Consider the following 144,179-nt stretch of genomic DNA (forward strand, 5'->3'; position numbering starts at 1 on the left):
ATTCCAAGTTCCCCCTTCCTTATCTGTCTCCAAGCAACTTTCATGCACTGTTTATTAGAAGCTCTGCCTTGTTGTCCAGCAGTTAAACTCAGGCTTAAAACAAGCTGCACTGGCGGCAATAGCAGCATCCCCCCTTTGCAGTCTTTAAACCTCTGAACTCTTTCTGCCCATTTTGCCCAATAGGAGTGGCGTTTGCAATACCGCTTTGTACTTTGTAGAAGACCTTCCTCCGATCATGCGCAGGTGTGCGGTCCGTGAACGTATATCCCAAGGTATACGAAAAATCACTTAAGATTTGAGCGAGGTCATCGGTAAAGTACAATGCAAAAATTGCGACGCAACTTTCATGGGCAAAACAAATGAAAAATGATCACCGAAACTTATTGAACGTAAAGAGGATGTTGCTTATAAGTTTTCCATGCAACATGTTCTGACACAGAGCTTGTTTAACGCCGCTGAGTAACAACACATAGCTGCTGCCTGAACAATTTGACTATGCCACCTAGTGTACAAAGGTAAAAAAACAGAAAACTTTTGGAGTCGCTGTCCATTCTTTACCATGTATCAGCTTCCAACGACCCCGGCCTTCCATCTATACATGTTTACAAGAAAATATGTGGCCAGTGAACTGGTTAAACTTTGCACACTTATTGCCAGCATATGCTGAGAACGCTACCTGCATAAATGGCAAAGCTTTCATGTAATTTTGGTAATAATTGTTATGCAAGGTCATAGTAAACAATTTACAGTTAAGCCACAAATCTAGAGTGTATGAGGGAGGTAGTTTGTGTGTATGCACTGTGCTGCGTTATCTTGCTTATGTTTGAGTCATACCTGCTGCAGCATGCGAAAAGAACAATAAAATGCACGCTTTTTTGAGCACAACTTTGGCAGATGTATTCAGAAACATAATTGTCAAAAGTGCTGAAAGCCCGCTTACGAAACTTTGTGCATGGCCCATGAACAGCCACACTTGGCTCCTTTCTGTATGTCTGAAAAGGAAGTACAAAAAAGAACTATTGTAGCAGCAGCAATGTTCAGAGATTGAACCACTATGGTGTCTATTAGGTACATCACCTCTGTTCACACCATTATTTTATGAATCACAAAAGCAGACGGTATTTCTGGACAAGAACTGATCACATGCAGAACAAGCAGCAGGATGCTACGAAGACCTATTGCTATAGTAAACACGAACTCAACGTTAAACACACTATATTCCAACTGCAAAAGAATTCATAGACTAGCCTAACAAATTCCATTTAAATTGTGCCATGGTATGGCAGTTACAGTTTCTGTAACTGCTAACACCATGAAGAGTTATGTGGGGTGAACAAAAGAATTTTGCATTTTATTATGAAATCTTACACAAGACAAAGCATATTGTAGACCATTGCAAAGGCCTACTTGCGGTAGGGAACATATTAACCACACCTTTAGAGCGAGAAACAGGAGCTGTGAGATAATAGGATCAGGACTTCGTTGTCGTTTCCGTAGCTTCAATCCATCCAGCAGTCTGTCACTGCACGTGACAGTGCTGGATGGGTACACGTCGCCCTGTTCATAACATCATGGTGGGGGTGTTAGCCTACTGAAAAAAATGAATAATGCATCAACACAAATGGTGAGCATTAAATAAAGATGCAAGGCTTGCATATATAGTTTATAAAAGTCCAATAAACACTACATAACAGTCGTACATCTTATTATGGCTGGAGATAACATGAAGAGGGGGGCTTGAATGAGTGTCATATCGCTAAATTAAGTGCGTTGTTCGAGCCATTGTTTGACTTTGGCAGCGGTGGCGGCAGCTCAAGGACGCAGGCTGACAGCACTCGTCTGTTTTTCAGTTGGCGACTAGCATTTCGACGTTCCAAGGAAAGACTTGTCCTGCTGCCTTGGATTCAGGCCCGACTGCAATTACCGGCTGGCGTGCATCGACGGTCTGACGCCGTCCTTTGGCGCAACACAGCCCATTTCTGGAAGTCAAAGCATAGCCCTTCCCGCGCACGGACGTCAGTGCTGCTCCCGCCATCTGTGAACAGCGGACGCAGTTCCCAAATCTTATCTTCGGTGGTTGATGGGCGTGGAGCTGCTCACTTTGGTAGCGGCGGCGACGGCTCACGGACGCAGGCTAACAGCGCTCGTCTGTTGTTCAGGTTGGTGTGCACCTTTTGTTGCCTACTGTCCAGTGCCGATGCTGCCGCTGCTATAGGTGATTGTGTGGTGTGTCTTTTGTGAAGTGTTGCATTGTTTTGGGGTAACTTGCTCCGGAGCTGTAGCTCGGCTCTCTTAGCTATATGGCAGGCGCATCTACTGGTGATATTAATGACGTAGCGAAGGCGCTTTCTGAGAAGGCTCCTACTTATACCAAAGAGGTCGTCAAAGTCATCAGTGAATTGGCCACTAAGCTTGATGCCTTCGCAGTTCATATCACAGCTCAGGTTGGTAAGATTGATGACTCAAACTCAGAAATTAAAGTTGAGGTCGGGAAAATGCGTGAATCTGTCGAATTCATGAATACGGCCTTTGAAAAGTTTAAGAAAGAAGGTGCGAACTTTCTAAGAGAACTAACAGAGGTGAGGACTCAAAACAAAAATATTGTGAAACAAAACCAAGAGATGGCTAGACAACTGACTGACGCCAGAAAGGAGATTATTGAACTTAAGCAGCACGGAAAAAAACATGAACGTAGAATTCATAGGGCTTCCACGTACCGCAGATGAAAATCTAAAGGTGACAGTGGGTAAAATGGTCACCTGTTTGGGAATCGAGATTTCTCATGGAGACACTGAGACATTGATGTCACGCATCTTGTCCGATTCAGAGATAAAGATACACGAAATGTTGGGGTAAGATTTGAAACCAGGACACCCCGAGACAAATTTCTGACTGCAGCTAGGAAGATGACGCTAAATACGAGTCACCTTTCTTTAGAGCATAATGATCCCATCTATGTCAATGAGTATCTCTGCCTAGAAAATAAGATTCTGTTCAGGAAAGCTCGATAGGTAAAAGCAGAAAAAAAGTGGAAGTTTGCATGGGTGTCTCAGGGCCGGATTCTAATGAGAAAAGCTGAGAACTCGGCGGTTGAACATATTCAATTTGAAAATGACCTTGCCAAGATTGCGTAGATGCTCGTGTTCAGTTAAGCTCTGTATTTATAAATATGCTTAATCCTTCATATAAGAAAAAAACAGAAATGTAATAAGTTCTCGATTTTCCACTGCAATGTTCGAAGTTTACGCAGGAATTTAAACAATCTGGTCACCTATATAGCACGGTTAGACTTTGGTTTCGATATCATTGCTTTGAATGAAACATGTCTGAATGCTGATGAAACAATGAGTATGCAGGGATTCAGGCTACTATCGCAGCCACGCAACTCTCGTGCGCGACGAGGTGGTGTTGCCTTGTTTATGCAGGACAATAATGCGTGCAATGTCTTGCTTGATGCATCTGTTAGCAACGCAACTATAGAAACCTCTGTTTATCAAAATTGAAAGAGGGCCAGTTATTGGAGTTGTATACCGCCCGCCCGGTTCTTCGATCAAAGCGTTCCTGAAATAATTTGAGTCTGTGCTTATGAGAGTTTCCTGCATGCACTGCAATAATATTGTATTTGTTGGAGACTTTAATATTGACCTGTTATCTGATAACTCGAATGAGTAAACGCTCCTCTTGAAATCCTTTAACTTGTGTAATGTCATAAATAAGCCAACGCGTATGACTGACACGTCATGTACTCTTATTGATCACGCTCTCTGCAACGTTGGCAATGATTTGCATGCTGGTGTGCTTTCCGTTCCGATTGCCGATCACTTGCCTATTTTTGTTACCCTTACAAATGAGACTCTCAATACGAAACCTTCTAGGGAAAAATTAACTACAAAGATTTACTATAAGTTACTACGAGACAAAATAAGTCGAATCGTATATTGTGCTATGTATGACGAGGATGTAAATATAGAACACAGTAATTTCATATGCTCTCTCAAAAATGCTGTCACTAAGCACCACCACAACTAGTAGTAAGTACGCCAAGCCACTCTGCCCTTGGATGACACCTAGTATTCTAGAAATATTGACACAAAAAGACCATTGGTATCACAAGTGGAAGCAGCAGAGAACCAGTGCCTATTACTTAAATCAATTCAAATGCTATAGGAATAAGTCAGTCACCCTAATGAGGAAACGAAAAAAAGACTACTATGCTAAGCTTATCGAAGAGGCTGGTGGCAACACCAATAGAATTTGGGAAACAGCGAAATCCGCAGTTGGCCTTGACTCAGGTAAATGTGTACTGCCTGACGGTATAACGCTAGACACGGTGGATCGCTTTAACAAGTATTTTGCAGACTTCGGGCATGCTTTGGCTGCTAAGTTTCCTGATATTACAGATCACACGCGACCCATAACACCAGTTTCTGATAGTTTTGCCATATTTGAGATAGAAATGTCCTATATTATGTCACTAGTAAAAAAAAAACTAGACGCCAATAAAGCGGCTGGGCTCGATGCTATCACAGTTAAATTAATAAAAAATAACATAGACATTCTGGCAGACCATTTGCTGCACATGTTTCAACACTGGCAGGACTGTGGTATATACCCAAATGAGCTTAAGGTGGGCACAGTCATCCCTGTATACAAAGATGGAGACCGATCAAGTGCCTTAAGTTACAAACCGATATCTGTGTTAAGTGTAATTAATACAATGTTTGAAAAAATTCTATCAGCGCAGATAACACCATTTGCAACCAAACATAATATGATGTGCTCAAACCAGCATGGTTTTCGAGCACAAAGATTTACATCTACGGCAGTTTTGGTATTAACCCAACAAGTTTACAAAGCCTTGAACAACAATAAGATAGCCGTCGTAGTTTTCTTAGACATAAGAAAAACTTTCGATTCCGTGAACCACAACATCATGTTAGGTAAGCTTCATGACTACTGTTTTCGAGGCAAAATTCACCAGCTTCTTAAAGCATACCTATCCGACCGACAGCAACGAGTAGTGATGAATGGTGTCGAGTCCTCTACTCAATCAATAGTCTCTGGGGTACCACAAGGCTCAGTTATTGGACCCAATGTTTTTTCCCAGTACGTTAACGATTTTCCCTCCATCCTACTATATTCAGAAGCTTTAATGTATGCAGACGATACGGCACTAATCTTTATTGGTGACAGCTTAAGAGACATCGAAGGTAAAATTAACGAAGAGTTACAGAGAGTACAAGTATGGTTTAAACAAAACCACCTAAATATCAACACAGAGAAAACTAAATACATGGTATTTCACTCTAGGAAAAAAAACTTTACTTTGAAGGTTTCAACTTGGTTTTAGATATGGCGCTGCTACAGCCAAATGCCTCGTTTAAGTACTTGGCGGTCATGTTTGACTCGGACATGTACTGGAAATCGCATATAGAAAAGACATGCTCCAAGCTAGCATATGGGTGTCACACGCTACTAAAAGCCCATGAATGTTTTGACGCATCGATTTTATGCATCCTATATTTTGCATTCGTGCACAGTCACTTGAGCTACTGTATAGCATCGTGGGGCAGTACATATAAACCTCATTCGAAATGTATTACCCGCATGCAAAAGAGGGCAGTCCGGATTATCACACACTCAAACAGGACGGATACTGCAAAACAACTGTTTCAAATGATGCGTGTACTTCCACTGGACTCTGTTCACGTGTCCAGTGTTGCTGATATAGTGCATTGAATAATAAAACGTGATGACCGATCCTCATTAAGCACCTTTACGTTACCCGCACGCTGTAGAAGAGCTGCTGCGAATCACTGTTTTAATTTACCGGTAGCCAGAAATGCCTACGGTCGAAGGCTCATGAAATTTCACGGCGCTCTCATATGGAATGCGATACCGACTAATGTGAAAGAGGCCAGAAATTTTTCATTGGTCATGAAGCATGCACTTCATGCGAACTTTCTAAGTAACACGACTGTATAGTCATTTAGTGTTATGAATATTATTTTGATTGTTATTATTCTAGTGCTATTATTCTTCTGTACTATAAGTAGCTATGTTCTCCGCAATGTTTCTTTGCATAATTCAATCATGTGTTTTTGTTTTTTCTTTCTATTTTTAAACATTGTATCCAGTTTGATGTGCTTTGTCGCTGTGTAACCACTTGCGCAAGTATGTAGGTATGTCACACAATTGGTCCCTCTGCTAGTCAGTTAGGCTATGGGACCAAACAAGTGTTTGCAAAGTTTTTTGTTACATGAATGTGAAAGTTACAATAAAAAATAAAAAAGCAAGACAATTTGTCTAAGTTGTGGCAGCAACCTTGATGCAGTTTGCTGCCTCGGTAAAGAAATGTTCTGCTGTCGAATAACAAGCTCTAACATTCGTTCAATGATTTTTTTATCAGGTATACATCTGAACACATTTATTACAAATGCTCAACTTTAACAAATGCTTCTATTGTAATGATACTGGGTGCAAAGCTGAAGCTTCAAAAGACAATGCATTCAGAAGGAATCTGGCTGCTCAAGAGTTTTATAACACCATGTCCACGATGCTAAAAATGAGTAATTCGACAATAGGACATCCATTTACGAGAGCAGCAAACCGTTCAATGTTACTGCCATGACTTAGACAAACGATTTTTGTTCAAACATTCAAAACAACCTATTCTTGAAAAATCTTGATTGCCTCGAAAAACAAACTTTGTTTTATCATTTTAATCTCAATCAAGCCCCCCCTCCTATCATCATCTTAACTATTGCCATAATAAGACAACTCTCACGTAGTACTTGATAGAATTTTAAGATATGGACAGTAAGCCTTTCTTCTCAAATTATTGCTCACCCTTTACGTTTATGCTTTCATCACCGTCTTATCAGCCAAAGAACCCAGGGTAAAAATATGTGAAGGCATCTTCAATTTTTAGAGTCAGAAGTATTTTAACTCTTAGTAAATGCCCTTAAAACAATGTAATTTTATTCTACAAAAAAAAAATTACTGTAGTAAAAAATATATAAAAACACTGTATATTGCCATGTTTGATTTGGTTGATATGTGGGGTTTAACGCGCCATAACCACCATATGATTTTGAGAGAAGCCGTAGTGGAGAGCTCCGGAAATTTCGACCACCTGGGGTTCTTTAACGTGCACCCAAATCTGAACATACGGGCCTACAGCATCTTCGCCTCCATCGAAAATGCAGCCGCTGCTGCCGGGATTCAATCCCGCGACTTGCGGGTCAGCAGTCGAGTACTATTTTACCATGCTTCCACACAACCAACATTAGCATAAATTAAAACAAAAATTATTTCGATACCATAGCCTTGACATTTTGCTAACAAAGAAACAAAGACTGTGGTAAAAGCATGAAGCAACAATCATGTGTCAGTAACTTTTTTCCCATAACTCCATTTCTGAGCAAATGGTTTGAAAGGCGTCTGCTGTATTAAAGTTTTTCCCTGAAAATAGTGCTGGAAAAACTTCTGATTGATTGATTGATATATGGGGTTTAACGTCCCAAAACCACTACATGATTATGAGAGACGCCGTAGTGGAGGGCTCCGGAAATTAAGACCACCTGGGGTTCTTTAACGTGCACCCAAGAAAAAACTTCTTCCCACATTGAGGCATCAAAGCACCAGTTGTGGAAAATATTGCAAATGGTCAAGAAACCACTTCACAGGCTAACATGAGAAGACCATGAACTCGCAAATACTTAGATTAATGCTCAGTTATAGTTTCTGAGACAGCCGGATTGCTTCTGTGTGCCCATCTGTACTGCCTTCTATGCGCCTTTGGGCCAGTTTTTGTAGAATGTCTGCCAAGAAAACAAAAAAAAAAACATTAGAGACGATTCACTTTTTCTAGCATGCTTTTAGTAACACAACTTGATTTTCTCGGCCTCATGAGGTAGCAGTCTCGAAAGCATGCTAACAGCTGCTGCTTTATGTATGTATACCTCACACCCTATTAGCAGGCTCCAAAATAATGCCCAGTCATTGTTAAGCAAGAAGTCTAACAGAAGAAAACAGAAACATTTTACATTAGACATAAATTTAACTTCTCAATACTCACTCAATAACCTATTTTCCTTAAGCATTATATGCATACATGTTGAAAAAAAAAAACTGGGCATGCAAACAGGGCCGCAGGTGAGTCAGGACACTTGAAAGGCCAACAAACAACGAGAAGGCAGAGCAATGGAACATATAAGACAGTTAACCAGAGGCCCATCATTAAACCTATCTTAATATCACGACGTAAATGCATGCCAAAATTAGAATTATGCAGTTTCGTACAAGCACAGAAATGATGATGATGATTATGGTGTTTTAATGGCGCAAGGGCCATATACTTGGCCAAAGAGCGCCATAGCACAGAAATGAAGAAATACATCTATTGGTTGAGGCTTGGCATAGCGACATGTGGTAGTGCATGTGTGAGCCAACCATCGAATACCTCAACGAAGAAGTCAAATGCTGAGCAGGTATATCTCACATAGACCAACAGGCATGCCATCTTGATCGTTATCTCCACTTGCCTTGTTTCATTTCTACCTTAATGTCAACTTTTCCAGTTGGTGTTTGCGGTGTGTTGACAACCCTTTCGTGTCCATGTTTGCATGCCCTGCCTTTTTATCATGGATAGCAACCCACTAAGTAGCTCACCTCTCCTATTTAAAATATGTATACAATCTAGAATTTCCACTTTGTTCACTTGATGTAGCAATATTAATGGGGTTCAGAACGAGAATGTCAATTCAAAAGCACTTAGGCCTCTGAATTTCTGCCTCCTTCAAAAGTGCAAATGCTGCCCTAAAGATCAAATCCACTCAGTGCGGGGGTTGTTCACATGGTAGCATAGCTGTAAGCAATGAAAGATAAATTTTAGAACTATGAAAATAGCTCTAAGTAAAAGCAAGACACGCAACTAGCAAGGAGCCTCATATTATCCGGCCTAAAATCTATTTCTGGTAACCTAGATTGCTGTGGCGCCGGCTATGCACCTCGGCAACTGTTCATCTTTTCTTTCTGAACCAAAACTTAGTAGAGTCAATATTGATATCTACAGATTGCTCTGAAAACAGCAGTTAAGTTGCCCAAAAGGTAAAAGCCAGGAGACCGAAAAAAGCTCCACAACTAATAAAATATTGAACACCTAATGATGCAAGTACACCTAAAACACCGTTTTAGATGCGCTGGTTGCATAAGTATTAAGTAAACAAAGCAGCAAAGCAATGAACTGCCAGCTATGTAGCTGCAAAAGGGGGGAAAGGAGGTGGCTCTAGTGCCATCACGGAGGAAGGAAAGGTAAGGAGAAACCCTGATGTCACTCGTTGTGAAGCTGCGATGAAACCGGAAGTCGGCCATATTGACTAGGCAAATTCTCCTCTCCTTTTTACGTATAAATGCGAAGCAGAAGGCGCGACTCCCTCTCTGTCTCACAAAGCACGTGGCCTGCGCGCCGCGTGCGCCAGCGCTATCCAAAACCAACGGAACGGATTTCAAGACGCTATCTTGCCGTGATATGGTTGACAAAATTTCTGCATTTGGCTGTTGTACTCTTGCACTGCCGGCGTTTACAACAAACACGGCAAGTTGCACATCAAGCTTTTTTTATTCGATGTGTTCTTTGTGAAGATAAAAATATTTCGGACATTGCCGCACGACGAACCAGGCACCGAAATTTGTACAGCTTCTTTCAGATCACTTTTTCCCCCTTTTGAGCTTCTCTTTAGGCTTTATGAAATTTTAGGTCAGGCTGTGGGCTAAACATAACGATAAAAAAAATGACTTCCTTGCGATAAACCCGGAGTTCCGTAATTATGCCAGTAAAGTCGGTGTCGGTGGAGCTTGTATGCGTGGCAGCCCGTTGATTTTGCGCCGTCCTCTTTGTTTTCGCCCCTCTTTTGTCCGACGTGCACTGGTTCCTACGGATATTTCAAAGGCCATGATTTCATTAGGACGAAAGCAGCGAAGACCACCCGTTAGTGCGTGGGAACACTTCTTCAGCGAGATTCACGCGCACTAGTAGCTACGGAGAACGGAGACCAGGATAGCGTTAGGGCGAAAGGTGGGAAAGTTAGCCGAAGGAATGCGTGAGAAATGGTCTGCAGGAAGCTTCACGCGTCGCCACAGCCGCCAAGGATGGCAGGGAAACCCAGCCAAATGCGAGGGAAGATGTCTCCGGGATAAGTGGCTAGTCATTAAAGGAAAATAGATAGAAGGCGCTTGTTTCGGTCTTCCTTATCTGGAACACAGCTCAGCGCCAACCGCCAACCGGTAACTGTACAGGAACATGAAAATCAAGATTAGATTACAGTCTTAAGGGCCTGTGGACCGCTAATGCATTGTCCGTTGTCATAAGAAGCAACAGCGCATAACTGTCATTAACCTGCAAGGCATTCATTGAACAAATTCTTGAGCGCAGTCGTTATCTTCTATGATGGCTTTTCAGCATAATTTTGACGGACACTGCAAATTCGGAGTTCGTTCCGTGGTTTCTAGTTCCGACACCTGATTACAACCACCACCGGAGGAAAATCACGTAGCTAACAATGCGGCACAAAGAATGGATGCTGTCGAACACCTGCAGTACGTGACGGTTAGGTGCGAGGCCCATGAAAACGTGCACACCACCGCTGGACAGCCTGAACGGTGCCGCACTGCACTACATCAACAACAACAAAACGCCGCCATTAAGCCCAGTGATATGGCCGCGCATGACGTAATTTCCGCCCTCAATTTTCATGCCCTGCGCCGGCCGGGCATGCCCTCTCCTTACATTTCCTTCCTCCGTGAGTGCCATGAAAAATCCATGAAAGTACTATCAACAGGAAAAGCTTGGTAGATGTTGAATCCACAACAAATGCGAATTTCCGCTACGTCGGTTCTTAACGCTTGTAATTAAACTGGTGACTGCATAAGTCAAAATGCAAAGTGCAGTATGGAATATTTCTTTCAAAATTACAGTCTCAGACAAAAAGAGAACTTAGCTTCATTAAAAATATCGTGTCGAGAGAGAGAGAGAGAGAAAGAGAGAAAACTTTATTGAAAATCAGTCAATTGTTCAGGCATGGCCCGTCGCCCCTAGCTGTCGGCCGGAATCCCTTGGGACGTGGCAGCAGCAAGGGCTTGATTGATGATGTCGCGCTGGACGTTAGGATCTGGGCTGCAGAGCAGGGCCTCCCAGGATTCTACAGTGTGAGAACCATCGCTTTGACTTCGACATGTCCACACCATGTGGACCAAATTCGCTACCTCATCACAAAATTTACACTGGGACTGGAAAACTACGGGGTGCCACTTGCTGTAAAGTGCGGGGTTTGGAAAAACCCCCGTCTGTAACTTTCGCCACAAAACCTCGTTTTTATTACTTAGTGAGTTGTCCGCTCTCGGGTATATTTGCCGATTCAGCCTGTAGTGTGCGACGATTTCATGGTAAACATTTGCTGTTGATGGTACATATTGTACATACAGAATGTTTCGAATAATGAACACATAAATATTGACAGCAGCTGCAGGCTATTTCACAGATGAGCATTTGAAAATATAAATCAACAAAGTTATGCAGTGCACAAATTGACCCTTTATAATTGAATTGTAAAAAAGTTACTTAACTACCCCACCATTTGAAATTTCTGATCGTTCATTAATACAGTGCCCAGTAGTCCCGATGTAACAGTTGCCACAAGAAAAGGGAATATCATAAACACCTTTGGCACATTTCCCGTACATCGTGCCATGTTTACTTCGCAACCCTGACGGCTCGCCTCTACCACCCGAGAGCCCCCGAGAGTGGCTAAGGTACTCGGCTGCTGACCCGCAGGTCGCGGGTTCAAATCCCGGCTGCGGCTGCTGCATTTCCGATGGAGGCGGAAATGTTGTAGGCCCGTGTGCTCAGATTTGGGTGCACGTTAAAGAACCCCAGGTGGTCGAAATTTCCGGAGCCCACCACTACGGCGTCTCTCATAATCATATAGTGGTTTTGGGACGTTAAACCCCACATATCAATCAATAACTGCAAAATTGTAAATGTGAGCACGTTGCCAGAAATTTTGCGCTCACATGAGGAAATGATGAAGTCACAGCCAATAAAACACACATTGTAGCAGTTTTCAGTTTCTCACTCGGTGAAGAGGGGTACGCATACGTTAACATCATGTCTACAGTCACATGGCAACAAAGCATGACGTTAGTGATTGTGCAATCAACATGCAGCCATCAACTAAGCAATGCCTCGTTGATGTGCCGCTGTGCTAGATCGGCATGGTGAGGAAGTACTGTGCAAGGCATAGTGAGATGGATGGATAGATGGATATGGCTGTACCCTTCAGATCGGGCGGTAGCTAGCGCCACTAAGCCGTAATACTTAATGAACCAAAAACTAGATTGATTTTTTTCCTTTAAATAGTGAGGTTGAGGATTCGTACTTTGCAGTGAAGGGTTTAATTTTCACTCGTGCCTTGACTTTAGCTACCAATCAGATAACCTCCTTCGAGTTAATTCTACCCGCTTAAAGTATATTTCACCCTCCCTGTCCCTAAACCCCAGTGCTTTGAAAAAATCTGCGCCATCATCCTGAACTATAGGGTGAAGCCCTTTACAGAACATAATCAAGTGTTCTGCAGTTTCTTCTTCCTTTCCACACGCACTGCATACCGTGTCTACCTCTTTGTATTTAGCCCGATATTGTCAAGCTCGTCAGAGTGATCGACAGATGCTCGTCACATCGTGATCAAGAAATAAAAGCCCTCTTTAATGTTTTGTCGTGAAATATATACAGTCAGAATGATCACATGATTCCCGTGATAACCGGATAAAGGGAACCAAGATAGTGCGTGCCTTGGCGCTTGTCTCTGGAGCAGGCGGCCACGGAATGCAGCAGGATGACGTCACAGATATGTCTTAATTCGCAATACTCCCGTCCTGGCCTCAAACCGTAGAGAACTACCCCGAGTATTGTCATAGATCCTTTTTTGGTAATTTCCTGCCTAAATGTTTGATAGATCTCTAGTGTGGACTTATTAATCATGCCAATTCTCCAAATATCGGTCTCAGCTTCCTTCACTGTCTTCTTAACCGATAATTCTTGTTGGTTTGGCCCTCTGCTGTTTTCAAAGTATTTACCAGTCAATTTTTTGGTTCACTTCCTCCCTTTTGTATCGACATTCTTCATGTACAAGTAGCTGAATACCTTCCTAGCCCGACGCTCTTCCCCCATTTCTCTCAATCGCTTCTCAAATTCTATCTTGCTGCTAGTTTCCCTGCCGTCAAATGATGTCTATCTCATATCACCTTGTACTCCCTGATTTGGTGTATTCCCGTGAGCTCCTAAAGCAAGCTTACCTATTCCACGATGCTTAATTTCTAGTCTTGCTTGAACTTCTGATCTCATGCACAAGGCTGAACGTCAGCCCAGGAACCATGACCCCTTTCCATATACCTCTCACAACATCACACCCATTGTAATTCCACAGTGCCCTATTTTTTATCACCGCTGCATATCTGTTACCTTTAGCGTTCCCGTATATTTCGTGTTCCCTTAGGTACTCGGTCCCATTGCTTATCTAACGCCCAGATATCTGTATTTATCTGTTATCTCTAGCGTGAGCTTCTGTATTCTAAGCTCACTACCTTCATTGTCATTAAAAACCGTGACTGCTGATTTTCCTCTCTGAATCTGAAATCTAACCAATCTCCCTCATTACCGCAGATGTCCACCAATCTCTGCAAATCTTCCTTGCTGTCGGCCATCAGCACTATATCATCTGCGTACATCAATGCTGGTAGTGCCTGTTCAGTGAGCTTCAATAAGCAGCATGCCTCACAACAACGCAATCTATACGGAGTAAATTTAGGCCCAAGACACTATTTAATATTGCAGAGAGAACCTACTGACAGTCAGTGCAAAATCACATCACTTCACTAGCGAAGAGGATACACTGGTTGGGCAATGAATGGGTGACCATAATTGGTTTTCGAAATGAAGTTTCTGTTTTACTCACACAATGCCATTGCTGCAACACTCTGTATGAATTAGAAATATGGCCTGAAAGGTGATAAAAAGAAAGACAGATCCAAAGCGGCCTTATGGCAGTTTGAGATAACGTAAAACACACTGTGCAGGGAATTACTTTTGCAGACATATCCCTATGAGCTATAAAACTGAAAATTAACATGCTCCCTCCATGCAACATAGGAATGTCTCACACCTTTCGAAGAACTTTTCTGTGGTGGCTGTACTGGCTTTGTAGGCCAGAAGCAGCCGGCATGTGGCTCTTAGGAATCTCATCCGTTCGTTGAAAAGAACTTGTGGTTCACATCCTTGTAGCACTGCTTTTGTGAGGCGCTTTCTGCGATAACAAAAGTAGCACAACACAATTATGCTCTGTAAACACTCTCATGAAATCCACATTGGTGCTTTTAAAAAATTTCAGCTATAGACTGAACCACAGCAATACTCTCTTCTGTTATAATGGAGAACCTTTTTGCTTTCCCTGGCCTGGTTTCTTATTTTCACGCCTAAGACAATCTAGCAGAAGTTAGGCTTTAGTTGGGGAGGAAGCCGCTGAAAAGCATGGATTCAATATACAATATAAAAAATAATGGAAAGATTTTGCACGATATAAGAAAATATAATTCTTGTAATGTCCCACTACCAAGAAATTATTGAGCGAGCTGTGACGTTAAGGTGTCACAATATAACAGAGTTTTTTTAAAATGCAACATACAGGTAATTTTGGTATTGAAATATACTGTTACTTCTGACTCCGTAGCGGCAAGTGCTTGCTGAATCTATTCAGGTGCACTTAGGAAACCGGTGTAATGATATTGACAGACAGAAAAAAACCCAGTTCTCACGCAGCTGCCCCCATCACAGCATCGGGTTGCTTCACATAAGGGTTCCTGTTATGCAGGATCTGGATGCATGAACTTTGTGGCTATGTCATACCACCGTGAACGTGATCGACATCTGCTCGAATTACGTGAGCAGCTCAAAAATGCTTCATTGTGCTGTAACAGCTGTACCAATGCAGTATTGCTAGCTACCAGTCACTTCACCGTACACCCACAAAAAATTTTGGCACCAGCAAGATTTCGAGGTGTATACAAGCTTTTGAACACAGTATTCAATGCTACCAGCATTCTCCATTTTTCTATCTTGATGCATAGAACGTGCAAACAGTAGCCAATAATTGCGCCAAGTAGAAGAGTTCATTTTAGGCATTCTATAAAATTCATAGACAAGAATCAGGCACATCACTCAAGTTTGTTGTTTAGCATCAGACGTGAAAGTGTGATTGCAAACGTACACAAAAATAGCAATTGACCTTGACAAATGGTAAAAACTAGGTTTATGTTTGACAGAAAGGAAGCGCGTACAGTAAAGAAAGTCCAAGACACTGCAACGACAAGGTTGTAAATTTCAAAGTGGGTCACTATATTCACACTATGCATGCATTTACAAGACCTGACAATCTTAGGAGTGCTGGTGGGATCTGTAAAGGAATGACTTACGATCTGCTGCTCATTTACTTGTGCCCTGATCTCATTGACGCTTTGTTTTTTCTACTTGCTTGTTTTTTACAACTGATGAGTTATGCTTTACGCCTTGGTTTTCTCTTGTTGGCAAGAAATCGATGTTAGTTTTTAGTGCCTTCGTTGCCAGCGTAAATCAAACTTTGTTTCATCATAACTGAGTTGAGTGGGCTTTGTTTCATCATTACTGAGTTGAGTGGGCAAGGCGGCAGCAGCGACAACACAATGCTCACGCGGTGCTTCTTTATTGTGCAGTTTCTGGCCAGCCTTGTGGATTCCCCGGCACTATGCCTGGACGGCGCGGTGGTTCGGAATGCGTCAACTTGCGCAAACCAACACGCCAATCACCGCAGATATATGCAGTCCGCCCTTCCTGTCCTGCAGCAGAAAGATCGACTTAGTTCAACTATTGTGCCTGCGCTGTCCCTGAGTATCTACGCTGACTATCAACTGAGTCAACAAACCTTGACCAAGCCTAACTTCATCACGTCATCAGCATCGGATATAAAAGGCTCCCAGCCACAGCGAAGCTTCAGTGGGCAAGGCGGCAGCAGCGACAACACAATGCTCACGCGGTGCTTCTTTATTGTGCAGGTATGTTATTTAGACAACGCACATTCTATCTGTTCAAATGATCGTTTCTTGCTACTGCTCTGTTGCCCACAGACCATTGTATCTCTATATGTTTCCATTTATGCCCAGCTTGTGTACTGTTTGAGTTCTCTGTGGTTGAGTGGACACGTTGAGCTAAACCCTGGGCCAAGGGGCATAAAAGACGTTTCTACTAGTAATTCCGGCACTGACTCTGGAGTATCTACTCTGTTACTGAGTGGGGATGTGCGTGGAGCCAATAGCCACATGGTATCTACAGATAGTGAACCTTCTGTTTCTGCCATGTTTTCCAGCCTGCTAGCTGGGCAAAATAAAATAGCCCAGAATATTGCCAAGCTTCGTTCTTCAGTCAATTCGCGCTTTGAGTCTATTGAGTCGCGACTTAACGCTCTAGAGTGGTCCAGTACTACGCTTAATGCGTCTCATTGATTGATTGATTTGTGGGGTTTAACGTCCCAAAACCACCATATGATTATGAGAGACGCCGTAGTGGAGGGCTCTGGAAATTTCGACCACCTGAGGTTCTTTAACATGCGCCCAAATCTGAGCACACGGGCCTACAACATTTCCGCCTCCAACGGAAATGCAGCCACCGCAGCCGGGATTTGATCCCCGACCTGCGGGTCAGCAGCCGAGTACCTTAGCCACTAGACCACCGCGGCGGGGCATGCCGAATGCATCTAAATATACGGTAGAAGATTTAAAAAGCTCAGATTGTTCTCTTAATAAGAAGGTGATTACGCTCACGGCTCAGAACGATGACCTAGAAAATAGACTGCACCGTAATAACCTGATTCTTCACGGTATTCCTGAATCTCCAGATGATGATAAGGCATTGTCCAACGTTGTTTCAAATTTTTTCACGGTAACACTGTGCATGGATTGCCCACAAATCGAAAGGTGTCATAGGTTAGGTAGACGTCACATAGGCCGCACCCACCCTATTATTTTTAGGCTGCTGGATTTTCGTGAGAAAATTCATATTCTTAAAAACGCATCAAAGCGGAAGGGCTCCGATCAACGCATATCCGAAGACTATACTAATAACGTACGTTTCATCAGAAGAAAGTTATGGGAGGCAACCAGAACTCATCGCAACAGCGGCTCTTCCGTGCGTATTATTTACAAACACGTGTTCATTGATAACATACGCTATAACTCGGACGCGCTGTCTAACACAATTTTTCAGTCTCGTAATCGTGATACTATGGTGATGGCATCTCCTTTGGCCCCTACTCCTACTTCTTGTTGACGCCCCCATGATTTCCCTGACAATCTTCGTATTTTAGATATCAATGCAAGAAGTTCAGTCAACAAGTTTTCTGATTTCTTGTCTCTAACTTTGTAACTTTGTCCTACTTCCCTCATATCATCGGTGTCACGGAAACTTGGTTTCATAACAAAATTTGTGATACTGCGATTTCGCTGCCTAGCTTCAATATCGTAAGAAGTGATCAAATCGATGGTAGAGGTGGTGGCGTTACTTTATATTTACATTCTGACTTAAAATTTTCTGTTCTTGATGCTCCGTCTAAAACTGAATCGGTTTGGTGTAAAGTTTACTTTGAAACATTGACTTTTGTTATTGGTGTCTTTTACCGTCCACCTAACCTGATCGCGGACTCTTTGGTTTCCCTGAGTGCATTCGTCCAAGAAATAGCTCCTCATTCGCCAAATCTGATATGTATGGGTGATTTTAATGTCCCCGATATAAAATGGAGGTCGTTATCTCTGCTAGGTCATGCTTCCCAACCTCACAGAGAAACATTGAACTTTTCACTAACTTCCGGCCTGAAGCAAATAGTCAGTGACGCCACAAGAGGCATGGCGATTTTAGATCTTGTATTCTTGAGCCCTAGAGTCTGCGATTATGGTTATGTGTGCACTGTTGTGGATGGCATATCGGATCATAAAGCTGTTTTTGCATCTATTTCATGTCCTCTACCGAAAGCCCGATATACCTATTCTACTTTCCGCAATATGAGCCATGCTGACGAAATTGGTATCATTGATACACTTAGCACTTCTTTTTCCCAGTTTGAAGCGATTAGTATTTCCGAAGATGTTGATACTTTAACAAAATTCTTCAGTGATCTTGTTTCAAAGTGCATTATACGTTTCGTACCGTTAAAAACAAAAAAGACGAATTCAGAGTTGCCTTGGATCACACGTGGAACTTTTGCACCTGTCGCGCCGACTTGGGCGTTTGCGGCGTGCTAAACGCACTGGTGATGTTATGCTTGCCGCATAATGCATTGCTCTGAAGGAGGATCTTTGAAGCAAAACAAATGCGGCTTGTGATTTTTACTATCGAGTTACACTCCCTGGTTTGCTTCGAAATAATCCACGTAAATTTTTGAAATCTGTCCTACCAATGGATTCCGACAATGACACATTTAAAATAAATGGCACAGTTACAGGCGATACAGCTCTTATTGCAGCTGCATTCAATTATTACTTTCAATCTGTTTTTACCCTTGATAACTCCGTTGTTCCTCCTTTTATAGGGCATACTCGCAGTTCTATTGACGATATTGTTGTTTCAAACCAGGGTGTGCTGAATCTCATTTTAAAACGCAATCCGAAGAAGAAAGGTAGTCCTGATAATATAAACAACGAATTCCTCATTAGGTACTCCTTATGGACTAGTCGGTATTTAACCATTATCTTTCAGAAATCTCTCTCGACGTCTGTTGTTCCTAAAACGTGGAAGTTAGCTAAATTTCTTTCGTTATACAAATCCGAAAAAAACGGTCCTTATTGAACTACAGACCTATCTCTATCACATCCCATTCTTGTAAAATACTCGACACATAATTTTCAAGCAAATCATAAAATTTTTGGAGTGCAATAATGTTTTATCTGATGCCCAGCATGGTTTTAGACGCGACTTTAGTACCATAACCCAGCTCATTGAATTCGCTCATGACATCCTCCAGGTTCTTGATGCTGATGATAAAATTGACGCAATATTCATTGACTTTTCCAAAGCTTTCGACACTGCTTCACATTGCAAACTGCTAAAAAAGCTCACTGCTATTCCTAAAAACGAAGCATTAGTAAACTGGATTTCTTCTTTCCTATCCAATAGGTCTCAGTACGTACAATTCAAGTCTTATCATTCCTCCACTTCCACTGTAACGTCTGGCGTCCCTCAAGGTTCAATATTAGGCCCTCTTTTATTTCTAATTTTTATTAACTTTCTGCCAAGTAATGTTCCGGCTAAAATCTACATGTATGCTGTTGATTGTGTTTTGTATCATAGATTAAAACTGATCATGATCACATCATCCTTAACGATTCATTTGCTTTATTTCAATCATGGTGTGACACTTGGCAAATGCAAATCAACTTCCGAAAAACGGTATCCATGTCATTTTCCAAGCGTTCTTCCCCCTCTACATTTACCTATTCGCTTAATGGTTGCCCTCTCGGAATTGTTTCACAATACATATACCTCGGTCTCCTTTTCACTCAGGATTTATCTTGGTCTCAACACATCGATCATGTGCAACCGTGCGCTTAAAAAATTAGGCTACCTACAACGCACTTTACGTTCAGCACCTCTCAGCATACGGCTCCTCCCTTATAAAACACTGGTTCGTCCAATATTGGAATGTGCATCTGTTGTGTGGAACCCACACAAAATTTCGGACATCAACAGAATTGAATCTGTTCAGAAGAAAGCTGTACGCTTCATTTATCGTCGCTTTGACAGGTATTTTTCACCAAGTTCCCATCTTCCTATCTTACAGCTTACCAGTCTATCTTCCCGTCGACACTTTGATTGTTTGAAGTTTCTTTATACCTTAATTATTTCCCCACGCTTTCCTTTACTCAGCAAATATATAGCACACGCTAGACCAACGACCACCCGAAATTACCATGAGTTAAACATGTCTACCTTTGCTCATCGTACGATGGCGTTTATAGTTTTTTTGTTCATTCTATTGCATTGTGGAATTCTTCGCCTGGTTACGTTCGATCTTTATCACTGGATGAATATTTATTGTATATTACTAACCATTGATGTACAGCGCACTTGTTATGCTATTCTATGTATGTATTTGCCTACTCCTGCGATAGCCATGTGGGGCTGCAGTATGTTGAAATAAATAAATAAATGAATAAACTCATTTTCTGTTCAGAACTTTCTTTAGCAGTGCTCCGTTTTGATTGATAATCATGAGTGTATTGTTTCTGTTTTTTTATTTACTACTCAGACGCTTACATGTCGCCTTGCCTTGCACAAGACGGCCATGTATATTCACGTTCTCGCTACGTAAGATATTTGAGGCACGGGTGGTTTCCTTTTTTAATTTTTTCGTTTATTTACAGCAGGGGTCTCAACCTCGCTTGAGCTAGCGGGCTGCCATCGTGAAATTCAGTCCCGAAATAGACGGGACAGGCAAGCAGGCTACAGCCTGGAGGGAGTGGGAGGGGTGGACAAGACGCATGGACAAGTCGCGGCCTCCCACGGCAATCTCTGTAACGACCGAGCGTGCCATGGTCAAATCGGCCAATTACTCATAGGAGGCCTTCTACGAGTGGTTTTCGAGATTCCTCCACGATTTTTCGAAAGCAGAGAATGCAATTTATAGCTCACTTTGATAATTTACTGTAAACTGCAGGGCACGTGCTGTGCTAAAATATTTGACCCGCGTCTTTTTAAGATCCTTCTACTACCGATCTGCAACGTTTTTTGATCATGCTCAAAAAGTGTTGCAGGGCCCCGTTAATAGGCACGTTCCATGCCACAGATCCTATTTCTACCATTGACCGATATGTGAAGCTTAACGTCCCGAAACCACCATATGATTATGAGAGACGCCGTAGTGGAGGACTCCGGAAATTTTGACCACCTAGGGTTTTTTAACGTGCACACAAATCGGAGCACATGAGCCTACAGCATTTTCGCTCTCCATCGAAAATGCAGCCGCCGCAGTCGGTATTCGATCCCGCGACCTGCGGGTCAGCAGCCGAGTACCTTAGCCAATAAACCACCGCGACCGGGCTGTTTCTGTCATGAATAAAAACGAACTGGAACGTGCTCTCGCCCACGAAAGGCAATGCCGATGCAGACAATAAGCTACCCTGTAGGGGAGAGTTCGCGAAGCAGCGTTGCAGCCGCGCCGATAATGGAAGCTATACCCAGGAGTTGAGGGCGCAAGAAGTGGTTGCTCAACGGCAAGAACACATTGTATGTTGTCACGGGGTCGTGAAGTGACCAAGATGAAGCTGTTCATTTGGCCGAAGTTGTGGCCGGTAAACAGAAAGTAACATTACAGCAATACACACTGGCACTGAAAACGGTGAGCAGACTGTCAGCCGTCGATCAACTTATCATCGTTGGGACCTGCCGTCTATGATACACCACACGTCGAACTATCCAGCTGTTTAAGTGGTGGTCACGCCAGCTTTGTAATATCACAGGGTGTTCGCATCCTGTGCGCCATATAAACAAAATAATCCAGTAAACATGAAGCTTTTCAAACGCTGGGGAACGATCTGCGCCGAGTATTGCTCACAGCTTTTGTGGGTTTGAACCGAGCCGGTAAATTAACATGCGTGGCAATATGGTTTGGTTGGCTAGGTACCACCTATGTGACGTTTTTTATATTGCCACGCGTGCATCACACGCGTGGCAACATATGTACACACGCGCTGTCACTCATTTTTGTACCTGATGGGGAATGTCACTGGTAATTTACAGTAATGTTGATCCGGGTGCTTCACTCACTCATCATGATTCACTTCATTGGGATGCTTAGATTTTTTATTTTATCACTAGAGAACATATTCTTTCATTTTGTTCTTCTCATAAATCTAACTCCCATGATTTGCAACCAAACAGCCATAGTGGGTTTAAACCATTTGTCACAGAAGCAAAATGGCCCGTCTTGTGATCCTTACCATAATTGCCGCGTTCAACCGAAGTGTCGCCGCACAATTTCAGGCTCACCTGGCGAAGTATACGCAAGGTAAGAAAGGCAGGCGGCTACGGAAAGGGAATAGCTGGTTCACTCATACTGCTGGTCGGGAACGAAACGAGCGCGTGGTAGTGAAGAACGTCGGCAACAACTAGTGTTACGCAATGTTCGACGTATTTTCTGACCACAAGAATTCTTTTGGTATTTTCCTCGATGTCTTTTTGTGGCACCCTCTAGCTTGTGACGTCAGATAGAGGACTCAATGCGGCTCTTCGCGTGCGCGCTCGCTACGTGAAGGCTGCTCGACGCTGCTGGCCAGTTTGTCCTGCTCTAGTTATTGCAACATTTGTCGGTAAGTTCATTGAAAAATTAGTACTGATTTTGCAAGCAAATTTCTCTGAGAAATCAGCTGGACTTGCCACCAGAAGCACTTTTATTGCCGATTGCTCCTGGGGTTGTCTGCTAGCCATCAATGTGTACATCTGTATGCATGGCGAGGACTTCCTTGGCGCACTCGGAATCACTTTCCAGTTTATTTCCAATTTCTGGCTTCAGCGTTGAGGCTTTGGTTTCTGTGTCTAGATACATGTGCATTTTATGTGCGAATCACTGTATGAACCACCTGCTATGCGCGTTCGGTGGCCTAGTCTTTGTCGTGTGTCTTGGAGCGTGACTTATTAGTGGTACTATCAGTCTTTTCTTTACGTCACCCTTATGTGAATAATGCTCAGTCTTCGTTTTGGTCATGAGCTGGCTAATCATCTTTTATCTCGTTCCCGGTTCACCCCTCGTTACGCCTACCCGTCCACGTACGACCCCGTGTGGACAGTCTGCTTCCTTGATTAATTTCCTTTGTTCAGGGTTTTAAAGTGGAACTATTAGGCGAGATAGGTTAATGTAGATCATTGCTGTACACGTTACCGAAAAAAGTAACTAATTACGTTGCTCGTTACTTCAAAAAAGGAACGCGTTACAACCCTACGTTATGCCTACAAAAGTAATGGTAACGCGTTACCATCACAGGAAAAAAAATCATGGACGTTACCACTGCCGTTACTCCACAATTATACACTTTGATTCTTGTGTCATCTGTGTGTAACATAAAACTTCAAAGAAAACACCTATGATATTCTAAAATGTTCATTTTTTTTGCACAACTATACCGAATCTTATCGTTGTTACAGTGGCTCAAATTTGTTGCCTATAAAGTTACATGAGATACATTCTAGCTCCATGGCACATGGTGAACGGGAGAGTATGCAGAATATTATTCTTGATCTCACACACACACACACACACACACACACACACACACACACACACACACACACACACACACACACACACACACACACACACACACACACACACACACACACACACACACACACACACACACACACACACACACACACACACACACACACACACACACACACACACACACACACACACACACACACACACACACACACACACACACACACACACACACACACACACACACACACACACACACACACACACACACACACACACACACACACACACACACACACACACACACACACACTATATATATATATATATATATATATATATATATATATATATTGTATAGGTATATAATCGTATATATATAAAATACGGTATGTATATTCTACATATATACGATATATATATTCGTATATTTCATTAAACCGCATGATATAAGAATCGTTTAAAGCGCCGTCATGATGGTGTAGTGGTTAAGGCACTCGGCTGCTGACCCGCAGGTTGCAGGAGTGAGTCCCGGCGGCGGCGGCTGTATTTCCTATGGAGGCGGAAATCGTGTAGACCCGTGTGCTCAGATTTGGGTGCACGTTAAAAAACCCCAGGTGGTCGAAATCTCCAGAGCCCTCCACTATGGCGTCTCTCAAATATAAGGTGATTTTGGGACATTCAACCCCATATATCAATCAGAGAATCGTTTCAAGAAAAAAAGAATAGGTCCGTGACGCGGCCTCACTGGCGAGCACCTGCCAGTAATGCGCTTCCTCACCAAAGCAGGACTGACCACGCTGTGGCAGTACTTGGCTACTACCTCCCATGGCTACAGCAATTAAACCTTGGCCATCAGTCTCCAACGGCGGCCACACAACTGTCCAAGGCAGTGGTCAGACCTGCGACGCCGCGGAGGGTGCTAAAGATCTCTGGAGCCGGACAGGCCGGCATTGGAATCTGAAATCGACAACCTTCAGCGCTAGAACGCTATCTAGTGAGGCTAGTATAGCTGTCCTATTCGAGGAATTAGAGGGTGTTCAATGAGATATAATAGGGCTCAGCGAAGTTAGGAGGACACGTGAGGCTTATACAAAGCTGAAGAACGAACATGTCCTGTGCTACGACGTATTAATAGAGAGAAAAGAACTAAGGGGGGGGGGGCTCTTATACACAAGAATATCGCTGGCAGCATAGAGGAATACTATAGCATCAGTGAGAGGGTCAAAAGTATCACAATTAGGTTAACAAAAGGCACAAGATAAAGGTGTTACAGGCATACACGCCTACATCAAGCCATGATGATCATTTGGTTGAACACCTCTATGAAGGCGTATAGTCAACCAATAATTAAGTCACAGTGTAATATTCTGATGGGCAACTTTAATGCCAAAGTTGGCAAGAAACAGGCCGGAGACCATGCAGTGGTCACCCTTTACGATCGTGTTGGTCTACGCTTCACCACATGCACAAGCCAATGGATTCGACACTCCAGGCGGTTCAAGAGGTGGAGTCGCGTTCTCCACACGTCATCGCACGCGGTGACCCGAGCGTGGGGTTCCAGGGTCGGGAACGGGAATGGCGCGCAGGTCATAGAGTTTGCGGCCGCGGCCGGCCTGGTCGTTATTAACGACCTCCAGTCTGAGCCGACCTACGAGACGGCATACGCCACCAGATGGATCGATCTAACCCTGGCGACACCCTCGGTCCCGACGGCGCAATACACGTGGATCACACGTTCCGATGTCACACATTCAGAACATAGGAAAACGGCCGCGAGGAAAGGATCAGACGAAGGCGGAGCCCACAAATGCCTTACTCGATGCGCACAGCAGATCTTGCGCGTGCTGGAGAGGAAGCCCTGGTCCGCGAGGGCCATCCGCTCGAAAGACCGGTTCCCAGAAGCATTATATTTTATCGTGGGTGCTTTTTGCGGAACTTCCAACAAACATCTGTGACGCCAGCTGAGGCCAGTTAAGTCAACCACCCGGGGAAACTGTTGGCGGACACCAGCTCTGGCACAAGAGCGCAAGGGGGTGAACACCATGCCCAAACGGTTTCAAAGTGCTAAAATCGACGACATTAGGGCTCTCCTAAGAATAAGATATAGCGCTACCTTGGCATGGTTCCGCCTGCGGGTTGCGGAGGCAAAGGCCCAATACGAAAGAAAATGTCATTCAGCGTGTTCGCGTCGAAACGTCTTCTCGTCGTCTTATAGAGGAGCATTTGGCAGAAACCACCCACGAAGGTTCCTGCTACCGCTGAAGTGAGCTGACGGCTCGATGACTGCGACACATCTTGAGTCGGTGGCACTTCTACTCGAAACGCAGATTGTGGTGGACGACCCGTGCACCGACTTGCCCGAGTGCGCCGAGGCCAGGCAAATGGTCGCAAGGCCATACGGTACCGCCGACGTGGATGTCCCATTTACCGAGGCGGAGGTACGCAAGGTTGTTGAAGCGATGTCACCGCGTTCGTGGCAGAGGCCGGATGCAATAACCCCGGTCCTCTTGAAGGGCCTATTCAAATTGCACGCGTGGTTCACGAAGTTCATATTCAACGTGGCACTCGTGCTCGGATATATCCCTCATTGTTGGCGCCGTGGCAGGATAATCTTCATTCCAAAATCCGACGGCCTTTTGAGCTCACAACGTCATACAGGCCCACATGTGTGAATTCGAACCTTGGAAATATCTTGAAACGACGCTTGAACGATCGACTCTATCACTTCTTAAGTAAGAATGAGCATATTCACGACCGTCAGTTTGGATTCACGCACGGTAGAAGTACGGTGATGGCGCAGAAGACTGAGGCGCAAAAAACATAGCGTGAAGCAGGAAGAGCAGGAGAGAAGACAGAACAGCACCTTAGTCTATCTAGGGCCTTATTCTATCTGAAAGAGACCCTCTTGCAGCTGGGAGTTTCAAAGACGCCCGTGATTTTGATGTCTTTAGACATCCAGGGCACTTTCGATAGCGTATGACACCCTCGAGTGCTCGGGCTTTTCTGCGAGTTCCGCCTGCCGGCTAATCTGTACCACCTGCTGAAGACGCTCCTACAGCATTGGTCGGTGGTGTTTCAATCAAACGCTGGCGAGCTGGTGGCATACCCCTTGTTGGCGAGTCCGCAGGGGTCCCCGATCTCACGTATGCTCTGGAACGTTGTGATCCACGATCTCTTATGCCTCTCACTTCTTACGGGCGTCGCAATTCAAGCCTATGCCGACGACACCGTCGTTGTCATCCCGGCAGAACCATGAGAGCGCTTGGGAGAGGTAGGGTCCACAGTGTTGAAGAACATAGTGAGCTGGACCGTTGGGGCAAGGGTCACCTTTAGCACGAAGAAAACATACTGCGTGTTGTTCTACAATAGACACCATGGTATGGAAAAGTGGCGCCCGTCAGTAGGTTTGAATCCGGAAGACAAAAATCTCACGTACAAAGACTTTGCGGATACTGGGAGTCGTCTTTTACACTAGCCTCTCCTTTTTAAACACGCGGAATCCCCCCCCCCCCCACCAAGAACAAAAAGACGGAACTGTTGGTGGCAAAGATGAGGGTACTCGCTCGAATGCAGGATGGACTCTTGCGCCCCGAACAGAAGATGAATTTATATAGAAATGCCATCATGCTGTCAATTAGGTACGGCTCACCAGTATGGTGCGACGCATAAGCCCCTACTGCTGCATCAAATCCCGCGTTGTCTCCTTGCAGCGAGTGGTCCCACTCAACTTGTTGGGGGCGTTCAAGACGACGCGGTCGACGGCACTCCCAAGTACTCATGAGAGCACCGCTGACCACTCTTGAACTGTGAAGGGCAAACGCGGAATTCTAGTTACTAGCACTTGCAAGCAAATTTGTTACGGACAACTATCCATGCGTCCAGATCGCGTCTCGCCCACGCTGGACGTCTTGCAGGAACACCCCATGGCCAAATGCGCCTTCCACTCTCACTCACGCGGAACGAGGTACAATAGGCATTATCTGTCTATCTGAGGTGCGATGAATGAACCGCTTGCATTGAACGCACATTTACACAGATCGTTCTTATACGGATCGCCTGGCAGGAGCAGTGTTTATCGTATTAAGACCAAGGTAGCATATTGGAGTGGTAGGAAGATATGAAGTCGAGAACGCCACGAACGCACATTGCGCGGAAGTCATAGTGGTGATTGAGGCGTTGCGATACGTCAAAAACAAGGGCTCAGCTGCCACTGTCAGACGGTATACAGACTGTCTGTCCCTGCTACAGGCGATATCCGAATACAGGACTACCGACCCGAGAGTCCAATACGTGAAGGCTCTTTTCAGGGACATTTCGACATTGACGCAGAATACACTGTGCCACAAGCTGGGACACTCCGGCTCGTTCCGCAATGAGCCGGCAGATTTTCTCGCGGCTCACGCCACACGATTGGGCGACGCCAGGCAGGCCCACTCACTCCGAGAGCGATCCGCAGTATGTTGAGGGGAGAGCATCGTCGCCGCTAGGACTCTCATTGGAGTCAAAACAACGCCAACAAGAACCTCTTTAAGTGGGTACCGCATGTCTTAGATGCGCCTTCTTGGTTTCCGCTCAACGAAGCCCTCGTGAACCTGCTAACGGGGCAGGTCGGTTTTCCGCGTACTTTCACCGTTTTATTCTGCTCGTGGAACTTGTCTGCTCATGCGGCGCAACATGTGCAAGAAGTGATCGTTACCTTCACGATTGCCCCCTTACGACACAGATAACGACGAAGATACAACCAAGAGAGTTCTACGAAAAATAAGATGTACGTCTCTACTGCAGCACGCGAGAAATAGCGCATTGTTTATTAGACTGGTTAAGTTGGTTCGAGACACAATCCCCGACCTCGCTTGAGCACTGCCTGCATTTTGAGTCATCTATTCATGCGTTTTGTACCCGGTACATTAACGTGACGACCAGTATGAAAAACCGAACACAAAGGACGCAACCACGTGATTTGAACGTTGTGGGGGTGGAGTTGTCCTGTAGGCCTTGTCCTGGCAATGGCGAAAACCTCGGTCGCCTCTGCCTTGCCGCATATCCTCGGTCGGCGGGCAAACACAAAGGTGAGACCGTGACACTACCACCGTTCACCTACAGCTATCATCGTTCGACTACAGTTCACTAAATCTTCCGACTACGACAGCGCTGAAAGGAGTCGCCGCGATGCCATCGGCCATACCATGCTGAATGCGCCGGTTCTCGTCCGATCACCGAAGTTAAGCAGCATTGGGCTCGGTCAGTACTTGGGAACGACACCACCTGGGAACACCGATTGCTGACGGCACCTTCTTTTGCCCCGCCGTGGTGGTCTAGTAACTAAGGTACTCAGCTGCTGACCCGCAGGTCATGGGTTCCGACGAAAGCTGCATTTCCGATGAAATGTTGTAGACCCTTGTGCTCAGATTTGGATGCACGTTAAAGAACCCCAGGTGGTCAAAGTTCCCGGAGCCCTCCACTACGGCGTCTCTCATAATCATATGGTGGTTTTGGAACGTTAAACACTATATATATATATATATATATATATATATATATATATATATATATATATATATATAAAGGTGTCGCCGCGAAGAGGACACCGTGTAAACGAGAGGACTGGAGACGTGGTGTTGATCACACGCCGTGCAGTGCCTTGTTTTCTCTGCTGTTCTCCCATTCTTCTTTGTGCAACTGTCGGCACGATGTACGCGCAAGAACGTCGGTCTACGCTTCAAGACGTCATGCATCGCACGATACCTAAAATTGCGCGTGCGGAGAAGTGGTGTTTGTACTGTACACTAACAGAATGGCTGGTCTTTTTTCTGATGTGCTGCAGTTGAAGGACTCGAACTTTATTCACGAGCTGGCCTAACGCTAAGCAACCTGTTATCGTGACTGTTTTTGTTTGCAACCTTACTATTTCTTGTTTTGCTTGTCCCAGCCAAACCTCCTTCTCTATTGTACAATGCCCCGCGAGCTATCAGTGCTCGGGTCGCCGTTAGGATACAATCAGCGTTACCGTGGCCCACCTTTTTCTTTTTCCAATATCGGTTCTGATTGTGAAGCATTTCTTAGCGAACTTCGACGACTTTAGGCGTATCTATCTATCTATCTATCTATCTATCTATCTATCTATCTATCTATCTATCTATCTATCTATCTATCTATCTATCTATCTATCTATCTATCTATCTATCTATCTATCTATCTATCTATCTATCTATCTATCTATCTATCTATCTATCTATCTATCTATCTATCTATCTATCTATCTATCTATCTATCTATCTATCTATCTATCTATCTATCTATCTATCTATCTATCTATCTATCTATCTATCTATCTATCTATCTATCTATCTATCTATCTATCTATCTATCTATCTATCTATCTATCTATCTATCTATCTATCTATCTATCTGTCTGTCTGTCTGTCTGTCTGTCTGTCTGTCTGTCTGTCTGTCTGTCTGTCTGTCTGTCTGTCTGTCTGTCTGTCTGTCTGTCTGTCTGTCTGTCTGTCTCATTTTTTAATTCATTTTACCCTCAATCGCATATAGCTTTACAGGGGGGAGTGGGGTACAAAAATAATAAACTATAAACAAGAGCAAACATAGTAATATTAAAATAATAAAGATTACAGGACATGTAAATTCAATGTTAGGCAATACACTGATTGTATGTGTAAGTATCATCAGAAACACGGGGAAAGAGAGTACAATAATATAAATCTACAATATACACTTCACGCGTCAGCACGTAAGTACTCCTGTATTGTAGAAGAAACCAAGTCATGATTTGACATGGAAACCATGTCCAAGGGAAGGTGGTTCCAGTCGTTGGATGAGCGTGGGATGAAAGAATGATGGAAAGTGTTAGTGCGGCAGCTAATGACGTGTACCTTATGTTGATGATCTAAACGAGCCGAGTAATAGGATGGAGTGGTAATGAACTGAGCTTTGAAAAGTGGATGATTGACTATCTTGTGAAAAAGTATGAGACGAGATGCTCTGCGACGTGATTCAAGTGACTGTAGTGAAAGGCCGTGTTTCATTGACGTAACACTGCTAGTGCGATGGTAGTTAGATAGAATGAAGCGTGCTGCGTTATTCTGTACCATTTCAAGCGAGTGAGTTAAGTTCAGTTGAATAGGGTTTCAAATGGAGCATGCATATTCGAGTTTAGGACGAACTAGTGTTTTATACATTGTTAGTTTCACGACTTGAGGAGCACGGCTAGAGTTGCGTCGTAGGTATCCCAGCATACGGTTGCTATTGTTAATAATATAGGTAATATGATGTTTCCAGTTCAAGTCGACGTTATATGAATCCCCAATTATTTATACGAAGTTACAGACTCTAGATCAACGTCATTTAAGATGTTGTTAGCAGAGGGTCCGGTAGTTCGTGAGATACGTAAAGCTTTACATTTGTTAGTGTTGAGGTCCATATGCCAAATTCAACACCAGCTGGTAATAATAATAATAATGTCACTTTGCAAAGAACTAGCGTCAGAGTTAGATGAAATTTCTCGGTAAACAACGCAGTCGTCGACGAAAAGGTGAATCGAAGAAGTTATAACATCGGGTAAATCGTTAATATATATAAGTAATAGTAAAGGGCCCAACACAGAACCCTGGGGCACACCAGAAGTAACGGGAGAAGGTGAGCTGTAGTTGTCAGCAACAAGGAATTGTGAGCGATTAAGAAAAACTCGATCCAAGCAAGAATGCTGCCATCAATATTAAGGGTCCTAAGCTTATATATTGTAGGTGATGATTAATCTTGTCAAAAGCTTTTGAAAAGTCTAAAAAAAATGCAGTTGACCAGTGAACTCCGATCTAGAATGATATGTAACGAATAGGTAAAACAAAGCAACTGCGTTTCACTTGAGAATGACTTCCTAAATCCATGCTGTGACGTGCTAAAGAACGAATTTGATTCTAGAAAGGTGACCAAGTTAGAGAAGATTATGTGCTCCAAAAGTTTTGCATGGTATAGAAGTAAGTGAAATAGGTAGGTAATTAGTAACAGAATGCTTGTTCCCTGACTTGTGTAGCGGAACCAACTTTGCCTCTTTCCAAACGCGTGGCACCACACCTTCAATCAAAGACTGTTGGGAATATTTTACACAGAAACATAGATGAGGCATGCTTAGTTTCTTTAAGGATTCTTGCGTTTATATTGTCAACACCACAAGCAGAGGACACTCTGAGTGATTCATTTAGTTTTACAATTCCATGGGCCTCAGTTACTGTAACACACGTTGAGGGATGGTCGCGCGCTGGTAAAGAGACGGTAGCAGAAGTGGACGATACTGAAAATTTCCGGACAAAATTTTCGTTCAGACGTGCTGCACACATCTGGGAAGGCACGGGAAGGCCGTCCGAGTCAACAAGTACAATTTCACTGTCGTTGGTATTTGTAATAGTTCTCCAAAACTTTCTAGGATTGCTGACAAGCATTGATGGCAGAGTGTTAGAAAGTTAGCCTTAGCATCCGAAACTGCTGACGAGTAAACTCGCGCATCACTCTCGTAGGTGCGCCAGCGTCCCTCCGTACTCTGGAGTTTCGCAGCACGAAACAAGCGTTTTTTTGTTAGAAAGTCGCTTTAATTATGTATTGTACCAGGGTGAGCAAGAGCTCACAGGTATAGACTTTAAGGGAACAAAGGTTCGAGTAAGTTCGTAGATTTTGTTAACAAACAGATCCCAGTTTTTCTGCACGGTTCTATTATCAAAGTCATGTAGATAAGCGCCGCAGAATAGAAAGAGCTGGTGGTTCATTGCCTCAAAGTACGAAGGAAATGGTACGACGTCTGGTAACGATGACGCCCATATTATGATGGGATAGTTGAAGTCGCAGAGAATAGTTATCGAAGATGGGTACTGCATTGTAATTTTATTATAGTTATCGGGAAACTCCTGAACAAAGCTATCTATCTATCTATCTATCTATCTATCTATCTATCTATCTATCTATCTATCTATCTATCTATCTATCTATCTATCTATCTATCTATCTATCTATCTATCTATCTATCTATCTATCTATCTATCTATCTATCTATCTATCTATCTATCTATCTATCTATCTATCTATCTATCTATCTATCTATCTATCTATCTATCTATCTATCTATCTATCTATCTATCTATCTATCTATCTATCTATCTATCTATCTATCTATCTATCTATCTATCTATCTATCTATCTATCTGTCTGTCTGTCTGTCTGTCTGTCTGTCTGTCTGTCTGTCTGTCTGTCTGTCTGTCTGTCTGTCTGTCTGTCTGTCTGTCTGTCTGTCTGTCTGTCTGTCTGTCTGTCTGTCTGTCTGTCTGTCTGTCTGTCTGTCTGTCTGTCTGTCTGTCTGTCTATCTATCTATCTATCTATCTATCTATCTATCTATCTATCTATCTATCTATCTATCTATCTATCTATCTAGCCACCTACGACATTTAGCTCTTCTGGCCGTTTCGATAATGGAATCAACACCAAACTTGGTATGATATGAATGACTGCATGAAGAACGTATTTGAATAGTCATAATTAGAAAATGATGACATGTATGTCATGAATGTCATAATTTACATTTCATGGTCTGGCAGTTCTTGCGATGGTTTCGTTCACATGGCATGTTGCGAAACTGGTATGCTATGGCATGATTGCACGGCGAACACAAGCGACAGACCCTAACATGAAAATCATGACATGCGTGTCATGTAACAACAGGATTACATGCCACGCTCATGATGAACTCGCGGCCATTTCGCTAGCGTCACATGTACCAAATTTGGTGTTACGGTACGTGAATAGATGATGAAGGTATGTAACTGGTGCAAACATGATAAACATGATATGCATGTCATGTAACAACATGACTACATGCCACGCTCATGATGCGCTGGCGGCCGTTTCACTAGCTTCACTTATACCAAGTTTGGTATTACGGGACGTGAATGGATCACGAAGGTATGATACTGGTACAAACATAAAAATGTTGACATTTGTGCCATGTAACAACATTATTACATGCCACGCTCATGATGCGCTCGTGGCCATTTCGCTAGCGTCACTTATACCAAATTTGGTATTACGGGACGTGAATGGTTGACGAATGTAAGATATTGGTGCAAACATGATGAACATGAGATGCGTTTAATGTAAAAACATGACTACATGCTACGCTCTTGATGCGCTCGTGGCCGTTTCGCTAGCTTCGCATATGCCAAATTCGGTATTACGTGACGCCAATGGATGACGAAAGTATGATACTGGTGCAAACATAATAAACGTGAGATGCGTGTCATGTAACAACATGACTACGTGCCACAATCATGATGTGCTGGGGGCAGTTTGGCTAGCTTCATTTATGCCAAACTCAGTAATACGTGACGCCAATTGATGACGAAGGTATGTGACTGGTGCAAACATAATAATCATGAGATGCGTGTCATATGAGAACACGACAACAAGCCGCAGTGAAGGTGCCAATACATTTCGAAGTGACGCTGTGCCCGTGCTTGCTGGCATTCATTTCGTCGTGTCACGCCGTCGTTGCCACGCCAGGCGCCGGTCCTGCCATATACTCGCAGGCGCGCGCCGCGCTGCGTTGCTTTGACGCATGCGCGTTTCAGCACGTCCGGCGTCCCTCCGTCACAAAGAGAGGGAGACGCAGTGTTGTCTTCGTAACGCATCGGCATAGAGTAATGTTATTCCATGGCATCAGGGTGAAATGCAGCATGTCGGATTTCGTGCCAATGCCATAGAGGAACATTACTCTATGCCGATGTGTTCGCGTTATTCTATGCCAAAGCATGTCGCATTTCGTGCCGGTTGCCGTCGGGCCGCGCCGACATACGCTGGTTGCACCTGGCGTCACACTATAAAATGCTTGCGCATTGCTAACTTAGCGTCGCTGTGCCCAGCGTGCTCGCGCGTCAACGCTACATTGGAGTGTATTGGGCCCTTCATGATGCGCTCGTGGCCGTTTCGCTGGTTCCGCATATACCAAATTTGGTGTTACATGACTTCAATGGATAATGAAATATATGACTGGTGCAAACATGATGATCCTGACACGCGTGTCATGCAAGAACATGACAATATATCACACTTATTGTGTGCTTGCGGCTGTTCTGCTAGCTCCACATATATTATATTTGATATCACGTGACGTGAATAGATGATGAAGGAAAACGACACATACAAACATGATAATCATGACACGGAAGTCATGAACGGCATCATTTACCTCCACCTCGTAACGTTGTGCTTATTTCAAAGTGACATATCAACATTTTTCACTCATGCTTCACATGTCACAGATTTCGACTGTATGTGGAATCTGTCAATGTTTTATCCAAATTAAAGCTGTGCGTATCGGGGGCATTCATGAGGCACATCTTTTTCTTCACACATGCTCCTAATCATGAGTGGTCGTCTTTTTCATCGAATCTCAGCCTGTCTACAGTCCCGCTTATGCCAGCGTGTTCTGACCTTCCTTCTATTAAACGTTCGTCATGCGTTTCTGCTTTTGCTGCGACTATTAGTCTAGAGCTGACCTCTTCACAAGCAGATGAGTTGCTTGCCTCGCTACAAAAGCATAAGAGATGGTTTTATGCCCATTACTCATCTTCGAGACAGACGTCCATTATCACGCATCGTATCGAGACTGATGGCACTTCCATCGTACGCCGTCAACCATATCGTGCCTCTTCATCTGAGCGCGAGGTCATTGAAGAAAATGTCGCCAATATGCTGCAACGGAACATCATACGTCGATCCGCGAGTCCTTAGTCATCTCCCTTTGTTTTAATAAAAAAAAGATGGCTCCGTGTGATTTCGCGCAGACTACAAGGCACTTAATAAGATTACCCGCAAAGATGTTTACCCCATGCCGCGCATAGACGATGCTTTGGATTCACTGCAGGGTGCCGAGTACTTCTCAAGTCTAGACCTGCGTTCAGGTTATGGGCAAATACCCATGCACGAGGACGACAAAGACAGAGTTTTCAACACCAGATGGGCTGTACGAATTCAATGTCATGCCATTCGGCCTTTGCAATGCTCAAGCAACATTCGAGTGGATGATCCACATAGTTTTACGAGGCTTGAAATGCAAAACTTGTTTGTGCTATTTAGACAATATTGTTATTTTGTCGTCAGCCTTCCCTCAGCACCTACAACAATAGGACCAAGTTCTCATGTGCCTTGGAAACGCAAAACTTCAGTTGAACACCAAGAAGTGCCGTTTTGTGAGCAAGGCAATTAAATTGTAAGGCCACATTCTAAGCAAGGACAGTATTCGTCTCGATTCAGACAAGATCTCCGTTGTCCCACACTTTCCGCGTCCTAAAAAGCCAGAGATTTGCGCAGTTTCTTTGGCCTCGCTTCTTATTTTCGCCAGTCATACGAGACTATGCCTCAATAGCTTCACCATTGCATAAGTTGCTCGGATCAGGCGTCGTCTTTGTGTGGTCTCCTGAATGTAAATCGGCGTTTGCCCAACTGAAGTGTGCACTCACATCCAAACCAGTCCTCTCTCATTGCGGTGAAAGTGCGCCTACGCTCCTGCATATAGACGCTAGTGTTCATGGCATTGGTGGTATTATCGTGCAGTGAAACAAATCTTAACGTGAGAAGGTAGTCGCATCCGCAAGCCGTGCCCTGACCCCTGCTGAAAAGAATTACACTATCACCGAACAGGAGTGCTTAGCGGTCGTATGGGTTTACAGAAGTTTGGACCTTATCTCCACGGCCACCACTTTACTGTGGTTACTGACCATCATGCCTTGTGCTGGCTCTCGGCACTCAAAAACTTGTCCTGCTACTTTGGTCGCTGGAATTTTCGCTTACAAGAATATGACATCAGTATTACATACAAGTCGGGGAAAAAGCATCAACACGCCGACGCGCTTTCGCGTTACCCGCTTCCTTAGGAGCTACTTACCAAACCCACTACTGCCGAACTCGAGGAGCTTTTGGCCGTCCCTGCCCCGAATGTTTTGGCCTTAGCTAATCTGGACCCAACTTCTCCGAACGAGTGGGGTTTTCTGTTATAGCGCCAACGTGCTGACCCTTACAGTCACCGCATCATGGACCGTCTTGACGGGGCTTGGCGGCCCCCTAACGCCCGTCTTCGTCGACGACTGACGCAATTCAAGCTCGACAACCGCATCCTGTACCGTCACATCTACCACCTTCATGACCAGTATTGGGTGCCCGTTCTCCCTCACTCTCTTCGGGCTCAAGTCCTCAAGACATATCATGGCGACATGTTTGCTGAACACATGGCTTTCAAAACGTACGACTGCATAAGATGTCCCTACTACAGGCCGGGCTTGTCCACCAGTGTAACGAAGTACGTTGCCACATGCGCCCTATGTCATTGTCTCAAGCTCCCTCTATCAACTCAAAGCGGACCATTACAACCGCTCCCATGTCCACTAAAACCATTTGAGGTAGTTGGCGTTGGTCCGCCTGCTATGACTGTCACGGGCAATCTATGGATAGTTACAGCTGTCGACCACCTGACCCGCTACACCGAAACAGCTCCCGTGCCTTCTGCATCCGCTTCGGAAGTGGCTGACTTCACCTTTCGAGCAAATATTGTTTCGTCACGGTGCTCCTCGTGCAATTCTGAGCGACCGTGGAAGAGTATTTCTTTCACTAATCGTCGAAGAAGTGCTCAAAGCATCCGGCACAGCACGCAAAAGAAGCTCCAATTACCATCCTCAGACGAACGGGCTGAGTGAGTGCTTTCATCACACACTGTCAGATATAATGGCCATGTATATCGAACCAGACCACAGAAATTGGGACGCCAGTTTGCCATTTGTCCCTTTTTCTTATAATCCCTCTGTACAGTGCACGACTGGTTACTCGCCGTCTCACGTCTTCCATGGTCACTTCCCTTCTTATTGCCTCGATGTTTCGTTCTTCTTTGCGCCTGTTAAACTATGTTCATCATCAAGTGATCAATATGTGCCTCGTCTACTTCACTGCCACCAGCTGGCCCGCGTCAATGCTGAAGCCAAGCAACAGTATTGCAAGCTTGAATATGATGCCTCTCATCGCGCCATGTCCTTTAGCCCTAGCGACGAAGCCCTCCTTCTTACACCCATTCGCATTCCTGGCCTGTGCGACAAGTTTAAATTACGTTTCATTGGCCCCTAAACTGTCTTGAAGCAAACGTCTCCTGTCAATTATCGCGTGGCACCCGTTCTTCTTTCAACGAACCGCCGCTACCGGTCAGCAGAAATCGTCCACATATGGCACATGAAAGCTTTCACACGGCGTTCCTCTTCGCTTTAAACTGCGGCCAAGAGCTGTGGTCAGGTTGGGGAAGTTAGTGTGAGCATTCATTAGACACATCAATTTTCTTCACTTCTTCACACATGTTTATCATCATGAGTGGTCGTTATTTTCATCTTGTGTGGGAACTTCGCCTGCCTGTGTTCTGTGCCTCGGGTGTGGTCGCTTAATCGTGTCTTTCGGGTCTAATAAAGGTTGCTCTTATCGTTGTATCACAGTATATTTAAAGCCTCTCCTCATTAATTTTATACTAGCTTTAAACCTGGTATGCGTAGTGCAGGGACAGGCTATCTAACACCTTTATTTTTGGCTTTATTTTTCTTGAAATTGGGCATGAAGTTTGAATTTGGGCGACTTTAATGTAAGTTGGAAAGAAAAAGGTTGGAGACCATGCAGTGGGGAAATATGGCATCGGCTCTATAAATGCCAGAGGGGAGTTATCAGTAGAGTTCGCAGAACGTAATAACCTATGAATGTTGAACCTTTTCAGAAAACGAACTAACCGTAAGTTGCCGTGGCGAAGACCCAACGACCAAACTAAAATTGAAATATACTTCATTCTGTGTGCAAACTTAAGCATTGTACAGGATCTACAATTAGTTGGCAGGACACGATGCAGTGACCATAGAATGGTAAGAGCTCGTATTCACATTGGTTAAAAAAAGCAATGACAAAAACTGATACGCAAGAAGCCTGATAATAAACTACTGGTGAGAGCGAAGGTACCAGAATTCAAAGTTTTGCTTCAGAATAGATTCAAGGTACTAAAAGAGATAACCGACGTTTTAGTTGACACAATGGATATTAATCTTACTAGTATCATCAAAGAGTGCGCAATGGAAGTCAGAGGTACAGTCACTAGACAGTACACTAAAAATAGCTCAGGAGAAGAAAGTTATTATCAAGAGACAACACACGAGAGCCCCAAATGCAGCCGACAAAATAGAGCCAGTGGAGCTTTCGAAGCTAATCAATAGGCGTAAGGTAGCCGACGTTAGAAGGTATAACATGGAGAAAATTCAGCAGGCTGTAAAAAGGTGTAAAAGCTTAAAAGCTACGAAGTCAATCTGGTGCATAGGCGAAAATTGAATTCCTGCATGAAAGAACCTGGAAGGCAATGCCATAACCAATATGAACAGGATAGTCAAGGTTGCGCAGGAGTTTGGGCTATCACAAAAGACCCACTCCTGCGATACCTCGAATTGGGCTGCAGTGTGTACAAATAAATAAATAAATCACTCAATATCCAGCAAACCCGATGAAAAGTCCGTCTTAGGCTTTATTGAATAATTTAGCTGGGCCCTGATTGAGAGCGTAGATTAGAGTATGTCACAAGCGTAATGTCACAAGCTACGTTTGCGACATTACGAAAATTATTCAAGGCGACATTTGTAACTTGTAAAATCTGTTGTTGAGCACATGAATTAAATCTTAGAAAAATAATAAAACAGACGGATGCAATGGAGCGTGTTTTCCAAAAAACGTGAAGCACTTCCTAGTGTACTGAATGCACATTTGGTATCTATCTATCTATCTATCTCTCTATCTATCCATCCATCCATCCATCCATCCGTCCGTCCGTTCGTCCGTCCATCCATTCATCCATCCATCCATCCATCCATCCATCCATCCATCCATCCGTCCGTCCGTCCGTCCGTCCGTCCGTCCGTCCGTCCGTCCGTCCATCCATCCATCCATCCATCCATCCATCCATCCATCCATCCATCCATCCATCCATCCATCCATCCATCCATCCATCCATCCATCCATCCATCCATCCATCCATCCATCCATCCATCCATCCATAAAAGCCTTCCGCGTTATGAGGAAATCGCAATAATTCGCCCCGGGTGGGGCCTCACCGGTGACCACCCCCGGTAATGCACTCCCTCACCAAAGAAGGATTGGTCGCTCTGGTGCAGTATCTGGTCATTACCTCCCACAGCGATACGCCATTTAACCTTTGGCCCTCAGTCTCCAGTGGTTGCTAAGCAACCGACCACGGTGGTGGACAGACGTGCGAGGCAGCAGGAGTGCAAGAATCTCTTGGTGCGGACAGACCGTCATTGTAACCTGAACTTGGCAAGTTTTAATGCAAAACCTCATATATTGAGGCCAGTCTAGCTGTGCTATTCGAGGAGCCAGAGGGTGTTCAACGGGGTGTAATAGGGCTCAGTGACTTTATCAGGACAGATGAAGCCTATAGAGTGCTACAGATTGGGCAAGTCCTTTACAATCGTGGTTTGGTTGAAAGAACCGAGGGTGGGGTTCCTTATCCACAGAAATATAGCTGGTAATATAGTGGAATACTTTAGTACTGATGAAAGGGAGGCAGGTATTGTCATTAGGCTCAATAGGAGATGTTACGACAGAGATGAGACTGACACCCGCGTTGTCCTGGTTGAACGCTTCGTTCTTTTTTTCTTTATTGTGAGCTGATGTGCCACCCGCCCTGCGCTCGCATTTTCGCGTGTCTGGTGCGCAGCATAGCGTTTCCCGTCAACGTTTTACCGCGGTAAAAATAACAACCTTTCGGGACCACGGCGTGGTCGCTTGCCTCCAAAAAGTAAACCGTTGAGTGGCGTGACGAACTTGCTGACCGTTGAAGAATGCAATCTTGAAGTACCTCTCGAGGCCGTCCTTGCCTGAAAACGCCTCGACTACTATGCTGAGCTTCCATTGCAGCGCTTGAACGTTGCCGTCTCAAAGAACCACTAATTCACTGATGTGCAGCTGCGACGAAGACGATGGCTGGCAGTGATGAGTGGAGTGCAGAAGTGGATACTCCTTCTGCCACCGTGTTCACAATTGTTGTAGAAGGTAGAAGCTTGTTTCTGTATCTCATCCTCCTTCACAATTTATGTGTGGTGGAACTTGGCAAACGACCGCTTGTGTTTGCTAGTAATCCCACAACACGCTTACAGGTTAAGAAATGTGATGGCGTCAGTGCCTCTGCATCCTCGGCGTCCTCGCAGAGTTAGGTCAGAGGGCGGCAGTTGATCATCGATTACACCTCCGCCAGCACAGTGAGCAACTCTTCGTAACTGAGGCTGCTTCATCCAAGGCAGCGCTTGAGCGCATCCTCAATTGTCTGTATGACTCACTCCCAGCAACCTCCTCATCACAGGGCTCATTCGGCGGTAAACTTCCAATAGATTCACTGGGTACTTGCATGGTGTTTTATGGTTTTGTTAAGCAGGATTATCAGTTGCTTGGAACAGCTGCGGAAGGTCTTGGAATTATTCGAATAAACGGCAGATGGGACGCCCCTCCTTCACCTAAACCAGCGAAAGGCAAGAAGAAATGAGTGAGCTGTCATGTCTGAGGTTAATTCTAAGTGCACCGCCCATGTCATCACACAGGAGAAAACGGCAATATGGTGTTTTGCCGACTGTTGAGTAGAGTGGTAGTACAGTGAACCGCAAAAGTCTACTCCCACGACGTCAAACGCTGACGCCTCTGTTACGCGGTCTTTCGGTAATGGTGCAACTAGGACCGACGCTGGACGCAAAAGTCGGCGATGACATGGCAAGCGCGACTGAAGCATCTTTTTAATGGTTTGTCTGCCCTTTAAAATTCAAAACTTTGATCAGAGGTCCAGCAGCTAACTTCAACACCGGTGTGTAGAAGATGGACATACGTTTCGGATATCGGTAGCCTCGTAAACACGTGGTCATTTGGTAAGAGAATTGGGTGTTTCAGTTTCTCTGGTCCCTAAAATTCCTGTAAGTGGCCTGCAACTCTGTGCAACCAGTTGTGGTCAATATCCCGTCTTAGTGTCAGAACACTGGAACCAGACGGCAAAGGCTGGACCACGCGACGTGTGGTCCAGCTCTGAACAAAACCCGGAAACCCGGGTCATGCGCCTCTCGAAGATTGTCGGGACAGATTGGTCAGAGGACGGGAGTTGGTCAATCCACAGGAAACAAAGTGCGTTTCTGTCTTCCGGTCGGATGCATATCTGGAGGAATGCTTTTCGGATATCTGCAGTAAGAACGAATTCGCTGCTCCTAAACTGCAAGAGAAACTGCAGAAGTTCAGAAGCCAACTTTATGCCTTTATCGAGCTTGTCATTCAAAGACGGTTCACCGTATTCATTTGACCAGGCGTCGAATACGACACACACTCTTTTAGTCACGGCCTCTCGTCGGACTACAGCATGATGAGGGACGTAGTAGATGGTGTGTCCAAGAGGTGCTAACAGCGCTATTCTCTCCGCATGCCCTTTCTTAAACTACTTGCTGATGGTGGCATGGTATTCCTGCAGAACCTCTGGGTGATACTCGAACCACTGAAGCTGACGCTTGAGCCTGGTTTCAGCCACACTTTGGTTTTTACATGACGTGAGACCTGGTGTCTTGATGATCGGCAGTATCTCGTAGCGCTTTGCACTGTTGCGTACTGTTCCACGAAAGTGGATCAGTTCTGGGTGCTTGCTGACGTCGTCTTGTCCGTCAGTGATACCAATGGCACTCAAGCACCAGATGTCTGATGGGTATCGAGTTAGGACTTCAGTGCACCAGTTGTCGGAAAAAGCCAGGAACAAGGTAGTGTCATTGATGTTATGCGAGGACAACCGACGGTTAACGTTAGCCCCCACTCCTTGAATAACGCAGCCAAGTATGTTCTCAACTGCGCACAGGGTGTCGGTGAAATGCTCGATGCGCCTGGTCACTACCCTCCAGTAGTGGCCCGAGTCGATCAAAACGCTTATCATGGAGTCTTGAGATTGGTTTGCTTAAGATCCATCAACAAATGCCTGATTGCGGTCACGCATCATAGCTATGGCGCTCGGCTCTAATGTGGGACCATTTACGGTGCAGACCTTTGGCACCTCCAGAGCTTCAAGATCGACGTCGATAGGCTCCATACGACAGCAGAGCGTGACGTTTACTTTTAGGCACTGGTAATGGTGTGGATGATTTAACCACCGAACGTAAACACGTCTACCGTTTCGGTTCCAGTGCAAGATAGGCGAAGCTGCTGCGATATGTCCTTACGGACGAATGTTCCTTGGCTGCCGGTGTCAAGCAGCAGTCGTACTGGTACGCGCCTGCCGGTTCCGAATGCCAGAACTGTGGCTGTTCGGAGCAACACAGACGACGAGCATGTTCTGCTTGCAGGAGCCATTGTTACGTGCTTTTCTCGCTTTGAGGTGACCTCTAGGAATTCCGTTGCAGTCAACTGTGGACTGTCAGTTCGTCGTTGGCCCCAGATCTCGCACAGAGCAGAGATATGATGTCCGGAACATCGGCCGCACTTATGCCAGGGTAGGGTTCGGCAACTGCGAGCAATGTGTCTTGCTTCTCGCATCTGAAGCAGCTGCTTTTGCTGAAAAGACGTTGACGTTTTTTCTCTGCTGAAAACGTGACCCGACAATCACGCGTCATTTGTCCCGAGACGCCACAGAGGGGACATATAGTCTGTTCAGGACTTGAATTATAATCAGCTGATGACCGTGCATTTAGTGCTAATGCGGACAGACAGATAAGGTGGCGTCACGGTGTTCTCTGAAGCGGATTTCTCGTGTGACACGTGATTCTTCTCTCTGCTTTCGAATTCAACTTGAAGGAACTTCAAGTTTGCCTCCACTTCCTCGTCTCTTGACTGGACTACAGCGTCCGCGGCATTTGTCTCGGTTTTCATGCGTCTTCGGTACTAGATTGTTAAGTAATGTGGCAATGAGCACACCAGAACCCATTGCAGAACAACCGCGTATGAGGAAGACGGCACACCAAGGCTTTCCAAACAGCTGGTCCGGAACTGGATCTGCTCGTACAGGTCCCACAGTCTTCATATGTGCGACTATTTCTCGGTTGGCTCGATGGCTAAAAGGCTGTCAATGTGGTCATCGATGAGGACATCTTTTCTGCCAAATTTTTCGGTGAGCAACTTTACGGCGATGCTGTAATTCGCTTCTGTAAGACGTATTCCTTCAATGGCCTGCTTCGCAGTGCCGGATAAGTGCGTCTTCAAGCACTTAAACTTTTCAATGCCGGTGAGATCAGCGTGCACGTGAATGATCGCCTCGTAATGCTCCCAGAACCCTTGCCACTCATGGTTCTCGCCGTTGAAGACGGGCACTTGAAGCTTTGGCAACGCGATTCGCATGCTTGGTGCACGTGACCTACTGTGATTAACGAGGGTTTGGCCGGTAGTGTCCGAACGGGCAGCTTCCATGGAGTGGCTGGATTCATCGCTCGTACCCGCATGCCCCAACTGGTTGGCTTCGAGGACGGTAGAGCCAACCATTCCACGTGCGTTCATTGCAAATTGAAGCTTCCTGATGGCTTTCAGAATCTTCTGGTGGTAGTCGAGATCACCCTCAACTTCTTCACTAAACTGCTCCCCGTCGAGGCCGTCGGCAATCAGTTTATTCAGTTCGGCGAGAGCTGAATTTTTGTCACTGAGCCCATCAAGGATTACCTTTAAGTCGGCGGTAGGCGGTAGTGTGTCTCACAGGAGGATCTTGGTGGCTTCGGACAGAAGTCGGGTCGTGGCACCGCGAATTATGCTGCCATGTCTGCGTAGTTCGTCTATCCTGGGAAGGCCTCGATGCTGAGGATGCCGGCCTTCTCCCGGGTTTTCGGCACCAATACGTTACGGCAGAGAGCAAACCGACACCCGCTTTGCCCTGGTTGAGCGCTTTGTTTATCTTTCTTTATTCCGTGCTCAGGTGCACCCCGTCCTGCGCTCGCTAATTCGCACTTCTGGTGCGCAGCGTAGCGTTTCCCGCCAATGTTTTCCCGCAGTGTACTTAACAGGAGATACAAAATGAAGGTGGTACAGGCCTACGCGCCTATATACAGCCCTGATGACGTATTAGTTGAAAGCTTTTATGAAGACGGAGAATCCGAAATGAGAAAAGTAGAAAAACTCCGCCCACACATTCCCGTAGGAGGAACTCGAGCAAATGCGTCGCACCGGGGTGGAGGTATCAAGTGAACGCTGCGTAACGGTTTGCGAACCTTGGGGTTGATTTGGGAAGGCCTAATTGCTGTGTCATCTTTATGACTATTATTATTATTTATAGAATGAAGGAAAAGCGTTGCCTTCACGAGTGGTGGGACGCTGTTGTGCGATGGAGTGCCTACACCTATGCGGATGCCAGGGAATGGTTGTGCAGCTCGAGCAGGCGGGTTTTACCAGCAGACGCTGCCTGCGCCAGCCCAATTGTGAGGTGAGAGAGAGGGGGCGCTTAAAGTTGGCACGCGACGCAAGCATGCGGCAAAACACATGAGTCGCGAGCATGCACAGTACATCAGCGCACAGTGACATCAGCGCCGACACACAACGCGTGACATCGAGCGACTAAAAAATGCTCCGCATTTAAAACTACCGTACTATACTGACGGGTGACTTCAATGCTAAGGTAGAAAAGAAGGCTAGAGACCAGGCAGTAGGTGATAATGTCATCGGTACTAGAAATGCCAAAGGGAAGTTATTAGTCAAATGTTGCAGAACGCAATAGCCTGTGGATCTTGAATACCTTCTATCGAAAACAAGTGAACCGTAAGTGGATATGGAGGTGCGCTAATGGCAAAAATGAGAACGAAACAGACTTTATACTAAGTGCACACCCAGGAATCGTGCAGGGTTTGGAAAGGCTTGGCAAGGTGCGATGCAGAGACCATTGCATAGTAGGGTGAAATTCGCCTAGAGTGGAAGGAGGAACGACGAAAAACTGATACACAAGAAGCAAATAAATGAGCTAGAATTGGGAGGGAAATTACAGGAATCGAGAGTCCCACTTCGAAAGAGGTATTTGGCTCTTATTGAAGAAACCGGCCTTAGCGTTGACGCACTGAATGATAACTTGACGAGTATTAAGGAGGAGAGGGCAATGGAAGTTGGTGGTATGCAAGGTCAGGTAGACCTGCTTCTCTAGATAAGGTCATCGAGTTAAACGTTGCCAAGATAAGGTTCCGATGGTTGCCTGTCGGGACGTAGGGAATCTTAGCACCCTCGTCTGATAATATCGTCGCGGCTCAACGTAAGCAGATCACTGAGACGTTGAGTCCGAGAACCAACGGCGTGTGCTTTTATGCAGGAGTCAAGAGCAAGAGACCTAAACAAAAGCACGTCATCTTATTCAGTGTTCCTTTTCATGAGACTGTTGGTGCGCACACCATCTTCGTTCTCTGTTTCGAGCGCGGCATTTGCCTCCCCTTGATAGAGCATCGCCCTGATGCTATAGCTGAGCCAGTGATTCGTACATACTGTCACCTTGTACAAGCGACCTCGTTGTGGCACGCTTGCAATACCTCAGAACAAAGAGTAGTACGGACGACAACCAGGTAGGTGGACCCGTCTGACCAGAAGTTCATTTTGTGAAGGACATTGTTTCGCAGACAGAACGACGATAGGATAGTCCTCTTGTAAAAGCTTTGGGTGCATGCTGGCTTCGTCCTTCTAAATAATCAATCAAGCCAAGTAGCTCAGGATCGTCATGCTGGTAATCTGCGATGGTTGACGTGTCGAGGATTCCGAGGAACACTGCCTCTTCATCAAAAGAAGCAGCCGACTCTATTGGTGATCGGGACAGGCAGTCGGCTTTCATGTATCGTTTTCCCGACTTATACACCATCGTTAATCAGATTCCTGTAGTCTAAGGCTCCAGCATGCCAATCGCCCGAATAATCGTTCAGACTTGTTAACCAACACAACGAATGATGATCACTGATTACCTTGAATGGGCGGCCGTACTAGTATGGGCGAAATTTCATAACTGCCCACACCACGGCGAAGCATTCCTTTTCAGTGGTCGAGTAATTTGCTTCTGTGCATGACAAAGTTCTGCTCGCGTAAGCGATCACTCTTTCCTTGTCGTCCTGGCGCTGCACAAGCACAGCTCCGAGGCCAACATTGTTGGCGTCAGTATGGAGCAATGTAGGGGCTGTCTCATCAAAATGGGTCAGCACGGGGGTCGTATGTAGACGTTGCCGCTAGTCATTGAATGCAGCTTCCTGTTCGTTGCCCCAAACAATTGCAACGCCATCTCTCGTGAGACGATTTAAAGGCGACGCAATGCGCACGAAATCTGGAATGCACTGCCGATAATATGCACAGAGACCCAGAAAACGCCTGACTGTCTTTTTATATGATGGTGTTGGAAACTTTGCTATGTCCGCAACTTTCTCGGGATCTGGATGAACTCCTGCGTAACTGACGACATGACCAAGAAACTTTAGTTCCTCAAAGCAGAAGTGACGTTTCTCCGGCTTGAGCATCAAGCCTGCAGCCCGTATGACCTGCAAGACCACCTGCAATTTTTCATGGTGTTCATAAGACGTTGTAGAAGACACAATGACGTCGTCAAGGTATACATGCCGGTTCTCCACTCAAGCCCAGAGAGAACGCTATCCACGAGGCGCTGGAAAGTAGCAGGCGCGGAGCACAAGCCAAATGGTAAAACCTTAAATTCGTACAATCCATCTGGCGTCACGGAAACGCTTTTTTACAATCCCTGGGGTCGACTTCAATTTGCTAATATCCGCTCCTTAAGGCCATGGAAGAGAAGTAACGTGCGTTTCGAAAGCTTGTCGATCGAATTATCTATGCGGTTATGCGGGTACACGTATTTTTTGTAACCTGATTTAGCTTTCGATATTCCACACAGAAACGCGAGTTACCGTCATTCTTGACTAGAATAACAGGTGATGCCCAAGGGCTTTTCAACTGTTGAATGACGTTGTCTTCATGCATTTTTGTCACCTGCTGTTCTTTCGTTTCTCGTTCTTTTGAAACCACACGGTATGGATTTTGATGGATTGGTCTAGCCATGTCGTCTGTGATGATTCGATGCTTAGTCAAGGACGTCCGGCCAACTTTCGAGGTCAACGCAAAACAGTCGTGGAACTCGGCTAGCAGCACAAGCAGGCGTTACCACCGTTGCTGAGTTAAAGTAGGGCTGACGTCAAGGTCAGGTACTAGGTCATGTGGGTCTTGTGTAGGTGTTGCTTCGAGTGCTTGAAAGCAGTCGCAAGCATCTGCGATCTCGTCAAAATATGCTAAAGTTGCGCCTTTTGTAAGGTGCCGTCGCTTGGAGGTGAAATTGATCAGTAGCAACTTTGTTCGGCCGTCGGTGACAATGACTATTCCTCGTGCTATTGAAATCCTGTGAGTGAAAAGCAGCGACGTTAGTTGATCGGTGACTCCTTCACTGTCAAGCGGTACGTCACATACTGCTGAAACAAGGATACATGATCCAGGCGGCACGACTATAATGTGGTCTTTTAGACGAAAAGATTTGTGCTCTGGTGATGAGGAATCAGTCAGACGATCACTCTCGTAACAGAAAACCACGTGGTCTGGGATCTTGACTATTGCGCCATGCTCCCTGAGAAAGTCCATTTCTATGTCCACTCTGGGATAATGGTGGAAGTCGTGACAAAAGAAGAATCTCCTCTGCTGATTTTCGCTGTGTATCTTTCAGCAGGGAGCAGCAATTGAGCACCCGCTGTTATTATATGTGGTCCTGTCCATAAAGTTTTTACTTTTCTATGATCAGTCAGCTTGCGACTTATTATGGAAAAATCAGCTCCCATATCGACTAACGCCGTCACTTGCACTCCATCAATAATTACATTGAGGTCGGCGCTCCCCATTCCGTCGTTGTTAATATTCGTCGGCGTCGAGTCTTTCTGTAGCAGCAGTACTGGGGACCTTTTATCGTGTTGTGGTTGGGCTGTGACCTTACCCCGAGAAGTCGCCGCCTTTAGTTTCCCCGGTAAAGGCTGGGCGACCTTGTTTCCCAAAGGTCAGCAAAAGTACGCCAATTCGGTGACGATGTCTGAGCAGCAGATGGTGAGCGTGACCTGTGGGCAGAATTGGGCTGGCGATTAGGAAGCGATTCGTGATAGGGAGACCACGTTGTTGGAGGTTCTCAAGAACCAGGGTCGTCATGGCGAACAATGTAGTCGGCGTTGGCACGGCGACCATTGTACCCTGGCCGAGATGGGTGAAGCGATGTGTCGTGGTACCAACAATAGCGAGCTATATGGCTGGAACTACCACAGTATAAGTTGAGAGGGCGCCGATCGACAGTACGCCAAGAGTCTATTTTGCGAAATTGTGGGCGTCTCATGTCTTCTTGGGGTGATGATTAAGACGCGGCAAGTGTTGGCTGGTGGCATGAAGACATCGGAGACATGGACTGACGTCTGAAGGCCTCCTGCACAGGGTACGACGAAGGTGCTGTTGTAGGTGGCTGGTAGTATGATGGAATAGGTGGGACGGGTGGAGGATGGCGGACAGTGTCGGCGTAACTAATTTGACGCTGCTCGCGACCGAGATCAGCTGCTGAAAAGCGTGCCTAAGTTCATCACGAACAACTGCGGCAACGATGGTCATTGGTGTATCCACTGGAGGAGTCCAAAGCTTCTGAATTTCTTCTCGGACAATATTGTTACGGTGCATCATCGACAGGAGCAAGCGTGGCACTTAGCGAAGATGAAGAAGACGCCTGTGCGTTAGGCGCTTGCGCGAGAGGCAACTCAGACATCTTGTTCGGCTGCCGATTCTCGGTGGATGCTGTCCTGTAAGCCAAGACCTCGCCCCGTCACATTTGGTGGAAGTGCTGGGCAACCACTTCGCAACGGAACTTCGCAGCGGCCGACGTTTGAAGGGTCATTCCACAACGATGGCGGAGAATACGGCGTCTGCATCTGCTCCTGGTGTTCCTGCGGCCGGAGATGATGCGGTAACTACATCTCCTTCTGCGACCACAACCTTCGTGCTTGAACCCCCGCAGAATCCTGGCACGTTCAGCGGTTCCGGCGATCCAGATGAAGTTGACGTTGAAGATTGGCTTGCAGAGTACGAACGTGTGAGTACTCGATACTGATGGGGCCCGACTGTTATGCTGGCATACTGTTATTATATCTTAGGGGAACCGCCAAATCGTGGTATGAGAACCATGAAACAGAACCTTGGAGTTGGGCAGTGTGCAAGGAGAAAATGCTGGGCCTGTTCGAAAAGCCGATTGGAAGAAAAATGGCCGCGAACAAAATGCTCGCGTCTCGGGCGCAGACCTCGACCGAGTCTTACGTCTCCTATATAGAAGATGTGTTGTCGTTGTGTCGCAAAGCCAATGCCGAGATGCCGGAGGCTGACAAGGTTGGGCATATTCTCAAGGGGATTGCGGATGACGCATTCGACCTCCTCATCTGCAAAAATTTTTCTACAGTGGACGCCATTATAAAAGAATGTCGGCGCTTTGAGCAAGCGAAGAGCCGGCGGATTAACAGCGTGTTTACCTGCCTTCCGAATACGGCTGCAACATCATCTTGCGAAGACCGTGCAAGAACACAGCCACCACCTCCAGATTCATCGGATCAGGTGACCCGAATTGTACGGCGCAAACTTGATGCCATTGCCTCTGCTCCGGCTGACACCGCTGCAAGCGACACCACCCCACTCACTGCTAACATGGTTCAAGCCATCGTCCGCCAAGAACTCGCCAGCATAGGTATTCCTCCGGTGTGCGCTTTGCCCAGCCCACAGCGAGCTTCATGGCGTCCACCCTCGTCCTATCACGAGCAGCAGTTTATGGCCCGATCTCGTGACCCTGCTGCGTGGAGAACCGTTGACAATCGACCAATTTGTTTTCATTGCCACCGTATCGGTCATGTCGTCCGTTACTGCAATTACCGCTGGTCCTCGCCACCTCGGACTTCACCTCAACCTAACTACCGACAGGACAGCACCCGCTTCGCGTCTGCCGCACAGCCTTCTCCGCAAAACAACTACAGAAGGTTCAACAGCCGATCTCCGTCACCGCATGGTCATCAGTCACGTTCGCCTCCAGGACGTCGCCAGTCGTCTCGCTCACCGCAGACTCGCAGGCCGTCGTCCCCATTCAACCCCGCTCCTGCCTACCCGGAAAACAAAACGGTGCAGTGCCCGGAGGTGACGCTGCATTTTCGACTCCCTCCACAAATCCTTTCTTGACACTTCTGACGAGACAAAATTTGTTAGACGTTGCCGTTGACGGTGTGTCTATTTCTGCCCTTATAGATACTGGAGCGCACATTTCTGTAATGAGCGCGAACCTTCGCCGACGCCTACATAAAGTGCTCACGCCTGCCGCTTCCCACAAACTTCGTGTCGCTGATGGGAGGACCCCTGATGTTCAAGGGATGTGCACGGCCCGTGTGTCCATTGCCAGTCATCCTACATTAGTTCAGTTTGCCGTCATTGAAATGTGTCCTCATGACCTAATACTTGGTTTGGACTTCCTGTCACGCTATTCTGCGCTTATTGATTGTGCCACTGGTGCTCTTCAGCTTGAAATGCCGCAGTTTGCCGATTTTCCAGCAGACTATTCTCCCCGTTTATGCTCTCGTCACCACGTTCGCTTGCCTCCGCAAGCTGCTACATATGTCACTTTGTCGTGCTCACGTCATGTGCCCGACGGTGACTACCTCGTCACTCCTATAGTCGACGTACTGATGGCTTGAGACGTCGCCCTTGCTCACACTGTTGTCGCCGTCGCTAATAATACAGTTGTTATACCACTACTCTTTATTCTTTATTCAAAAAAAAAACCTTACAGGCCCCAGAACAGGGCATTGGGTAAGGGGGGGGGGAGGAATTGGAATGGTACAGACAGGTAACGTTTACAGGCAAGAGACTCAACGTGAGTCTCTTGACTCAAGTTATTCCGCAAGACATGTCTTTGACCACCCTATCTCCACTTGACAGCTGCAACGTTACTGGTTTGGACACCGATACTACATCCCCCCGTCTTGGCCGCATTTACACTCTGCCTGCATATGACATCAACAAGATGATTGCTCCCGACCTCACTGCAGTGCAAGTTGCCGGCCTCCGTAGTCTGCTAACATCATATAGAGACGTTTTCGACTTTGACCACCGCCCTCTCAGCCAAACAACTGCAGTGACTCGCCGGATCAACACTGGTGATGCCAGTCCTATACGGCGGCGTCCATATCGCGTATCTCACAAGGAACGCGAAGTAATTCAAAATGAAGTGGATAACTGATCAGTAAAGACGTAATAGAACCCTCATCCAGCCCCTGGGCCTCCCCAGTCGGGCTCGTTGAGAAGAAAGATGGCAGCTGGCGCTTTTGCGTGGACTATCGCCATTTAAACAAAGTGACCCACAAAGATGTCTACCCTTTGCCTCGGATTGATGACGCCCTCGATTTCCTCCATGGTGCCCAATATTTTTGGTCTATCGACCTTCGGTCCGGCTATTGGCAAATTTCCGTCGACCCCATGGATCGTGAAAAAACCGCTTTCGTTACGCCCGACGGCCTCTACCAGTTCAAAGTCATGCCATTTGGACTGTGTAATGTGCCGGCAACTTTCGAGCGCATGATGGACTCCCTTCTTCGAGGATATAAGTGGTCCATCTGCTTATGTTACTTAGACGATGTCATCGTCTTTTCACCTACCTTTGACAGACATATAACACGTCTGTCAGCCGTTCTGGATTTTTTTCGAAGAGCTGCTCTCCAGCTCAATTCTGAAAAATTCCATTTCGGACACCGCCAAATCACCATACTCGGCCACCTTGTCAGTGCCGGTGGTGTTCAACCAGATCCCGAAAAGGTACGAGCAGTACAACAATTTACTGAACCACGCTCAACCAAGGACGTCCGAAGTTTTGTAGGGCTATGTTCCTATTTTCGTCGATTTGTCCACAACTTCGCCGACATCGCTCGACCGCTTACTGATCTCTTAAAGAAGGACGTTCCCTTCGCATGGGGTATTGAGCAAGCAGACGCCTTTTCGGCTCTTATCCATATGCTGACTACGCCACCAATACTGGCCCATTTCGACCCAGCATCACCTACAGAGCTTCGGACCGATGCCAGTGGCATGGAATTGGAGCGGTCCTTGGCCATCGACAGCACGGGAAGGACCACGTGATTGATTACGCCAGTCGTCTTCTTTCACCTGCCGAACGGAAGTTCTCCATCACTGAGCGTGAATGCCTAGCTTTAGTGTGGGCCGTGGCAAAATTCAGGCCTTACCTGTATAGCCGAACTTTTTCCGTTGTTACGGACCATCACGCTCTTTGCTGGCTGTCATCGCTAAAGGACCCATCTGGACGTCTTGGTCGCTGTGCGCTCCGTCTGCAAGAATACTCATTCGTGGTCCACTACAAGTCGGGACGCCTCCACACAGACGCAGACTGTTTGTCACGTTATCCGGTTGAAACGCCCGACTTGATAGACCTTGATTTAGACCCCTGCGTTCTCTCCATTCATGCTTTAGGTGATATCTCCACCGAACAACGACGTGACCCGTCGTCACTCTCCATCGTCGAGCGTCTGACCTCTGCTCCAACAGACCCTTCCGTTCGCCTGTTCGAACTGCACGACAACATTCTGTACCGTCGCAGCTTCAACGCTGATGACCCGGAATTACTACTCGTGCTTCCCCATCACCTGCGTACCAGCGTTCTCGAACAACTACATGACGTACCTACAGCCGGTCACCCAGGCGTCTCTCATACCTACGATCGTGTGCGACGTCGCTTTTTCTGGCCCGGACTGTATCGTTCTGTCGTTCGCTACGTCACTGCTTGCGACCGCTGCCAACGCCGCAAGCGCTCCTCTGTGCTACCGTCTGGCCTCCTACAGCCCATTGACATACCGACGGAACCATTCTTCCGTGTTGGCCTTGACCTGTTGGGCCCGTTTCCTACGTCCACCTCTGGAAATAAATGGGTTGCAGTCGTCACAGACTACACCACACGCTTTGCCATCACTAAAGCACTGCCGACAAGCTGTTCCACTGACGTCGCTGACTTTCTCTTGTATGAAGTCATTCTTCATCACGGCGCTCCGCGGCAGCTGCTTACTGATCGAGGAAGGTACTTTCTTTCACGTGTTGTGGATGACATTCTCCGCGCCTGCTCCACTGAGCACAAGCTTACCACTGCTTATCATCCACAGACAAATGGATTGAACGAGCGTCTGAACCGAACGCTGACGCAGATGCTGTCAATGTACGTTTCGCCAGATCACCGTGACTGGGACAAAGCACTCTCCTTTGTCACATTCGCGTACAATTCTTCACGGCACGACACAGCAAGTTATTCGCCGTTTTATTTGCTATTTGGCCGACATCCAGCATTACCATTTGACACGCTCCTTCCTTCGGCTGCCCCCTTGTCTACTGAGTACGCCAGCGATGTCGTTTCTCGAGCCCATGCAGCCCGTCAGCTTGCCCGTGATCGGCTGCACTTGTCGCAAGCGCAGCAAAAAGATCGCTATGACAGTCGCCTCCAAAGCATGCACTTCTCGCCGGGGTCTCTGGTACTTCTCTGGACTCCAAACCGCCAAGTCGGCTTATCAGAGAAGCTACTATCACACTACCATGGCCCCTACAAAGTGTTACGACAACTTAGTGACGTGAGCTACGAGATCGCGCCCCTAAACAATGCCTTTTCGACCACCTCACTCCAGACAGACGTTGTTCACGTTTCCAGACTGAAACCGTATCACCCTCATCGTTCGTCGCCACCGTAATAAGCGCCGTGACGGCGCTTCCGCCGCAGGGGAGTGATGTTATGATGCATCATCGACAGGAGCAAGCGTGGCACTTAGCGAAGATGAAGAAGACGCCTGTGCGTTAGGCGCTTGCGCGAGAGGCAACTCAGACATCTTGTTCGGCTGCCGATTCTCGGTGGACACTGTCCTGTAACCCAAGACCTCGCCCCGTCACAATATCTCTGATCAGGTCACGTAGGGAGCCCTGATTGTCCAGAGTCACTGAAGTGGCGTTGATTGGGGTGGTAGTGGACGAGAAATCATACTGCCTCGATCTTGGTACAGAGCACGCTCAGTGGCAGTTGCTTCTTTTATAAAATCGGCCACGGTAGTTGGAGCACTGCGCACAAGTCTGGCGAACAGTTGTTCTTTGACGCCACGCATAAGGTAGTGCCATTTATTTTCCTCGGGCATATTGGGATCAGCCCGACGACACAGGCAAGTCACATCTTCAGCAAACATTGCCACAGTTTCGTCAGGTTTTCAAAGCCTTGACTCTAGCAACTGCTGAGCCCGCTTTCGACGGTCGACGCTAGCAAAGGTGTCAACCAGCTGCTGATTAAACTCAACCCATGTCGATATACGGCCTTCTCGATTCTCAAGCCACGTGTGAGCGCTGTCATCGAGAGTGAAGTACGTGCAGGCAAGCTTCTGTTAAACATTCCACTTGTTGATGTCGGCAATGCGTTCGTAATGCTCAAGCCAATCTTCAACATCTTCATGTGGGGCACCACTGAAGCGATCAGGTACAACTGGTTGAAGAAGTGTTGTCTTGGCATTATTGGAAACGGGGCTGCCTTGTATGCCTTGAACTACCTGTATCTGGCTGGCGGAGGACATTGGAAGAGGTACGTAATGCCTGGTAGAATGTTAATCTAAGGAGGTCAGCTCAAGAGAGAGGCCTAGCAACCGCCGACTGAAGCGGTGCACTGGTGTCGTAACAGCTGGCTGCGTGTCGAAACTTGATGAACGGCTCCCAGATGGGGTGTTGAGAATCGGCAGGCTTGCAGCATAGCACTTCCACCAGTGTTGCGGTTCAACATAAGCATATCACCGAGACGTTGAGTCCGATAACCAACGACGTGTGTTTTTTTATACAGGAGCCAAGAGCAAGGGACCTAAACAAAAGCACGTCGTCTTCTTCAATGTCCTTTTTCACGAGTATGTAAGCGCGCACATCGTCTTCTTTCTCTGTTTTGAGCGCGGCAATTTGTGCGGTATCATTACATATTGTGCAGTGGAAGTTGGAGGTACAGTAGTTAGACAGGACACTAGCAAGCTGTCCCAGGAGACGGAAACCCCATTAAGAAGCTTCAAAGCTTGAAAGCTTCAAACAAAACAGAAAAAAATACAGCAAAGCTTTCGAAGTTAATGAATAAGCGTAAAGCATCCGATGTAAGAAGTGTATCGGAGCATAGTGGCGCCAACTCTATGCCAGCATGAAGGAAGATGTTGACGTCCGTGTGACCCGTGCTAGTCGGGTTTCTAAGCCTGAAGCAGCTTATTGCGGCTAACGCTTCTTCGTTAATATTAGCAAGCATACGTAGGCGAACTCACTTGTTGCATTTGGTGGAGCTGCTGGGTAATCCCCTTACAGGTTATGGCGCTCCGCAGCCATAAGGTGCCATCTGATTCTGGAACGACCGAGCACGTAGATTACCCACAAGTTTCTTCTCTCTACCACGCTGCCATCCACCGGGTGTTTTGGTGTACTTCGTCTTTGTGACCCACCAGTCCACAGTGGCACTGAAGATCGTGATGTTGGGGACTGGTCGGCAAAGTACGAACGTGCCAATGCTATTACCAAAAGGAATTACCCTGCGAAGCGGACTCACGTCACCTTCTACCTGACAGATTTGGGTCATTTATGGTTCACCAACCACCAAGCCGACGTCCCATATGGTAAGCTTTCAAAGAGATCGTGACCTAGTTTTTTCGGTCGTCCAGCTATACGCAAGCTTCGCGCTTAACATGACCTGCGGGGACAATTTCAACAAAATGGTGGGAACTGTACGAACTACATCGAGGATGTGATCATCCTCTGTAGGCGAGTGTATGCAAGTATGACGGAGGCTGACAGAATATAACATATAATAAAAAGCATTGATGACACTTTTTATATGCTTGTGGCCAAAGGCCCACACGCCATCACGGCCGTGATTTAGCTCTGTTAAACTTTTGGTGTGCTGCGAAAGCAGAATTTCCACACGTTGCGCTAGTACGCAAAAAGTGGACTTTTCGGCTTTGGACTGCAGAACCATCACCCGACCTCGTGGCCAACCGGCCCTTTCTTCAGACAATGCACCCATCATCTACTACAGGTCGCCACTTTCAGCCTATCCGGCAAATTCAACCTTCTTGGCCTCTCGAGCACTTGTATGCTCTTGGCATACTCCTACAACCGGCCCGTCTGCTACACCTGTGGTATTACGGGGTATGTCGCTCGCTATTGTCGTCGCAGTAGATTCCTTGTTCACGATGCTCCGCATTCCGGAAATATCTCTCAGCAATCAGAATCACATGTTACACTTTATGCGCCTGACTGCCACTCACGTCGACCAGGATTCGGCCACGTAGATCTCGTTCGCACTGTCTTTGATCTATTTCCCTTATGCTTCGCTGTTCCAACCGCGCCCAGGGGGAAAACTAACAGTCGCTGTTCCTGAGTTTGCGTCACTCATGAGCTGTGCCACTGAAGAAATTTCCAAGACCTCACCTTTCGATTCCCAACAAGATGGCCATGTGCGTGGACGGTATTGCTACAACGGCTCTTGTTGATGCAGGTGCCGCTATTTGTGTAATCAGTGCAGTGTTATGCTGCAAACTGAACAAAGTGACGACTCCACTGTTTGACATTTGCTTATGCACAGCGATTTCGCAGCGGGTCCAACCTTCGGCCACATGAACTGCACGTGTTATGATTTAAAGGGTGTTTACGTCATTGAATTTGCCGTGCTTCCGCATGCGTCTCATGATATAACCCTGTGATGGACTTCCCCTTCGCTAATCATGTGGTTGTCGACTGTGCTCATGCACAACTCGTTTTGTCTCCGTCCAGCATGACAGTCATAGGTATCCCTTGCTCACTTAAGAAGGTGGCCGTCGCCGCTGACGTCGTCATCTTTACTGTCTTTGTCAGCATGGTATCTATTTAGTCTAACTCCGATCCTGATTCAAGGGCCCTCTTTATGCCGTCGGAAGAATGCACTTGTCGCCGGAGCCTTGTCGCCCCGTTTGTCGTGATGACGCTTGCCGATGGTTCTAGTGCCGTTTACGGGTTCAATCTATTCCCTTGTCCTCTACGAGTGTATTGGGCATCTTCACCTTTACGATGACATCTTTCGTTGCGGAGCCCCTCCCAATATGATGCTGATGTCTGTGATTCGATGCCGATGTCTACGGCTGCCACCGCACTCTGACCGCTTGACGAAGCCGTTCTGTTGCGCAGCAGGGACAACGCGTTTACGCAAGACCAGCGGAATCGGCTCGTTCAACTACTTCACTGTTTCTTCGCCTCTTTCAATCACGGAGAACCTTCCTTGAGATGCACGTCAGCTCCTGCTCACAATATCGACATTGGTCATTATGCTCCGCTTCGTCAGCGTCCCTACCACGTCTCGCAGGCTGAGCGTGACGTCATCACTTAAGACGTCGATGACATGTTGCAACGTGGTGTAATTCAACACTCACGTAGTGTTTGGTCGTCGCCAGTAGTCCTCGTGCGGAAGAATAGTTCCACTACACTTTGCGTGGATTATTGGCGACTAAACAAAATCACACGCAAAGAAATTTATCCCCTGTCACGCATTGATGACGCCTTGAATTGCTTTCAAGGTACAAAGTTTCTCTTTTCGCTGTATCTGCGCTCTGGATATTGGCAAGTGCCAATGACCCAACCATACCGTTCGAAAAGGGCATTTGTGACCGCTGGCGGCCTATATTACCTTAATGCAATGACCTTCGGTCTTTGAAATGTGCTCTCAGGAATACGACATCCGTGTTATTTATCGCCCAGGACGCAGACATTCTGATGCCGATGCCCTATCCCGTTCTCCGCTGCCTCCTGACCCTGTCTGTTTACCAACGGCCATCTGCGATTCGTCATCGTTTAGCATCACTAACATGCCAGCCGAGCAGTGTGAGGATCTCTGAATAAATTCTTTGTCCGACGTTCTCCCTAACAGTTCATCAGAATCGATTTCACGCTTCTTTTCTCGTCAAGCTAGACCCTGTGCTGTCTGTGAAGGCTTGCTGTATCGCCAGAATTACCTGACGGGTGGCCATAAATGACCCCTTGACATCGCCTGTCATTTGCGCTCGGACATCTGCACTGCCTTTCACGATGACCTGCTGTGTCGCCACGCGGAAGTATTCAAAACTACATTCGCCTTCGTCTAAAGCACTACCGGTGCGGCAAGTTTTGACACATTCTCCAGTAAATTCGGTCACGTGCCAGGTCCCAAGCCCAAAGACGCCTCCTTACAGCACTTCTGGTCTTTTCAAACTCTTAACCTGCTCAGCGAGACCATTCGACTACGTCGGAATCAATTTTCGTGGTCCTCTACCTAACACTGTTTGAGGCAACCGGCGGATTATTGTCCCCATAGATCATTTGACGCGTTACGCTGACACATCTGCGCTGCGTGCTACCCCCGCGAAAGACGTTGCTCCCTTCCTTCTTCACCATGCAGCCGATCTTGTGACACGGCGCACCTCGTGAAATATTGCATGACCGTTTGTCCCAGGTCCCGCTAATTAGGGAGGCGAATGCCGGGCTGCATCCAAGGTGCCAAAGTATCAGCCCTTCAAACTGCACCAAGAAAGCGCGGTCAATTTAGAAGTGGTCCTATTTGGCACGCCAGCGGACGCCGGCAGTGGCCCAAAGAATGAGTCAGAGCCGAGAGTTTATGAACAAAACAAAAATATAATTCTCAAATATGGCAGATCAAACGATACACAAATATGCGCACTCGACCATAATGAATACGGTATGTCACCAATCAAACGGCGTACTACACAGTACAATAAGCTGCCCTCGAAACAATGGACACGAACAACAATACGCGCTACAATGCAATGACATGCATCCAACAACCAAAACACCTAAAGACTAAAGAGTTAGAAACCTTATTCAGCCCGAAGTCCTTGGAACAAAGTCTGAATGATACTCTTCCAGGAATCACTCACTCAAAGTCCAGCGCTGTTGTCGATACGCTGCCCCCGAAGTTTCTCTTCCAGGAAACCTCACGTCTTCATTGGCTGCTCTCCAAGCACCAAACGCCTTCCCCGGTAACACGTCGGCTTCCCTCACGTCGCAAATGCAGGGCGCGTCTTCGCTCTCTGGCGGTAGTCTCACACCATTCTTCTCGTAGCACGAGTCTTCATCCCTCAGGTGGAAATTCTCTTCATCAGCTGCTTTGTCACTGAGGACAAAAGCCTTCGCCGACACGGCGGATTGTCCCTACGCACACTTGCGCAAACCTTTCTTCATTTTCTGCTTGTGCTCACGGGCGTAAACTGTCTTCCTCTCCTGCTTTGTCACTAAGAAAAATACCTTCGCCGACACGGCGGGAACACCATACGCACACTGGCGCAAATTTTCTTCTTTTCCTGATCTCCTTTCTCCGCTGCTCGCTTAAATACCTTTCGCGCTAGATTCCAGGAAATTGTGATCGTTTCGTTGGCGCGATGCACAGCCAAAGCTGGGGAAAGAGCGAGACGTTACGAGGACCGTCTGCGACACGTGACGCAACAGTGCATCACCACGCCCTTTCTTTCAAGGTCTTTCCAGGGCTTGCTCGGCGGCCGATGTGAGAAGAATGGTCAGCGAAACTACGCTTCCGAGGCGCAGAGACGGCGCGCCAGGGGGAGTCTTTGGATGCTTCTTTTCTTCTTTATCGTTAACCTTGTGGCGCTTATCTGGCGTCCGCAACCTCACTGCCGCCACAACTCGGTGGCGCGCTCCCTTTCTGAGCGCTCGTTAGTGACACTGCGCCCCCTCACTTTACGAATATTATCACATAATATTCAAAACCACACAAACGAGTGCGAACAGTCACCACACACTTAAAGTGTCTAACATAGTCCGTCGCTCATGACGCGTCACTTTCACAATTGAACACTCATTACAACTGCACATCGCAATTCAATCTCACAACACTTGTAATATAAGCGCAGGTACATAAGTACAACACTCCATCAAACATTTCAAACAATACAAAACGTTCAAACGTTTTCCTTTACAGCAATTGCACAATCATATCGATAACATCACGTCACTTCATTAAACACTTTGATACTTGTGACCCAGGATAACAACAATAATAACGCAACATATTGCACTCAGCACTGCCACTTGCATGGAAATGCAACCCAATCTCCTATCCTGTGCACTTAGTGCTGCGCTTGTACCCTTTCTTTCGGTGAACACTCAATCTGTTCTTATTTTTCCTCGTTCTGTTCCGGCGAGCCCTTCCAATCGACGGTATCTGAGGCGGAGTCTCAGCCATTGTTGATACGTTCGATACCGTTAACAGGTCATAACGTTCAACTGATCTCGTCTAATTATTCCCCAGCTTGTTCATGTCACAAAATTGGGCCTGGCTGGCCGACCCCCCTCCCTTTTCACTGTTGGTCGGCTGAGACCGTTTCGCCGCATCTCCAGCTGCACAGCACGTTCTCTCGTTCAACACGATAATCTTTTTTCATCATTTTTTCATTAGAACACCGTAGTCTACACAACTACTTTTGGTAATCGCATTGTATATACTGTGGCTATATAGACTTGTTAGATGTTTTGCCCTGTCACTACTGCTGTACGGGTGACCAGAGCTTAGTCAAGCTGCGAAAGCCCAGCTTTTTTCTCTGGTCCCCTATTTTCGCAGTGACAATGCGCTGTATTGTCTGAAGCGAAAATAAAATTTGATTTGATGATGATGATGATGATCCCCGGATCCATTGTCCTTCGTACCGCGACTTCACCTTGAACATTGGTAGAATCATTCGCGCGATTCTCCTCCGCTGTACCTTTCGAATGTTGGGTTGCCGGGGGCTCCATCGTCATGTCTCCCTCCAAACGTCCTGGATCGTTCGATCCTCGCGCCCCATCGATCTTTCTGATGATGAGGTTGTACAGGGGGGTCGTCATGCACAGGGTAGAAACCCTTCCACTGAAGTACAGAGTTTGAACCTCAATCTCCGCTTCAGGAAGCATCAGAATCGTACTGTCAATTAGGCGAACCGGTTTTGTTTTGCCTGTTAACTCACTTTCTTGTACCAAGTTTTTTGGCACGATAACAATGGAGCTACCGGTGTCTCTTAACACTGCAACCTTCTTGCCAGTAACTTTCGCAGGCAGCGTTAGCATTCTGTTCGTTACATCAGTTGGCCGTTTTGTCATTGCAGCAGCCACAATAGAAATTTTCTTCCCATTTTCAACTCTACGAATCTGTCGGTGACGTCGTCATCATCTGCTTTTGGTGCCACCTGCACACGGGCTACTTGGTGAGTTTGACTCGCTCCGCTACGACATGCGTCTGCCTTGTGCCCGGTCTGACCACAATTAAAACATTTTACAACAGTAGGGCTGGCTCGTAAAGTTAGTTCGACAGCTGTTAGCGCAATAACCTACTCGGTTAGACAGAAAACATCGTGGAACACTCTCTGGTGCACAGTTCTTTTCTTCGGGTGGCAATTTCTTCAAATCATCGGGACATTCCTTATTAACCTTGGCCAGATTTGTGCCACCTTGTGCTTCCAAAAATTGGTCGACACACTCAAGCATGTCTTGAAGTGACTTGGCTCTCCTCTCTTTCAAGTATTCAGCGACAGGCTTGGATGGCAACAGGTAAGAAATTGCTCTCCAACAAGGAGTTCTCTAAGCTCATCGTATTGATGTGCAGTGCCTGAAAGTTCGATCCATCTGTCAAAATAATGGCTTAGTCGGGCGGCGTGTGCGTAGCCGTCTCTCCATCAGCTTGTTTTCCCGTACGAAATCTGTCCCAAAAACCTTCCACAGTAAATCCAAATCTTTTCAATAAAGCAGCCTTCACCCTTGTATAGTTGGCTGAATCGGTTTGCGTCAGCCTACCGAACACATTAAGCGCTTCGCCACTCAAGCAAGTACTGAAAGCAGCTGCTCATTTGCCCATTGATGTTCCGGCCGATTCTGGCTCCTTGCAATTGTCTCAAATCTTTGAAGGTACGTGTCAAGGTCGTCCTTCTTTTCATCAACCGCTACGAGAAGCTTTGAAGGGTTCAAGCGGAAGCTATTATCTACCCGTTCGCTGCTTTCGACTCTAGCCTGGACGGGATTTTCACTTCGCTGTTGCAAACGGAGCCGCTCGAGTTCCATCTCGTGCTGCTGCTGCCATTCCCTTTCAGCCGTCTCCGCTTCTCTTTCTTCTTTCGCCCTCTCAGCTGCCAGCCTTTCTCTCTCCACCACCTCTTTCTCCTTCGGACCCTTCAACTTCCGTAGTTTGGTGCCAGAAAGACCCATCTTTTCACCTAGAGCTACTAACTTCTCCAGATCCACGGTGCCTCCCAGGCACCATGGATCTGAAGAAAAACTCTAGCCGCGTGCACAAGATATCTGCCTAATTAAGTCTATCGAAACACTCTTAGCACACTCATTAACGAGAACATTGAGCAACACACAACAATGGTTTCAATAGCACTATAAATGATTAGAGACTCTTTCTCACTACTTTGGACACACTGTGCACCAAGAAGGTCCTTGTCACAAATGCCAGGATAATTGTCACAGGAGCCGTTAATTAGGGAGGAAATCGCCGGGATAATTCCAAGGGCCGAAGTATCGCCCTCCCCCGAACTGCACCATGAAAGCGTGGATAATTTAGAAGAGGTATTATTTGGCGCGCCAGTGGACGCTGGCTGTGGCCCAAAGAACGAGTCAGAGCTGAGAGTTGATGAACAAAACATTATTATAATTCTCAAATATGGCAGACCAAACGATACACAAATATGCACACTCGACAATAACTGAAAACGATATGTCACCATTCGAACTACGTACTACACAGTACAATCAGCTGCACTCGAAACAACGGACACAACAACAATACGCGCTACAATGCAATGACGTGCATCATGCAACCAAGACACTGAAAGACTAAAGAGTTCGAAAACTTATTCAGCCCGAAGTCCTTGGAACAAAGTCTGAATGATACTCTTCCAAGAATCACTCAAAGTCCAGCGTTGTTGTCGATACGCTGCCCCCGAAGTTTCTCTTCTAGGAAACCTCGCGTCTTCATTTGGCTGCTCTCCAAGCACCAAACGTCTTCGCCGGTAACACGTCGGCTTCCCTCGCGTTGCGATCGCAGGACGCGTCTTCACTCTCAGGCGGTAGTCTCAAACTGTTCTTCTTGTAGCACGAGTCTTCACCCCTCATGTGGAAATTCTCTTCATCACATGCTTTGTCATTGAGGACAGAAGCCTTCGCCGACACGGCGGATGGTCCCTACGCACACTTGCGCAAACCTTTCTTCATTTTCTGCTTATGCTCACGGGCGTAAACTGTCTTCCTCTCCTGCTTTGTCACTAAAGAAAAAACCTTCGCCGGCACGGCGGGAAAACCATACGCACACTGGCGCAAATTTTCTTCTTCTCCTGATCTCCCTTCTTCGCTGTCACTTAAATACATTTTGCACTAGATTCCAGAAAATTGTAATCGTTTCGTCGGCGCGATGCACAGCCAAGGCTGGGGAAAGAGCGAGACATTTCAAGGACCGTCTGCGACACTTGACGCAACACTGCATCACCACGCCCCTTCTTTTCGAGATATTTTCAGGGCTTGCTCGGCGGCTGATATGAGGAGGTTGGTCGGCGAAACTACGCTTTCGAGGCGCTGAGACGGCGCGCCACGGGGAGTCTTTGGATGCTTGTTTTCTTCTCTATCGTTAACCTGGTGGCGCTTCTCCGGCGTCCGGCACACTCACCGCCGCCAGAACTCAGTGGCGCGCTCCCTTTCTGAGCGCTCGTTTGTGACACCGTTGTCGCAGGTTTTTCTCGAACGCCATCGACAAGCTGCTGAAGAAATGTCACATTGTCCATCAAAAAACCTCGGCATACCCTCTTCAAACCAATGGCATCACGGAAAGTTTTCATCGTATCCTTCGAAATATGCTTGCTATGTACGTGTTTGACGGCCTCAATAATTGGGTGGAGGTGCTCCCTTTTGTCACATGCGCCCCGTTTACCTCTCCCAGTCTTTGCCCGAAGCTTTCGTCCAAATACCATGACTCATACCGGGTGGTGCGACAAACATCTCTCGTCAACTATGAAGTTGAGCCTATTTATCCACCTTCGGACCGACGCTGCCGTGGGCATGAAACAGTTCACATATCACGCCCGAAACAGACCTATGACCTTCCTGTCTTGTCATTTTTTTAGGTGCTCTGCCAGCGCGAAAGAAGACGTCGGCAGCCATGTGGCTCGTGCTATCCGAGTTTATGACTGAACAAGCTTACGCGGCTGATGATTTTTCAGTAATAATTAGTGTTCGTAGGCAAACTCGCTTGTTGCACAAGTTGAACACGCAAAAAAATGAAGGAAGCATTCTAGCAGTGAAGAGGAAATTTGGGATAAGCAAAAAGGAGATGTATACCCTAAGGAATAATGAAGGAAAAGTATAATTAATGACGCGGATAGGATTGTTAAAGTAGCGGAGGTGTTTTACAGAGACCAGTACAGTAGTCGCGACAACCACAATCACAATGTAAAATCTAGCAACAACCCAGATGACATCCCAAAAGTAATTACAGAAGTCTGCAAAGCTTTGAAGGGAACGCAAAGAGGCAAAACTACAGGTGATGATCAATTGACATCAGATCTACTGAAAGCTGGCGGACCTATTGTGTCAGGAAAACTAGCCATCCTGTTCCCTGAGTGTCTCTGGATGCCGAGACCCCAGAGTTTTGGAAGAATGCTAACATCATAATAATTCATAAGAAAGGGGATGACAACAACTTGAAGAATTGCAGGCCGATAAGTTTGCTCTTCGTCATTAACAAGCTAATTAAAAAGGTAATTGCTTAAATAATGAAGACATTGGTTTTCTATCAACCAAGGAAACAAGCAGGACTTCAAACAGGCTACTGCTCAACATGCCAACACTCATACCATCAATCAAGTGAAAGGGAAAGACGAAGAATGGTTCAGCTAACTGGGAGCGCGAGGTTAAACACAGACACATAGCAAAGAGGAGGCAGACCGCACAAGCTGTGTGCCTCGTCTTTGCTTTAAGTCTGTGGTTACCCCCTCGCTCCCAGTTCGCTGAACCATCATGAATTACCATTTCGCCCACCTTTCCATCCTATTGCCAAGGCTAAGAATACACTGATTTACAATACGTCGTGTTCACTGTTTAAGAGGCGGCTTTTGATTCAATAGAAATATCAGCAGTCATGCAGACACTGTGGAATCAGGGCATCGACCAAACATATGTAAACATCCTTGAGAAAATGTACAGTAGATCAACTGCCATCACACTGCTCCACAAAGAAAGCGACAAAATGCCAATTAGGTGTGTAAAAGAAGGCGATACGATCTCTCCTATGCTATTTATCGCGTGCTTACAGGAAGTTACGACAAGCCTAGAATGGAAACAGTTGGAGATCAAGGTTAATGTAGAGTACCTTAGTAACCTGCAATTCGCCGATGACATTTGTGGGAATCGAGAGCGCCCTCCTACCTGGCGCCTAATTCCCCAGCTGCCGCGCACGCGCCACCAGCGTGGCCCGGGCGCGCATAAGCACCGGCATCCGCCAAGATGGCTGCCAGGGCGCCTCTTGCTCTGGGCTAGTCAACCGTCGGCTTCTTCCCGCGCTCACATGTCCGGGCACGCTACGCTGGTGCACTGCGCGGGCCTACGTCACAGCGCAGCGCTATTTTCTATTGGGCACGCGTGACATCCTCCTCTCCTACGAGCTGTGTTGTGCCCGACGATTCGCTTGTCGCGGCAGATGCTCTCAGGCCTTCACGAGGGGTTGACGCGCTGCTAAGCAGGCGGCTTCTCGTTCGTGCGTTCGACTTCGGCCCTTGTGCGGGAGTCGTCGTGCCCTAGGCAAGCGTACTTGCTCTGTCTTGCGGAGTTCCCTATACGGCCTGCAAGCCCGAGAGTGTCGCTCTGTGCTGCATCTTGGGTTAATAAACCCGTTGTTGTTGTTATCCTGCCTCGTGCATGGTTTCTGCGCCGTGCCGGAGAAAACGACGAACCCGACCACAACGTCTTCGCAAGCAGCGGCAGTGCAGGACGTCGCATCTCTACACGGTTGCGCATAGTAGGTAAGCCTAGTGCAAACCTATCTCCACATAACTGGCGCCCAACTTGGTTTCGGCATGGCTTCAGAGCAGACCCCTTCGAGGCGCTCGTTCCTGTTCGATCCTGTGGCGACGGACGTGATTTCGTTCGAGGCGGACAGCTGCAACAGCACCGGGTACGGCCCTCTAGGTGATCCTCTTCTTTCGTTCACTGGGAGAGATGCCTTTTTGGGGCCCCCTACGGTGATGTGAGTCACTTGAATGAGGACCACAGTCCTAGACAAGCCAGTAACGGGCTGTATCAGCTGTTCGAGACTCACGCGCTTACGGGCCCGCCCCCGGCGCAGTCTCCGCTCGCTGGCCTTTCCCCATCAGCAGCACGGTTGACAGCTCAAATCGCCGCACCCAGTCCTTCTTACCGGGGGCACTCAGGTGTTGGCGGGAATGCGCTTACTGACCCGTCGTGGTCGCGAGCGCAAAAAGTTGACGATGTCGTTCGCGAGCCTGCTCGCTTAACTGACAACGTCGCCGCGTTCACCGACGCTCGCTGGCCTGAGACTCGCGTGGGCAACGCTTTCGATGGACGTGGGTCACCGTGCTCCGCTGTCGACCCGTTTGCCAGTCGCGTGAGGCCTCAAGCACCAGTTGGAGCGCAAACCCTACCCTCCTCCATGCCGTGTACTGGCCCTTTTCGGTCGGACGCGCATGTTGGGGAACAGGCGCGCGCACCTGTTATGGCCGCGCCCACCTCGGAGCAATCACCGCTGCACGCAACTGTGGCGCAGCTCCTAAACGTTCTGCGGGAAGCGGTGCGCTCACAGCTTTGTGCTTTAAAGGGAGACCCCGAGTCCCCTCAGCCAAGCGTTACGAGTAGCTTAAGGGTACCTCTGCCGGACTACAGTGGTTATTCGGCCCGCATCAGTGTCACAGAATACCTCGATGCGCTGCACCGCTATCAGCAGGCTACGCGGCTGAGCGACAGCGTTATGCTTGGCTCTGTTTTGCCCGTGTCGCTGACAGCCCAAGCGGCGAGGTGGTACCGGCTCGTCGGCCACCAAACTCGCTCGATGGAGGAGTTTAGGGCGCTCTTTCGTAGCGAGTCCCTTCCTCCTAAATACGAGCGCCGCATGCGTCACGAGTTAGAGCTTTGCACACAGCATCCCGACGAATCTCTTCTCGAGTACGTTCGGGCTTTGCAGGACCTCTACCTCCTTGCCAATCCTACGGCATCAGACGCCGGGTGGAGCGAGCCATACGCCAGGCTTCTTCGGAGGCACCTTCGGAGCGCCCGTTATCGTGACCCCTAACGAGCTGACATCCGATGCGAAGCGTATTCAGGGCGACATTCTGGTGGCGCGAGCCTATCGCCCATCGCCCCCGCTGTCCGCGTCTCTCGAGTCTCGTTGTGCGTGGGCTGGTCGTCACTCGTCACACTGGTGCTCTCCGAACCATGTTGCGGCCTCTGCCGCGAGAGACCGAGGCGCGCTCGACGTGTCGCACCACGCTCTGGACCCGTACTCGTATGGCCGGGCGGCCACCGTTGCCCGAAAGCGTGAACAAGAAAGAAAACCCCGTGCTCCAGTGCACGAGGGGATATTCAATTGTGGAGCCCCCACTGCGGATAGCGAACAGACACCCCGTAGCTTGAAAGGATCGCCAAAATTCCGCCTGTTGGAGGAAAAGGTGTGGTCTGCTTTCGTTGCCGTGAGCGTGGTTACACCGCGCGTGAGTGCAACGCGCCCCAACCGACACAAGGGCCTCCTCGCCCTTCGGAAAACGGGGTGAGCTGTCGGTGAGCTCCCCCTTGCTGGCGGCTGCAGCAGTAAGAGAGCACGGGAGTGTGACACAACCTCTGGCACTGATGGCTTGTCGCGCTGGACATTACATTGCAGCCACGCCGGCGCCGTTCATCGCCCTTACGATCGCTGGACGAGAACGAGAGTTTGTGGCGTTGCTGGATAGCGGGGCTTCTATCTCGCTGTTCGGCGAAGAGGTTAGGGCTCATTTGCGCGACCGCTCTGTCCGCATTCGTGCTTGCGACACTGCCTTCCACCTCGCCAGCGGTACCGCCACCTCGTGCGGCGCTGTGGGTTGGTTGTGCGTTGGGAGAATCGCGCACGCCGACAACGCTTTGTGCATCTCCCTGGTCTTTCCGTGCCTGTGATTCTCGGTCGCGACTTTCTCACACGCACAGGTATCGTGATTGACGTCGCAAGCGGAGGCTACAGGAACGGCCCTTCCGGCACCCTACGGCCTTTCGCTGCACCTCCCGTGGTCTCGGCTACCAGTAAGTCGCCGGACACCTCGCGGAAGAAGTAGGAGAGGAGACCAAGCGTTGCCCCCGTGGCCCGCGTCTCCCCCTCCGACACCAAGACTGGTCCTTCGGCCGGCGCGGCGGAAAACGGTCGGTGCGTACAGATTTCCCTCAAGCATAATGCTGCCGCGGTGAACGAGGTCTCGGCTATGCCGGTGACCCCCCCGCTAAGCAGCAAATCGAATGGCTCACTGCCGCCTTAGCCGGATAGCTTGTAGAAACGCGAGAAAGCACGCCTGTCATCGCTGTTGACACGTTTCAGCGATACGTTCACGGAACGCGCGGGTTGAACCTCTGTGGTGAGGCACCGGATTGACACAGGTGACGCACAACCGTGGAAATGCAATCCTCGCCCCGCTAGTGCGGCAAAGAGGAAAGCAATTGACCTGGCACTGAATGAGTTGATTGAGACCGGAGTTGTTCAACGCTCAAACAGTCCTTGGGGTTCACCGCTGGTAATGGTCCCCAAAAGAGACGGCTCTAATCGGCTCTGTGTGGACTACCGCCGGCTGAACGAGGTCACGAGGAAGGATGCTTATCCTATGCCTAACGTTGACTCGATTGTGGCTGCTCTAGGTGGTGCTTGCTACTTCAGCACCTTAGATGCTAGCCGCGGTTACCTACAGGTTCAGATGGAGCAAGCGGAGGCGGAGAAAACTGCGTTCACCTCTCACAGAGGTTGGTACGAGTTTACCCGCATGCCGTTTGGCTGTTCTGGAGCTGCAGCTACGTTCCAGGGATTGATAGACCGCGTTCTAGGGGGCGCTAAATGGCAACAAAGCATGGCGTACCTCGACAACATCGTCATCATCTCTCGAACGTTCGAGGAACACCTTCACCTTTTTGGAAAATGTCCTCGGGAGGTTGCGTAACGCCGGGTTGACTTTGAACTCGAAGAAAGCTCAAATAGGTGAGACTCGCATCTCACTATTAGGCTTTACCGTTCAGAGCGGCCGTGTTCTGCCATTCGAGGAGAAGGTACGTGCCGTTGTGGAGTACCCGACGCCGGCAAACATTCAGGGCCTGAGGCGCTTTTAGGGCATGGTGAACTGCTATCGACAGTTCATTCCAAACTGTGCGGCCCTCCAAGTGCCCTTGACTGCACTCTTGAAAAAGTCGGCACGATGGAGCGGGGGGCCAGAACAAGAGCGAGCCTTCAAGGCGCTTTTCGGAGCTCTAGTGGCCACAGCCGTGTTAAAGCAGCCCGACCTGAACAGGGAGATCGTTGTCCAAGTAGACGTGAGCGACCTGGGTCTCGGCGCGGTACTCCTTCAGGAGCACGACGGTATTTTCCGGCCAGTCGCCTTTGTGAGCCGGCCACTTAACGCCGCCGAGCGTAACTATAGCGTCACAGAAAGAAAATGTCTCGCTATAGTTTTTGCTCTCCGAAGTTCGACTGCTATGTCGACGGCATGCCATTCGTGGTGGAAACGGACCACATGGCACTCACCTGGCTGGAACGCTTGCGCGAGCTCTCGGGCCGCCTCACGCACTGGGCGTTGACCTTGCAGCGGTACAACTTTGTGTTGCGCTACCGAAAAGGGAGTTCGAACGTGGTGGCTGACGCTTTGTCGCGTGCCCCCGTTTTGGCGTCCGGCACATGTGTCCGCCATTCCCGAGAGCAGTCACATCAAGTAGACCCCAGGCCCTCTGGCTCCAAAAGGTCGAAAGGCGCGAACCCCGATGGCGAAGCGACTTTCGAGTCGACAGCCTCGGGTGAGGACGCATACCTGGTGGACCCTGTCACGTCCACCGGTATCGTCTTTAGCAGAAAGGAGCTGCTCAAGGCACAGCAGGACGATCCGTTTTGTCAACACATCGTTGATGAGCTCAAAGAGCTGAGCTCCCAAGGGGAGCGTGGCGGTCAAGCCGCCGGGCGCGAACAGACAGCTGGTATTGCTGTCGGCGCCGAGTGCCGTACGCAGGCTGGTATTGCTGCGGGCACGTTGGACTCGTACCTGCTTGATGCCGACGGCGTTCTCTTGCACTACGTCTCAGCTGAAAAAGCTCCCTAGGAGTCTTTCAAGGTGGTGATATCCCGCAGTCTAAGGAAAGCCACCTTAGGTCATTTCCATGACTCGCGGTTGGCCGGACACGTGAGTGGCCTTAAGACTTTTCAAAAGTTGTGCCGCTGCGCTACCTGGCTTGGCATGAAGCGCGACGCCCTTCCCTACGCCCACTCATCCCGCGTGTGCCAATGCGTAAAGCTTCGCGGGGGCAATCCTCCCGGGCTCATGCAGCCGATCGACAGCCAACAACCTTGGCAAGTGGCGGCCTGTGACATTATGGGACCTTTCCCAAGAAGCCAGAGAAGCCATGTTTTTCTCCTGGCTGTCACAAATCACTTCACGAAGTGGGTCGAACTGTTTTACCTTCGAAAGTTAACGGCATGCGTAACCTGGGACAAGTTGACCGAGGTCCTTACCCGCTTTGGCTTTCCGGCGGAGTCGATCACGGACAATGCGTCCTATTTCACGACCAAGGTGTTTGTGGATGCGTGCGCTGCCTTTGGAATTACGCACCATAAAACAAGCACTTATCACCCACAGGCCTACCCGACCGAGCGGATCAACCGGAACCTCAAGCCCGTGCTGACAGCCTTTGCGCAGCAACACGGGGATGGGGATGCTTGTCTTAACGAGATCGGGTTCTCCTTGCGGTTTACGGTCAATCGCTTGACAGGGTACACGCCCGCTTTCCTCAATTTTGGGAAAGAGCTGCCTAACCCCATGGACCGCGTCCTACGGGGCGGTGGCGGGGCAAGCGCCGCGAAGGTCAGCCCGTCTGGCTACGCGGCGGAACTGCGCTCACGGATGGACGCGGCCCTCGACCTGGCGCGTTCCAACCTGGCGAAAGCGCGAGCTGGTCAGAAGGCTGAATACGACCGGTCGCATCGGGATGTCCGTTACGATGTCGGCGATCTCGTCCTCAGGCGCAATCACGTCTTGAGTGACGCCGGCAAAGGCATCTCGGCCTCCCTTTCGGCCAAGTGATTGGGCCCATACCAAGTGCACACCAAAGTGTCGCCCTTGGTATACAAGCTGGCTGACTTCCAAGGGAGACCAGTCGGTGGTCCAGTTAACATCTCCGACCTCAAACCTTTCGTTGCCCGCAGCAACGACTTCGGGGAGAGGGAGGCGGTCACCGAACTGCAGGGAAACCGGGATAAAGCTGGTTCCAAACAACGCCACTGGTACAACCTGCGAAAACGTACTTAGGCTGATTTTCGCCCCTGGCATGTAGCGGGACGTCCCCTCCATGTAAGGGAGCGGAGATTTATAGGTGCTGTGCGAGAGCCCATCCAGCAGCAACAGTAACGGCTACCTGGCAAGCTTTCTCCCTGGGAACACCATTACACGCGCTGCGTGCGGAATATCCACCCAGTTCCCAGCACTCTCGACAGCTCGAGAGAGAAAAGCCCTTTCCCCGGTGGCTCACTCTCTCACTGGGTATCTTCCGCGTAGTCGGCAGGAGAAGGGAAGCGTGCGTCTTATTGGCTCACGCAACCTTCAATACGACGGAGTAGGCTCTCTTTATTGGGCCAGCCTGTCGCGCCTCCGAAGCCGCACCTTCAGTGCGTTTCTGCTTTTCACCGACACCTCAGCATTCGTTATGTCCTCCTCGATGACCCGTTCTTCCAAGAAAAAACCCGGGAGACCAGCCGTGCGCTCGGTCGTTCCGCAGGCACCGGCCGCATCCATGCCGCCCCCGTCGAATGCTCTCCCGGCCCCGCCTAACAAGACACCGCCTCGTCGTGAAGTCTCTACGTGGACGTTCCTACATGACACTGAGGCCCCGGTCGCCTTCGTGTCGACTCGTCGCTGGTCCAAGCAACGCAAAGTCTGGGTGGGGTTAGACCCCGAGTCCGTCCTGCGTCCTTCCCACGGACGCACGCTTTCGGACCTGCTCGACGCTTCCGGAGGTGCCTCGATGCCGCCTGTTCCTGAGGCCTCCTACTGCGACGCTTGTGGTGTCCTGCTGGTTGTTATGTTTTGCCGCTCATAAGTTGATCGTACGGATGGGACAGCACCAGAAGCTACGTTATTCAAAGCTTCTTTCTCGGATCTCTCTCGGCAAGGTCGCAAATTGCTTCCTTTGAGCATGGGACGACAGCGCGGGAAGCTACGTTATACAAAGCTTCTTTCTCGACTCTCTCTCTGTATGCCCGTGTAACTGTACACCACTTATCCTCTGGAATGCAAACTACGTTCGTCTCCTCCGCTGCCAGTGACAAACACACAATGTGAAACGAACCCGCTCTGCCAACCTGCTTGGTATGTTTGTGGTTTAGAGACAAGTCGCCGCTGCCGGGGGCAAACACACAATGGGATTAAGCGACCCCGTCCTGCCTCCGCTGCCGGGCGCGAGCTCAGTGGGAGTAGGAGACACGCTCTGCCCTGGCGATCAGCTCAAAGTCGCAGCGATGCACGACCCGAGCACAAGGAAAGCGGAGAAAGTCAAAGGCCGCTTGCTACCTGCGGGGGCAATAACGTTCCGCGCGCAATCATTCAATTTCCGGCTTTGGAGGTTCGTCTCGGCTCGCTGGGTGTGGGAAAGGGCATGAATGTACCGGGTCTACAGTGCCGATATCTCCCGAGCGTTAGAATTCCTGAGCGCGTGGGAGGTGGAGAGAGAGAGACATGATGGGAAAGAGTACCAAAACGCCTGTTTAAACTGTAAAAGCGCTGCTGTCGAGAGTAAGGTCAGCCCAGTAGAGAGTGACTTAATCTGAGTGGAAACAGATTGGATGAGAAAATGTTGAGGCGGACCAGCAGTGGCCCCCTCCCCTTTTTCTTTGTTACCGCAAGATGCTTAAGACTGGAGGGAATCAGTTTCTTTTCAGTCGAGACTGCAATCACTTAACTGATAGATCAGTACGACTCCGTGCGATGCAACTTTTGTCTGGGCCGTAACCACTTGGTGGTCGAACAGTGAGACTAATGACGTTGTATGTAGTAACAGCGTTCTAGGCTCTAACTTAAGAAAAGTTAAGTAGAAGAGTAAGACGCTGTTGATGTCTGTGTTATCATGAGTGTGCTTCGGCAAGATGAACATATGACTGTAAATATTTTGCTGTAATATACAAGTTTTCATTACCTCCAACCTGCCTCCTGCTTCATCGACACCGATAATCTCCTTGATGGGACTTCAATCCATATCAAGAAGATCAACGAAAGAGAAGGAAAACTTAACTCTGGTGCACGAGGCTACCCACCTCCGTTCGAGGGTTCACCGAGCTAAGTCCGGCGGTGCCCCTGCGGTCCTGTCTACTCCGGCGGTGCCGCCTGGCCCGAGCCTTCAATCTACCCTGTCGACCGACTCCGTTCAGGCGGTAGTGGCGGTGCTCGTCACGGACTCTTCATTCAAGCGGCCATCGCTGCTGCGGTGTTCGCCGCCCTCCCGCGGCCCCAGGCTCCTGCTGACGCCACCGAACGAAGACACCACAGTTCCTGACGACCTCGTGGATGGCATGGACTTGGACCTCAGCTTTTTTGGTGTCAATGGATGCTTTTACTACGGCGTCTTTAGGGCAGCCTCGGTCTTAGGAGGGAGGATGTGAGATCGAGATCACCCTCCTACCTGGCGCCTCATTCCCCAGCTGCCGCGCACGCGCCACCAGCGTGGCCCGGGCGCGCATAAGCACCGGCATCCGCCAAGATGGCTGCAAGGGCGCCTCTTGCTCTGGGCCAGTCAACCATCGGCTTCTTCCCACGCTGGCATGTCCGGGCACGCAACGCTGGTGTGCTGCGCGGGCCTACGTCACAACGCTGCGCCATTTTCTATTGGGCGCGCGTGACATCCTCCTGTCCTGCGAGCTGTGTTGCGCCCGACGATTCGCTTGTCGCGGCAGATGCTCTCAGGCCTTCACGAGGGTTTCACGCGCCGCTAAGTAGGCGGCTTCTCGTTCATGCATTCGACTTCGGCCCTTGTGCGGGAGTCGTCGTGCCCTAGGCAAGCGTACTTGCTAGGTCTTGTGGAGTTCCCTACATGGCCTGCAAGCCCGTGAGTGTCGCATTGTGCTGCATCTTGGGTAATAAACCCCTTGTTGTTGTTATCCTGCCTCGTGCGTGGTTTCTGCGCCGTGCCGGAGAAAACGACGAACCCGGCCGCAACGTCTTCGCACGCAGCGGCAGTGGAGGACGTCGCATCTTTACACAATTGCGCATAGTAGGTAAGCCTAGGGCAAACCTATCTCCACACATTGCATTACTGAGTAACTCAGGAGAAAAATCGCAATTCGTGATTACTGAATTAGACGAGGAGAGAATAAAAGTAGGTCCTAAAGTTACTCGGCAGGACATGAAAGTGATCTACAAGCACCTCGGAAGAGAACAGGACTTCGAGAGAGGTAGCAGTGCACTTGAAGATGTAAAAGAGTACGTGTACATGGAACAGGTAGAAACCATAGAGCCGAGCCACAAGATTAATGTAATTAGAAGAATAAGAATGGAGCAAAGCACATTCGCCTAGCATTCTCAACTCATGATTGCTAGATTGCCACTATCCTTCAAGAGCAAAGTACATAGAATAGCGCTCCTTGCTGGTGCTTACCTAAGGAGAAGAAACTTGGAGGTTAAAAAAGAGGGCTCAGTTTGAATTGAGGACGACGCAGCGAGTGATGGATAGGAAAATGTTGTCTGATCACCTCCCTCTTCTTGTCTTAAGAGACAAGAAAAAAGCAGAGTGGTTCAGAAAATAAATCAGGGTTATTAATATCATAGTTGAAATCAAGAAGAATATATAGACATGGGCCGGGCACGTACCACGTAGGCAGAATAAACTATGGTCACTAAGGGTAACTGACTGGATTTCCAGAGAAGGTGAACTGTTGCAGGGGAGAGAGAACGTTACTTGGGCGGGTGAGAATAGGAAGCTTACGGGTATAAAGTCGCAACAGCAAGCACAGAACCGAGTTCACCGGCGGAACACAGGAGGAGCACTTGTCCTTCAGTGGGTGTAGTTAGCCTGTTGATGATCATGATCCAGCCAGAAATGGTGACAACACACATGAGCAATTTTAACGTGTTAGCGTTAAGTAAAAAAAGTAACAGTTTCGCCAGAAGGGCAAAGCAATGAATGCGATAGCAGATATACGAATGGTTTACGAAGCAAGTCTCGCATTTTAGGAGCAATATAAATTGTGGTAAACATGTGTTGGCTAAGTATCCAAGTTTCCTGCGGTGCGGGTACGGTATATCACCACAAGACTCATGCGTAGTAAAAGCGTTGAAGAGAAAGGGCTGCCATAAGCAATGCATGTTGGTACTCAGGGCTTTACGTCGTGTGCAGCCGCTGGAGGCTGTTTGTTATGTTTATATGTGGGCGACCACTCCGGGCAAACTTTTGGTGCCGCTTTTTTTGTGTTGAGAGAACATCCCGTAGAAGCTAGAACCACGCACTGATTGTTGCCGCGTCAGCGCTGAAAGCATTAGCGCCCCCCCCCCCCCCTGTTCGCGCACCAGATTAGCGCGCGCGCAGACAACTCCGGCTGGAAAGGCAACATTAGCTCTACAGAAAGAAGAGGATAGCGTATCCTTCCCCGTAAACACACACACACACACACACACACACACACACACACACACACACACACACACACATGTATATATATATATATATATATATATATATATATATATATATATATATATATATATATATATATATATATATATATATATATATAGTCCAGTACATCCTCTGTGAGTGGTCACAATTGGTTTATTTCGACGTTTCAGCCTAGAGTCTGGCCTTCATCAGGATTAAAGGTACAGTTTGTTGGTGCTCAGCTTTATACAATCTCAAATCAGAGGGAAAGGAAAGAGGAAAAAGACAGAAAAAAAGAAAAAAGAAAAAAGAAAAAAAAAGAAAAAAAGAATATAAGGTGGACTCTTCTCGGGCGCCCCCTTCCACTCTTCCTTCCACTTCCCCCTTCATCTCTCTCCCCTTTCTCCCCTTCACTTTTTTGATGTCAGTGGTCTTGTGTATGCTTCCTTTCACAAACGCATTCTTGCTGACCTGCCCTACACCGCCAGTGCCTCCTGGCACTGGCGGTTCGGTGTAGGGCAAAAAAGAGCTTTTTTAGGAATATGTAAGCCTTTAACTACTCGGAGCCCCGTCAACATTTCGTCGTAGAAAGAGGGGTACCGCGTATTGCGGCAGAGGCTGGTAAGCGGGCATTTGAGGAAGTTTTAAGCCTTCGGCTACTCGGCGCCCTGTCAACATTTCGTCGTAGAAAGAGGGGTGCCGCGTAGTGGGGCAGAGGCTGGTAAGCGGGTGCAATGCGAATTCCTTACCCGCTTCTGGATTACGCGTGCAGTGGGGGCCTCTCGGCTGTGCACAGGGTTGCTGTTGGGCATGTCATGCATGGCACAATTGATTGGGTAGTAAAATAAAACAGAAAACAGACGGCAGCTGCACTTAGGAAGTGTAGTTACACTTGGAATTGTTTTGAGTTGTCCAGTGCCCTTCGCAGCTGCAGTGCCGTGAACTCAGTTACTATTTTCATTATTGCCGCTATTGTTTTCTAATGCTTTAATTGCTGCAAGTGTACCAGGATTCTCATTTATTCCTCTATCGAGAGTGTTAAATCGGTGGATAAGATATGACTCTCGTTGTTCACGTTCTCGATTTGATTTATATCCCGTCTCTAAGAGCGTTACTGATAGTTTTTCGAATGCATGGTCAGAAAGATTGAGATGTTTTGATACAGGTAGACTTGGGGCTGATTTTGCATGGGCTCTGTGATATTTGAAGCGAATCCTAAATGGTGTTTCTGTTTGTCCGATGTACTGCATGCCACACACGTTGCATTCGAATAGGTATACCACATTAGAGAAATCACATGTTAGGTTTCCTCGTATGGTAATTGAAAACTTGGATTGTGTGCTGGTTGCTTTGCGTGTTTCTCGCATCGCTTTACATACAAGACATCGTGGCTTTAAACAAGGTCGGCATGAATTATTGGGGGTGATGTGTTAATTTGGGAGTGGACAAGTGTGTCTTTGAGGTTATGTGGTCGTCGCCTGGAGTGGATGGGAATGCGCGTTTCAGACGTTCACTTTGTTCCAGAATGTTGTAATGTCATTTAAGGTTTTTGTTTACGTTGGGGAAGTTTGTACTGTTAGTCAAGCAGGGGTTTGTTTGTTGTGGGTCTTCTTGCGGTGGTCGCTTCATAAGTAAGTCTTAACGCTTTTGTTTTCTCGCTTTTTGAACAGCGTCATTAATTACATGTGGGGGTATTTTTGTTTCTCGAGCATAAGTTTCAGCCTCTGTGAGCTCGTGTCAAAGTCAGAGTCTCTAGAGCAGATTCGCTTAAACCGGTGAGCCTGGCTGTATGGAATACTGTTTTTACAATGGCGTGGGTGATCGCTTTGGTAATGGAGGTATTGTTGTCGATCCGTTGGTTTGCCACATAGGGTTGTAGAGAGCTTCTCTTCTTCTATTGTTATGGTAACATCAAGAAAATTTATGGTTACTTGCGAGTATGTGTGTGTGAAGTGTATGTTTGGATGGACAGCATTTAAGTGTCGATAAAGCTGGGAAGTTCGTCCTCGCTGTAGGCCCAAATAAGAAAGATGCCTTCTATGTATCTTCTGTATAACATTGGTTTCAAGGTACTTTGTGTAAGAAATTCAGATTCTAGCTTTCTCATACATATGTTGGCATGATTAGGTGCCATTTTATTGCCCATAGCGGGCCCGCTGATTTGTTGGTTTGTTGGGGAGAGAGATGAGGACAGACGTTGGGGATTTGTTGGGGAGAGAGATGAAGGAGGAAGTGGAAGGAAGAGTGGAAGGGAGGAGCCCGAGGGGAGTCCACCTTATATTTTTTCTTTTTTTTCTTTTTTTCCTTTTTTATTTGTTTCTTTTTTTCTGTCTTTTTCCGCTTCATTTTCCCTCTGATTTGAGATTGTATAAAGCCAGCACCAACAAACTGTACCTTTAATCCTGATGAAGGCCAGACTCTAGGCCGAAACGTCGAAATAAACTACGTTGTGACCACTCACGGAGGATCTACTGGACTCTATGCAACGCTACGGCCACTCAACCACCATGCATGCCTATATATATATATATATATATATATATATATATATATATATATATATATATATATATATATATATGTACTTCATCTGTATGACCAAACCATTGTAGTGATCATCGTATGTCACGCGGGCTCGGCCTCTTTGGCTCGTGCCTCTGAATCAAAAAGATAACCTGGTTACTACCGTACCGGACGTCGTCTCATAAATGGTGGAGCGTGCTTTGCTTCCCACGTCCTCCTGCTTTACCCGTCACCTCTGGAGCTCCAGTCTGGTCAACGGCTCTGCCCTCAAGCAACAGAGATGACAGATCCCAGTGCTTTCGCTGCTGCAACCGCTCCTTCTCAGCCACTTAGGCTTCACTACACCGTGAGTGCCTCTCACCGAGACCGTCCGGTATTTTCCGGCCTTCGCTGCGAGACGTCGAAGAATGGCTGGACAGTTATGATCGAACCAGTGTTTGTGATTATTGGGACGAGGTGCGCAAACTGCGCTACGTTCCTTTTTACCTTAATGGCGTCGCTAAAACTTGGTATTACAACCACGAGGGCGACTTCTCCAACTGTTTGGTCTTAACGGGCATCTCCTTCAGGTATTTGGTACGTCTGCAGGATGCTCTGCGGTAGCGACACGGAAGCTCGCGACCCGCATCCAGGGTGACTACGAATCATATATGTCCTACATTGAAGATGTTCTGGCTTTTTGTCGCCGAGCACAAAATGGCATGACGGAGGGCGATCGCATCCGACACCTACTGAAAGGTAACAGCTCTGTGGCCTTCAATGCTCTCGTTATCCAGAACCCAACTACAGTCCAGGACGTCATCACCACAAGCCAACGCCTGGACGTGCTTCATTCCATACGCCTTTCACACGCCTCCTGTGACGCTCGGTTTACCGGAGAGCATGAATTGCGAGCCCTATTCCGCACAATTGTCAAAGAGGAACTCCAAGGCCTTATTTCAGGACACCCAATCATTGCGCCTGTCCGAACACCGCCTCCCGACCAGTGTGATATAATCAAGGACGAACTGGCATCAATGACAAGCGCTGCACAGCGCTGCACATTTCCAGCGCCTTCGTACGCAGAAGTTGCATCACGGGCCCCTACACCAGTTCCAACCGTGCCTGCGGAAGTCGGATGCGACCATTTGGCTGTGATGGCAACGCAAGTGCCAAGGCCACCTCACTATTCTACATGGCGTCCTCCGCACCCCGTCTGCTTCTACTGTGGTAAAAAAAGGTCATATATCGCGTTTCTGCCGCCGCCGTCAGCAGGATGAACGACGTGGTTATCCAGCTTACAAAAGAGACTTTGCTTTGCGACCCGATGAATACGATCCCACACCGTATCCGTCCACCTCCCGTCGGTCGCCCTCCCCTCCACGGTCTCAAGTTGGACCTCGTCCTTCTGGTTCATCTCGCCGCCGTTCTCCGTCAGCATTTCGGCATACGTCAACATCCCTGCGTCCCGCGCCGATATCTCTAGACTCAGAAAACTTGAAGGTGCAGTTTTTGGAGGGGAAACTGCTTGATGCCGAAACGTTACAACTCCTCCGTTTCGTCCAGCTAATTTGCTGCCTGCTTGTGTGAGAGGTGTTTTTGTTGACGCCCTTAGTGACACTAGAGCTTTCATTTCGGTAATTGGCAGTGAAATGTGTTTTCGACTTCGTAAAGTGGAAACTCTTTATGCCGGACCCATGTTTTGCGGCACTAATGACAGTCCGATTTTCCCAACCGGATTGTGTACTGCTCGTGTTCTCATCGATTAAATCCGTCATCACATACAATTATCTGTGCTGTCTTCGTGTGCTCATCAGATAAACTTAGGCTGGGACTTCTTGTCAGCTGCGTCTGCTGTAATTTAGTGTGGTCGGCCTCTCATTAGTATTACGAACCCTGAGCTTCCTTTTGCTGCCGACCTTTCGTCGCCCAACCTTGTCACAGCTACGGATTTCCTCCTGCCTTCCAGACAAGAAAATGCCCTCACGATCAAGTCACAAGACAATATAGATGGTGAGTGACGCTTTGATTGTTCCTTGCCAGCGCTGTATTTTTTAAAGGATCGCCATCGCATCTTGTTTAGTGCGGCTCTCGCGTGGTCATGAAAGCGTCAACGCCTGCACCACGACGCCAAAACCACAACTTCGGCCAAAGGGGACCACTGTTGCCAACATTACCGAAGAAGCACAAGTTTGTGTCGTTACTGATTCACCTGCTCCGTCATTCTCAAAGTGTATGCTAGCGGAAGATTCATCTCCTGCACTCAAGGTCACTTTGTGCAAACATTTCAACGCAGCGCAAACTGATGCCTTGCTAGCTATATTATAGAAGCACAACACTTGCTTTGACGTTTGATCCGAGAGTGTGTCTCAAACAACAGTGGCCGCTCATCGTATCGACACCGACGGATCCCGTGTCATTCGCCACCGCCCTTGCCGTGTGTCGGCTTCTGAACACAAGCTTATAGAACAAGTCAACAACATGCTCGCACGCAACGTCATCAGGCCTTCGACAAGTGCATGCTCTTCTCCTGTCGTACCAGTTAAAAAAAGGATGCCTCGGTACGGTTTTGCATTGATTACAGATCAATAAAAAATTAATCGTAAAGACGTCTACCGAGTGCCTCGCTTTGACGACGCTCTTGATACTTTACAAGGTGCCGAGTGCTTCTCAAGTCTCGACTTGCGCTCTGGTTATTGGTAGATTTCGATGCACGAGCCTGATAAAAACAAGACTGCGTTTCCAACGCCAGATGGGCTCTTTGAAATCAATGTGATGCTTTTTGGCCTATGCAACGCCCCAGCCACATCCGAACGAATTGTGTACAAGGTAATGCGGTAATGAAATGGGCGACTTGCGTTTGCTTCCTGGATCACATTGTTATCTTTTTGTCCAGCTTTTCACAGCACCTGGAACGGCTAGACGAAGTCCTCGCATGTTTAGCTAAGGCGCAAGACTCCCGCTCAAGACTAAGAAGTGTCGGTTTGCCAGGCACAGCATCAAGGTGTTAGGTCACGTCGTCAGTAAACATGGCGCTGAGCCAGATCCCGAGAAGGTTTCCGCGGTACTGCACCTTCCTACGCCAACCACACCCAAAGACCTCCGCAGCTTTCTTGGCTTGGCGTCGTATTTCCACCGCTTTGTACGTGTTTTTTCTTCTATTGCGGCTCCTCTGAACAAACTTCTGACCACGAGTGCACCTTTTGTCTGGTCGGATGACTGCGAAGCCGCTTTTCAAACCCTCAAAGGATGCCTCACATCAAGGCTAGTGCTTCTCCATTTCGACCCTGCAGCACCTACTGTGCTTCACACTGACGCAAGTGTACTTGGCATCGGTGCTGTCCTTCTTCGGTGGATCCACGCTTTCGAAGAACAAGTTGCGCATACGCGAGCCGTAATCTGTCAACTGATGAGCGAAAAACAGCATCACTGAGCAAGAATGTCTGACCGTCTTGTGGTCCGTACAAAAGTTTCGGCCTTATTTATACGGCCGGCATTTCACAATAGTGACTCACCATAACGCTCTTTGTTCGTTATCGTCTCTCAAAAATTTGTCGGGATGCTTTGGCCGTTGGGTACTATGATTGCAAGAGTGTGACTACAGCGTCACATATAGGTCGGGTTGACAGCACAAATACTCCGAGGTTTTGTCACGTTGCCCGCTCTGACAAAGCGCCAAACAGTCACCTTCTATCTGTTCGTCACCGCCCACCAAAGTGACCAAGCAGACAGCAGATGGTTCGAAAGAGTTCGCTGCCTCAGCAGACCTTCTTTCATCCACAGATCTCGCCTCACTCCAAATGCCAATACCTACTGCCGCACAATCATCGATAGGCTCACTGGCTTATCGCGTGCTCCAAACAGCTGCCTAAGACAACTTCCCTGTTTTAAGCTTCAAGATGGGACATTATGTCGGTAAGTTTACCATCCTCTCAGTAACCAGTGAGTTTCCGTCATTCCTCACACAATTCGTCTGGAAGTTTTACAAGCGTTTCATGACGCCGCGACAGCTGGCCACTTAGGGTTTCACAAGACTTAAGATCACCTCAAGACTCGCTGCTTTTGGCCTGGCCTCTCCACTTCTGTCGCCAAATACGTCGCTTCCTGCGCATCATGCCAGCTCTGAAAACGTACCACGTCCCTTCCCACGGGACCATTGCAACCACTGCCATGCCCATTCACTCTCTTTGAGTTTGTGGGCATAGATTTATAGAGACCTCTTTCGCTTGAGACAGCCGGTCACCGTTGGATTGTTACTGCCGTGGACGACCTTACTCGCTACGCGGAGACGGCAGCTCTTCTGTCTGGTGCTACCTCTGAAGTCGCCGATTTTTTTCTTCGCGCCATTATTCTACAATATGGCGCACCACGTGTGCTTCTTAGTGACCCTGGCAAGGCATAATTCTTTAACATGTCCTTGCTGAAGCCCTCGAGGCCTCTAACACCATGCACAAGACCACATCAGCTTATCACACAGAAACTGATGGTGTGACTGGGCGTTTTCACCGAACTTTGTCCGACGTGATCTCCATGTACGCTCAACTGGATCACAAAAACCGGGACACTATATTTCCTTTTGTCCCTTCGCATATAATACTGCCTTACAGCGTACGATGAATTACAGCCCCTTTTTCCTTATGTATGGCCGTGTACCGACTTTTGTTCTGGACATCACTTTTTTGTCCACATCTGCCGTTTTATCTTCATCTCTCCAAGAAGTGTTCGCCGCTCGCGGCGTCGCCCGCTGCCGTGAAATCGCCCACGCCAACAGTGCTACCATTAAGGACAACAGAAAAATTGGCATTGATGCAAAGCGTCTAGTTGTTCCGTTCCGCCCAGGTGATGAAGTCCTTTTGTGGACACCTGTATTATGCACCTGCACTCTGCGAAAAGTTCCTTCACCGATATCTCGGTCCAAACACTGTCCTGGAACGAACATCCCAAGTCAACTATCGCGTTGTTTCTGTCTACGCGGCTCCTGATCGTCGTGGCCACCACATCGATATCGCCCACGTCTCTCGACAGAAACCATACATTCGGCGTCCCAACCCTTTCTAACTTGCTGCCCTCTTTCGCGAAAAGGGAAAAATTGTAAGGGGGAAAATAGTGTGAGCGCTGACTATGTACTTCATCTTCATCTGTATGACCAAACCATTGTAGTGATCATCATCGTATGTCACGTGGGCTCTGCCTCTTTGGCTCGTGCATCTGCATTGAAAACATAAACTGGTTACTGCCGTACCGGACGTGGTCTCATAATACTTAAATATAATGAGATCTAACAGACGAAATTGCTGAGGAATGTTAAGAGGATGTTATTACACCCCATTTATTGTAAATGTGAAGAAGGAAAAGTGGGTGAAAAGATTACTCGTCGTGAGCAGGAACTGAAGCTGCGACCTTCGATAAATGCGTTCTATGCTCTACCAATGAGCTACCACGGCGGCTATCCCCCAGCCACTTTATTGAGTTTATATGTGAATGTAAAAGTGGGAGTGTCAGTCAGCGCCACCTGCAGCCATGGCGGCCAGTGTGGCACAATCTTGATGGGCCTGCTTGGCATCACGTAGCACGTCAACTTTTTACGAGCTGGCAGCTGACCAATAGTTTCTCGTAAACAACCTAATGGCGCCAAGTCTGCCAGTACGAGACCCTCGTTAATTACCAAGGGAAAGAAGTGTATACCTGAGCGCTCGTTTTTTCCGTGTTTTGAATAAATATTAGGGAGATCAAACAGACAATAATGCCAAGCAATATATAGGGAAAGTTATTAGACCAATTGTGTTGGAGATGTGAAAAAAGAAAAGTGGAAGAAAGGATAACTTGCCGTGAGGAGGAACCGAACCAACGGCCTTCGAATAACGCGTTCAATGCTCCACCACTGAGCTACCACGGCAGCTACACCCCCTCCAGCTACTCTATGGGGTTTAAATGTGAATTTAAACGTGAAAGTGTCAGTCAGCGACAGCTGTAGGCATGACTGCGAGTGTGGCACACTCTTTATGAGCCAGCTTGGCGTCACGTAACACGTGAACTTATTACGAGCTGGCAGCTGACCAATAGTCTCTCGTATACAACCAAACGGCACCAAGTATACCCTGCGAGAGCCTCGTACTGGCAGATTTGTCTGTTAGATCTCATTATTATTGTGTAAAAACACGGAAAAACGAGCCCTTAGAGTATACACTTTTTTACCCTATTCATAAAAATGATTTCGCACTGGCAGACTTCGTGCCGTTAAGTTGTATACGAGGAACTATATGTCAGCTGCCAGCTTGTAATAAGTTCACATGCAACGTGACGCAAAACAGGCTTATAAAGTGTGTGCCCCACTCGCAACCAGTTTTATAGGTGGCGTTGACTGACACTCCCACGTTTAAATTCACATAGAAACCCATTGAAGTGGCTGGGGGATAAAGCCGCCGTGGTAGCTCAGTGGCAGAGCACTGAAGGCGTTATTCGAAGGTCGCAGGTTCGGTTCCTGCTCATGGCAAGTCATATTTTCACCCACTGTTCTTTCTTCACATTTATATTACGATTAGGTTTATTAACATCCACTATACATTCCTTGGCAATATGCTCTGTTAGATTTCAATATTATTGTGTCAGAACACGGAATAGGAGCCCTTAAGTACACACTTCTTGCCCTTATTCATTACCGAGGGTCTCATACTGGCAAACTTGGTGCCGTTAAGTTGTATACGAAGGACTATTGGTCAGCTGCCAGCTCGTATTAAGTTCAGGTGCTATGTGATACCAAAAAAGCTCATAAAGAGTGGGCCACACTCGCTGCCTTGGCTACAGGGGGCGTGACTTACACTGCCAAGTTTAAACTCACATATAAACCGAATAAAGTAGCTGGAGGGGGGGGGGGTTAGCTGCCGGACGTTCCGTTCGGACTGTCACGGTGGATGGACGTGTTTTTGAGTGCTCCCGATCGACTGTGCAGATAAGCGGCTTTGCATGTTTTGAGCTTGTCTTTATAAGTAATAAGGCAGCAGTTAAAGTTTTAAAGTTTTTGTAGCACTTATTAAATTGTACGGCTTTTTCGGGGGTCAGTCGCCAGGTATTTCTTAGTTTGTGCGCATGTGTGTGTTCGACTTTTTAATTTTTTCGTTGTTTTTTCTTTCTTGCCACCCAATCGGGGAGGTGAACGTACATTGAACACGCAAATTTTTGTAGTAGAGCTTAGACTTTTTGTTTTTCGTAGGGCAGGGCTCGAGTTTTGTAATTATCGAGTGAGACAAGTCAGAGGGACAATTGGTGTAAAAAATGATTAAAAAGACTCTAAAGTGTTAAGGATGCGGAGTAGATTTGAAAATAGACCCATGTGTAGAAGCGGATGAAGAATAGGCTGACGCGAAGTGTAGGCAAAGTGAGATCGAGAAAAAATGGAGAAATTGATGGTTGCCCAGAGTGAACTGCTGATGAGAATCACCGAGGTGAAGACTGCGTTGGCGACAGTGCAACAGAAAACGAGGGCAACGGGAGAAAGCTGACGTCCGCTGAGGAAGCACTAGCGAAGCTGAACAAAGGAGCAGCCTTCGGAAAGAACAGTAGGGAACTGGCAACCAGCACGGCGAAGAAGAAAGAGCACGCAAGTTTGGAAAAAGCAGGTTCGACCAGTTGAATCGTGGCAAGGCCCAGCATCAACGAAGTAGTGGTGGGGCTGGGTGGGGACAAAGCAGCCGGCGTCACAGGTGCAAGTAACTCCCAGGTGTAGGACGCTCCAGCTGAAAAGTCACAGCATGTGATAATCGCCAGGGGCTCGAATTTAAATCGATCCACAGAAGCAAAGAGAGAGTAAGAGGTGACAAGAGAGTTGTAGTTCCCAGGACGCAAGCTGGAAGCACTCACGAAACAAGCGAGCGCAAAACGGAAAACTACAGCTGATAGACAAAACCTCGTGATAATTTCAGGCGGTTTAAACGATGTCTTAAATGAAGATACAGCAGGACTAGCAATCAGACTGGCGAAAGGCGTCAATGACATGCTGCCACATCTCCTCAGGTACAGGTAGTGATATGCACGATACCGGAGGTACCGGTGCGTGACAGCAACCTGCAAAGAGCGGTTGTAAAGCAAACCAAGAAATATGCTGGATGAGTGGAGAGAAAGGCTTTGAGGTGGTGGAAATTAACAGAGAAGTGCATAGGTAGGGTGGTTGTCAACGAGACAGCATTGAGCTCCATGGGCGGCTAGGTCATGAGGTGGGATGGCGGCTTGCAGGACGCGCAGTAGCTTTTTTGAGGGGCACGCGGGCCCTTCGGGGTGCAGGATAGCTAGTAACGAGGAAAACAACAAGGGAGACTCTTTGACAGGTGGTATGTACAGATACGATTCCAAAGTGGCACCAGTATCTAGGATAGGTAGAGTCCGGGGTAGCAATAGACGTAGCCATGAGCGCCGAGCCAATTTAGACATAGGGTATACTAACATGCAGCATGGCAGGAACAGGCTGAAGTGGGAAGCGATGGAAGAGATAGAAGAACAGCTGAGGGACGAGAAACCGCTGGTATACGGTTTTCTAGAAACACACCTTAGGGACATGTAACAACATCCTAACAATCTGGACTATGCGTGAGAATAATGTATTAGAACAGAAGGCAGCAGAAAAGGGGGTGGTATTGGGGCATTCAATCATAAAAGTTGAGACTGGGAAAGAATCAAGCAGGAGAGCAAGGAACATTTATTGCTTAAAAGGAAAGTGGCAGGGCGAACGACACTCCTTGCTTTGCTGTATTTGTGGACGGGAGCAAAGGCCAGAGAAGAAAACCATGCAATTGTAGAGTGTATATCAAAAGACAATGTGGAGTTAGGAGTAGAGTGCGAGGTAATTATAATAGAAGATATGAATGCGCGCATAGAAGATAGAGATAAGTATACTGACCCGACAGGCAAAATGATCATGGATATGTGTGAAAGGCATTATTTGATCATTTGCAACAGTACCGGGAAGTGTGAAGGGCAAATAACATGGGAGGTAGGAAGGCTCCAGTCGACGATAGATTACGCACTGATGTCAACTAGGATGTATGATAAGCTCAAATGAATGCACATAGGTGAAGGTAGCTCAAGAAGTCCTGGTAGTGATAACAAAAGTATCAAGCTAAGTTTTGGAAGAGCAGTGAAAGTGGGAAGAAGACAAGATCAGCAAATACAGGAAGATGCTTATTCAGAAAGGCAAATAAAAATAGCTACTCAACAAATTGAGAAAGGAATCACCGAGGATAATAAAACAGTGTGAACATACGCGAATATAACTAGACTGTTCGAGCTAGAGCTTGATAAGGCACGTGACAAGTCACCCCGGAAAAGAAGACACAAACCCAAAAGTGGGTGAGATGAGGAAGTTAAGAGAGCCTAGCAAAACGTCAGGAAGCCTCTAGGGAACAAAGACATGCTAACCAACGGGGTGAACCAACAGATGATGTTGAAAGAAAACGGGAAACCTTTCTAAGCTGTAGAAGGGATGCATCTCTTCTGATCAAAGAAAAGACTTGAAGAAAGGGAGCTCAGTGGTTGGCAGATGTGCACAAGAAAGATAGAAAGGCCGCTGCGAAATTTTGGAACCATCTAAACTCCCTAAGAAATTAGACGAGCCTAGAGCTGAGGTTTACAACTACAGCCCAAGGTGCTAGGCTAGAAGGGGACGAAGCTGTTGAATATATAAGAACAAGGGTGACAGAAAAATTTCAACAAAGAAGTGATTTATGCAACACAATAGACAAGGATGAATCAAGTGGAGCAATGGGTCCGTTTTCACAACGAGAGTAGGAAAGGACTGAGAAGAGGGTTCCTAGTAGTACATCAACAGGCCCAGATGGCATTCCATTTATGCTGATAAAGACATTACGTCCGAAGTCTAAGCAGGCTTTGAGAGAAGCAGCGAGCAAAATATTAATCGATGGCGAATCCCCGATGGATGGAAACTTAGCAGAATGAGCATGATTTATAAAGGGAGGGGGGAAAATCTGATATAAGCAACTACCGTCCTATAACAGTAACATCAGCAGTCTACAGGCTGGCGATGCAGATTATAAAGGAAAGACTGCAGGCATGAATAGAGAATGAGGGGAAGCTGGGGGAACTGCAGATTGGGTTTCGGAAACACAAGAGGTTGGAAGACGATCTGTTCTCACTGACGCAGTGCATCGAAATAGCAGAAAAAGAACGCAGGCTCCTGTGGCTAGCATTTTTGGATATCAGGAGAGCGTACGATAGCTCGGTTCAAGAGGAATTGTGGGGAATACTGAACACACTTGGCGTGGAAGATGGAGTCACTTATTTTTTAAAGGTCATCTCTAAAAGTAACGAGGTAGTTATAAAGTGGGAAACACAGGTATCCAAGCTTCAGAGGTAAAACGGGGGCTTAGGCAGGGGTGTACTATGTCACCCTTATTATTCATGATGTGCCTACAACGATTAGAGGCCAAGTTAGAAGAACGTGGACTGGGATTCTACCTCTCTTTCTTCAAAGAAAAAAAACTCGTTGAACAGGCACTACCAGTATTGATGTACACAGACGATATAGTGCCAATGGCCACAACAAAGAGGATTTGCAGATGGACATCTGAAGTAATGAAGTAATGAGGGAGATAGGTTAGATTTCAGATTCAGTAAGGAAAAATCAGCAGTCGTGATTTTTAATGAGAATGAAGGTAGTAAGCTTAGAATACAGGAGGTCACGCTAGAGATAACCGATAAATACAAATATCTAGGCATATGGATAAGCAATGGGGCCGAGTACCTAAGGGAACATGAAATATACGTGACGACTAAAGGTAACAGGAATTCAGCGGTGATGGAAAACAGGGCACAGTGGAATTACAAAAGGCATGATGTTGTGAGAGGAATATGGAAAGGGGTCATGGTTCCCGGTCTGACGTTCGGATATGCGGTCCTGTGCATGAGATCAAAACTTCAAGCAAGATTAGAAAATAAGCAACGTGGAAAAGGTAGGCTTGCCTCAGGAGCCTTTGGGAATACACCGAATCAGGGAGTAAAAGGTGATATGGGATTGACATAATTTGAGGGCAGGGAAGAAAGATAAAATTGAGAAGTGATTGAGAGAAACGGGGGAGGAGCCTTGGGCTAGGAAGGTATTCAGCTACTTGTACATGAAGAATGTCGATACAAAATGAAGGAAGCAAACCAGAAAATTGACTGGTAAATTTATAGAAAACAGCAGGGTGCCACAGAAAAAATAATTGTCGGCTATCAAGAAGCTGAAGGGAGCTGAGATAGAGATGTGGAGAATCGGCATGATTAACAAGTCCGCACTAGAGATCTATCAATCTTTTAAGCAGGAAATTGCCAAGGAAAGGATCTATGATAATACTCGGGGTAGTTCTCTACTGTTTGAGGCCAGGACGGGAGTGTTGTGAACCAAGGCATATCGGGCCATAATACAAAGGGGTAAACACAGTATGCAGTGCGTGTTTAGAGAAGAACAAACTGCCGAACACTTAATATTGTTCTGTAAAGGGCTTCATCCTATAGTTCAGGATGATGGCGCAGAGTTATTCAAAGCACTGGGGTTCAGGGACAGGGAGGCGAAATTGACTTTAAGCGGGTAGAATTAGCTAGAAGGAGGTTATCTGATTGGCGGCTAAAGTCAAGCCACGAGTGAAAATAAGCCCTTCACTGCAAAGTACGAATCCTCAACCGCACTATTTGAAGAAAAAAAATAAATCTAGTTTTTGGTTCATCAAGTATTACCATCCATCCATCCATCCATCCATCCATCCATCCATCCATCCATCCATCCATCCATCCATCCATCCATCCATCCATCCATCCATCCATCCATCCATCCATCCATCCATCCATCCATCCATCCATCTATCCATCCATCCATCCATTCATCCATCCATCCATCCTTCCATCCATCCATCCCTCCATCCATCCACCCATCCACCTATCCACTCACCCACCCACCCACCCATCCACCCATCCACCCACCCATCCATCCATCCATCCATCCATCCATCCATCCATCCATCCATCCATCCATCCATCCATCCATCCATCCATCCATCCATCCATCCATTTCTCGCGATAAAGAGCGGGAGAGACGCCGCGAGGTCAACGAAAAAAAAGAAAGAAAACAAGCATCCAAGGACTCCCCGGGCGCGCGACTCTCTTACCTCGGAAGCGTGGATTCACCGGCGGGCCTCCCCACATCGGCGGCCGAGCAAGCACTCGAAATTTCTAGATGGAAAGGGGCGTGGTGATGCCGGGTTGAGTCATCTGTCGCGGACGGCCCTCGTATCGTCTCGACCTTTTCCCCAGCCTTCGCTGCTCATCGCGCCGGCGAAATGATGAGAACTTTCTGGAATCTCGCGTGGAAGGTATTTAACCGAGCAGCCGAGACGAGAGATCAGGAGAAGACGAAAGTTAACGGCAAAGCGCGTAGGGATTCCGCCGTGTAGTCGGCGAAGATTTTGTCCGTAGAGACAAAGCAGGAGAAGAAGATGATTTCCACCTGAGGGGTGACGACTCGAGCTAAAGGCAAGAGTGTGTGTTTACCGCTATCGAGCGAAGACGCGTGGCAACAGCTGCGGGTGTGAAGCCGACGTGTTTCCGGCGAAGTTTGAAGCTTGGAGAGTGGCCATTTGAAGACGCGAGGTTTCCTGGAAAAGAAACTTTGGCGAGCTTTCCTGGAAGAGAAACCTTAGGGGCAGCGGAACGACAACAACGCTGGACTTTGAGTGAGTGATTCTCGGAAGAGTATCATCCAGACTTTTGTTCCAAGAACTTAGGACTGAATAGGTTTTCTATCTCTTTAGTCTTTAAGTGTCTTGGTTGTTCAATGCATGCGTCTGCATTGTAGTGCGTATTGTTGTCTGTGTCCGTTGTTTCGAGTGTGGCTGATTGTACTGTGTAGTACGTTGTTTGATTGGTGACATATTGTATGCAACTATTGTGGAGTGTGCATTCTTGTGTATTGTTTTCGATCTGCCATTATTGAGCATATAATTTTGGTTGTTTATCAACTCTCGGCTCTGAATTGTTCCTTGGGCCACAGCCGGCGTCCGCTGGCGTGCCAAAAAGGACCACTTCTAAATTGTCCACGCTTTCGTGGTGCAGTTCGATGGGCCGATACTTCGGCCCTTAGAATTAGCCCGGCGATCGCCTCCCTAATTAACGGGACCCATTACAGACGACAACAGCGTCGTCGCGGTGTTGACACACGAGCTGGCGTTGTGGACACATGTCTGGTTGTTGCCGTCCGGAGGCAAAGGCTCCGGGGAATGGTGGTGGTGGAACCCAGTCAGCGTGGGCTCGACCGGAGTATTGGACGGGACACCTGTGCTCGTGTACTGACCTCCAGTAGTCCGCGTACGAGGGTTGGCGTGCAGGTCTGCATAATTGATGGCTGCCTCTAGCCAACACCCCCTAGATTGCTCCACCGCAGGCGTGGTATGCCTGGTGAGCCCTGTCTGAAGCGGACCGGGCACATCGCCCGCAAGCACGTCTGTCATAGTCGCAGCGTCTTAGAAGCTTGGCCGTCGTTGATGGCTGGTGGCTTTAACTTCAGCTGCGGGAAACTGCGAGGACGATGGTGGTCGTTGCTGGCAGGACGTGCAGAGCATTGAGGCTGGTCGACAGTTGCCTTCACCCATCGCGGAGGGTGAATGTTCTGCAACCGGGAGGTGAATAGCGGGCGTGACTATGCCCATAGTCGTGGTAGCCACCAGGGCATTCGGTGATGTTGCCGTCGTAGAACCTGACGTGTCAGCCGTGTTGTGAGCCATAAAGGTCGGCCGAGACGAGCCGGTGGTAAGCACGTCTGCAGCGTCGTCGGCCGAGGACGATGAAAACACAAACCTCGTGGCTTACTGGTTGCATTCAGCCCAAATGTCGAGAACCTTGGCGGATGGGCAGTCGGGCGCAGGACACGCGTCGCTAGTGGCCAGACGAGAGGTTAAGTCTCGTTTACCGGACGTTGTTGAAGGCGAAAGCTTCAAGGTCGGGAATTCAATAACGGGCGAAAGGTCACCTGTGCCCGGCTCCGAGGTGGGCGGCAAGGTGGTCGTCATGGAGTCTGGTGGGGCCACGGTTGGTAGCACACGTTGCGACGCAGTGACAGCCCCAAAGTCGCGGGTCCCTGGAAGCGGTTAGTACGTGAGGCCGTGGCGGGCGAGCACCGCAGTGCAGAAGGCATCGTAAGGCTGCGGGCTGGTGCTTGAATTGGCAGAGAGATGACGCAACTCTACCGGAAGGGTGTCATGAAGAATGGCGTGCATCAGCGGCTGGTCCGTGACGTCATTCAACGCAAGAACGGCATCGAGCTGCATGAACCATACCGTGGGGTAGGTCGATTGGAACGGCGGCACTGGCGGGCAGAGTTGCGGGAACATGGCAGCGGGCCGCTCGGCGAAGGGCGTATTCTCTGGGTCACCAATGTAGCGAGAGAGGAAGACGGGACGGCGGCCAACGTGGTCGTGTCGTTCTCTCGCCGATTTATTCCACGCCTGAAGCGGAGCCGCATGGCTTTCCGCGTCTGACACACCAAGTGTGCTAGCTTGTTCTATTTCTCGCGCAGCTCGAGCTAGCATCAGCTGCGCGAGAGGCGCGGCGTGGTGATTTAGAAATGATGATGGTGATGATGGCACTACATGTCTGTTAGGTCTAATTATTATTACGTCAAAACACGTAAAAAAGGATCACCTAAATATACACCTCTTTCCCTTACTCATAAACGAGGGTCTCGTACTGACAGACTTGAAACCGTCATGTTGTATACGAGGGACTATTGATCAGCTGCCAGCTGTGGTAAGTTCACGTGCTACGTGACGCCAAACGGGCTCGTAAAGAGTGGGCCACACTCGTCGCCATGGCTACACGTGGCGCTGACTGGCACTCCCTCGTTTAAACTCACATATAAACCAAATAAAGTTGCTCGGTGGATAGCCGCTGTGGTAGTTCAGTGGTACAGCATCGAAGGTGTTTTTTCGAAGGTCGAAGGTTCAGATCCTGCTCACGTAAAGTGATCTATTCACCCACTTTTCTTTCGTCACATTTGCATTACAATTGGGTCTAATAACTTCCCTTATACATTCCTTTTCATTATTGTCTGTTAGATCACACACACACACACACACACACACACACACACACACACACACACACACACACACACACACACACACACACACACACACACACACACACACACACACACGCACACACACACACACACGCACAAACACACACACAAATATATATATATATATATATATATTATGTTATATTTTCAATCCAGATGCACAGGCCAAAGAGACCAAGCCCACGTGACATACGATGATGATCACTGCAATGGTTATGTCGTGCAGATGAAGATGAAGTATGAAGTACATAGTCAGCACTCACACTATTCCCCCCCCCCCTTCGCGAAAGAGGGCAGCAAGTTAGAAAGGGTTGGAACGCCGAATATATGGTTTGAGTCAAGAGACATGGGCGAAATCGTTGTGGCGGCGACGACGATCAGGAGCCGCGTTGACAGGAGCAAAGCGATAGTTGACTTCGGATGTTCGTTGCAGAACGGTGTATGGAGTGAGATATCGGTGAAGGAATTTTTATCAGAGCCCAGGTGCACAAACAGGTGTCCACAAAAGGACTTCATCGCCTGTGCGGAACAGAACAACTCCACCCATTGCATCAATGTCAATTTTTCTCTTCTCCTGAATGGTAGCAGTGTTGCGCGAGCGATTTCACGGCAGCGGGCAACGCGAGCGGCAAACTCTTTCGGAAGAGATCGAGATGAAATGGAAGATGTGGACAAAAAGGTGGCGTCCACAACAAAAGTCGGTACACGGCCATAAACGAGAAAAAAGAGGCCGTTCTCGTCGTACGCTGTATTTCAGTATTATATGCGGACGTGACGAAAGGAAGCATAAAGTCCCAGTTTTTGTGATCCGGCTGAACGTACATGGTGATCACGTCGGACAAAGTTCGGTGAAAACGCTCAGTCAGACCATTAGTTTCTGGGTGATAAGGAGATGTGGTCTTCTGGATGGTGTTAGAGGCCTGGAGGACTTCAGCAAGGACATGTGAAAAAAATGTCTCTCTACAGTCAGTAAGAAGCACGCGCGGCGCACCATGTCGTAAAATAATAGCGCGAAGAAAAAGATCGGCGACTTCAGAGGTAGCACCAGACGGAAGAGCTGCCGTCTCCGCGTAGCGAGTAAGGTGGTTCACGGCAGTAACAATCCAACGATGAGCGGCTGGCGTAAGCCGAAGAGGTCCGTATGAGTCTATGCCCACAAATTGAAAGCGGGTGGAAGAGCATGGCAGTGGCTGCAATGTTCCCGCGGGAAGAAACCTGGTACGTTTTCAGTGCTGCCATGACGTGCAGGAAGCGACGTACTTGGCGACAGAAGTGGAGAGGCCAGGCCAATAGCACCGAGTCTTGAGGCGGTCGTAAGTGTTGAGGAACCCTAAGTGGCCAGCTGTCGCGTCGTCATGAAACGCCTGTAAGACTTCCAGACGAAGTAAGTGAATAAATGACGGGAACCCGTTGGTTACCGAGAGGATGGTAGATTTGCCGCCATAATGTTCCATGTTGAAGCTTGAAACGGGCAATTTGTCGTCTTAGGCGGCTGTTTGGAGCACGCGATAAGCCAGTGAGCCTATGGATGATTGTGCGGCAGTAGGTATCGGCATGTTTGAGCGAGGCGAGATCTGTGGACAAAAGAAGGTCCGCTGCGGCAACGAACTCTTTTGAACTAGCAGTTGTCTGCTTGGTCACTTTGGCCGATGGTTACGAACAGATGGAAGGTGACTGTACAGCGCTTTGCAAGAGCGGGCAACGTGACAAAGCGTCGTCATCTTTGTGTTGTCGACCCGACCTATATGTGACTGTGTAGTCATACTCTTGCAATCGTAGTACCCAACTGCCAAGGTGTCCCGACAAATTTTTGAGAGACGATAACCAACACGGAGCATGATGGTCAGTCACTATTGTGAAATGCCAGCCGTATAAATAAGGGTGAAAATACTGTACGGGCCACACAATGGCGATACATTCTTGCTCAGCGATGCTGTAATTTCGCTCAGCAGGTGAAAGAGTACGGCTCGCCTAGGCCACGACTTGTTCTTCGAAAGCGTGGTTCCGCTGAAGAAGGACAGCACGTTTGCAAAGTCCACTTGCGTCAGTGTGTAGCAGAGTAGGTGCTGCAGGGCCGAAATAGTGAAGCACTGGCCGTGATGTGAGGCATCGCTTGAGGGTGTGAAAAGTGGCTTTGCAGTCATCTGACCAGACAAAGGGCGCGCTCGTTGTCAGAAGTTTGTTCAGAGGAGCCGCAATACTAGCGAAATCACGCACAAAGTGGCGGAAATACGATGCCAAGCCAAGAAAGCTGCGGAGGTCTTTGGGTCTGGTTGGTGTAGGAAAGTGCAGTACCGCGGCAACCTTGTCGGGATCGGGCTCAACGCCATGTTTACTGATGACGCGACCTAACACCTTGATACTGTGACTAGCAAACGGACACTTCTTAGTGTTGAGCTGGAGACCGGCCTTAGCTAAATACCTGAGGACTTCGTCTAGCTGTTCCAGGTGCTGTGAGAAGCTGAACGAAAAGATGACAATTTCGTCCAGGTAGCAAAGGCACGTCTTCTATTTAAATCCCCCCAGTACTGTGTATATCATTCGTTCAATTGTGGCACGAAGACAGCACAGCCAATTTTATGTGATGACAGATTCCATAGGCCAAATGCCATCACATTGAATTTAAAGAGCCCGCCTGGCGTAGCGAACGCAGTCTTCTCTTTATCAGACTCATGCATCGGAATCTGCCAAGAACCAGAGCGCAAGTCTAGACTTGAAGAGTACTCGGCACCTTGTAAAGTATCAATAGCGTCGTCAATGCGAGGCATTGGGTAGACGTCCTTACGAGTAATTTTGTTGAGTGATCTGTAATCAATGCAAAACTGTACCGAGCCATCCCTTTTTTACTAGTACGACAGGAGAAGACCATGCGATTGTCGAAGGGCTGAAGACGTTGCGCGCGAACATGTCGTTGACTTGTTCTTCTATAAGCTTGCGTTCAGAAGCCGACACACGGTAAGAAACTTGCTTTGACGTTTGTTCCGAAGGTCTGGGTCAAACAACAATAGCCGCTCATTGTTTCGATACCGAAAAATCCCGTGTCATTCGTCGCCGCCCTTACCGTGTGTCGGCTTCTGAACGCAAGCTTATAGAAGAACATGTCGTTGACTTGTTCAATCAATCAATCTGGTAATAGATATCAATCTGGTAATAGATGAATGCTGATAATATAGTCAACCACTATACATAGTCTTCATATATTACGAGAAGGCGTTTGATTCAGAAGAAATATCAGCAGTCATGCAGCACTGCGCTATCTGGGCGTTGACGAAGCATATATAAACATCCTTGGAGAAATCTACAGGGGATCAACTACTACCATAGTGCTTTATAAAGAAAGCAACAGAATAGGAATGATAAAGGTGTAAGGCAGGGGGATACAATATTTCCAATGCTATTTACCGCGTGCTTACTGGAGGTTTTCAGGGGTCTAGAGTGGGAAAAGTTAGAGGTAAGAGTTATTGGAGAGTACTTTCGTAACCTGTGCTTCACCGATGACATTGCAATGCTGAGTAACTCAGCGCTTGAATTACAACTCATGATTACGCAGTTAGACAAGGAGAGCAGAAAAGTAGGTCTCAAAATAATCCACAGAAAAGGAAAGTGATGTACAACATCCTCGAAAGCGAGCAGCGCTTCGAGATAGGTAATACTGCACTTGAAGTTGTAGAAGACTGTCGAGTTAACACAGGTAATAACCGCGGAGGCGAACCGCGAGATCAAAGTGACTGGAAGAATAAGGATGGGGTGGAGCAAATTTGACAAGCACTTTCAAATCATTACAGGTAGATGGCCACTATACCTCAAGAGGAAGGTATATAATAGCTGCATCTTGCCGGTACTTAGCTACGGAGGAGAAAACTTGAGACTTACAAAGAAGCCTCAGCTTAAATTGAGGACGACGCAGCAAGTAATGGAAAGGAAACTGGTAGGTTTAACCTGAAGAGACAAGAAGAGAGCAGAGTGGATTATGAAACAAACTGGAGTCAAGGATATAGTTGGAATCAAGAAGAGGAAATTGACATGGGCCGGGCATGTAGCATGTAGACAGGATAACTGCTGGTCAATAAGAGTAACTGACTTTAATTTCCAGAGAAGGCAAGTGGGTTGGGGGGAAACAGAAGGTTAGGAGCGCTGGTGAAATTAAGAAATTTGCAGGTATAAGTTGGCAGCAGCAAGCATAAGACCGAGCTGACTGGCGGAACATGGGGGAGGCCTTTGTCCTGCAGTGGACGTAGCCAGGCTGATGATGATAATATATATATTGTAAGTACAATATTGACAACCTTTGACCTTCATCTTCTTCATCTGTATATAATCATCATCACGAAAAACGTCGTCTTTGTTTGAATGGTTGATCAGGCGTTTCGGCCTAATAAACGCCGTCGAAACACCAACGCTGCTACTGTATTACAGAATGGTGGAGGTGCGGGGTAGCAAGCGGCGACCCGAATGAAGCTCCAGGGGAACGTGACGTCGGAGAGGACTTGGGGATCAAAGCACTGTCGAAACAAAAGCTCGATGGGCGTGCCCAACTTCCTGGGAAGACGTAGACTTCGTACATTGAAGACGTCCTTGCCCTTTGCCACCACGTGAACTCGGCGATGACAGAAGCTGATCGTGTTCGCCACATCATCAGAGGGATAGGCCATGTCGCGTTTAACGCTCTGGCTGTTAAAAACCCCACCACCGTTGAGGACGTCATCACGGCATGTCAGCATCTTGGTGAACTCCAAGCCATTCGATTGCACCCAGACTACCCAGACGCCAGTGACAGCCGGCCTTCTTCGGATGCGGATTTGCGCGCTCTGATTCGCACTCTGATTCGCGAGGAACTTCAAGCGCAAGAGTTGTCATGTGCACCCGCCCCTTGGCCTCACTCTCAATCTGCTGGTCTGTGCAACATCATCAAAGAGGAGCTCTCATCCATGACTGGCGCTCTCCCATCGAACACTACGGCGCCACCAGCACCACCCATGACGTACGCGCAAGTTGCTGCCATGCCACCTGCCTTGGTTCAGCAGGCGCATCTTGTTCCTGTGCAGTCCAACGTAGCAGCATTTGCACCGCACTCGCCTGTTCCAGCGCCAGTACTAGCGCCTGTGACAGCTCCAGCACACTACGCCCCCTGGCGCTCGCCTTGCCCAATATGTTACTATTGTGGCTTTCGGGGCCATATTTCACGATTTTGCCGCAAGCGCCAACAGGACGAACGCCGTGGCTACGATGTTTACGAAAGGGATTCCGAGCCATCCCATAACCAGTACCAGCGACGCCCTACGACACGTTCCTTCTCTCTGACTTCTCCACTCGCCGCACCTCGCCCCTGCTATCCGGACGCCGCCAGTCTCCTTCACCTCTACGATGCTCAACATCTCCTCTGAGACCGGCTGTACCAACTTCTGATTACCACTCGGAAAACTAGCTGGTGAAGTTTTTGGAGGGAAAGCTGCATCGCTCGAACAAACACCAAGACCTCCAGAGGGCCCAGCCAACTTGTTATTAGTGTATACGAAAGGGGTACCAGTTCAGGCTTTGGTGGACACGGGGGCTGCTATTCCTGTTATTCCTGTGGATTTGTGTACTCGTCTACGTAAAGTTACCACAGCTTATACTGGCACTCTCTTACGTAGCGCAAATGACTCACAGATACGGCCATCTGCACAGTGCACCGTTAGAGTTTCATTGATGGGATCCGGCATCATATTGTGTTTGCCGTGCTGGATTCTTGTGCTTTTATGCTTAGTTTAGGATGGGAATTTCTTTCTGATGCTGCTGCTTCCATCTCTGGTCGACAACGACTCATACATATGCGAGAGACGGATGATATTTCCCCGAAATTATCACGTGACCGGCTACGAACAGCCAATGACGTCCTTGTGCCACCTAACCACGAGCACGTTATCACGGTTATGTCTGACTCCATTGACCACGGTGTCATCTTAGTCAGTCCATCAGCCCGTTGTCTATGCAGAGGGACTGCACTTTCATCGAGTTTTGTCCGCTTCTCCAACGGCACCGCATTTCTCGCAGTACTGAATATCACCAATGAGCCGATTCTGCTGACCAAGGGCACTGTTGTAGTTTCCAGCGTGGACACACAACCTATCTCTGTAGTGGGTTTGGATACCAGTCTGGTTGAATCACGTTCAATACCAACAGATGCTCCACCCACTACGGCTCTCGTCAATACCATCAGCTTGAATCTCATACCCCCGCAAGCAGATGAACTACTGGCGTTGTTGTCTAAGCATAAATTTTCTTTCGACGTACATTCCACTGCTCTAAGCCAGACTTCTGCGGTGGCTCATCGCATACACACCGACGGAACTTCTATTGTCCGTCGCCGACCACACCAACAGGGATACCATCCTGCCATTCGTGACTTTTGCGTACAATACCGCTACACAGTGCACCATGAGCTATTTCCCATTCTTTCTCGTCTATGGCCGTCAACCAACATCTCCGCTCGACATCTCCTTTTTTAACGTCCCTGTGAATTCGTTATCGTCATCGAGGGAGCACTTAATTTCTCGCCTGGCCGAGTGTCGCTGACGCGCCCACCTCAATACACAGGCAAGCCAACAAGAGCGGAAGACTCGCTATGATGGCGTCCACCGCGTAGTTCACTTCAATACTGGAGACGAAGTACTGTCGTGGACCCCAACGCGGGTTCCCGACCTGTGTGATAAGTTTCACTCACGTTTCATCGGCCCCTACGCTATAGTCGAGCAGACGTCTCCTGTTAACTATCGAGTAACCCCTGTTGTCTTGCCTCCCGACGGCCGTTTTCGCAGTACGGAGGTTGTTCATGTGTCGTGCTTAAAACAATTCGTGCGCCGTACACCACCGTCATAAACAGCGGCCTAAGTGGCCGCTTCCGCGCGAGGGGGAAATTAGTGTAAGCACAATATTGACAACGTTTGACCTTCATCTTCTTCATCTGAATATAATCATCATCACGAAAAACGTCGTCTTCGTTTGAAGGGTTGATCAGGTGATTCGGCCTAATGAATGCCGTCGAGACTCCAACGCTGCTACTGTCTTACAATATATTAGGAAGACTCGGTTGTAACGAGGTTTATTGGCCGTAAGCTCGGGAACGAACAAGCGCAACGGACCCGAAGATGAAGCGCACGTTCAAAGGCGATGATGATTGTCAGCCTGAACAGGCGATGATTATTGACTGCTGTCCAGATGAGGATGAATCGCATAATAGATGCTTACACTAATCCCCCCCCCCCCCCCGTGGAAGCGGCCAGCCTGGCCGCTGTGGTCGGGTAGCGAAAGTGCCGAGGAGCGTCGTGTGAAAAGCTTCATGCGGGAAACGCGTACAATTTCAGTGCTGTGGTAACGGCGGTCAGTTGGCACGACCAGAGGCGTCACACGATAGTTGGCAGGTGAAGTCTGCTATAAACCCACATAGGGGTCGATGAATCGAGGCTGGAACTTGTCACACAGATCAGGTGTGCGAATTGGTGTCAATAGCAGCACCTCGTCAGTCGGTTGGAACAATACCACGCATTGAGAAGTGTCGTAGACGGCCTTCCTTGCTTGTTGCGTAGCTTCCGTGTTCACACGAGCGTGCTGGTGGCACTACACAAGACAAGAAATATATTCTTCGCAGGAAGACGGTGATGGAGGGCCACTGCTGGTGAAGAAAGAAACGTCGATAAAGAAAGTAGGTGAACATTCGTAAACGAGATAAAACGGTGAGTAGCCGGTTGTGCACTGAACAGCTGTGTTGTACGAAAAAGTGAGGAACGGTAGAAGTTTATCCCAGTTTCTGTGATCCGGTTAAATGTACACGGCGATCATGTCGGCCAGGGTTCGATGAAATCTCTCGGTCAGACCGTTTGTTTGAGGATGGTAGTTAGACGCCGTCTTGTGTGTAGTACCAGAAACGCGGAGGACTTCACCTAAAAACTGTGATAATAACACCTTTCCATGGCCATTTAGAAGTACACGAGGAGCACCATGGCGTAGAATTATGACCTGAAGGACGAAGTCAGCGAATTCCAATGCTGAAGCAGTAGCTACCGAAGTTGTCTTGGCGTAGCGTGTCAGATGGTCTACGGCGCTGACTGTCCATCTATTTTCAGCGCCAGAAACAGGAAGGGGCCCATAAAGATCGACACCGACGACCTCGAAAGGTGCTGTAGGGCACGTCATTGGCTGTAATTGACCAGCAGGAGCAGATGTCGGAAGTTTTCAAAGTTGGCACGGAGAGCAGGAACCCACGTACTTCGCTAGGCTGGTAGAAAGGCTAGACCAATAAAAGCGGCTTCGAATGCAATAGTAGGTTTTGCGAAAGCCGAGGTGGCCAGCAGTCAAATCGTCATGAAAGGCGTTAAGTACATGATGTCGAAGAGCACGTGGCAGAACAGATACCAGCGTTGACCGTCAGGATGATAAATGTGACATTACAGCACACCGCCCTGAAGCTTGAAGTTCTCGAGTTGTCGACCAGGCCGTGCACTGGGTGGACGCGTAGCTCCTCAGAGGTGGTCTATAGTGCACCGACAGTACAAGTCAGCCTGCTGGTGAGAACTGAAGGGTTGGTCATCGTCGACTGGCGGCTGGTACAGCGAGGCGAGCAAGACAACAGAACTGGGAGTCACGTCCGCACTGGTATCCCTGAAGTTGGCAGCTGGAGTGTCGAACAAAGCCGTATAGGTAGTGGGCCCCGAGAAAGAGGGCGGCGTCTTGTTTTTTTTGCTATATTTTAAATAATCTCAAACCGATACTCCTGTAAGCGTAAAATCCAATGACCCTAGCGTTAGAACAAGTTATTCGTTGTAAAAAAGTCAGCATAACGCGGGGCGGTCTGTTAAGATGGTAATTTGACGGCTGTACAGATAAGGACGGATAAGATAAGGACGGAAGGACGGAAGCGAGGCACTCCTGCTCAGTGATGGTATAGTTCTTTTCGGTAGAAATAAGCACTAGGCTAGTGTATGCGGTGACCCTTTCCCGTTCAGAGTTATCGCGTTGGAAGAGAACAGCACCTATACCGTAATCACTGGCGTCGGTTTGCAGGAGTGTCGGGGCGGTGTCATGAAAACGGCAGAGTACAGGTTCTGACGTGAGAGCTTCCTTCAATAGGCCAAACGCCGACTGACATTCTTCGGACCAAACAAAGGGTGCAGTAGAAGCAAATAGTCGGTGAAGTGGCGCAGCCATTGAAGCGATATTTCGTATAAAACGACGAAAATAGGATGCGAGGCCAAGAAAACTTCGCAAATTTTTAGGTCTTGTGGGGCATGGAAATCGAAGGACGGCAACGATTTTTTCAGGGTCTGGGCGAATACCGTCCTTGCTCACGACATCACCGAGAACCTTGATAGATTTGGTAGTGAAACAGCATTTCTTGGTGTTGAGCTGCAGACCCGCGCTGGCGAGGCATGTTAGGACGTCATCGAAGCGCCTCAGGTGCTGAGAAAACGTTGATGAAAAGATGATAATGTAATCAAGGTAGCAGAGACAAGTCTTTCATTTCAGGCAACCAAGCATGGTGTTAATCAGGCGTTCGAACGTCACGGTCGCATTGCAGAGCCCAAAAGGCATCACCTTAAATTCGTTTAGGCCATCAGGGGTTGGAAATGCAGTTTTTTCTTTGTAGTCATCGTGCATAGGAATTCGCCAATATCCCGAACGAAAATCAAGGCTTGAAAATAATTCGGCGCCTTGCAGTGAATCAAGGGCGTCATCGATGCGTTGCGTGGGGTATACGTCCTTGCGTCTGATGTTGTTAGGTGCCTGGTAATCAACGCAAAAGCGCACGGAGCCATCTTTTTTTCGTACCTAAACAACAGGGGATGACCAAGGGTAGTTGACGGATGAATTATTTCTCCTTGGAGCATGTCAGCGACGTTTTCCTTTATGATTTTTCGCCCAGCGACAGACACGCGGTACGGGTGGCGATGCACAATAGATGTTCCCTCGATCTGAATGCAATGCGCAGCAGTGGTAGTTTGGCCCAACATTGAGGAGCAGGTGTCAAAAGAATCTGCATGTTTCAATAAGAAAGCAAGCAACTGCTGCGCCTGCATAGCTGTTAAGTCATCATTGATAAGTGCTGTGAAGGGAGAGGAAGAACCAGGCTTACTCATAGAAGGATCGTTAGTAGAGGCAGGTGTAATGGCGTGACGATGGCAGGCTCAGCATCCACCACAGGCAACTGCAGTGCCCACTGGCAGGAAAACTTTCTCCGGCGTTACAATCGTAGCAATGACGAGCGCGGAGTCATGGTGAAAGCGTACGATGCCTGACGCAAGGGCTATATGTCTTTAGCGACGCGAATCGACGATGGGAACACCAAAACGCCACCGTGGTCAATGTCGTTAGAGGTCAGGGTCACAATTCGCTCTTGATGTGGCGGTAGTTCGGTATCTCCGCGAGCGAACAGGCGTAGCGGCTTGTAGACGCCTTTGTCGAACATGGAGTCTGTATTAGTTAGGGGCAGAATCCATTCACAACAACATATAGCGGCTGAAGAAGAAGATAGGAAGTCCCATCCTAGAATTAGCTGGTGAGAGCACCGGGTAAGCACAGTAATGCAGGATGTCATCGAGAAAAACACGAGCAATACAAAAAGAAAAAGGGCGAATAGTGTTCCCCTGGGCTTCGACTAGAGTGGGTCTATTATAAGGTGTACAAACACCTGCACAAGTCATATCTAATCACAGAAACTGTTGCCCCGGTGTCCGCCAAAGCGTCCACGAGAACGCCTTCCACCATAAATGAAACCATGTTGAACGGGCGTGCTGGAAAAATATCAGTCCTACTGTTACATGCAGTTTCTCCTCCGAAAACTGCATCACTTAGTTTTCCGACTGGTTGTAAGTGGTGAACGAGGCTGGCCAAAGAAGAGAGGAGGAGCAACGAAAAGGTGAAGGTGATCGGTGTCGGCGTGAACGGTAAGTGTTCCGCGTCTCAGTCGATGCAAGCGGAGATGAAGACCACTGCTATTCAGGCGAATAACGCCGGGCGTAAGAATCCCCACTGTAAAAGTTCCGTTTGTGCATTTCGTACCCGCGACGTTCATCCTGCTGGCGCTTGCGGCAGAAGCGCGATATATTGCCCCGATATCCACAGCAAAAACATGTTGGGCAAGACGGGCGCTAAGGCAACTAGTAGAGGGCGTTCGGCGCACCGAGAGACAGCGCACTCAAGTGGGCCGACGAAGGGTCGGGTGGCATTGGCTGGAAGTGGACCGGTGGTGCAGCAGCAACCGACGTGAACGATGGCAGCGGCAACGTAGAGTTTACGTTGCGAGAAGGCGCAGCCGCAACTGGCTCTTACGTTGGAGGGCTGGACGGAGATGGCTGTACATGGGCTGGACTGGTGAATGATGTTAGTTGTTCCCTTGAGATGTCACGCAAGGCCATGCTTGAAGGCTGTGTGATAGATGGAGAAGGTAGTGAGAAGCTCATTGATTTGAGTTCTTCGCGTATGAGCTCCCGTATCTTGTCACGCAGGTTCCGGTCTGCTGGATGGTGTTGGCTATTGCCCGACTGAAGGTGAACAGTATCAAGGTCGTCGCGACGCTGTCACGTAGAGAGGACGTCTGCGACAGAAGAATGATTCTCGGCAACAAGGGCATTGTAGGCAATGCTTCCGATGCCCTTCAGGATGTGACGCAGTTTGTCTGACTCGGACATCGAAGAATTGACGCGCCGGCAAAGCGCAAGGACATCCTCGAAGTACGATGTGTACGACTCGCCGGGATGTTCTTGGCGAGTATCTAGGGTTTCCTTCACTAGAGCGGATCAAACGGCAGGTGTGCCGAATACTTGGCGAAGCTGCTGCTTGAAGGAAGGCCAGTCGGTGAGGTCAATCTGATAGTTCAAGAACCATGTCTTGGCAACGCCTGTGAGATAAAGCCATAGTCGGCGGATCTTATTAGAGTCGTCCCAGTGATTAGTTGCGGTTACTCGCTTGTGGTTATTGAACCAGTCCTCCACATCTTCTCCGCAGAAACCAGCAAAGATCGGAGGGTGGCGCTGGTTGTTTACGATGTAAAGAGGAAGGGCTTGCGGTGCCGGAACGGGAGCAGAAAGGGCGTCCGCCCACTGAATCGGAGACATGTTGGCGGACTGAGGGTCCAAGCGGCAGCCTGAACGGAACTCCAGCGAGTAGGCGTTGTGAGGAGAGGACCGGAATCATCAATAGACCTCCACCACGTCTGACGACTCGGTTGTAACGAGGTTTATTGGCCATGAACTCAGGAACGAACAAGCGCAACAGACCCGAAGATGAAGCGCACGTTCAAAGACGATGATTATTGTCAGCCAGAACAGGTGATGATCATGGACTGCTGTCCAGATGAGGATGAAGCGCATAATAGATGCCAACAATATATTGTCATGAGGTCGTGACGTGGCCAAAGAAGGGAGACTTTGTGTTGGGATTTAACTGTTTATTTGGGCGAACCTGTGCCCGGTAAACGGAAAGTCTGATTACAGTAGCAGTCTTGCACAGATAGCAGTGAACGGAGCGTCGGCCGTCGATCAACACCTGACAAGCGGCGAAGTGCGTCGGCATTTAGACTCTTGCCATAGAATGCTCTAGCGTTATCGCTGGCGGTTACGTAGTTCCAGAATAATCTGTACAGTTCGCAGAGCGGGCGTGATCTTATCGAAATGATCTACCACAGTCCTGAAGCTTCTCGAAAACTGCAAACGCGGTATGCGCTGAGAATTGTGTAGTGTATTGGGGCGATAACAAATCTTGAGAAATGGAACATGGCATTGCTCCCCATTGAAAAAGGCATCGTCCCGATGCTTTAACTAAAGATGAAGGTACAATAATAATGCAAGAAAGTAAAATAAATAAATTACGGTAAAGCAATAATACAAACAATACTGTTTCAGTTTGTTAACGCACATGAAACGGCTTGAGGCACGCGACGTGGGCGACTTCCGGTCGCAATCGACGTCGTTGAGAGTTCGTGATGCCGTCGGGGACATCCACGTAATGAAGTGGGTCGAGACGTCGAACCACTCTGTATGGTCCGAAGTACCGTCGCAGAACCTTTTTATTTAGTCCACGTCGGCGTATCGGCGTCCACACCCAAACACGTTCACCGGGCTGGTATTCCACGAAGTGCCGTCGAAGATTGTAACGGCACCTGTCAGTCGTCTGTTGATTCTTGATACGGAGACACGCGAGTTATTGGGATTCTTCAGCGTGTTGAAGGTATTTACTAACATCGAGATTTTTTTTTCTCGGTGACGTTGGGTTACATGGCATCGAGCGTCATTGCCGGGCTCCTTCCGTAGACCGATTTGTATGGAGATATCTGCGTCATCTCCTGCACCGCCGTGTTGTATGCGAAGGTTACGTACGGAAGAATGGCGTCCCACATATTGTGTTCGACATTGACGTACATTGCCAGCATGTCGGCGATTGTCTTGTTTCGTCGCTCGGTGAGACCGTTGGTGTGTGGGTGGTACGCTTTCGTCCAGCGGTGGGTTGTATGGCTGTATGCCAAGATCGCTTGAGTTAGGTCAGCAGTAAATGCTTTTTCTCTGTCGGTGATAAGGACCTCCGGGGTTCCGTGACGTAAGACGATATTTTCGACGAAGAACTTAGCTACCTCGGATGCATTGCCTTTGAGCAGGGCTTTTGTCTCAGCGTAGCGGGTGAGATATTCGGTAGCTACCACGATCCACTTGTTCCCGAAAGCCAACGTCGGGAATGGCCCCGGTAGGACCATAACGATCTGCTGGAAGAGTTGGCGAAGAGGTTCAATTGGCTGCAGAAGTCCCACTGGCCTTGTCGGCGGTGTCTTACATCGCTGACAGTCCCGGCATGTCCTCAAATAACGAGTGACGTCGGTGGTAAGACGTGGCCAGTAGTACCTTTCTTGTATCATCGCAAGCGTGCGAGAAACACCAAGGTGCCCCGCCGTCGGATCGTCATGCAGGGTCTGCAGGAGTTCTGGTCACAGACCTGAAGGGACCACAAGGAGGCACTTGCCTCGAAGCAGTGAAACGTTTTTTTTTGGAGAAGACCGTTTTGCAGGAAGAACGACGCAAGTACGCGCTTGAATACCTTCGGTACTACGACGGTCCTCCCTTCGAGGTATTCTTTAGGGCCTTAAGTTCCGGGTCGGCCCACTGTCGTTCAGTTAAGTCGTCGGTAGTTATCATTTCCAGGAAGTAGTCGTCATCCGGGTCGTCGGACGGTGGTTGGTCGACAGGCGCACGAGAGAGACAGTCGGCGTCGGAGTGTTTCTTGCCAGACTTGTAAACGATGTTTATGTCATATTCTTGAAGTCTCAGGCTCCATCTTTCGAGGCGATCTGAAGGGTCCTTCAAGATGGCTAGCCAACACAAGGCGCGGTTGTCGCTCACAAATATGAAGGGCCTGCCGTAAAGGTAGGGGCGATATTTCGACGTAGCCCGGATGATGGCGAGGCACTCCTTTTCTTTTGTGGAATATTTGGCTTCTGCTTTGGATAGCGATCGGCTGGCGTAATTAATAACCCTTTCAAGACACACACTCAGAGAGGACACAGAAAGCACTTGTCTGTGTTCTCTCTGAGTGTGTGTATTTTAGCGCTTGTTTCATTGTGAACCTTTACCAACACGCCCAACTGGCAGTCATCTTAAACCCTTTCAAGTCCGTCAGCCCTCTGCACAAGAATGGCGCCAAGACCTACGCTGCTTGCGTCAGTGTGTATTTCTGTCTCAGCGAATTCGTCGAATTGGGCAAGTAATGGAGGCGTCTGGAGGCGATGTTTAAGTTCCTGGAAAGCGTGTTCCTGTGGCGTTTCCCACTTGAACTCCGCGTCGGCCTTGGTAAGGTTAGTGAATAGATCGGCGAGGTGGGCAAAGTTTTTCACGAACCGCCTATAATAGGCGCACAGGTCCAGAAATCGGCGCACTGCCTTCTTGTCAGTGGGCAGCGGGAAGTTGGCGATGGCGGCTGTTTTCAGTGGATCGGGATGAACTCCAGACTAGCTAATCACGTGGCCCAGAAACAAGAGCTCCTCGTACACTAATCTGAACTTTTCTGGCTTCAGTGTGAGTCCGGACATCTGATGGCTTGAAGTACAACTTCAAGGCGCCGAAGATGCTCGTCGAAACTCGAGGAAAACACGACGACGTCGTCCAAGTACACAAGGCAAGTCTGCCACTTCAATCCTGCCAGTACTGTATCCACAACGCGTTGAAAAGTTGCAGGCGCTGAGCAAAGACCGAAGGGCATCACCTTAAGCTCTAAGAGGCCATCCGCTGTTATAAACGCTGTCTTCGCTTGGTCCCTTTTGTCGACTTGATTTGCCAATAACCAGTCTTGGGGCCCACTGATAAAAAGTACTTGGCGTTATAGAGCCGATAAAGAGCGTCGTCTATTCGTGGGAGAGGATACACGTCCTTTCACGTGATTTTGTTCAGGCGGCGATAATCGAAGCAGAAACGTAGGGTCCCATCCTTTTTCTTTCCTAACACCACGGGGGACACCCATGGACTCTTGGGCAGCTGGATGTCATCCCGTAGCATTTATTCAACTTGTCTCTTCATCGCCTCGTGTTCTCGCGTCGAAACTCTGTACAGACTCTGACGGAGTGGTCTGGCATTTTCTTCAGTTATGTTGCAATGTTTCGTGATTGGGGTCTGCCGAATTTTCGATGACGACGAAAAGCAGTCTTCGTATTGCAGGAGCAGGGCCTTGAGCTGTTCTTGCTTATGGTTCGAAAGTCTGGGATTGACGTCAAAAGCTGTGGGTGGAGCTTGGTTCCTCAGAGCAGGTTCCGCTGAATCGGCGAAGGCGAAAGCACTGGTGGCTGCGAAAATTTCTTCGATGTATGCGACCATTGTTTCTTTGTTCACATGTTTGTACTCATTGCTAAAATTCGTGAGCATAACCGTTGCTTTGCCTCCCCGCAGCTCTGCAATTCCTCTTGCGACGCAAATATTTCAGGTGACCAGCCGATGCTGACTGCCTTCAACGACGCCTTCCTAGTCAGGTGATTTAGGAGCGCCGACTGAAATAATGACGCTGGAGCGAGGCGGAATGGGGACTTGTTGTTCCTGCACAATCAAGGCATGGTTTCCTGACAGCGTGCGCCCTGGTAGTGCTTCTTCTGTGGATAACGTTATCGACTTTGTTATTAGGTTGAGGACAACACCATGGAGGTATAAGAAGTCTATGCCAAGGTTGACATCTCTCGAGCAACGCAGTACGACTATGAAGTCTGTAGGATAAATACGGCCGTTAATGGTGACTCTCGCTTTGCAGATTCCTGCAGGTGTTACGAGATGACCTCCAGTTGCGCTGATTTCAGGGCCTTCTCAAGCTGTCCCAACTTTCTTCAACTTCGCGGCGAACGACCCACTCATGACGGAATAGTCGGCTCCAGTATCTACGAGAGCGGTCACACTGTGGCTGTCGATAAGAACGCCGAGGTCGCTAGTTCGACGTCTTGCGTTACAGCTAGGGCGTGGCGTCGGGTCACGGCTGCGTCGGTTTTTTCCGCTGCTTCCATGTTGCGTCGTCAGGTCACCTTCGGTAAGTGAGGTTTCGCCGTCAGGGCTTTGCCTAGTTGTGTTCGGAAAGCTCTGTCACGGTGTCGTTGTCGTCAGAGGATCTTGAGTAGTTCGTCGCACAGCAACCGTACCTTTATCTTTTGCTGCCCTTAGTTTCCCGAATACGGGCTTGGAGACCAGCCACGCATTGGGCCAGAGTACTGCCGGTGGTGCGGTGACATGCGGCGGCTGGGCGACAGCGAGTGCGAAGGACTTCATGGTGTCCATTGAGTTTCTGTGAGGTAGTCGGCGATGTCACGTGGCCGTTCTTCTGGCTGCAGGCGAGGTGCATTGATCGCGAAGCCACGCAGTCCCAGTTGTCGGTACTGGCAACGGCGGTATGTGTGCCCGGCCTCACCGCAGTGGTAGCAGAGCGGGCGGTTCTCAGGTGCACGCAAAACGTCCGTTTTCCTCAGTGCACTGCGCTAGCCCGCTGGCGAACGCAAGGACGTCGGTGGTGGCAGCGGTGGCGTCTGGCGACAGAAGTACGACGGGGCGGCCTATTAGCGTAGACGGGGAGAAACGTTGTGGCGCATGGCAGCGGCGTAGCTCATAGTTTTCGGCTCGGGCAACGCTGCTTGCGAAATTCGAAGCAATTGCCGAACTTCTTCTCGCACATTGTCGGCAAGTGAATCCACTTGAGGCTGCGCCGAAGGTGACAGCTTGCGCAGCTCTTCCCGCACGATCGCTCGGATCGTTTCACGCAGGTCTTCAGAGTCATTGGCTTGAGCAGCAGCGCATTCTGGAGTGATGCGACGATTATACTGTCTGGTGCGCATGTCCAGGGTCTTTTCGGTAGTGGTCGCCTCGTATACAAATGCTTGGACGGTGTTCGGTGGATTCCTCATTAGTCCCCTGAAAAGCTCCTGTTTGACCCCTCGCATGAGGAAACGAACTTTATTTTCCTCAGGATTGCCTGGGTCACCTCGACGGAATAGGTGGGTCATCTCTTCTGTAAAAGTGGAAACATTTTCATTTGGTAGCTGAGCCTTGGTCTCTAGTAAAGCAGCGGCTCTCACTTTGCGAGCGACACCCGCGAACGTTTGCAGGAATGCGCCGCAGAAGACATCCCGAGTTCGGAGCATGGACTCCCGATTCTCGAGCCAGGTTCTTGCGGTGTCTTCCAAGTAGAAGTACACACGACGGAGCTTTTCTTCATTGTCTCCGTGGTTGACGGCGGCCACACGGTCGTATGTTTCTAGCCAGGTCTTCAGGTCTTCAAACGATGACCAATGGAAAGTTGGTGGTTCCCTGAGTTGATGCATGACTATCGCGGGCTCAGACGCTGCGGTTGTCATTGCCGCTGCAGTCGAGGTGATGGCCTTGGTCTTCCGCGCCTTTTCTTGTAGAAGCCCGTAATCTAGTGGTAGACCTAGCTGTCGGTGGCTTCTTCGCTGGTCCTGTTTGGCTTCGGTGTCTTCTCTGCGACGTGGGCGACGTTCACGGCTTGACGGGGGCATCCGGTACATGAACGAAGCAGAACCTCCACCAGATGTCACGAGGTCATGACATGGCCGAAGACAGGAGACTGTGTAGGAATTTAACTGGTTATTTGGGCGAACCTCTGCCCAGTAAAGGGAAAGTCCGATTACAGTAGCAGTCTTGCACAGATAGCAATGAACGAAGCGTCGGCCGTCGATCAACTACTGACAAGCGGCGAAGTGCGCCGGCATATATACTCTTGCCATCGAACGTTCTATCGTTATCACTGGCGGTAACGTAGGTTCCAGAATATTCTGTACAGTTCGCAGAGTGGGCGTGATCTTATCGAAATGATCTACTACAGTTCTGAAGCTTCTCGAAAACTTCAGGCATATACATTCACGCAAAAGTCAGAACAGACACGCGTGCGAAGCAGTTTTACAGAAGTTTTGCTAATGACGTTGCACTCGGGGTCCGAGCTTCAGCAGATCAAGCTTGGGCCCCGAGCGAAACTTCAGTAAAACTGCTTCGCACGCGCTTTTGTTCTTACTTTTCAGTGATTGATTGATATGTGGGGTTTAACGTCCCAAAACCACTATATGATTATGAGAGACGCCGTAGTCGAGGTGTCCGGAAATTTTGACCCCTAGGGTTCTTTAACGTGCACCCAAATCTGAGCACACGGGCTTACATCATTTTCGCCTCTATTGGAAATGCAGCCGCCGAAGCCGAGATTCAATCCCGCGACCTGCGAGTCAGCATCCGAGTACCTTAGCCACTAGACCACCGCGGCGGGGCAATAAGTATGTCTGATCCGTCCATATAATTTATCGCAAAAAATTACGCTGTCTTCCGGTAAAGGGAACCATATGTAGATTCGAAGCAACTGGAGCTAACGCTTAAAGGGGCCTTACATGCCGCCAAGTGTACGGTGGGTAGTCGGGTACACGACTAGTGGTAGGACATTGCGTCGGATAGGCCGAGTAGGCGCTTAAGCCGTCTTCAGGGCTGTGACTGCAACTCGTGGCTGCATAGCAGGGCGGCTCAAAAGTTGCCGCAATGTGTGACGCCAAGCACATTGTCATCGCCGACGTAAGGTAATGGGTGGTAGACACGTATGAAGTATGAGCGTCGTCGTGGTTGTAACACACGAGCTGGCCTTGTGGACACACGTCTGGTTGTTGCCGTCCGGAGGCAACAACCAGACGGGGAATGGTGGTGGTGGAACCCAGTCAGTGTGGGCTCGCCCGGAGTATTGGCCGAAACACCTGTGCTCGTGTAATGACCTCCGGTAGTCCGCGCACGAGGGTTGGCGTGCAGGTCTGCATAATTCATGGCTGCCTCTAGCCAACACCCCCTAGATTGCTCCACCACAGGCGTGGTATGCCTGGTGAGACCTGTCTGAAGCGGACCGGGCACGTCGTCCTCAAGCGCGTCAGTCATAGTCGCAGCGTCTTGGAAGCTTGGCCGTGGTTGATGGCTGGTGGCTTTAACTTCAGCTGCGAGAAACTGCAAGGACGATGGTGGTCGTTGCTGGCAGGACGTGCAGAGCATTGAGGCTGGTCGACAGTCGCCTTTGGACATCGGGGAGGGTGAAGGCTGCGCAACCTGGAGGTGAATAGCGGGCGTTACAATGCCCATAGTCGTAGTAGCCACCAGGGCGTTCGGTGATGTTGCCGTCGTAGAACCTGACGTGTCGGCCATGTTGTGAGCCATGGAGGTCGGCCGAGACGAGCCGGTGGTAAGCATGCCTGCAGCGTCGTCGGCCGAGGACGATGAAAACACAAACCTCGTGGCTGACTGGTTGTCTTCAGCCCAAATGTCGAGAACCTTGGCGGATGGGCAGTCGGGCGCAGGACACGCGTCGCTAGTGGCCAGACGAGAGGTTTAGTCTCGTTTATCGGACGTTGTTGAAGGCGAAAGCTTCGAGGTCGGGAAGTCAATAACGGGCGAAAGGTCACCTGTGCCAGGCTCCGAGGCGGGCGGCAAGGTGGTCGTCATGAAGTCTGGTGGGGCCACGGTTGGTAACACACGTTGCGACGCTGTGACAGCCCCAAAGTCGCGGGTCCCTGGAAGTGGTCGGTACGTGAGGCCGTTGCGGGCGAGCCCCGCAGTGCTGAGGGCATCGTAAGGCTGCGGGATGGTGCTTGAAGTCGCAGCGAGATGGAGCGACTCTACCGGAAGGGCGTCGAGAAGAATGACGTGCATCAGCAGCTGGTCCGTGATGCCATTCACCGCCAGAATGGCGTCGAGCTGCATAAACCATACCTTGGGGTAAGTCGATTGGAACAGTGGCACTGGCGGGCAAAGTCGCGGAAACATGGCAGCCGATGGCGCGTCGAAGGGCGCGTTCTCCGGGTCACCAATGTAGCGAGAGAAGAAGACGGGACGGTGGCCAACGTGGTCGTGTCGTTCTCTCGCCGCTTTATTCCAGGCCTGAAGCGGAGTCGCGTGGCTTTCCACGTCTGACACACCAGGTGCGCTAGCTTGTTCTAATCCTCGCGCAGCTCGAGCTAGCATCAGCTGCGTGAGAGGCGCGGCGCGGTGATTGAGAAAATGATGATGGTGATGAGGGCACTACGTGCTTATCGATGTTCGTGGCAAATGACCTTAGTAGAGGCAACCATGAACTCCTGCAGCGGTGTTGTGCACCTTGCGTTATCTTCCGCAGTCTCTTCGCGCGCAATCTGTAGAATCAGTTGGCGTAAATCGTTTGTTGCGGTCCGTACTGCAGCACCTGAGTAGCATCAGTGGCCAGGTGCAACAGCGGTTTTCTCCCTCATAATCTTGTTCACTGTTGTGGCCAGATTGCGCACATGGCCAACAAACAGCTGTTCTCTGACGCCCCACGAGATATAGCATTGCTTTTAGCCTCAGATATGCTGGAGACCACGAGGTGGTACAGGCGCGCACCTTATCCTCAGCAAACATGGGGTGCCTCTATGTAGCTGTTGAATGCGTGACTGATGAAGGCGTTGTGCGTTTTCACTTCGGTTTGTGTTACTGATGGCTAAACTATTTCCATGTGGAACTTGCCTCATTGTCGATGAACAACGTTTCCGCAGCGTCTACGCAAGGACGGAATATCTTAGCTATCTGTTCGAACTGCTCAGGTAAGTCTCGAGCATCTTTGTTCGGGCAGCCGTGAATTATTTCGGGATTGCGAATTTTCGTGCCATAACCTGTCCCATTAATTGATATGTGGGGTTCAACAACACTTGTGCAAGGCTCCTTGAAAACGTCGCTGCTTGAGCAGAGTGGCTGTCGTAAATGGCAGGCCACATTATGGGCCCAGCCCTTGAAGGCGACGGCTTGAGTGGTGCCCCACGTGGCTCTCTCGTCTGACTGGATGTACGGCTACTCACAGAAGTTTTGACCTTGAAGTGGTAGTACCCAGATCCTCCCCCGCTGTCTCGGGTTATAAACCACACGGTCTTTTCATTAAGAAAGAAGTATGGTGCTTTGTATTCTGAGATACGCTGTAGAAAAAACTTTTTTCGTGTTTGATAGTTGCCTGTAGACCATGCCACATACAAATTCTGGAGAATCTGCCAAGAAAAATCATTGTAACCTATGAGTCACCAAGAAGGTCTTCACTTTTTGTGCTGCGCCTCTCGAGTGGAATAATGACATTTGTTGTCATCGCGAACGCACGAATAGACACAACTATAGACTTAGAAATACACTAGTGCGCAAAACTCGGGGACTATCAGCGTGTTGTCTGCCTTACTATTGAACCAGTGAGATGGCATGAAATGCATGATCGGCACTCAACTCGGTGCGACGTATTGACTCGTCAACATGCTTTGCCCTACGAGGCGTAGCCGCCCGTACTCGTGCACGCGCTCGCTTATTTTGTAAGGGGGACGATTATTATACGTCGTTTGCTTTCACCCTGCAAATTCCCTAAAATTAACTTGAAGAGATTTTCGCATTGCGGTCATTCTTTCACCATAAAAATTATAGGTAGCACGCGAATTTGCCTTGTCTTCCACTTTAGGGCTTCAAACACACTTAGAGCTTTGAATTGTAGTGAGCCTAACAGCTTAAAGTGGTGAAGTGCTACTGCTGAACTTTTTCTGAATGTCGTTTTGGGACAAAGCAGCTCCAAGCCACCCGCAACCAAATGATGCCTGATGCACGAAGATTAGACAAATTTGTGTACTCCTCATCATTACCATGCTGGCTGAAATGCTGTGCATATGCAGTGTCCATATACACTTGGGCCAATGCTTTTTCTAGTGTATTTACGGCAAACTGTATGCTCTCGCCGGAAGGATTGCGTTTTCGTTAAAGAGTGCACAATTTCGCAAGCTACAGAGGCCCCTTTGCGAAAGAAGCCCGCTTTTCAAACTGTGCCGCTTGTTCGCGCATGTCCAGTATATAGCCGTATGTTTCGTGCGTCCTTTGTGTTCGAGCATCGCGCTGAGTATCTAGCTGTGTACGTTGTTAGTGTGCTCTCATCCTGTGTGTGTCCCTTTTTCGCCTCCGATATAAATGAATGTAAAAAGTGTTAATTTAAGGGGCCGTTTTAGGGGCGAAGTTCCTTAAAGCGGCACCCGTTCGTCCCTCATCGTAGTCATAGGGCGTAACCAGTCTTACGCTTTGACATGCAGGGTTATGCCGGTGGGAAATTTCTCCTGTGCGTTGTTGAACAAAAAAACTCGCAGCGTGCGCGTTAGCTAAAAGCCGAATTCTCCTGGTTCTCATTCCCAATTAGCAGCCATTGGCATGTACATTGAGCCCTATCTGACAAGAAAGGGTTGCTAGGTTATACTCGCTGGGCGTGACCTCTTTGGTTCTAGAAAGGTTTAGCGAGCGTTGGGCCGCAGTGCCTCAAATACAGTGAACTTGTATATACCATAAACTCGAGGTGGTTAAAGGTGGGAAGTAGACAAGAAACGTAAGCCGTAAGAAAGTGCGCGTTTGCCACCTCTCGCTTAGTCCTTGGAATGTCCGCTGGATGGTGGTGCTTTTGTATGCGCAATGTATGATGAAAAGATCCGAGATGGTGGTACTTGGAGTGTCGATCAGATGAATGAATGGACACACAGACAGATGCATGGACGGACGCACGGATGGCTGCACGGACGGAAGGACGCATGGACGGACGCAGGGGCGGATGCATGGACGAATGCAGGGACGGTCGCATGGATGGACGTGCGGACGCACGAACAGACACACGCACAGATGGACGGACAGATGGTGGCACAGATGAACACATGGACGGGCAGAAGCAAGAACGAATGGGTGGACGGATGCTCCGACCCACTCTCAATGATTCCCCCCGTGGATATGCTGCCATTTTTTTCTCTGTTAGACACAATATTAATCTGAACTGACAGCAACAATGCCAAGGAAGTGATGCATTTTGTGATTTTTACTTTAGTAGCCCACTCCGAGCTTCAATCTGCTTGCCGTACTTCGCATGACACCAAACTTTCGCTATCGCATTCATTGCCTCACCTTTGCGGTGAAACTATGACATTTTTGTGTTCGATCTTCATAGTTTATGCACAACCTTATCAACACTATTTTAAAACCAATACGCCCAAATGACCACCCTGAACATGTGTGGATCTTACTAAGGCCTAAATTATTATGAATCCGGGGGTGGTGCGAGCCAATAATTTCATTCAAAACAGAGAGTGCAGCAATTGAGTGCTTAGGTCTGCCCCGAGTCACCTCATCTGTACCTTTGGCGCTCACAAGGACTGGTGTAGTTCGTTCCTTGAGCCGTGGTTGTCGGCTGCGTGTTCACTCATACATACCAGGCGCAGGGCTCCCTTAGACGGAACCTTATGGCGATGGCGTCTGTGTAAATGCTATTGCCAAGAAAAAAAAAAACGTGGGCTAGTGAATACACCACCAGGTGTTAAATAACCTTATTCGAAACGCTTTGTGCCGTTATACTCAGTAAAGTTATCATGATACTACATTAGGCTTCTTTTTTTCAACAATACCATAAATAATCAATCGGCGCGCAACGCGATATGCGCGTTCACATTCGCGTCATTTCCAGAAACTAAGCCTTTCCACTCAAAACCGTTTGATCAGCTATGATTGGACGTTAAGCATTATGTGCATCATGACGTGACCCGCGTGCCGATAAAAGCATTTTGGGATAACTAATAACACTCAGTCAAATTTTGAGGACACCGTAAGAGCGAGACAGTGAAGACAATTTCCATTTATGTGGGCCACTGCACTCGGCCGCAGTGGCGCAGTGGTTGTGATCTTACGCGCGAGACGGACGTGCGATTTCCCGTGCGATTCGGCGTGCGGTGCGACGATGTGGCAGTCACAGTGGTGACGTTTCTTGATGTATCATCGCATTGCACCACCGCAAAGCTGGTGCAGCGAGCATTTAACCAGCCAGATATTTTCGTCACTGCATCGCACCGCCGCATGGCAGCAGCTAATAACAGCGCGAGCATACGAGTGGCGTCACGACGTTAGTGGCGCCATCTCCGTGTCGCTACTCCCATCAACCATGGTCCAGTGCTCCAGGCTAGTTCAAGCGAGTCGATGGAGCGTGCGAGCGTAGGTCTGCTGACATCGCCGACTGCGGCGGCGTGATAAACATCGAGTACATTTCCCTGGTGACGTGATAATATTCCGGATTGAATAAAGTGATGTTTGAAGTGTGCCATTTCTGACCCCGCCGCGGTGGTCTAGTAGCTAAGGTACTCGGCTGCTGACTCGCAGGTCGCGGGCTCGAATCCCGGCTGCGGTGGCTGCATTTCCGATGGAGGCGGAAATGTAGGCCCGTGTGCTCAGATTTGGGTGCACGTTAAAGAACCCAAGGTGGTCGCGATTTCCGGAGCCCTGCACTATGACGTCTCTCATAATCACATGGTGATTTTAGGACGTTAAACCCCACTTATCAATCATGTGGTATTTCTGCATGATGACGCCCGTTTTGGAAAAGTTAGCGAGATCAGAGATCGTGAGCAGCGATGCAAGGTCATTTCGCAGGTAAACACGGTTACTGGCGCCTCTGCGCTGGCTCTCTTCGCTTCCGTCTTTGCTCTTCACGTCGATGGCATCGATAAAGTAATAGCGTATGCTAGCGCATTACATACGAGTGCAAAGCTTAATAGTGTTGTCACAAACAAGCGCTTGATGACGAGCTCACGTGTGAACGGTGTAGGTGACGGCTGGCGCCGGCCATGCTAGGCCTACGTGTCGGAGTCGTGAATAATCAGCTGTTGCCGCTGTAGCGACGTGCTTGTCATCCACGAATGGGATTTATTGATTATTTTTTGTGGAACGACGCGTGGCAGTGCAATGTTGTTTGTTTTGAGCGTCTTTACGAGGATACCAAGTCGTTCGACCTTGCATACCTAGGTGCCGCATGGGGGCGGAGCCTGCCACTGATAGCTCCTTCGCCCTAGTGTGTCCCGAAATGTCGCATGTGGCACGCCGCACCATGCGACGGCGCACGACGCAGCGCACGGAAAAGCGCATGTCTGTCTCGCGCTTTAGGCTACTGACCCCAAATACACGTATTTCAACCTGTGCGCGGTGGCCACGTTTCGGTTTAAGCGGGATGTTTGAGGCCCGTATACGGCTTGTATATGAGAACATGGTAATGATTGTAAGGGGTTGAACCTGCTGGGAACCCTCCATTATGAAGTGATTCATAATTTGTGGTTGTTTCACGCAAAACTCAAGAAAAAATAAGTTATGAGACTCAGGCCAGATATTCTTGACAGATCTAAATGAACTTGTGCTAATATTCAATCCGGTATTAAACTTCAACATCAAAGGTAAATAAACATTCTTTGTCATTATTCTGGCGCAACGCCGGAAATCGAACGTAGCTGTACTGATGAAGATTCAGAGAACGGCAAAAGGATGTGTTTTTCACTACGTGATAGCCGTATGTTTCAATGTTGATGTCACTGCCACCGTGCTTCAGTTGACATGAAGAACTGGCAAGCGAGAAACACGAGACTTTATTTTGGTCCTTACAGTGGGCAAAAAGTTCATCTCTACATATACAGAAAACAGGCTTGCTAGATTGGCGTCTCTGCGCAGAGCTCCTGTTCGACCTGTGCAGTGGTCCGGGCCTGACGTTGGACGCGACGGGCCCTGGATCGGCCGTCTACATCGTCGCCGAGCAACCCCGTCGTGCAGTGAGCGACAAGTGCGTCTTCATGGTTCGAGCCAACAACTCAGACGGAGTTGTCATCTCGATGCAGAAGATGAAACTGCGTCGCTCCACCGCAGTTGACGGAATCTGTCTCGACTACGTTGAGGTCAGTGCCTGACTGACCCCGTACACAGATTTAAAACGGTCGCTACGTTACAGACATAAAACATTCTGTTTGGCCTTATTGAAGGCAATAAAACCCCCTTTATTACGTAATTTATGTTATTATTGAGTTTCGAATAACTGAGTGCACATTCTGTGGAGAATTTAAGGTTTAAGGATATGGTACGAAAGTAGGCATATATTATTTTGCTGCTATGATATATGAGCGTATATGCTCTATTACCATAGCACAATCTAAAGAAACTGCAAAATATATTTGCTCCTTAATTGCTATTTATTTATGATTTATCGGCAGCGTGTGCCTGCATTAGGTACAGTGAACAGTAGCGAATAACATTACCACCCTCTTTCTCCACCTGGGACTGACACCACATTTTACTTCAGCAAATCGGGAATCTAAGTGGTAATGTAACTGTGACAATTAGGTCCTGCTAAGCGATCATAGAGTTTTCAATGTATGGGTATAACTTCCCAAAACTATGACGATTGCGAGAGACGCCGTGGAGGAGAGCTGTGGAAGTTCCGACCACCTGGGGTTCATTAACATGCATCTAAATGTATCTACATGGGCCTAAGCGTTATCCTGGAGTGGTAGGGGGGAATTTTATTGAAGCGCTGCCAGGCATGCGTTAGTGCTCAGCAGATGAATCTCACGTTTGGACGATCAGGCCAAGCCTGTCGGCCACTCCGTGGGGCTTCTGGACGCCCAGAGTCGGTCGGTCAGGAGAGTTGCGGAGAACCGCCAACCAACCTCGCCGAAGCACTATCGTGGTTACTGTTGCGTGTACGTAGCCTCGCACTCGCTGAGTGTGCGTGCTAGCGTGCCTACAACTCCGCATGCGAGGCAAGCATAATTTGGGATTCATTGTTGATGTAGCGTGACAAAACTTGGACAGTTGAGAGGAGAACCACGCAGGACAGTTGCTAAATGTTGATCTCGTCGTTTTAATCACAAAAACCATAAACCGCAAGCATAAAAAAACGGCCAAACTTTCAGCATACTAGCAAAAACAAAACTACTACACATTCTTCGAACAGATCATAACAGAGGAACGCACACAAATCGAGGAATGCTTCTCTTATTGCGTTAGCAATTATACAGACACTGTCAACTGATTATCGCTACCAGCATCAGCATCCATGTCGGCGTCACTCACCGTATATGCATCCGCATCTATATATGTGACAGGGCAAAAAAAAAAAGAAAAAATCAAGAAAAAGACTCCGGCACATAGAATCGTTCTTGAGACCTCTGACACGTGAGTGGAGGGGTTAACCAATGCCGCCGAGGAGCACGTCTCCAAACGTTCAAACGGCAAGCTATTTCATCTACCACTTACCACTGGTGACGAGCATCTCGCAGAGAACTACCGTGTTTTCAACATTACCAGCAAGATGACGCGATGAGAACGCATCGCCACATCGTAACGAAGTGGTGGCGCGCGCTTTTAGCTTCCCCGCGTACTTTGCCCCGCGGAGAGAAAGAGGGGACACCCAGTCGCGCACCTTTATCTCGCAGTGGGGAGGATAGTACTACTTGGCTGGCCTTTGGCTTTCACCGGAACAATTCTGCTGTAGTTACCGGGAGCACGAAGGTCACTGCAATCGTTGCTAAGTCTTCGTTTTCGAAAAGAGCATGCTTTTCGTAGACAGCAAAGTAAAAACGAAGACGCTTATTCGCATTCAGCTGCACCCGTGAGTACGTTTTGTGCGCTATTTGTGCGTGAGAAACGCGGGGAACGTTTTAATCTGCTTACCAATCTGCGTGTGACTTCCACTTTGTTTATAATACGTTTATTCCCTCGCCTTCGCGCAAACCTGGGACTATTTTGCAATGATTCGTGATGCACCATGCGCATACCTACAATTTTCCAACAGCTGTGCTTTATTAAGTAATATTGCCACAGACTGGCTGATGCATGAATTTTTGTTTCTTAATCTGGCATGCTTCTACCTCCTCATGGGTCCGCTGGTTTGAGGGGAGAAACTTCCTAAGGCGTGGGTCTGTACTTGCTCCGATGTATGTAGTAGTAGTAGTAGTAGTAGTAGTAGTAGTAGTAGTAGTAGTATTGGTAGCCACCACTGGTTTAGTTTTTGCAGTGTTCACTTGATGGCGGTAGTTGTAGTTGATAAATTTAAAACGAGATGGCGATACATTTAGTTGATGATGCTTGTAGTTGATAAATTTAAAACTAGATGGCCATATTTGTAGTTGGTGATGCTTGTATTTGATAAATTTAAAACTAGGTGGCAATAAATGTAGTTGATGATGCTCGTTGTTGATAAATTTAACTTTAGATGGCGGTACTTATAGTGATGATGAAAGATGCGAGATGTTGTAATAGAAATAGTGTCACATATGACGTGTGTCATTGGTAGAAGGCAATAGTTCCGTGACATATGCCAGGGGGAGCGTTTTAATAAAATTAACTCACTGCTGGTGCATGCTCGGAGTCGCCGTATGGACAATTTTTTATCACAACCTATACAGGAACCGCTCACACTTCATTTCATGCACCATAAAGCCCTCATAATGAAGGGACGTCGCAAGCAATCCATTGTCTCTAAGAACAAATAAAAGTTAATTTTAAATATATACAGTTTTTCTCACGTCTTTAAGTGATGATCGACTGGGCAAAATACACGGAAGTTTCACAGAAGTTTCATGGTTTCATTCCTTCTGGAGCTTCGCCCACTCGTCATCATTCACCCTGTAGATAGGGTGTGATTTTTCGTAACGGACAGTCGATGAAGTTTCTCAATGACCAGTTTGCCACCGCAAATCTTGCAGAGATTTACCAAATGAGAAAAAGGTGCACCTTTCTGTGAACTGTGATACACACGTGATCTCTGGCTGAGGCATTTTTTAGTTTGACTAACCTTTCTACAACTGGAAGCTAAGCAGTAACCATCATGCATTTACATAGAATACAATTAATTTTGAACTTCAACTTACATCTGCCTGGCTTGAACGAATTGGCGGCCATTTCCTAAACATTCTGTACATGTCGTTTTTCATTTTCGACGCAGCGTGAATACCAAGACAAACTTGTAATTAATGAGAACATTTTTCAGGTGGTGAGACAAAGCACAAACATGAGGAATGGCATCTAATTGCTTCGTGTTGACTTGTCAATGCTTCTTTCCCGCACAGTGCTGGCTTAAAGGGGTACTGAAACCTCTTTTACGGATGCGAGTTTACTCTGCCTTGCGAATCTCCTGTATATAGTGGGGAAGGGGAGGGTGCTAACATTTCCTGTAAAGTTTTTTTCCGTCTCGTGACGCACGCATCTCACGCAGAGGTTGCGTTCAAAGATCACAACTATTGAGCGGTAGGCAGTGTTTCTCGTGAGAGTTTATCACCATCAGCATGCTTACAACGGTAGCGCCGGCGGTGACGCCTGGCGGCGAGTCTGGGTGGCGGCACAGGAGGGAGAAGCGGGGCTCTTTTGCGTGTGGTTGGTGGAGCGAACGGTCTTGTATTGCAGTGGGCCCATGAGGACGCCACCGCGGGTCCTCGCTCGCGGGCTCTCCGCAAGCAACCTTGGCAGACTGCCGACGATTGGCGGATGGCTGACAAGTAGTCGGCAGCCGACTTCACTTGTTCAGACATTCGTAATGGGTCGGCCCAAGGTGCGCTGCCGGCTACGGCGGCACTTGCTCGGTGGCGTGATTCGGGCCAATCGTTGGTGGACGGCCGAGCGCGCCAAACACACATCGGCTGCACGGTTCGGGCCGCTGTTCATGGCTGAGCGAACACCGAGTGGGCCAAACACTTTTCGGGGTGACCCAACGCCAACACATAGGGCCGGCCTTGGCTGCCGAAAGCGTAGTAAAATGACGTGTATTTATTTAGGCTAGTATAAAGGGTGTTGTTGCGTGAATTTACCTAACATTCTCATGCATACGTATCAATACAAACACCACTGTGTTTTTTAACATTCAGAAACATTACCAGGAAGACAGTGACAGACAGTACACCTGTAGTCTTAAAACCGAGTGCTTTCATCGGAAGACAGTACTTGTGCAACACTTCCATTACATTATTTTATAAATAACAGGAATATTAGTGATTTATTTCGTACATAGTTTTTCAGATATATTAAGGCGCCATCACTAACATTTCCCAAGAAAGAAACAATATATATATATATATATATATATATATATATATATATATATATATATATATATATAATGTGTGTGTGTGTGACGTAAGAAGGTAGCGATGGTTGGTAAAAGCCGAGGAGGAAGTAGTCAGAATGAAAAAAAAACATGGCGTATGAGCCAGGCCACGTCTCCCATTCATCATATCGTCACACGAGTCGACAGGATGAACACTTGCCAGCCCCTTCATCAGTCGCTCATCATCTACGCAGTTCTCCGCGTGACACGCTGAGCATAAATGGACTACCGTACAACAGCCTAGCATTACGCATTGACCAGCATCATGTCAGAAGTATCTACTGACCTTGCCATCCCCAAGTATTCTGGAGGAGTGGACGATGGACCCGTGCAAGGCTCGTTTGACCTATTCGAGTTCCAGGCTACGGCTGCATCTCGGTCGAACGGGAGATGGTTACGAACGTCACTGACTACGTCTCCGGTGAGGCTTTTAAGTTTTACCTGACACACATATTCGAAAACGCCGAATCATGACAAAAAATCAGAGAAGAGATGATTGCCCGTTTTAACGACTACGACGAGGACTTCCTTATTACCGACCATCTGCACACGACCACACTCGAACGTCCCAGTCCACGCTCATTTTTTAAGAAACATAGCTTTCCACCAGGTTTCTCTTCGCTAAAGCCGGTGTTTTCAAAGTCACCGCTCCAGCACACAACACGAGACGTTGCTTACCTACCTAATGCACTTCATTCTTCATCTCGCGTACGTGGTACACCACACGGGTTTCAATCACGGGGCTCTTAAAGCGCTCCTGACGCCCACCGTTTGCCTCATAAGAACGCCGTGTTCACGAAGAACGAGCTGACGCACCGGGAAACTACGCTGTCGAGCCATGCTGTTCCTTCCGCACGGGTTCATGCATCGCTTTCCGGTGCATACACACTCGACAGTCAAAGCAATACTGAAGGCTCAAACGCATCGAATGTTGCACTCTGCAATGCGCAAGTGCCTCTCGTAGTGAACAGGGTAGGAGAAGCTTCTGAAGAACTCTCTACCAACTCTGAAGCATTATCTTCATTGCCCGAACTGCATGACAACAGCCCACAGACTACTAGTTGCTGACTAGACATCACATCAAGTTGTCAAGAAAACCAGCGCGATGTTCAAGAAGGGATCCCGCCGTAATACGTTCCACAGCAAAATCAGCAACGCCAGCAAAAGCAAGTCCAAGAACCGCAGACACTCGAACAGATACACTGACAAGGACGACGACGCAAAGTAAGCCTCTTAAAACAAATTGAAGACGTGAGGCATCTTCGCTAAAGGGATCGGCTCCAGAAACGCATTTGGCGCAAGAGATCAAGACTGCACCTATGATTACAGCTCCGAAACCACAGAAAACGACGAAAGAGACGAAAAGGCATCATCTGTATTCCGTCAACCGCGACCATCACACTCGCAAACTGGAAGCACACCATCTGTTTCCGACACGACACACAAATCGGCGCCTTCGACATCCGAACTTGAAATACTACAGGGACTCACAGCCTTGTCCGTTCCTCACAAGAACTCAACCGTTGTCATCACTAGTGTTGATCTCCAGGGTGTGGTTATGCCAACCAAGACGCGACAGCCAGCCTCGTCCACCCAAGTTCTCTTAGTTATGGCCGGACTGCTTACCTCTGCTGTGGATTTTTAGATGCGGAGCATCTAATACTCGAGGCTTGTAGTGCGGCGCCGTCCGCAAGCTTCCTCCTCCTTCTTCCACCATCTGTGCATCCCTTCCTCCTCTACACACCGCGCGCGCTTCACTCCTCCACCATCTGTGCACCCTTCCTCCTCTACACACCGCGTGCGCTTCTCCTCTTCACGAAAATTCGCTAGCTGTATAATGTAGCGCGCATGCGCCGTCACGCTTCGAGAACATCGGCAGCTGACGCGCGCGCATGCGCCGTCGCGCTTCGAGAACATCGGCAGCTGACGCGCGCGCATGCGCCGTTGCGCTTCTCCCCCTTCTCGAACATTCGACAGCTGACAGTGCATGCGCCGTCGCGCTGTATATATACTCAAGGTCGGTGCTCGCTCGCTCAGTTGCCACTCGTCGGTTGGTTTGTACGGCGCGTCGACGTCCGAGGTCGGAATGATTGACGTCCCTTCCACCAGCGCCGGCCAAAGTGGCATCTAAAAGCCATCGTGCTCAAAGTTCGTCGCAATAAATAAACACCGCCCTTTCGCATACGTGTCGTACGTGTTCACTCATTTAACACCCCCTCCTACAACAACGTTAACCAATTTAGCCATCGACCCAAGTAAGTCGCAATTTAACACCCCATTTCACAACCACGTTAACCAATTTAGCCATCGACCCAAGTAAGTCGCACTTTAACACCCCGTTAACCAATTATATGCTCCGCATCCTCCTCAGTGTTCCCCCGAGGGAAGCTGCGGGCAATTTTTTTTTGTGAGGGTTAAGCAACTCATTTGTGAAATAGAACGATGGTGCATTTGACATTTTTTGCTTTACCACTCTGCGTTTTCCTTGTTTTGTTAAGAGTCTGATGCGACATGCGACTTCTTCCGGGGGGGGGGGGGGAGGGGCAATCATGTTACGGCCGAAGGTAGCAATGGTTGGTAGAAGCGGAGGAGGAAGTAGTCAGAATGAAAACAAAAGGCGTGTGAGCCAGGCCGCGTCTCCCATTCATTATATATATATATATATATATATATATATATATATATATAATTGCATATATATATATATATTGCATACATATATATATTGAATTGCATATATATATATATATATATATATATATATATATATATATATATATGCAATCAACTATTTTGAAACAGCATGTTTTTCTGCGGCTGAAAAACAGTGAATTGCTGCCACAAGTCTTTGATGACCTAAATATTAGATTCTCGCTACCGTAACGTTTATTTCCATGGATGAATACTGCAAAATGAGAGCCTCAATACAGTTCATCAGTTGCAGTTTGTATACCGAGGTGTAATTATTTGAAGGTCACAACTTAACGTCATTGATTTCTCATGCAAGTGACGTCCACAATTTGGAGTAAATTTGACCCACTCAATGCTTTTTCATCATTTCTCGGCTAAACTACAACCATTAAAACCGATTCTGTATCACCTTAAAAAGTATTGTCGATACTTAATCAACATTACGCATGAAGATGTTTCAGTGCTGCCCGGGCAGTAATAAACCGTGAAACCTTAGTCTTCAAATACAGGTATGCAACGTTTCGTTATAGAAGCTAGTTATTAGTGTAGTAGATACGAGTAATGCATATTTCGCTGACTGCTATAGATATGAAAATCGTGATGCCATATGTGCTATGTGGGGAGAAAAAAATACTCCGCGAAAAACATTGTATTGTCCCTACGACTCGATGGCTCAAGTTGTGAAATATCGAAGGGTGAAACACAGCTGGGGAATAAAACAAAACGAACTTACTTACTGACACCAATAAAAGGTAACATCCGCGCAGCTCAAATGGTTTGCTGGCGACTGGTCACTGATGTCCTTGGGAATCCTGTGGGCTTTCCTCCTTGCACCACACATAAGTAAATAAACACAAAAACAACCACTAACACTGGTGGACGTGTCCCCCGTTTTATAACACACTTCGAAGGCGAGAACAGTAGCCGTTTAGTCGAGCGCGCTTCCGATGGTCCAAGGCGACGGACCCAAAATTGAAATTCCCCAACAAAGCTTTCCACGACAGGCATGACGTCATGTAGGATTTTAGTACAGATGCACAAACACAAACAATATAAACTAAAGTGATGCCTTCAAAGTTGTTAAAATTAACACATATAAACTGTTGTCTTCTCAGAACAGACGGGTTAAAAGCGCAAGAAAAGTACAGGCAAGCCAAGATCAACACTAGAATCGCGTGCTGCTTTACAGATAGCAGAAAAACAGGAAAAGAAGAAAATATGTAGAAAATATACTACTGGTTTTACCACTCCAGCCGCTCATGCTTACTGCTTACCACACAGCAGAACATGCAAGAATGAAAAAGAGTTGGGGTTCTGTATTTACGGCCTTAGAATACAACATGCGTCACGTCTCTCTGCCAGAAAGAATAGACAGATTTTGTTGCGCATCCGCAGCAGTCGTAAGAACGTGGCTTGTCATTGCAAAAGCTGCTGCTGCTGGTGGTGGTGGTGAAAAACATTTATTGAAACTATTCACCTTTGAGAGAGAGGGACGATCTTAAGAGCTGACCCTTTACAAGCTCTAAGAGGAGTCCCCAGTCCGGGAACTTGAGGCTTATGCGGTGGCACACGCCCTGGCCACGAGGGCTCTTTGGCCCGCCAAGGCCGAGCAGCCGAGCAGGACAGCCTCCCAGCTCTCTCGGGTAGGGGGTGCAGGGGAAGTAATTGGGGGGACCGCCGGGTTAGAAGGGCATGCCCACACCATGTGAAAACTATGCGCAAGCGGATGGGCACAATGCGGGAGTTCTCCGGAGAAGGACGGATTGAAGTGCTTAAGTATAGCCGGGCACAATACTGTGTTGGTGTAAAGGCACAAGAGCCAGCGCTCGTCAGACTCAGTCAGGCCCGGCGCTGGGGGCGGAAATCGAAGCCTGCTCGATTTGTACATCGCTGTAATTTCGCGAAAAGAGGTAACCGGATTAGGTTCTGGATCATCAGGCGATGAAGGGTGAGGTAGGTCCCGGAAATCAAGCGCGTGGGCCGAGGTATCGGCAGCCTCATTACCACCTAGTCCTGCGTGAGCTGGAGTTCAGATGACGAAACGTGTATTCGGGCGGTTCATGTAATCACAGCGCTTAAGGATTCGAGCAGCGCGAATGGTGATACGACCTTTAGCAAGATTCTGACACGCGCTCCGTGATTCGGTAATAATAAACCGAGATGCGAGGTGTGCTGCGGCGAGAGCTATGGCGACTTCATCCGCATGAGTGATGTCCGTGGCTCGAAATGTGAGCCCTTAGACAGGCACGTTTTGATGGACTACGGCCGCCATGTACCCCCCCCCCCCCCATGGTGAGGGTCGGACGCATTCGTATAGAATACTCCAAGACGGGACCCATAGCGTCTCTGCTAAGCTGTAACCCACGCTGTTTGCCTGACTTCGTGAGTCCCCCTAGCCATGTTTTGGGGCAGAGGCTGGATAACCAACGCTCCACGCCAGGTCTCCGGGATGGTGGTCAGCTCCTCTGCATTGTAGGTGTAAAAGATATGGAGGCGGCGTAACAGACATCTTCTAGCGTGCGACTTGGTAAGCCACAGGTACTGGTTGTTGAGATGGGCCTCTTTGAGTCCCCGTACGTGTTGGTCATGCCCAGCTCTGCAAGGCGTTGGTTAGAAGTCGTGATCGGGAGGTCTAAGGCGCGCTTGTATATTTTTCGGAGAACGCTGTCCAGCGTATTCTCATTGCATTAGCGCAAACGTAGGTAGGGTGTCTAATAAAGAATTCGACTGGTCGCAAAAGCGTTGGCGATGCGTAGAGCCTCGCGGCATCTGAGACCCCCTTGCTTGTTCGAGACTCGGCGGACCATGCGGCCCACCTGATCCCCGACCGTACATAATTTGCGCAGGGTTGTATCGACTTTTCGGCTCTTGTGTATAAAGAGCCCCAAGACGCGGATTTCTTCACGTTCCGGGATAGGCCCGGTGCACAGAGCATGTACTATTTGAGTCGTGTCTTTTAGTTTAGGGCGAAGATGCACGTACTCCGATTTCGTGGGGGAGCATTCGAGGCAGCAGCAATGGGCGTAGTCATCCACGACCGACGCTGCTTGCGGCAGGCTGGCCTCAATGCTGCCAAGACAACCGTGTGTTGCCCACAGCGTGATATTGCCGGCATACAGAGCGTGGCGTACACCGGGGATATCTTTCAGCAGTGGGGGGAGATAAGCCATGGCGAGATTGAACAGAAGGGGAGAGAGTACCGCTTCCTGTGGTGTTCCTCGAGTACCTAGAAGATACGGACTGTGTTCCTGGTCTTGAATGCTGAGGTACGTCTGCCGTTCTATCAAGAACTGACGGATGTACCTGAAAGCATTTTGTCAACAGTCTGCTTGGAACAGATGGGTGAGAAATATTTCGTGGGTAACGTTATCAAAAGCTCTCTTGAGATCCAAGGCGAGGACTACCTTGTCGTCACTGGGATGTTTTACCGGCTCAATAACGTCACGTAAAAGTTGCAGGAGAATGTCTTGAGCAGAGCGATGTGGACGGAAGCCGTACATAGTGTCGGCAAAGGTTCGACGGGCCTCGAGGTAATCGGAAAAACTATTCCTGACCATTGTTTCTGTAAGCTTTCCCCACACACAAGGTTAAGGAAATGGGTCGGAGATTTTCGATATTTATTGACTTGCCCGGTTTGAGAATAAAAGTTACCAGGGCCGTTTTCCAATCAATCGGGAGTGGTTCGCACCCCTCCCAAATTTGATTGAAGTAGTCGAGGAGCTGAAGGTATGCCAGGTCTGGGAGGTTGGCTAAAAGCTTAACGGTCACTCGATCCCGACCCGGTGCTGTTCCTCGCTTCATTTTGAACAGGGCCACCTTCAGATTGTGGAGTTGAAAGCAACGATTCAAGTCTGCGTTCGCTGAGCCTGGATATGAGTACGCCGATCTGATGGGGTCCTGTCGGCCACAGAGATATTTATCCCTCAGAGCTTGTGCCAATTTGTCTGCGTCACCCGCGTAGGCGTGGAGCACGCGTTGAAGATGCATTCGCATTTCTGTGCGGGTTTGGGTGGGGTCTATGAGCGTCCTGAAAAAACGCCACGTGTTGCGGTTTGACATATGCTTAGCAGCATTGTTACAGCGCTCTACCCAATTGGAGTCACCGAGATGGGCCGCGTACTCGGCTGCTTCTTGGGTGAGGGCAGCGATGCAGATTCAGAGCTGACGATTATGCTTCTGTCGGCGCCATCGGCGGACGAGGCTATGCCAAGCCTCTCAGAGACGAAGGAGATAGTTATCTACCGCCGGTGTGGCCTCTGAGAGCTTAACCGTCTTCTTAGTTTGGCGAAGCAACGTCACAAGGTATTGAGCCCAAGTGGCATAGCCTTGTTGAGCTATGGAAGCCGGAGTCGTGTACTCTGAACGGAACTTGGTCTAGTCCAGAAGTTTCGCGTGTTGGTGGGGATGGGTAAGGAGATACGTCCAAATGGTAGTGAGGAGACTACAGTGGTCACTGCCGAGAGTTTCCTCAGTGTTGAGCCAGTCTGCATGCCTGATATGCTTGGTGAGTGTAAGGTCAGGACATGTGTCTCGACTTACAGAGTTTCTAATGAGAGTTGGGTGTGCAGGTTTGGTTTGGATGGTGAGGCCCAGGTTAGAAATAAGCTCTGCCAACTTTCCACCATGCCGTTCTTCCTTATGGTTACCCCAGTGGGGACTAGGGTCGTTAAAGTCACCTACAGTGACTAGCAGTTCCCTGCCTGCCACTGCAAGAGCTTTGCTAGAAACAGCACTATAAGTTACGTTACGGAGTTTGGGCGAACTGCAGATGTTGAGGATGTGTAGGGACGCGTTCTACTTCCCGGGGCTTCACCTTGCCGGAAAAGGTGAGACGCACCTTTTTTAGATGTGCCCAGTCACCGGACGTGGAGGATCTCGCCGTCGGGCCAGTAAAGGCTTTCACGAAGAGCGGCTTTGGTGTCGGAGCGGCGCACCGTCACTACTCCATAACATGTGTCTTGAGTGTCCGCACGCAGGTACCCCAACAAGGGCACTGGTCCGACCGGTGAGGGAACCGCAAACTCACCGATAAGTTTGTCCGCTCAGTGCAGTTCGAGGTGTACACCAAAATGAGATTTTGGCCCCGCATCATCACAACGGTGACCAGCCGCTTCGCGGTCGCTGCGAGGTGGGAGATGAGCGCGCTACCGGCCCCGTTTTCGAGGGAAACGGCTGCGAGGGACAGCTGGGTTTTGGGCTTGAGCACAACGACGAAGTCCTTTGCTTTGGGCTTCAGCAGGGGTTGAGGCTGCCACACAGGCCTCTTGTGTCCCCGCTGCAGGCCCGTGGAGCGCGTCGCAGGCGGTGAAAGTGTTGAGGAGCAGTGCCAGCGTCAGCGTCCACAGCTGCGGCCAGGGACGCCGTGTTGGTAGAGGCCACCATGTGTGCGTTGCTTGCCTGCTCTCGGCGAGCAACGCGGTAGCAAGCGTGGTGCTCTTGAAGGGTTGGGACAGTTCCGGTCGGCTGTCCGAAGACGGGGTTCTTCTTCTTCTTCTTCTTCTTCTTCTTCTTCTTCTTCTTCTTCTTCTTCTTCTTCTTCTTCTTCTTCTTCTTCTTCTTCTTCTTCTTTTTCTTTTTCTTCTTCTTCTTTTTCTTCTTCTTCTTCTTCTTTTTCTTCTTCTTCTTCTTCTTCTTCTTCTTCTTCTTTTTCTTTTTCTTTTTCTTTTTATTTTTCTTCTTTTTCTTTTTCTTTTTCTTTTTCTTTTTCTTCTTTTTCTTTTTCTTCTTCTTTTTCTTCTTCTTTTTCTTTTTCTTTTTCTTCTTCTTCTTTTTCTTTTTCTTCTTCTTTTTCTTCTTTTTCTTTTTCGTTTTCTTTTTCTTCTTTTTCTTTTTCTTCTTCTTTTTCTTCTTCTTTTTCTTCTTCTTTTTCTTCTTCTTCTTTTTTTTCTTCTTCTTTTTCTTTTTCTTCTTCTTCTTTCTCTTTTTCTTTTTCTTTTTCTTTTTCTTTTTCTTTTTCTTCTTCTTCTTCTTCTTCTACCGCCACCACCACCAAAATGGCTAGCAAGCTGCGTCCGACTGCTGGTGGGGACGTGTGACTATAAGTCAATTCAATTTAAAAAAAAAAATGTGCAAGGCACCGCATACAGAAATGTGCAGCTGGTGCCGACCCCTAGTGCAGCAGGTGTAGCTAGTTGTTTCGGCACCCATTTCGGTGTGCAAACGCAACGCATCCCCAGCGCCACCACTTAGTGTCAATTTAATGTTGAAGTGCAAACAGAGAACACCTGTCGTGTGCTGCTCGGCTAGTAAGTCATCGTGTGTATTGTGCACCCACGAATTTGCAGCTCCTGATTTGTCAGCATAGAGGAATTCCACATTACTATAGAAATAGCTGAATTCGACAGCGAAGACGAGAAACTGGACCCAGTTATGTGTCAAATCGGTGCTTAACTGATGCGCAGTGATCGTAAATGCACACATAAATACTACGAGGAAGTTGTCGTCTGTTATTTTGGCTACGAGTTTTAGCGCCGTTTTGCCAATGTTACCAAAATGGTATTTATATTTATTATAAGGAACCTCGTTTTTTTCCGCTGCACAGGACTTTATCAGGGTTGTCGCGACGTGCAGGACTTTGATCAGCGCTCTGACGAAGCGTGGCAGCTGCTGCAGTGGCCGCTTATGTCGTCGACATCGCGTTGTCTTTCGGCGTTGTAGGCGTAGCACGCCTGATTGTCGAGTCAGTGGTGGCAAGTTGGCCCATGGCGCATACAACCCGCTATGTTCTTCTATATGAAAAAAAGAAAAAGCATGGATAACGAAGAATTGCCGCCGTCGTGAATCCGAGCGGACTACTCAAGAATGCTATTACGTCTTCACAATTACGTACAGTAACTAGAGTTCAGCGTCACTGTCTAGCAGTATCATGCCAAGATCGTCCACGATCGAAAAAAATTGCTTCGGTACACTGTCGATGTCTTCGACCACCGGCATGTCTCAAGGCCTTCTCTGCTAGCACGTGACAGGAATGTGCGAGGCTGCACCAAAATGCTGCACCCTCGTGCTGGAAGATGCTGCGGTTCGCGGCACCACGATGACACCTGAGCAACAACACCCTGTACGGTGGTGCATGGAGCGCCGCTGTACCTTTGAGAATCGAGGAGCGAGGTGCAGCGCACCGTGAAAAGGTGCAGCGAACATAGGGTGAATTGAAAGAGCTTACATCTGTCGAATGACAACACCTAAAAAAAGGAAAAGAATGCGCTCACCACGGAGGCGCTGGGACCAATTAGTGCGGTGCGTGCGTCAGGCCTTTCGCTTTTTCTCTGATTCTTTTTTTTGATGTCGCGGCGTTAAGAATGAGCCTTACCAGCAGTGGCCAACGATTAATGATTGTAGACAGCCTGGATTCCCATCGGCTTCGGTTATCATTGGCCAATGCCCGGACAGCGTGACTGAAAAGGGCATGGTCTACAAGCAAAATAGAGTCAAGATGGTTGCGAAAGCCCTAATTGTTTATAAAGGTGTTCATTTCTCTTAGTTGTTGGCCCTTCTCAATAATTAGAACGAAACAAACGTTTTGGAAACTACCTGTGATATTTAACATGAAGGCTAAGGAATTTTTCGACACATACCATGGTTGCTGGCCAATGCTCACAGAATTCGCCTAGTCATCAAGCCTACTTTCTTTTGTACAATATTGTCACGGGGTCGTGACGTGGCCAAAGACAGAAAACTTCGTGTTGGGATTTAACTGTTTATTTGGGCGAACCTGTGCCCGGTAAAGGGAAAGTCTAATTACAGCAGCAGTCTTGCACAGATAGCAGTCTCGGACTGATAGCGGCGAACGCAGCGTCGGCCTTCGATCAACAACTGACAAGCGGCGAAGCGCGTCGGCATTTATACTCTTGCCGTCGAATGTTCTAGCGTTATCGCTGGTGGTGGCGTAGGTTCCAGAACAATCTGTACCGTTCGCACAGTGGGCGTGATCTTATCGAAATGATCTACTACAGTCCGGAACCTTCTAGAAAACTGCAGGCGCGGTTTGCGCTGAGAATCGTGCGGTGTTTTCGGACGATAACAAAAACTTGGGAAATGGAACGTGGCATTGCCCCCCTCTGAAAAAAAAGGCATCGTCCCGATGCTTTAACTAAAGATGAAAGTACAATAATAATGCAAGAAAGTACAATGAATAAATTACGATACAACAATAATACAAAAAAACACTAGTTCAGTTTGTTAACGCGCATGAAACGGCTTGAGGCGCGCGACATGGACGACTTCAGGTCGCGATCGGCGTCGTTGAGAGTTCGTGATGCCGTCGGGGACAACCTCGTAATCAAGCTGGCCGAGCCGTCGAACCACCCTGTACGGTCCGAAGTACCGTCGCAGAAGCTTTTCACTTAGTCCACGTCGGCGTATCGGCGTCCACACCCAAACACGTTCACGGGGCTGGTATTCCACGAAGCGTCGTCGAAGGTTGTAACGGTGGCTGTCGGTCGTCTGTTGATTCTTGATACGGAGACGCGCAAGTTGTCGGGCTTCTTCGGCGCGTTGAAGGTACTCGCTCACATCGAGGTTTTCTTCGTCTGTGACGTTGGGTAACATGGCATCGAGCGTCGTTGCCGGGCTCCTTCCGTAGACCAATTTGTATGGAGATATCTGCGTCGTCTCCTGCACCGCCGTGTTGTATGCGAAAGTCACATACAGAAGAATGGTGTCCCACGTCTTGTGTTCGACATCGACGTACATTGACAGCATGTCGGCGATCGTCTTGTTAAGCCGCTCGGTGAGGCTGTTGGTCTATGGGTGGTACGCTGTCGTCCGGCGGTGGTTTGTTTGGCTGTATGCCAAGATCGCTTGAGTTAAGTCGGCAGTGAATGCCGTTCCTCTGTCGGTGATAAGGACCTCCGGGGCGCCGTGACGTAGGACGATATTTTCGACGAAAAACTTAGCTACCTCAGATGCACTGCCTTTTGGCAGGGCTTTTGTCTCGGCGTAGCGGGTAAGGTAGTCGGTAGCTACCACGATCCACTTGTTTCCGAAAGCCGACGTCGGGAACGGCCCCAGTAGGTCCATACCAATCTGCTGGAAAGGTCGGCAAGGTGCATCAATTGGCTGCAGAAGTCCCGCTGGCCTTGTCGGCGGTGTCTTGCGTCGCTGACAGTCCCGGCATGTCCTCACATAACGAGTGACGTCGGTGGTAAGACGTGGCCAGTAGTACCTTTCTTGTATCCTCGCGAGCGTGCGGGAAACACCGAGGTGCCCTGCCGTCGGATCGTCGTGCAGGGCCTGCAGGAGTTTTGGTCGCAGAACTGAAGGCACCACAAGGAGGTACTTAGCTCGAAGCGGTGAAAAGTTTTTCTTTTGTAGAAGACCGTTTCGTAGAAAGAACGACGCAAGTGCGCGCTTGAATACCTTCGGGACTTCGGCGGTCCTGCCTTCGAGGTATTCTATTAGGGCTTTAAGTTCCGGGTCGGCCCGCTGTCGTTCAGCGAAGTCGTCGGTAGTTATCGTTCCCAAGAAGTAGTCGTCATCCGAGTCGTCGGGTAGCGGTTGGTCGACAGGCGCACGAGAGAGACAGTCAGCGTCGGAGTGTTTTTTGCCGGACTTGTAAATGACAGTAATGTCATATTCTTGAAGTCTCAGGCTCCATCGTGCGAGGCGACCTGAAGGGTCCTTCAAGGTGGCTAGCCAACACAAGGCGTCGTGGTCGCTCACAACTTTGAAGGGCCTGCCGTAGAGGTAGGGGCGAAATTTCGACGTAGCCCTGATGATGGCGAGGCACTCCTTTTCTGTTGTGAAATAATTTGCTTCTGCTTTGGATAGCGATCGGCTGGCGTAACTAATAACCCTTTCAAGTCCGTCAGCCTTCTGCACAAGAACGGCCCCAAGACCTACGCTGCTTGCGTCAGTATGTATTTCTGTCTCGGCAAATTCGTCGAAATGGGCAAGTAACGGAGGCGTCTGGAGGCGATGTTTAAGCTCCTGGAAAGCGTGTTCCTGTGGCGTTTCCCACTTGAACTCCGAGTCGGCCTTGGTAAGGTTAGTGAGAGGATCGGCGATGCGGGCGAAGTTTTTCACGAACCGCCTATAATAGGCGCGCAGGCCCAGAAATCGGCGCACGGCCTTCTTGTCAGTGGGCGGCGGGAAATCGGCGATGGCGGCTGTTTTCCGTGGATCGGGACGAACTCCAGACTTGCTGATAACGTGCCCCAGAAACAAGAGCTCCTCATACGCTAATGTGCACTTTTCTGGCTTCAGTGTGAGTCCGGACGTATTGATGGCTTGAAGTACAGCTTCAAGGCGCCGAAGATGCTCGTCGAAACTCGAGGAAAACACGACGACGTCGTCCAAGTACACAAGGCAAGTCTGCCACTTCAATCCTGCCAGTACTGTATCCATAACGCGTTGAAAAGTTGCAGGCGCTGAGCAAAGGCCGAAGGGCATCACCTTAAACTCGAAGAGCCGTCCGGTGTTATAAACGCCGTCTTCTCTCGGTCTCGTTCGTCGACTTCGATTTGCCAATAGCCAGTCTTGAGGTCCAATGACGAGAAGTACTTGGCGTTGTGGAGCCGATCAAGGGCGTCGTCTATTCGTGGGAGAGGATACACGTCCTTTCTTGTGATTTTGTTCAGGCGGCGATAATCGACGCAGAAACGTGGGGTCCCATCCTTTTTCTTCACTAACACCACGGGGGATGCCCACGGACTCTTGGACGGCTGGATAATGTCATCCCGCAGCATTTTATCAACTTGTCTTTTCATGGCCTCACGTTCTCGCGTCGAAACCCTGTACGCACTCTGACGAAGTGGTCTGACATTTTCTTCGGTTATGATGCGATGTTTCGTGATTGGGGTCTGCCGAATTTTCGATGACGACGAAAAGCAATCTTCGTATTGCAGGAGCAGGGCCTTGAGCTGTTCTTGCTTATCGTTCGGAAGTCTGGGATTGACGTCGAAAGCTATGGGAGGGGCTTGGTTCCTCTGAGCAGGTTCCGCAGAATCGGCGAGGGCGAAAGCACTGGTGGCTTCGACAATTTCTTCGATGTATGCGACCGTTGTTCCTTTGTTCACATGTTTGTACTCATTGCTGAAATTCGTGAGCAGAACCGTTGCTTTGCCTCCTCGCAGCTCTGCAATTCCTCTTGCGACGCAAATATTTCGGGTGACGAACAGATTCTGACTGCCTTCAACGACGCCTTCCAAGTCAGGTGATTTAGGAGCGCCGACTGAAATAATGACGCTTGAGCGAGGCGGAATGGTGACTTGTTCTTCCAGCACATTCAAGGCATGGTGTCCTGACGGCGTGCGCGGCGGTAGTGCTTCTTCTGTGGATAACGTTATCGACCTTGTTTTTAGGTTGATGACAGCACCATGGAGGCATAAGAAGTCCATGCCAAGGATGACATCTCTCGAGCAACGCAGTAGGACTACGAAGTCTGTAGGATAAATACGGCCGTTAATGGTGACTCTCGCTGTGCAGATTCCTGCAGGCGTTACGAGATGACCTCCGGCTGTGCGGATTTCAGGGCCTTTCCAAGCTGTCCTAACTCTCTTTAACTTCGCGGCGAACGACCCACTGATGGCAGAATAGTCGGCTCCAGTATCGACGAGAGCAGTCACACTGTGGCCGTCGATAAGAACGTCGAGGTCGCTAGTTCGCCGTCTCGCATTACAGTTAGGGCGTGGCGTCGGGTCACGGCTGCGTCGGCTTGTTCCGGTGCTTTCATGTTGCGTCGTCCGGCCACCTTCGGTAAGTGAGCTTTTGCCTTCAGGGCTTTTCCTGGTTGGGGTTGTGTTCAAAAAGCTCCGTCGCGTCGGCGTCGTCGTCGGAGGATCTTCGGTAGTTCGTCGCACAGCAACCGCACCTCCATCGGTTGCTGCCCTTAGTTTCCCGGATACGGGCTAGGAGACCAGCCCCGCGTTGGGCCAGAGTACTGCCGGGGGTGTGGTGACATGCGGCGGCTGGGCGACGGCGAACGGGAAGGACTTCGTGGTGTCCATTGAGTTCCTGCCAGGTAGTCGGCGATGTCACGGGGCCGATCTCCTGGCTGCGGACGCGGTGCGTTGACGGCGAAGCCACGGAGTCCCATCTGTCGGTACTGGCAACGGCGGTATGTGTGCCCGGCCTCGCCGCAGTGGTAGCAGAGCGGGCGGTTGTCAGGTGCACGCCAAACGTCCGTTTTTCTCGGTGCACTGCGCTGGCCCGCTGGGGAACGGTAGGACGTCGGTTGGGGTGGTGGCGGCGGTGGCGTCTGGCGACGGAAGTGTGACGGGGTGGCGTTTTGGCGTGGACGGGGAGGAGCGCTGTGGCGCACTGCAGCGGCGTAGCTCATAGTTTCTGGCTCGGGCGGCGTGTTTCGGGAATTCGAAGCGATTGCCGGACTTCTTCTCGCACAATGTCGGCGATTGAATCCACTTGAGGCTGCGCCGAAGGCAACAGTTTGCGCAGCTCTTCCCGCACGATCGCTCGGATCGTTTCACGCAGGTCGTCGGAGTCACTGGCTTGAGCAGCAGCGCATTCTGGAGTCAGGCGACGATTATACTGTCTGGTGCGCATGTCCAGCGTTTTTTCGATGGTGGTCGCCTCGGATACAAATTCTTGGACGGTGTTCGGTGGGTTCCTCATTAGTCCCGCGAAGAGCTCCTGTTTGACCCCTCGCATGAGGAAACGAACTTTCTTTTCCTCAGGCATGTCTGGGTCAGCGTGACGGAATAGGCGGGTCATCTCCTCTGTGAAAATTCCAACCTTTTCGTTTGGTAGCTGAACCCGGGTCTCGAGTAGAGCAGCGGCCCTCTCTTTGCGAGCGACGCTTGCGAACGTTTGAAGAAGTGCGCCGCAGAAGACATCCCACGTTCGGAGCGTGGACTCCCGATTCTCTATCCAGGTCCTTGCGGTGTCTTCCAGGTAGAAGTACACACGACGGAGCTTTTCTTCGTTGTCCCAGTGGTTGAGGGCGGCCACACGGTCGTATGTTTCTAGCCAGGTTTCCGGGTCTTCAAACGATGAGCCATGGAACGTTGGTGGTTCCCTGGGTTGATGAATGACGATCGCGGGCTGGGACGCTCCGGTTGTCATTGTCGCTGCAGTCGAGGTCATGGTCTTGGTCTTCCGCGCCTTGTCTTGTAGCAGGCCGTACTCCGGTGGGAGACCTTGCTGTCGGCGGCTCGTTCGCTGCTCTTGGTTGGCGCCGGTGTCTTCTCCGCGAAGGGGGCTGGGTTCACGGCTTGACGGGGGCGTCCGGTACATGAACGAAGCAGCACCTCCACCAGATGTCACGGGGTCGTGACGTGGCCAAAGACCGAAAACTTCGTGTTGGGATTTAACTGTTTATTTGGGCGAACCTGTGCCCGGTAAAGGGAAAGTCTAATTACAGCAGCAGTCTTGCACAGATAGCAGTCTCGGACTGATAGCGGCGAACGCAGCGTCGGCCTTCGATCAACAACTGACAAGCGGCGAAGCGCGTCGGCATTTATACTCTTGCCGTCGAATGTTCTAGCGTTATCGCTGGTGGTGGCGTAGGTTCCAGAACAATCTGTACCGTTCGCACAGTGGGCGTGATCTTATCGAAATGATCTACTACAGTCCGGAACCTTCTAGAAAACTGCAGGCGCGGTTTGCGCTGAGAATCGTGCGGTGTTTTCGGACGATAACAAAAACTTGGGAAATGGAACGTGGCAATATATACTAATCAACGGAAATTCGTGGTACGCGAACACGTACAAGCGGATAGAACGAATGTGTTCGTTTCTTTGGTCGCTCGTGAAATCAGACGAACAGCTACCAAATAGCCACAGACGATCATTTTTTCCGGTCAATAATTCAGTTCGCACTGACTTCTCTACGGAATGCCTCTTTTTTTCATTCAAATCACCAGAAGTGTACCAGCAAGTGCCGTTTAAAGTGCACAATTTTTACCACGCGCGCGCAGTTTGGCCGGTGCACAGCCCTACTGCGCTTGAGAAAAATAGTTCACCAAAGCATCCAGACAGGCAATCCTCAGAAGCCCGCAAACTGTAACAGCTGTAGAGGGCTTATGAATTACTTCAAAAGTCATCATAATATTGCAATTCATCATCATCATCAGCCTGACTACGTCCACTGCAGGACAAAGGTCTCTCCCATGTTCCGCCAATTACCCCGGTCCTGTGCTTGCTGCTGCCAATTTATAGCCGCAAACTTCTTAATCTCATCTGCCCACCTAACCTTCTGTCTCCCTCTAACCCGCTTTCCTTCTCTGGGAATCCAGTTAGTTACCCTTAATGACCAGCGGTTATCCTGTCTACACGCTACATGCCCGGCCCATGTCCATTTCCTCTTCTTTATTTCAACTATGATATCCTTAACCCCCGTTTGTCCCCTAATTCACTCTGCTCTCTTCTTGTCTCTCAAGGTTACACCTACCATTTTTTTTCCATTGCTCTCTGCGTCTTCCTCAATTTAAGCTGAACCCTCTTTGTGAGTCTCCAGGTTTCTGCTACGTAGCTAAGTACCAGCAAGATACAGCTGTTATATACCTTCCTCTTAAGGGATAATGGCAATCTACCTGTCATAATTTGAGAGTGCTTGCCGAATGTGCGCCACCCCATTCTTATTCTTCTAGTTACTTCAATCTCGTGGTTAGGCTCTGCGGTTATTACCTGCCCTAAATAGACATAGTCTTTTACAACTTCAAGTGCACTATTACCTATCTCGAAGCGCTGCTCCTTTCCGAGGTTGTTGTACATTACTTTCCTTTTCTGCAGATTAATTTTAAGACCCACCTTTCTGCTCTCCTTGTGTAACTCCGTAATCATGAGTTGCAATTCGTCCCCTGAGTTACTCAGCAATGCAATGTCATCGGCGAAGCCAAGGTTACTAAGGTATTCTCCATTAACTCTTATCCCTAGCTGTTCCTATTCTAGGCTTCTGAAAACCTCCTGTAAGCACGCGGTAAATAGCATTGCGGAGATTGTGTCTCTCTGCCCTACACCCTTCTTGATTGGTATTCTGTTGCTTTCTTTATGAAGCACTATGGTAGCAGTTGATCCCCTGTAGATTTCTTCCAGAATGTTTATATATACTTCATCTACGCCCTGATTCCGCAGTGTCTGCATGACGGCTGATATTTCTACTGAATCAAACGCCTCTCGTAATCTATGAAGGCTATGTATAGTGGTTGGTTATACTCTGAGCATTTCTCTATTACCTGATTGATAGTATGAATGTGGTCAATTGTTGAGTAGCCTGTTTGAAATCCTGCTTGTTCCTTTGGTTGATTGAATTCTAATCAACCAAAGGAACAAGCAGGATTTCTTGTATTGCAATTGCAATATTGCAATTACTCAAGGTTTAAGCCAGTATACACGCATGCACCGTTTATGCTCTCTTCCACATACCACCGCGTGTATGACTGCGTGCCGTCTTCACCTTGTTCGCACGTTGGATGGATGTCGCGGCCGTCATAGCCGTGCAGCGACGAGCTTTCTATTCAAGTTGGAATATAAGGTGAATAAACATCAGCAGTACCTGTATTTGCCCTTGTTGTCTCAGCGCCTTATGTGAATAGGCGGTCCGGTCAGGTTCACGGCGGCTAAAATAGCGCATGTGTTTTGAAGCGGGCGCTGCGCAGTCCTAGCTGTAGCCCTAGCTCGTCTTATTGAGATTCGACATGGCGTAGTTTTCTCTTGTTAAAAGTAAAAACCGCGCCTATTCGATACGTTCTTCGGTAAAGTGTTCGAGCAGCAATTCAATTAGGCGTATTTTAAATGCGAAGCATTTCTTAGCGAACTTCGGCGACTTTGGGAGTATCTATCTATCTATCTATCTATCTATCTATCTATCTATCTATCTATCTATCTATCTATCTATCTATCTATCTATCTATCTATCTATCTATCTATCTATCTATCTATCTATCTATCTATCTATCTATCTATCTATCTATCTATCTATCTATCTATCTATCTATCTATCTATCTATCTATCTATCTATCTATCTATCTATCTATCTATCTATCTATCTATCTATCTATCTATCTATCTATCTATCTATCTATCTATCTATCTATCTATCTATCTATCTATCTATCTATCTATCTATCTATCTATCTATCTATCTATCTATCTATCTATCTATCTATCTATCTATCTATCTATCTATCTATCTATCTATCTATCTATCTATCTATCTATCTATCTATCTATCTATCTATCTATCTATCTATCTATCTATCTATCTATCTATCTATCTATCTATCTATCTATCTAATTGCCTACGGCATTTTACTCTCCAGTCTGTTTGGATAATGGTATGAATACCAAACTTGGTATGGCATAACATGACTGTATGACGAGCATATCTGACGAGTCATAACATAAAAGTTATGATATGTGTGTCATGAATGACGTGGTTTATATTTTATGGTCTTGCTGCTCTTGCTGTGGCTTCGTTCACATGAAATGTTGCGAAACAGGTATGATATGACATGATTGCATGACAAACATAAGCGACAGACCCTAACATGAAAATAATGACACGGGTGTCATGTAACAACACGACCACATGCCATGCTCATGATGCGCACGTGCCCCTTCCGCTAGCGTCACATATACCAAATTTGGTATTACGGCACGTAAATGGATGACAAAGGTATGTGACAGGTGCAAACATGATAATGATGATATGCGTGTCATGTGGCATGACTACATGCTACGGTCATGATGCGCTCACGGCCGTTTCACTTGCTTCACATGTGCCGGATTCGGTATTACGTGCCGCGACCGGGCCACATAGGTAAATGACGCATCCAAACATGATAATCATGACATGCGTGTAAAGTAACAACATCACTTGATGTCACCCTCATGATGCGCTCGCGGTGGTTCAACAAGCTTTACATATGCCAAATTTGTTTTTACGTGATGTCAATGGATTACGAGGGTATGTGACTGGTGCAAACATGATAATCATAAGATGCAAGTCATGTGAGAGCATGACTACATGCCACTGTAAAGGTGTCAATACACTTGGACGTGACCCGCCGTGCGTGTGTGCCGGCGTTTCTTTCGTCGCGTCGCGCCGGTGTTGCCACGCCAGGCGCCGATCAGTAAAGTAGAAGTAGCAGGCTTAGTCCTTGAAGACATGCACATTGTGAATAATACATTTAACGAATATTTTCAATCCGTCTTCACACGCTCAGCAAGC

The 144,179-nt window shown here is 48.3% G+C and overlaps 1 long non-coding RNA gene and 1 pseudogene across 1 annotated transcript; both read left to right on the top strand.

Annotated features, from left to right (window-relative positions):
• The first annotated feature begins 1,750 nt into the window (after positions 1 to 1,750).
• On the top strand, positions 1,751 to 120,268 carry LOC142808771 (uncharacterized). Its single transcript, XR_012894659.1, has 3 exons — positions 1,751 to 2,159; positions 15,802 to 16,140; positions 119,938 to 120,268. It is a non-coding gene; the product is annotated as an uncharacterized LOC142808771 (long non-coding RNA).
• LOC119178821 (5S ribosomal RNA) lies at positions 28,523 to 28,641 on the top strand (annotated as a pseudogene).
• Positions 120,269 to 144,179: the final 23,911 nt, after the last annotated feature.

The sequence above is a fragment of the Rhipicephalus microplus genome, chromosome 1 (assembly GCF_043290135.1).
Source record: "Rhipicephalus microplus isolate Deutch F79 chromosome 1, USDA_Rmic, whole genome shotgun sequence".
Taxonomy (NCBI): Eukaryota; Metazoa; Arthropoda; class Arachnida; order Ixodida; family Ixodidae; genus Rhipicephalus; species Rhipicephalus microplus.